We start from the raw sequence: 144,179 nt of genomic DNA on the forward strand, positions 1-144,179 counted from the left end.
TGCATTGTATTGATTAACATTTTGCAAGAAGCATATTTAAACTTGTCAGTTCACAAACAGACACATTTAGCAATAATCAAAGCCTTTAAGCAAACTTTTAAATGCTAGTGGGGTCTCTAATAACCTTTAGAAGGAGAGATATCTATGAAACAAACAAGGCAAGGCAAGAACTAGATCTAGAGATAATAATACCTTATATCACCCTCACAATTTACTGCCAGAACCCCCACCATCTGCCATGACTTCATCTCGAGCAGAACCAACTCTGACTGTATTTTTGCAGCCCTCAGGAGGTCAGAGGAAAGCTTTGAAACCAACCAAGCACAAATGTTTCTGACAGCGTTACATTTTATTATTATTAATATAGTATTATTCATTACTAATTCAACGAAAAAAGGGTTCTTAAGGTTTGTTTCAGCGCCATTTTTCAATGTTTTCCTTCTTTTCCTATTAAGTTTCTTTAAAGTAATTTGAAAGAAATTGAAAAATAGGTTTTAAAAGTGCATATGTGCATATATATTAGATTAAATAATATACAATAAAATAAGAATCTTAGCTTAGTTCTCAAACATAAGCGGATCATTTTACAGGATCTTTCAAATAATCTTACTAATTGAGGCAGTCTGGCCTAATCTATAATCAACTTTGTTTCTAATATGCATGACATGTTTCCAACTACTATAGTATACATGCATCATTTAATCATAACATTTTGTTTGTGACAAATTTAACCGTGAGATGTGTCACACACAAAAAAAAACATTTAAACATCTGCATATGCATTGCAATGTTGTGTTTTCACAGAAAGAGAAAGAAGAAGAGAAAGAACTATTTCTATTATTCTAATAAAACACATGACATTAATCTGAGCATGCACTGCAGGAGAGAATTTTTGTTTATTTGTATCTTTCTTTTCTTGTCAAGAGGCGTCAATATATAAAGATATGGATTGGATTTAAGACATTGGGATTCAATAATATTTTACAGATGGGGTCTCAAACTAAACTGGTCAGGAGGTCCCCAGAGATTCTTGATGAACTTGGGGCGTCTTACAGATTTTTTGTGTAATCTTTGTTATTCTGGGCCATTTTTGACAAATTTTACATTGTTTTAGTTCATTTATTTTGCCTAATCCCTTATTGAGTCTATCCCAGTTTCTTCAGGCGAGAGGCAGGGGACACCCTGGGCAGGACTGGACACACACACCTATGGAAAATTACCCCAAGTTCCCAACCTCTGTATGTTTTTGGACTGTGGGAGGAAACCAGAGTGCCCGCAGTAAACACACACAACACGAGGAGAACATACAAACTCCAAACGGAAAGGTCCCAACCTGGACCTGGAAGCGAACTGAAAACCTTCCTACTGGGAGGCGATCAGGCTGACCACTGCGCCACCGTGTGCCAGTTGTTTTTGTTCAATATGAAATTGACAATCACAACTATTTAAATAACATATACAATTTTAACTTAGGAGTTACTTGCTCTAGCATCAGAGGGCCGCACTACATCATCTTGTAGGCCCCAAATGGCTGAAGGGGCGCAAGTTCGAGACCCCTGGTGTACAGCGCGCCCTAACTATTGAACACGGTACAAAGAAGTCCTTTGCACAAGACCATTGCAAGATCTGGACACCTTATAGCGCGCTTCAAAATGGCATTTAGTAGGCTCTTAGTGGCCCCTGAGACGCTTGTAGAAGACCCCATAATCTGCATCAACACTGGTCTCTATTGACAAGTGACTCGGAGGTTGAATGTGGTCGAATGTGATTGCTGCGTGGATGTGACTGGAAGGAAACCAGGACCAATGCCAGTGGGATTACTCTCGTATCACTGGATTTTCTGTGGCGTGCAAGCGGATATCTCGTCTGGACCGCTGTCTCCCCAACAACAGACAGACGGTGAGAAGACACGAAACGCAATACTGCTGCTGATAGAGAATGCACAAAAAAACAAAGATCTGAAGCCTTGCGGCTCGCTGACTGATTGGGAGTAGCTGTTCAATAACAGGGTAGGAAGGAGGCAGGCGAGAGAGGAGAAATGAGAACCATTAGAGGAGCTAAAGAGGCCAAAAAAAAAAGAGAAATGGTGTGAACCATGCAGCCTGCTGGCACACACTGGGTGTGCATGAAACCCCAAAGTTCCTCAGATCTGTGTTATTGTGTCGTGCTTCACGCTAACTGTTATGCGAGGATGAGAGAGTCGCGATTGTTTACTGCATGAGACCACTTTGATCTACTTCAGGATGCCGTGTTTGCGGTCTGTGGTCCACAAATGTGTGTGTTCCGCCGAGCGCACATTGTTTATATGACTGAGTGTGCGAGTGTGTGTCATGCCCTTGGTTGATGTGTGTGTGTGTGCCATTCTCAGTGTTTTGTTTATGCGGTGTTGTGTGCACATTTGTGTCTCAGGGGTTAGCGTTTTGTGTGTAATGTGATTCTTCGGGGCTGGCGTCAGGACTGAACTGTGGTGACGGCGCGGCTCTCATGCGAGGCTGGCCAGTGGTCGGCGGACGGTATGGCGTTGGAATGTGGAGAGTGCACACTCACACACACACATGACGGGCCCGTCTCCTGCTCCTGATGAGAGTGACCACCAGAACTTCCACAAACAACTTTAATAGTCACTTTGTTGGGTTTCCCATCGCTCCGGGGGGTAGGAGGAGGGCAGAGCGTGTTTGTGTGTGTCTGCTGGCATGTGTGTGCGGTGTGAAACATGGAAACATGCACACCCCTTGAGAGATTGGCTTTGTACGTTTTCTCTTACACACGATGAATTAAAAACATCAGATTTTAACTTCGGGTGTGTGTGCAACAATTCCTTTAGAGAAACCAGTTGTGTCTTGCAGATGGTTGTGTGTTTCTAATTCTTTACATGTGCTTGTGTTTGTAAAGTGAGTCCAAAATAACTTAAATATTACGTACGTATTAAACATATATCATTTATATAACATAGATAATAGGGGAGGGAGAAAATGTAACGCAAGAATATTGATTCAAATAATCTACTGCATATGTTTCAAACTCATGATCCAGTGGATCTGGCTTGTTAAATCATTTGATGTGGCCGGCTGAATGGTGGTCTCAAAATCAATCTATCAATAAATAATCCTTATATTGAAATGGCGACCTATGAAGTCGTGATGGTTTAAGACAATATTAGGGACAAGGTTATGGAGGTCAACAATATGAGTAAAAACTGGAATGAGTTTGGTAAAAGAGAACAGAAACAGAGATACCAAAGATAACTAGACCATCAAGGAATGAAAAGACAATATCAAATTCAGACTCTACTGGGTAAATACAAATTTTATTTGGCCCAAAGTTTGGATCAGTAAAAATTTGTGGCCACTTGCGTGACATCCATGATCTAGTCCTGGATCGATTAAATCAAACTGTTTTCGCAGAGATAAAGGAAACAGCAGCTGCAAATAAACCACTTTGAGCTCTTCAATAAAACAATTTTCCAATTTGGTGTAATTTTACTGATAAAATGTTATGTCTAAAATAAAAACATTAATTTAAAAATAAAGTGATGAACTTTGCCTGGCAAAGCCCCTCAAGCAGGTCGTATCACACGTACACAATTGAGCCCAAAATTATACTGACAGAACTTTACTGAGACAATGTGATTTCTATGAGGACACGTTTAAAGTAGTCATGAGTTTATGAAGCTACATGAAGCAGTGTCATGTTGTTTAGAGGTCAGTAGGTGGCGCTCTCAGTTTAAAAAGGATGTGATGTTTCATTAAAACAGTTGTTCAAAACAAAGTTAAATAGTGCAGACTGCCATCTAGTGGACTCAATAAATAAATAATGACACTTCTTCATGAAGCTTCATCAACCCATCACTAGTTTAAAGCTATTTTCAAGCTAAAAAAAAAAAAAAGCAGTCTGTTTATATATATATATATATATACAAACTTTAAATTTAAGAAATAAAAAAAATAAAAAATGAATACAATAATTCATAAACAATAAAACAAAATACATTCAATGTAAATCAATTTTATTCATGATCCAGACGGACTTCAGAGGGGTAAAGGTATATTACATATTTTCTTTTTTATATATGACAAGGACTTGGCCAGAACTTCTGTGAAAAAAACACAATCTGTGAATCCAACAAGACTTTTCTAGAGATATAAAGGTCAAATAATTTTTTTTTTTTTTTAGATTACATTCGATCACCTTGATTGATCCCTCTGGAGATCTCCTTCGGGAAATTGGTTAAAAGTGGTTCTGGATTTCATTTACAAAACAAAATATACATTTTCTTTCGCATACTTTAACGCTAGATATACGTTATGGAGCGAGAGAATGATTGACGTTTATGGCAACTTCCATATAACGGTCCTATAAAACGAAAGTAAAAACAATCACCAGTAGGGGGCAGCAATGCGATGAAACATTGTCAGCCGGAAGAAAAAGAAGAAAAGAGAGAAGTGTTGAGGATTGTTTCTGGTTCTGTTCGTATGTCGTTAGAACCGTTAAACGTCCTGAAGAACTTTAAAAAAAACATGACTCCGAACATATTGTCCTCCTTCATCGTTCTTCTGTCGTGGGCGGTATCGGGGGCTCGATACTCCGCGGACTGGACGAGTCTGGACTCCAGACCTCTGCCCACTTGGTACGACCAGGCTAAAGTGGGGGTCTTCATCCACTGGGGGGTCTTTTCTGTGCCGGGCTTCGGCAGCGAGTGGTTCTGGTGGCACTGGCAGGGTCAGAGTCCGCCGGATCAGAAGTGCGTGGACTTCATGTCCGAAAACTATCCGCCCGGGTTCAGTTACCCGGAGTTCGCGCCTCACTTCCAGGCACAGTTCTTCGACCCCTCAGAGTGGGCGGACATCTTTAAAGCTTCCGGGGCACAGTAGGTCAAATCTGCTGCTCTTCCTTAAAACAATGTTGAATAAGTATCGACTGAAATGAATAGATTCACGTGAAAGATGTGTTTAAAGCAGGTGTGGATCAATATATAACAACAGCCAGTGCATTCATTAGTATATGTTTCTAGAAATAACGGTGTTTTCCATATAAAATGAATAGTAAAAAGTAAAAGAAAATTGTAAAAAAAGATTTAGATGAACAAATAAATTAAATAAACCACACGTCTATCCACTTGGAAATATATAGAGATATAGAATAAAACGGGATGTTAAAATATTTTGTAACATTTAAATCCTGCGAATTAGTCAATAAGTCATTTGTAAACTATTTGCATAAAGTCTGAGAATTTAAAAAACAATAAAACACTTGTGACTTGTCTTAATTGACATTATAAAGTGTGCAAAAATGCATAATAATGAAATTAGATCAAGACTAAACATGAAGAAAAGAGGCTAAAGTTTTGCGTTATTTAATAAAAGAAGTGAAGGGCTGATGAAGCTTCATGAAACAGTGTATTTTTTTAGAGCTCAGTAGGTGGCGCTCTTAAAGTAGTTTAACAATGTTGAATGGTGACATTAGAATAGATTTTCAAAGCAATTGATTGCAGAGAAAAGAGTGACATCTAGTGGTCTCTAAAAATAAGTATACTGCTTCATGAAGCTTCGTCACTAAATACAAGTGTAAGTTTAAGTCAGGGGTGCCCAAAACTTTTTCAAATAAGACCAGCCTTTGATGATTTGAAAGATAAACTTGGGTTGAATGTTATTAATGAAATCTCAATCAGAAGTTCAGAATTAAATAAACTATCCCTACATCCAGTTTAAGACCAAACTGAGACAGGTTCAGCTTCATTTCAACTTCATTTTGTCATGCTTTTTTATTTTAATCTTGGAAGCTTGTCATAAAAAAGTTTGTTTGGTTGTGAACTTAAATTGTTGTGTATTTTATTTTTACCTGGCTGAATACAGTTACACGTACACATAATGTAGTCTGCAGGCTGCATGAAAACTGATTGAGGGCCGCAAATGGCCCCTGGGCTTGACTTAAGACATACATGGTGTAAGCCAAAGAGGTTAGTTTAAATGTCTTGAGGGGTTTATGAACGTCAAGTTGAAATAGTTTAAACATTAATTCCAGCTCCCTGCAAACATTCAATTTCAACATTATGGAAGAAGCTTTAAACATGTTTACATTTCAGATACATCGTCCTGACAGCCAAACACCATGAAGGATTTACTAACTGGCCGTCTCCAAACTCCTGGAACTGGAACTCTGTAGATACTGGTCCTCACCAGGATCTTGTTGAAGCCCTGGGGGTGGCAGTTCGCAACAGGTGAGTCTTTACGTTTTTATTATTTCTACCCTGACTGTTTACCATGTTTTCTGTTGGAGGGAAACATAGATGGCTTCTTTTAGATCGAGACAATAAAAACAGTGCTAATCAAACACTTTCATTGCACATAATTCTGCTAAAACACTTCATAAATTGAACATAATTGTGTTTTATTAACATTGCAGTTATTATTATATTCATTATTCAAGTGTTTTTAATTTGTAAATCTGTAATCTGTCGATCTTTCCGACCTGATTCCTGACTTGAAAATCCTTTTCGCCATTCAATTTTTTCCCACCTCAGGTCTCTGCATTTTGGCCTCTACAACTCCTTGTACGAGTGGTTCCATCCTCTATACCTGAGTGACAAGAAAAATGGCTTCAAGACTCAGGACTTTGTGCAGCACAAACTGCTGCCAGAACTACACAACATGGTGCTGAAGTGGGTAGAAAAAGAGAATCAGCATATGTTACAGACTTGATGCATCATTTTACTTGTCTGATGGTGACCTGCAGGTACCGTCCCGAGCTGATCTGGTCCGATGGGGACTGGGAAGCACCGGATACTTATTGGAACTCCACTCAGTTCCTAGCGTGGCTCTACAACGACAGCCCTGTCAAAGTAAGAGTCTGATGGACCTGAATGCAGTTAACGCTGTGTTGCATTCACTTGATGACATTTGTTACATTAAAAACAAACCAAAATCTTGGCAATAAATAATAATAAACATTAATTATTTCAAAGCGCCCTTAACATCTTAAATATTTATGAATATTTTAGTAATTTGTTTTACTGTTTGTACATCCCAACACCCTTCTTAAGGAAAACAATTAATATGATGACAAGAGTTTGTCTTTAAATAAACTTGTTTTTGGATAATTTATTTGTTTGAATTCAGGAAAAATACCCTGAAATGAACATTAAATAATTTTAGCTCAGGGATGGACCTTTTTTCAAGTGTATATATTTAAAAGTTAGCATTTTCAAGAGTATTATATGTAAAAAAGATTTAAAAATAATGCTAAACTGTGAAAAGAGAAATCAACTTTCTATACCAGCAATATCCATTTTTTTAATCCGGAATAAACAAGATTTAAATATTATATTTATAACAATGTAAAGATGTAACCGATAACAACAACTACATAATTATTATGTAATTATAAAGTTAATACAATAAAATAATCTTGTTATTTCAAAGATTGAAAAGCATTTTAATGTAACTTATTTATGTTTTCTCTTTAGACTTTCAGAAATACAAGTTCATATATTCTAATCCTCTGCAAGATAAAATTTCATCAATATTCTTTACCCTGTCATTGTTGTGTTTGAAGGACACAGTGGTGACTAACGACAGGTGGGGGTCCGGCTGCGCGTGCAAACATGGCGGCTACTACAACTGCGAGGACAAGTACACGCCCGGTCAGCTTCCCGCACACAAGTGGGAGAAGTGCACGTCGGTGGACACCATGTCGTGGGGCTACAGACGGAACATGAGGATGACCGAGCTGATGCCACTTCCCATCATCATCGAGGTGACGATTCAAGACACTTTAACTGAAAATATTTAAGTATAAATGCAAAGAAGGTCGAAGACAATAAGTGTGATGTTGCTCAGAAGTGGATTTGTGGTTCTGATGTTTCTCAGGACCTGGTGCAAACTGTGGCGCTGGGAGGAAATTACCTTCTGAACGTGGGTCCGAGTCCAGATGGGATGATCCCGCCCGTCTTTGTGGAGCGACTCCTGGGAGTGGGAGCCTGGCTCAAGGTCAACGGGGAAGCCATCTACTCTTCTAAACCCTGGAGGGTGCAGATGGAGAACACCACGACAGCCGTGTGGTGAGTGGAAGACTCACTCGGACTTTTGTTTTTAGAAGCATGTGTTCACATTGTCCATGTTGATCCACCAGGTACACATGTAAGGGATCCACTGTGTACGTCACCATGACAACTCGACCCCCCATGTCAGTTCTGGAACTACTGGAACCCAAAACAACAATGAACACCAAGGTACTGATTTATGTTTTAAGTGTCCGCGTGGGACTCCCTCTGCTGGCTCTTTGGCGTAACTGCATTTGGTTAATGACTTTTCTCATTGGTGGTTTTGTTTATCGACGATTAATTGTGATTAATTGAGATAAGAGCAAGTGAGTCATTCGAACAAATTAGAAACAATCTGCGATGATATGAAAAGTAACTTTTAATGTGAGTCAAATGCTAATTTTAAAGTTGTCGATATATTACATATATATTAAATAAATAAATAAATCCTCTGTCCAGGTGACCCTGTTGGGGATGAACTCGCCTCTATCCTGGGCACCCGTTAAACCTAATACTGGGCTCAGCATTCTCCTGCCTGAGCTTCCCTACACCCCAGCTCAGGCCTGGACTCTTAAACTGGAAAACATCCTTTGATTCTGCAACTGAACATCAGGGAAAGAACCTGCCTGAGCATCTTTTTTAATCGTTTTTCGTCACGCACTCTTCCAATCAGCCACACGAGGGCGTAATGACCAAGCTCGTCTGTTAAGTGTCAATGAGTCACGTTTCAAAGTGACAACATTGCTTGTTTAATTAAAAGTCTTGTTGTATTTTGATTTAAATGTACTGTTTGAATTGAATGCTGTTTTCAATTGTTATTTAATAAAATAAAAAAAGTTTAAATCCATGTGCAATGATAATTCATTATTTTAGTGCCCAAATATATTCTTCAAATGTTGTTAGCCAGAGGTTACAACAACCTATGTAATGACAACCAAACTTGGTCCTAGTTAGGCTGGGCTTTGCTATGAATATCTTTTTCTCAACTATTAACAACAATCTGAAACTAAAAGCACCCCCCAGTGCGTTCTTAAAATCAGGACACTGCTTCTTTGAACTCTTATGTCAATAATATAGATTATTTAAATCACTTAATGCCTTTAACACCCAGTGAGAACTGGATTGTTTCTAATACATTATGAAAATATTCACACAATGACAATATGGAAATTTCCATACTGGCCAATGATAGTGGAAGTGTTGCCAAAAAGTCAATTTATAGTTTTATATTGTTAATTTTTTTTGAAGATTTTTTGGTATATATTTGAATATGTGTATGAATAGACAAAGGTACATGTTTAAAATGCCAATTCCTGACTAATTAAAAAAAAGTGTTTATGGGTCCTCCTAGTGTGAGAACAGTGTCATTGCAATACTGTTAATACTTTTTGCCTGGTCTCAGTACTTTATATGAAAACACCGTCTCTAACCTACTGCTGTAATGTTTGGTGGTCACATGACACTAAAAGACTGGGCGGGTCGTCCAGACAAATTCATGAACGGTAGAGAATAGTTAAAAAAGTGCCAGTAGTGATGGGTTGATGAGGCCTCACGATGCAGCATCAGTTGTTGGAGCTGAATTATGATACTGTGTCATGATTTTGAAAGACCACTAGATGGCACTCCCTGCATTACAATGTTTGGCTCTGATCTACAAACTCAATGAAACTTGGCATCATTTTTAGACTGAGAGTGACATCTAGTGGCCATTTGTCAAATATTATGTATTGTTGCTTGAATTAACAGTAATGTAAACTATCTTTCACATAACACTGAAAAACTACAATTCTTATTACCAATGAGAGACAAACAAAAACAAATGATAGAGTGAGATATTCTTTGTGTGTGTAAAGTATTTGTAAGATAAAGAAAGAGTTATAAAACTTCATGAATCAGTGTCTATCTTGATAGCTGACATAAAAAAAACAACTTTCATTAAACTATGAGCGCCATCTGGTGGGGGACAGTTTGTGAAGCTTCATGAATCAGTTTCTTTTTTGAGAGCCCAGTAGGTGGCGACCAGTTTAAAAATGATGTGGAGTTTCAATAGAATAACTATCAAAAACCATTGATTATATACCAGAAAACACTGTTTCATGAAACTTCACCAAATAATTATTGAATGGTTCAGAGTCTGAAAGAAACTTTCATGAACGTGAGAGAGGAGTCAGAGATTCAACACAAATAAATACAAAGGAGACACAGCAGCCTAATTTAACTCGCTAAAATAGCTTTATAATAATCATATTAATAGTATTAATATTACCTATTAGAAAACGTTTCCACAACAGTGTTACATTCTGTGTTGGGGTTTAACCAGGTCACAGTGTGCCATCATTCGGGCGTGAGCGGCATCGCGAGGTGCCGCGTCGACACATCTTCATCCAAGAAAACACAAGCCGGTAATGGTCATGAAACAACACACCACCTTCCCTCTCTCCCCCCGCTGGTGAACCTCATGCTTCAGGTGGTGATGACTGTCCTACAGCTGATATTGCTAAAAGCTCCCGTCCAACAAAAACGCACTGAAACAGGTATCAAAAAGAGTGGAGCGTAAGAATAAAGCTGTTTTTCCTCCCCGGGAGACGGAGCAGCTTCGCTGTATCAAACCCGTCTGATAAGAACCACATGTGCCGTGAGAGATATACGAAGAACATGACAAAGAGTATGTGCAGAGAACAACGGGGGCTAACTCGTTTTTTTTGCTACATAATAGAGTAGAAGAAAGAGTTCAGAGAGTGTCCATCGCCGGCACGTCCTCTTGTGTAAGTCCAGTTTAGCATCTTCCCGTCCTCCTGCTAGCAGCGTTCATCATATAATACACACCATCAGCTCGACACCAGTTAGAATAATGAGCGCGGCGGCGAATCTTCCATCCCTTTTAATGACATTAATTATACCAATAATAATATTTGAATGGCTATATATGTAGCATTGAGAAAAGCGATGTCCAGGTATTTACAGCTTAGTAAGTATGAGGGTGTTTTGTAGGTAATTACACAGTAATTGCTCACTTGTCTCTTTCATCCATATTGTTAAGTGTGTGTGTTTAGCGCGGGAGTACACACCAGTGCACGCACAAATGCATTTGAACCCGGTGCGAAAGGCACGAGGAGTTTTTAGTTACAGCAGTTTTCAGAGAGTTCAAGAAAGAGAAAATGGTTCACCAGATGAAAATGTCCCACAGAGGTGTTAATAAAGCTTAGATGTTACTGATGAACCACCGACGTCTTTACCAAGCATACGTGACCAGGATGTTATCCTTATTACGTTTCTCAACATTTCTGACAAATTGTGAGCACATGGAAGAAAAATCTTCATTAAAAAAGTCATTATTAATTCATAATTATTCATTTTAAATCTCTATCTTTACTGTTTCTGTTTGCCTGCTACTTCTTGTTAAACATGGTGGAAACTAAAGGCTTCAGGCAACACTCAAATACAGCAGAGGAAATTAATAAAACTGTATCCGTTCAAGTCCGAAGATAACAATAAACTGTTTTCTTATTCATCAAGCTTTTGATTTCAACCATTACAAACAGACAGGAAATGCATTTTCTTAATTAGCCGACAACTATATTTACTTTCTGGTGGTTTCATCAGACTCTTAGGATAGTGATAACAATCTTTACTTTTTATTTATTAAAACAAAAGGGTGTACTTTATGGAAACCCGAAGAAAATAAATTCAAAGTTTGATAAAAAAATAAAATAAAAATTGTGTTAAAGAGAAGAAGAGGCAGCAACGTCAAGACTACTTAGATGAAGATTAACGGTGAGACTTTTATCTTTTCTTACCCATTTTTTTATACCCAACTTTTCTTATTTTACCTAACTTTTGTAGTTATTTACATTTTATTAACCTAACTCAGATCCATAGTATTCCATAAATCACCATCTGTGGTTTTAAATAGAAAAAAAAGCCACAGTGAGTCACATAAAATCGTCTCAAGGTTGGGATACGAACACGTCTGATTTATATCAACTCTTCTAATCTGTTGTCTTTTAAGTTATTTTTGTGTTGACAACGATTCTTCAGTAATGTGTATGAAGTCATCATGTCAACGTCTACAATCAGAGATAACCATGTTTTTTTCCTGCATTTAGTCAGTGAACCAGAAGTGAAAGAAAGGTTTGGTCTTAAGCAGCGAAAGCAAAAATAAATGATCTTTAAGTTTTCAGTTGAAACTGCTGTAACTAAAACCCAAACTTACTGCTTGAACAACTTCATGGCATCATTCCACACACTCTTGCTTGCTCTTTATTCACATAAAATAGCTACAAGAGTTGATCCTCTTTAACACCCAGAAAAAACAAAATAGGAAACTTCCTTCGTGGTGTTTCTTTTTTTTTTTTCAAGAGTTCCTTCAGTTTCACCGTGGTAAAGATTCCCCTGAGACAGAGGTCTGTGTTCGTGGTAGGAGACACTGCTAGTAGAGACTGAGGTACTTGGAGTTGTCCGTCCGGTTGTCCATGAGCGATTTTTGCACTTCGAGAAAATGGTCATACAACAGAAGTCTGGTTTTGTTGGTGAGTGCTCGGACGAGAATAGCAGCTGGCGCCCCTGTACGTTTCATGTGTGGACACGGTAGATGGTCGGAAACACAACACAGATCATGGATATCACAATTGCTAAATAAAATGTGTTTGCAATGGACCAAGAATCAAGGCAAGGTGGCTTGCTAACACCTCAACTTGTGGTAAAAAAAAAGAAAGTCTATCTTATGCTACTTTGGATTAAAAAAAAGAAAACCCAGCAAGAGTTGATGTGGCGTCCCTCAGGGCCAACTCCAAACTTGGCCGTCGCTTGTTGTGTCCGTTTGAGGATTGTGAGTCCTTCACAGTGGAGTAACAGTATAAAAAGCAGGTCTTTGTGCTTTGTGTCATAAACCACTGAGATGTTTGTGGGTAACAGAGGAGAAGGATAAGGCTGCTCTGCAACCCACGCTGCGAATTAGCAAGACACGTAGTCCAAATATTCCAGTGTCTTCGTATTCCGAGGTCAATCCAATATCATCCAAAAGCAAAGTAGCAAGTTGCTGTAACAGTAGAGAACGGAAAAAAAAAGCTACAAAAAAAACGCTCTTGTTTGAAAACAAACAAACCAAAAGAAATCTCTACGAGAGCTTGTCGTTAAACATGCGGTGCCGACAAATTCAGTCCCAGTGAAAGTGAGAGTCACAGGTCGTCGTAATATTTCCTCGACAAATACAAACCATCCGTTGTTCAAAGAAAACATCCACGTTTAGGCACATGTTGCTGCTAAAGTGGTGGGAGTCCGACGGTGAGGTGGTCTAGGTTACTGCAATCACACGGATATACATAAATACCTATGAAAAGATCCTACCACAATTGCTAGTAATACCCTGTGAAACCCTGACCCACTTCTTGAAATTGGATATGACAAACAACTCTTAAATCACACACTTGGATAATCTATGATAAGAATACTGTAGTATTAGTATTTCACATTTGATATATGCTTTGCTGTACAATATCATATCATAACTTGTTTACTAATCTATAAATTTATAAAATATACATCTCCTTTGAAAAACAAAAAACACCGTCCGTCACATTCCATCCCAAATGTTTAGAAGACGAAATCAAAAGAACAGATCATGCTATAGGAATTTATCAATTTACTGTAAAATGGCTGATTCGGACACCGCTCGCCTTCACAAGTCCTTTTTCTACCTGTTCAGCCGTTCGTATTCACACACGCTCACACACACATACACAAAAAAACTCTTACAAAACCACCAGATTAGAAATATGATCCGATAAAAGTTTCTTAATTCATGCATCTCAAGGTGTCGGAACGGAAAACACACTTCGAACAAATATTCTAAAAACAAAACCAATTATCCCCAATTTTTTCAATATTATAATATTTTCTTTCCCTTCTTTATCTGGAACTCGTGCCTGCTTTCTTTTTTTTTCTCTTAATTACAATAATTGAAGCACAAAAAGTACTATTCCTACATGGCTGTGTCATTACAACTCCTGATGAAACCACTACATATACCTCAGGTGTTTCTGGGGGGGTCTGTTTTTCTGACCACTTGGGGGTACTGTAGTCTCACAGTGAAATAGGGGCCGGCTCGCTAGTTCAAAAGAGAGCGAAATACTTTATAATATCACTGAAAAATATCACCCCAACGCTCTCTATAGCCGCGTGAAGGGTCCTTTGTGGAACAGGTGAAAGGCTGAAAGGCAAAAGAGATTTAGAGCAGTTTCAGGTGTGGACAGATGTCAGTTAAATGTCAGTTGAGTCAGGATTTCCCGCTGTTCTACTCCAGTGAAGATAAGAAGAGGACATGGAATCACCTCAAAGTCTGGCAGACGGTTAAGTTTGCGGTGGCTTTCCACACAGGTTTGTGCCTTCGCAGCCCTTAGATTGTTGAGTGACGGGAAAATGTCAGGCGAAAAAAGGAAAGTGGTGATTACACTGGCTAACACCATTTCCTATTTTTCTTTTAATATATATGATTAAATGATCATCAAAAATAGCTATTTTTAATTTACATGTTGGGGACAAAAAAAACTCTAATCAGACCATTGCTGTGGAAACAAAGGTATAAGTAAGTCCCGTATTTTAAATATCTGGTTATCTTATGACACATATAAAGCTTTCAAGATTCAATCATGCTCTTGTGAGAAAATTTGAATTCGTCTAGAAGTCACCAGACCAAAGAAGGGCGATCCCAGAATTCCAAATGTTGAAAGTTTTGATCGCAGCAAGCCTAAAGTTGGTTCCCCCCCTTTTTTTTTATCTCCTTATTCCCTTCAGGCCTTTACAACATCTTTAAAATGAACAAACAGCCACATTTGTTGTCTGTCAACGACTGTATTGCTCAGTTTCTCTTTAGGCTTACCTATAATAATATAATGCCTATTCTAATAGGTACAATTTTGGTAGTTATCAGTTGCTGTTAGTTTTGAGCTGATGAAGCATCATGAAACAGTATCTTTTTTTTCTAAGAGTCCACTAGATGGCACTCTCTGCCCTACAAATCTATTGAAACTTCAGCTAATGTTCAAAGTGAGGGCGCCACTTGCTGAGCTCTAGACAATAAGACTTCATGAAGCGTCACTAGCCACTGTTAAAACAAAGTCTAATATTTTATGTCATTTCTTAGATACTGGCTCTACATGATACTATTACTTCAGCAGAGTATGTATCTCTCAGCAGAGACTACTATAAACACCATAAACTCATGAAGATTGTCCTATTTTTGTGGCAACCTCAGTTTAAGAATGTAGGGTTTCAATGGTATAGCTGTGAAGCTATTCATTATAAGACAGAGAGTGCCATCTAGTGGGCTCTGACAATAAGGTCACAGCTTCATCAGTCCATCACTAGTACAAACCCTCTATTTATCTCGTCAAGTATGCTTAGAAAAGCAGCACTTGAGAGCAGTAACGCTCCGTATTAAGTAAGGGAGGAGATAATTGGGACGCTCAGAAGAGTAAATGGCACCAAGGTCATTTGGGGAGGAGGTCATACTGAACTGATACATGTCCATGGATCTCTCTAACAAATCCTAATGGAGCTGCCGCCTTGCTCTGTTTGTGTGCCGATATCCTGCGAGGTGACAAAGTCTGCTGCGGTAATGAGCAGGAAAGGCTGTCATGTTCAAGGACGCCGGTTCATTTTAATGGGACGGGCTGAGAGAGGGAATTATGCTCTCCAATTCCCAATCCTCAGCAAAACTATAAATGTATATATGGTTACTTTTTAAATGTTAGTCTACGTCAATCGATGTATAATCAAGCTAGAGGGAAATGTTGAAATCTGGGGTGGAGGTGAAAAGTGACAGCCTTGTTTCAAAGTCGGGTCTGGGCTTCGGGAATGTAGATCTCAATGCTGTCGGCGCTCTCTGTGGCCGAGTTCTGCCTAAAGGATGCGGTGCGTTTGGTCTGCAGAAGCCTCCGTCTTGCTTCTGTCCTCTGGCGGTCCGCCAGGTCCAGGGACTTCTCCCTAATGGGTAGAGTATGTCCTCCCACCCGGGGCACCACCAGGCTCCCTGACACTCCGCCGCCCCCTACGTCGCCTATGCTATCGGCTCTGAGGGTTCCCGTCACGCCCCCTGCTGACTTCTTTGGTAAAGGAGGAGGTAGCTTTTTATCCTCCTGACCGGGGACAAGGTTGACATGGGAATGATGTAAACAGGAATGGGTTTGGAAAGTAGGAAGGAAGAAAAAAATGTGGACATGGAAGAACAGAGTAGTAACCAAAAAATAAGGATGCAACATAAAGAAATGAACCAACGATTTGGGAAAAGACAATGTGAGGGAGAAGAAAAGAGAAAAAAAGTTAGTATATTCCTTGATTAAGATATAGATTTAAAAATTGATGGCACTAGTGCCTTTAATAAAGATAAACTGGTGTTGTCGACATTATATAGGATTAAAATGTGCACATGAAGCTTCATGAAGCAGTGTCTTATATTTTAATGCTCACTAAGGGGGGCCTTCAGTTTTAAAACGATGTGAGGTTTCAATAGAATAGAAGTTCAAAGCGATTGATTATAGAGCAGAGAGTGACTTTTAGTGAACTCTGGGAATAAAGAAACTGTATCATGAAGCTTCATCAGAATCAGAACATTTTATTGCCAGTATTGTAAACATAACATAGGAATGTCATGTTGTGTCAATTCATCATGAAATAATTATATATATTTAGGATTTCATATGCAGGTCAATAGAATAAAGTAATTTATTGATGTAATATATCTATGTATTACATCTTTGTGTTTTAACCATTTAAGATAGTAAAAAAATATATCATTAATTTAGTTTAGTTTTGTCTTAAAGGCAGATGTAGTGAATTTGCACTTTCAACAAACCAGAGTTGAGATGTTTAAGATAAAGAAAATGAAGGAAACAACTTAAAACAAATAAAAGTTTTATTGTTGAATTCCTTAAAAGGTAGTAGGTTGGTTTGTGGCAGTGATCCAGTGAAATAACAAAAAATTGGAGGCCTTCTGTCTGTCCTCCACTTCGACATCTTTTGACAATTATTAGGTACACATAGCAAGATTGGACTAACAAAGCACCACAAAACGACTGTTCATCGTCATCCTCGAAGTACAAAAATAAATAATTTCCCACAAATTATATAAATAACAGTGTTCAAATTGGCAGTTTAGTAGAGGTTGGTGGTCACTTGTGCCACTTTCTTACACGTCGCCATCTTAGCTCTGTGAGACACCAGTGTGACTTTGACCTCTACGCTCCTCACCTTCTTATCAAGTGTGAGCTTCCACCCGGAGTCTTTGAGCCTCTGTAGATCTTGGAACTTGACCCTGACGTCCTCTATGTTGAGCTGCAGAAGGTCCCACAGGCTAGCCAGGTCCTGAGAGGTGGGCTGGGGGTATGCAGACGGGTCCTGAGTGATAACATATGAACATTAAGCTTCTCCAGAAAAATCCTGACTTGTGTGTTGGAATGTGCAAAATCATCCACTGTGGTTAATGTGAAAGTATGTTCTGAGCAACCGCTCACCACGCTTTGTTGGCACAGGCGGAAGAACTGCTGGACTTTTTGAGACATGAGCATCTGTGCACTGCCAACTGCATTACGTATCAGCTCCAAAGCTGAATGGGGGAGGACGGGGAATAAATGCAAAATAGAAATTTTGAATTTTCAATGTGTTTTTCATCCGAGCTCACCGTCCTCTGGGATATCGTTCTCCTCCGCTTCCCTCTCCATGTTCTGACACCAGCCCTCCATCCTCTCCACCTCCGTCTGCAGCAGGCGCAGGAAGAACTCTCCATCTCTCATGCAGGGCGAGGCTCGGCCCGAGTCGGGCAGACTTCGGGGCCCCTCCAGGGACGGCGTGCCGGCCCAGCCTCTGTCCGAGGTGATGGGCAGCGGAGAATGAGAGCGCGGGGGCAAGTGTGGGTGCTGGTGGGGCCTCGGGTCGTCCGGACAGGCCTCGGTGGTGTAGCCGCTCTGGATGAAGTCCTAAAAGAATCCATATTATTTGTGTTTGGCTGTGAATGAATCGGTGAGGACCCACCTCTCTGTAGGCCCACTGTCCCTGCGTGTGCACGGTGCGGTGGCACTCGGTGAACTGGCTCGCCGACTCGGGCTCCGACGAGTGCCTTTGGAAGGAGCAGCCAAACTGGAGACTCTTGTCCTGCGTTGGCACGGCGATGCTGAGCCCCGGGAAGCCCTCGGGGTCCAGGTCAGCCTGCACGCTTGCTGTCACGCTGTTGGACCGCTTGAAACGAGCTCGCCTGTAACGCAGGGAGACGCAACGGGCGCACTCCTTTGAGTCACACAGCAAAGTATATACCAGTCCTAGAGCTTCTAATATATGCAATTCCTGCTGTTTCTGAATCTCAGTTTTGCGACAAGCTGCTAAATCCTTTGACTTATGACACATCAGTATGAGCTGGTGTCATGCTAGCAGGCCGTGTGATGAATGTAACTCCATTAGTCTTGTACACCTTCCCTTCATCCGTCTCTCCCCTACGCCAGGATGTGTCTCTCATTATCGAGCTCACACCTTGGTTTTTCCGGCCGTGATGTCATAGCGTCCTTGATTATGAGCATTATGTTTTCATCTTTCTGCTGGATACGACCAACCTCGGCCCTCACTGTTAGCCCCATAAGAAAAGCGGCTGCGTCGAGAAAGGTTGACCATCGTCATGGTTACAGTCGCTAATGAAGGGGAAGATTCGAGGAACAAAGTGTTACCGCGGATTTCCAGCTGTGGTGTCTGATGAAATGTTAAATGAAATAAACAAACTCAACGGAGAAATCAAGCGGAGCTCGTCGCACTGTCGGAGGTGACGACTTCCTCAATCATACATTTAAATTCAAAGTGCAAGAAGCACCAAATTGCTTAATTATTCCTTGTTTTACTTTAAATATTTGGACTCAAAAACCTAATATCCCTCTTAATATGGACGGAGGTAATCAGAGAAAGGAGCTAAAGGTTAAAGATGGTAGAGCAAACTGATAAATAAGGTTACCTTTTGTCGTCTTCCACCTGGACGCCGATCGAGTGAACTTCAGTCAGCGCTTTGGTGTCGCCGTCTGAATCTGTCTCTGAGCTGTCCACCTGTGACACAGAGAGACAGTGTTGCAGTTTCAATGGAAAATGCTTAAAATGTAATTTGAAAAAGTGAGTCTAAATGTGATGAATTCTATAACATACATTTCGATATCATTGTAAATATAAATCGCTACACGTTTGATCATTTTTCCCATTGAGTTTGACAATTTCCCAAAGTTCACACATAAGTATCATTTACATTTTAACCTAAACACCTTTTGCTTTGTTAATAAAAAAAAAGGATGATGGCAGGTTATCGTTGTCAAGTTCAGGTCATCTTCGTCTATTTCCTCTGAAAGCTTTTACCGCCTTTTTCGATTGAGTTAGTTATTTACGCTGCCGTCCCCAAAATTCATCAATTAATTGATGCCAAGATTAACCCTAATCCCTAAAAACTACAGATAACATGCATGGTAGTTACATGTGGGGTTCAAAGTGAAAAAAGTACCAACTTTTTGACAAGAAATGAGATCCTGTATGAAGTGCGCCGTATATTGCAACCTGCCACACAAGTCAGGACATCGTAACCCCCTTACCTGCACAGCTATAGATGGCCTCCACTTTCTTCCGCCACGTCCATCCTCCTGTCCGACTGCCTTGCTCAACACAATACTGTTCTGTGGCAAAGAGGTCGACTTCCCCAGGCTGCCCCCGACCCTCTCCCTCACAGGCCTTGGCGGCCCCTCCAGTAGGCTGTCGGCCGAACTGCTGTGCTTGGCCCTCACGCCCACTCCCGGTCCGCCTCCGTACAGCACCAGCTCCCTGGAGGTCCTCACCCCGTCCAGGCTCTCCGCGGAGTTGCTATGCTGTCGGGATCGACCGGGTCCGGTCGTATTGTAGTAGCCGGCTCTAGACGAGCGCACCAAAGGCCCGTCGGTGCAGCCCAGGTCCACGGAGTTACTGTGCTGTTTGGGGCGCCCCGGTCCAGGGACTCCACCCAGCTGGCCACTGTTCTGGAAGTAGGCATCCTGGGTGGACTCGGTGCTGCTCTGAGCACGGACGGAGAGCGAAGACTTGGACATGCGAGGCGGGAGAGGGGGAGGAGCACCTTTGCGATAAGGAAAGACTGAAGTGTAAGAAGAGTAAGAGGAAGACAGATGCATAGCGAGCTGTTAAGCGTGACAAGGATCATTTTTCAACAGGGGAATGGGGAGGAGGATACTTACAAAGTGGACACACTAGGGACAAAACAGAAGGTGGAATGAGAGCAGTTAAATGCTGTATATATCTACAGTATACATAAGAAAAAAATGCCAATCGATTCTCCAGAAATTAGAGTAAAAAAGTGCGAGAAGCTGAAGTGAAACCATGCTTCTTAACAGCGTATTTCCTTGGAGAGATATCAAAATAGTTTTGCTTTCTTCCTATGAAAACACACATCCAAAAAATCATTAGCGGGAAAAACTATAGTTCATTTTTAAAGGCTTTCGCAAGAACAATGTTCCTAACCCTGATGGGAAATATGTTGTCGCGTCCATGTGTGTGTACGTGCGCACAGTAAGCTTTCCGACACGAAACACAGGCTTTAATAAATCACAGGAGGATTCCTCGTATGAGTATTAATAACAAAACGCACTGCTGCATGTCTCAGCTGTTTTAGGGCAGCAAGAAACAGAAGAACAAAACAAGAATTTCTGTTTATTCGTGACGGGTAAAGGGTTCTTTTTGAAGCGGCATCATAACCAGATAAATGGTGCACTCTGTTAAAATAATCATGTGGGCCTTCATTAAAAAGTTAAAGAATGGAATTATTGATCTGTAGAGGTCTAAGAATAGAAGCGGGGTATCTATTACTTTAAAAAGATGAACATTCATCCTGTTTGTCAAGGGATGAATGGGACAAACACAACATCGGAAGTGTATAAAGACGACACAGGGGGCGATGAGTACATAGAGAATGTGCAACAAACATGCACATGTATATTCAAAGATGTCGTACTAGCAACCCCAAACACTGTTGAATGTGGATTGACTTTGTTCTCTGGTAAAGGGATCTAAACTGTCATGAAATCCTCCCTCCTGCTGCCTAGTGCTAAGGTCGAAACCACACATTCATTTGTACCGAACCGGAGATCATCGCCACACACAGACTCACCGGCCCCGCTCTTGATGCTCCCCTGGGGGCCCGACATGGAGAACACGGAGAGGCAGTCGTCGTCCTGGGAACAGCCGGCCTGGATGGCGCGAACGTAGCTGTGGCTGCGAGTGCGAAACACTCCGGGCAGATCCAGGGCCTCCACCGCCTGTGACTCCACCTCGCCGAACATCGTCTCGCACACCGCCTCAAACTGGCGGTTCAGGGTGTCCCCGAGCTGAGGTGGACATGAGGGACAGGTCAAGTCAAACATTTGATGGTGACATCACACAATATTTAGAAAAAAAAAGGGTTTTACCTGTGAGCTGGTCAGTGAGCGGGTGTAGCTACGGGAACGGGTTTGGGTTTTGGGTGTTGTCCGGCTGTTGGTGTATGGGTCGGTACACTGTTTACACGAGTACCTATTTGGACACGCATTAGTTAGTTACAGCAAACCTTCGACAAACATTGTTTTTTATCTGAAAAACCTCTTTTCAAGTTCATTCGTTTTTTTCAATGATAACATTTTTAGTCAGGCACACTGGTAACACTATAGATCATTGAGATACATTTTTGTTGCACAGAATATTCAAATAAAACTAAAAACACAAAAAGCAGACATATAAAAGTACAAAATAAAAAACTTAAACACACAAAATATCCTCTTTTGGTAAAACCTGTATTGGGACATTATTTCCCAAAGACCATTGGGGTCATTTAAAGTTTAAAGGTTTGGAAAAAGTTTAATTGCTTCTTTTGTTTACTTATCCATATCACGTTTAAATATTTGTGTCATTTATTTTGACCTCACTGTCGGTGAGCTGTGTTTCAGAAATGAAAAATAATATTCAGTCACCGACAAAAGTCGCTTGGGTTCACAAGCATATAATAGCATAGATTTGTTAGAAAAAGGTTGGTAAGACTAAACTGTAGTGATGGTCTGATGAAGCTTCATGAAGCAGTGTCATCTTTTTCACAGTCCACTAGATGGCGGTCTCTGCACTGTTTTCCTTTATTTAGAATAAATAAAAAATAATAATAAATACAATAATAAAAATAAAAAAACGAAATTGGAACGTCCCCTTCACACATAAACCCCTCAAACATTTCTTAAAAAAAGAAAAGAAAAAGGGAACGCAAAACAAAGAAACCCTTAAAAATATCTGGCTGAGGCAACTTACACAACAAACTTGGTTAGGTTTCTGAATAATCGGGATACTTTTATAGATATTGAGGACACTTTTTATGTGAATTATTATTAATATTTTATTCTTGTTTTCTAGATGTTTTCTTTCTTGTTATGTTGCAACTTCTACATTCTGTTTGTGAAGCTAAAACAGGATTTAACCCGGTAAACATGGAAACATATAAACAGTGTTCTCAGAATAAAATTGTTTTTCTGTGAAAACAGTGTTTTTTGTATAAACAAGAAGATAAAAAACAAAGAAATAACTTAATTAAAAAGTTTTCCACCTATAAAGAGGCAAACATTATTGGAGAAGAGTTTGCTTGGTTGATGGAAGAAAAGCTACAAAAGAACAGTTGGGTGATTCCACCTTTGATCCATGCTGATCGACCGTCTGAACGCATCCCTCTGAGCGATCAGCGTGGACTTGGGCGAGGCTTTGGGGCTGGAGTCCGAATCGGCGCTGTCGTCGTCCCCCATGGCCTTGATGTAGCTGCCACTGCGCATGCGACGGCAGGGAATCTCCCCGCCGCTGTCCACCCCTCCGACAAATCCTCCCCCCCAGTCCTCGGAGGGAACCTGGCACAGAGTCACGTTGTTGTTTGAAGGAACGCACAACGTGTCGCACAGCTACTGACAAACAATAATCTACCGAGTGTCTGTGATGCAGTTTGATGGTGAGCCTTGCATTCACATTTTTAGAATGTACTGTCAGTAGAAGATAAGAAAAAAAAGGCCACACATGTATTTTTTTGGAAAGTGAAAGTCAATTACAACTAAGCAAGCTGGAAACAGGTTTTAAAAATATTAAATTAACATCATAAACATTTATTTGAATCAATATGGAATGTAATATAGTTCCTTTTTTTCCGAAATACTTAGTCATATTTATGTTTTAATACCAGGAGCAATTGTCTGTAATTACAAATTGTCAGTTATTATTTTCCGTCTATTTTAATGTACCATTATTGTTATTAATATTATTATTATTGTAATTTTTGTTATTATTATATTTGTATTGTAATCTCTTCGCTCTTCTCTTTTTAATATGCATTTGAACCACATGTTACAGTTAACATCAAAACTATTATAAATTAGATATTTAACATTGATTCATTTCTTTAAAAATCTACACGTGAATCAATGAATTTTGTTTACTCTAGAGGCGTTACCAAGTGAGATCTCTCAGAAGAAACCGAAACGAATATGCTATAAGTAATAATATCAAATAATACAATATATACATATAATAGTACAGTATTAACATGTCTATAATCTTAAATAAGATCAATATAAATCGACACATTAAACAAACGTATATTGTTAACCAAGAAATTTTGCGTTTGAGTCATCTAAAATACACTATATTTTTCAAGACATATTTAGTTGGGCATTTAAGATGTAAATAGGTCATTTGAACAAGGTTTTCAAGTTCACAAATATTCAACACGGTTATTAAAGAATCTGTTCCCCCACTTTATAAACAGATTTATACTTCTGTTCTATATGCAGATAACCACAACACACATCAAAAGAAAATCTAATTTAATAAATTATTTTTGAGATATGTTGAAGTTTGGGTGGGGGAATGTCTGTAATGTCTGTTTTTTAACAAGATGAAAATGTAGCTTTTTTAGTCAAATAGTCCTTTTTTTTCTTTTTTTTTTTTAATAAATTATCCGGACATAATAAATTGAATAGTAAGATCCATTAGCTACTATAATATTCCGACATTTCCTTACGAATATTCATGTAAATCAACTGTTAAAATGAATGCAAGACAAAGATACGTAAATGGACGTTCTTACTGTTCTTTGCATTTTATAATTATCAAAAGAAAATGTTTACTGGGCTTTTCAGTAATGACTGAAATGGTGATATGCCCTAGATCAGTGGTCCCCAACCTCTCTGTGAGGCATTTGTTACAGGGTCGTACGTAAAGAAATACATATTTCGGTTGAATGGTGTTTTATTTTAAAATGGATTTTCCCAAAAGTAACACTAGCCTTGACATGTCCAGTCAAGTTCACCAAAAAGCAATCCAGAAATCTAGTAAAAATGATGTTATTGGAGAGAAATAAATCCAGATTCAACATTATGTCATGTTGAGATGTATTTCCGTTGTTGTTTTTTTGGTTTCTCATGCTTAAAATGTTTTTATCTAAACATCGGGCCCTGATAATAATACCCACATCGAACCATTTTTTGCCACAGAAAAGGTTGGGGACCCCTGCCCTAGATGACAAACAACGTAAAGAATGTAGTCTGGATAATTTTGTTGCTTGTCAACTAACAACAAAATTGATCTGAATACTAAAGATGTGGTTCTACCCCCCCCGCCCCGCCACAGCCCATGCTCGGTGACTGCTTTCCAATATCTGCTGTCAAATACTTGTCACCATTTCCGTGATGAGTAACACTTTGGGTTGCCACGTGAAGAGCAGATGAGTCACCACACACAACACTAAAACCATGCACGGACCATCACACATGGCGGATGCGAGAGAAAGGAGGGAGAAAAAAGGGACAAAAGCAACTTACAGAGAGAGAGAAACTCTGACAGCTGGAGAGACACTGACACCGAGAAGGAGAAACAGTAAAAAAAAACGACGGTGAGACAGCAAAACAAAAAACAAAACAAAAGGCACGCAGTCAAGCAGCAAAGACAGATGGACTCACAGTGTCAACAGACAGTCTAAGTAAAGTAATGCAATGGAAATACAGCAAATAAACAAGATAAGATGTAGAAGAAACAAGGCTTCAGCGGGCAGAGGACAAGCAGAGGAGTGATGGTCTGCTCAAGAACAAGAACAAAATAGAGAAAGAAAAAAACAGAAACAAGCAAATAGACATTCATTTTGGACTCTAGCTGGACAACTAAATAGGTTGTGTTTGCTAGCATTGAGGGGGATAGCACTTGCAAAAGAAGTTTGGTAATGGAAATAATGAACGAGTGGTAAGCGAGTTAGAAATGATCATAAAATACACACAATAACAGAATGATAAAATGTAAAAACAAATTCTTAAAACCGTTGACGGAGGTCAATTCAAGAAGCTAAACTGTTTTATTTACTGTAATTTTACCGTGATCTGTGTGGATCAGCTAACAATAGTGTGTATAGGAAAAACGACTAGAGGCTAATGTTAGAAGCTAAAAGCTAATGCCAATAGCTCTACAAGTCTATACCATTTGGCAACACAATACACAACTGAACAATATATTAAGATTGTGCTTATTGTATTTTAGAATTCTATTGTTTATTGAACACTTATTGTATTTTAGAATTTAGAAACAATTTGATATATATGAGACTTCTAATTTTCTTTCTTTTAGAAATGAGTGCCACATTTATTTGGAATTAAATATTATTATTATTATTTGTAGTTATATCTATTTGTAGCTAATGGTTCAGTGAACTTGCATATCATGGCGCTAGTGATGGGTTGATGAGGCGTCATGATACAGCATCAGCTGTTGATACTGAATCATGATACAGTGTCTTAATTTTGAAAGGCCACTAGATGGCAACCACAGTTTAGAAATGATGCCAGGTTTCATTCAGTTTGGAGATTGGAGGCAAAGTTTATAATGCAAAGAGTGCCATCTAGTCCCTTTTAAAATGAAGACACTGCTACAGCATCAGTTGTGTCAAGCTGTATCATGAGACCTCATCAACCCATCACTACATGTCGCGATGTAATTTAAACCATTTAAATAACTTCAAATCACAGCTTATCAAGAACATGTTTCTGTATTTTGGCTACCAGGGGCCACAATTCCATCAAACCCACACAGTGTTGCAGGCGAAATGTCACCAGACACGGGTCTGTGGACATGTCGAGGAGCTGTGACTGCTTCAGACATAACTGTCATAACAACATGTCACCGCTGAACTCAGCTGAAGTTCAGAAGGCTGGAGCTAAACAGTTCACTTCACCAAAAAGTGGAATTGGAAAACTTGCCGTCATCACAGCCTTTGTGTTTCAAATGATCAAAAACATCTCTGTCCACTAGAGGGTTTGGACTTTCTTTGTAAATGACTTTTGAGCTAGCACTGGAGAATTGTGGGTACATTCGGCCAACAGCAAGCTATGTTTTTCCTCTGTGTTGCTTCAGCCTCGTTTTGATTGTGTTGCCATTTAACATGATACTATTCTATTCTATTTAAATGCATATGTATGATAAAATATAATCATGAAGGTGATTCACAAAACTTTCCATCGAGACTTGCCTGCCAAAGCTCCTCATGCACGCTGTCTCATGCAATTTAGCCCCAAAATTATACTGACAGAACATAACTCAGTCTGTTGTGATTGAGAGAATTAAACCCCAAAACGATACCATCATATACCTATAATTATTATGTTTTAAATACACAAATAAACAATTAACCCTCAAAATAAATTCCTGTTGCACAGTATATTAATAAGGAAACATGTTCAGTTATTTTATCATTTATAATTTTAGAAAATGTGTTGTTGATTTTTAGTGTTGTTGTTTCAAGCTTTACTCATTCACAGAATCATTATCATATACTTCATAAACAATAACCATTCCTAGTTTTAAGTGACAGTTATATATTTCAATTTTACTTATTACCTCAGCCACCAAGGGTAAGTTTTAAAGGGTGTAAACAATAATAGGGTATTTTTGCCAAATAGTATTTTGCTATTTATTCAAATGTCAAAATGTTTAGATAAATACAAGCTGAAAACACTGAACCTTGTAACAATGGGAACTCTAGATAACCATATCTAGTGTGTTTTTAAAACAATTTTATTATAGTTTTTCAAAAACATTCATAGTAATTGCTTTAAAATTTAATTATGTTAGAACCGGTGCCATTATGGTGCCAAATATCAGTGCCCATCCCTAGTCTACCATTATTTCTCCTTATCATGCAGTTTGGCATTCAGTATATCTCATGATGTCAAATCTTGGGACTCTAAACAACCTGCATTTAAGATCATAGGCTAAGGGTCGTGACCAGAAACCAAAAAAGAAAGATCTACAAGATCTCAATTTTCCTCGATGAATTAATGAAGTTAGAAGCGGAGACATATGGGATAAACTTGAAGTACAAGTGCCAGATGGGTAACAAGTCACGGTCCTTTGATATGTAACAGATGTTTTCTTCAGAATGCAATTTAGAAAATGTGTCTTTCTCCCTTGTTTAAAGAATTTGTACGTATTACATTTTAAAAACTATATGCAGAAAAGAAATAACCAGCTCAGTGTTTTCAACCCCTACAGTTCCTCCGAGTCAGAGTTGTTCTGTTGATATAATTGTATGCTTATGTTAACATAAAAAGTAATGAGTTGAAATATGTATTTTAAGGGACAAATCACAATTACATATGTAAGCATCTTAGAATAAATTTACCTCCATGTTGGCGGAGAAAGGGAATAAATAATCTAGCCCACTGAAACATCATATTCAGAACAGTGAACTCATGGACCCCCCCCGCATGTATTAAATGACCTTTTTGCTTTTCTTTTTTTTGTAGAATATGTGCCACTCACACAAAGAGATGCACACAGCAGATGCCCAAGGGTTCCAGCACCCAGCTGAGTATATATTTTTAAGGTCACCACTAAGAAGATGTTGTAGCCTAATCTCCAAATCCCCCTTTCCCAATCTCTTTTCCTTTCCATTTTGTCTGGCTGTGCCCCTCAGCGACCATTGGCTGGTTTATCTCTTCTCTGTACCTAAGTGTTATTATCGCCATTGACGAAGCCCCATCTGCACTACTGCTCCTTCACTCTTTTCCTCCCTTTTCTTTTTCGTAGAATCATTGTTTCTCTATCAGAATGGACTTTAGGAAAAGGTTAAACCATAAGGTTTCACAAATTTGGATTTCTGCAAACATCACTTGAAAATGATGTCGCCTTGCCAACAGTCATGTAGAGGTGAATTATTTCATCTTTTACGTCCTCTGTAAAGGCTTTTTTTCAAATGGTGTTTTGAAACCATTCACACTTTATGTATCCCTCTACCAATGTCTATTTTTGGAAAGCTTCAAGATAGAATAAAAGGTTGCCAGTAATGATGTTTATCCAGGAAATAGTATCACACTCGAGCGACTGTCACTTCAATCGGCAAACCTGGACTGTGTCTCGAGGATGAGAGCTCAAAAGACCACCGGGGATCTTTTGGACTTCCTGCCGTTTCCGTAGAAACACAGCTTGCTAAGCAGTTCTGCGACAGCACAGCTGGAAATTGGCGAGAACCTTAGTGTGTGGACGTGTGTGTTTGTGCTTATCTCCATGTGCATTGATATATGGGTGGAATGAATTCGCCTTCAAATGAGATACACCAAATTTACAAAGTCCCAAGGAGCAAATGGTCCCACTATGGTATAACAGAAAAGTACAATAACCAGCTTGCTCGTTTAAACATTGTTTATCAGTCACACTAAGAAATGATTTGAATGTCCCTGTATTCTTCCATCATACATCTCTTCTTCTGTCTATGATTTCATATCCAAATGTGTTCTTCCTTTTATCTATTTTGTTGGTCTCCTTGCTACCTTTCACCCTTTCTTTACATCTCTAGTCTCATCATTTTTTTATATTTTCTTTCTTTCCTATAAATTAAGTGGGAGTTCATAATTATTTTTAGATCTAATGAAAAGTGTTTGAACACAATGTGTCTTGTACTCACCTGTAAATAGTGGAAGGATCTCTCCTTCATCTTGTTCTCAACTGGAACAAGTGCCTTGTCGTAGCCACCACCTGAGGGCCTATTGGATGGATAGACTTCCCTGGCTTGACTCACTGTCATTGCTGACCAAGTGCTTCTTTTCAGCGAGTGACCATGTTGACCATGTTGACCATGTTGACCATGTTGACCATGATGTCCTCCTGCATCACTGCCTGCCAGTGCAATTGTGGTACATGCCATGCACTCCCCAGGGCTAGGGCCATGGCTAGGGCCATGGCCAGGACCATGGCCAGGGCCAGGGCCATGGCCAGGGCCAGGACCAGGGCCAGGGCCAGGGCCAGGACCAGAGCCAGGGCAAGGACCAGGGCCAGGACCAGGCCCAGGCCCAGGCCCAGGCCCGGACCCAGGCCCACCACCACGTTCTTTTGGTCTCTTCATGGTTAGCTCCTGGATGGCAGCGTCCAGACTTTCATGTCCCACTGGATAACCCCTTCTGGCGCCACTGACAAGAAAGCTACTATCACTGTCCAAGTTGTCGTCAGAGCTCCACCAGCCTGCTGTCCGGCTCCGGTGGCGCCTTCCTGACTCATGCCGCGAGTCACCACTTTTACTACGCTCTCGAGACTTGCTCCTCCGGGTGGAGCGAGATTGGTGGCCAGAGTAGTGGACTCCACCTTCCTCCCCTCCGCTTCTGTGGCCACCTCCTCTTTCGCCACGGTAATCACCTCCTCCTCTGGTACCATTGTACTCCCGTTTCGATGGAGCCTCCAAGGAATGGGACTTGGCAAATAGACGCTGAACAGAGTTGACCAGATGCCGGATACGTGAAGGGCTTTCGCTTCTTGGCTCAGCTCCACCACCAGGAGAGCGCTGGTACTGCAGTGTGTGGAAACCATCGGGATGGAAAGGCATTTGCTTCTCAAACTGATCCATCAGGTTCGGAGGAATACGTTGCATTTTCCCTTCATGACCCGACAGGCACTCTTCGCATGAGTCAAACGACTGGAGAGGTGGGTGCTGGCTGATGTGGGAACGAGGAAAGGTTCCACCACCTGAGTGGCTATGGGAATGTGAGTGGGAATGTGAATGGTGCCTCTCCAAGGCGAGTGCTTCAGCCGCCCCACCTGAAGGATAATAGTGACCATCACTGCGACCGTGGTAGAAGTCCCTGCCGTGGCCATCGCAGTCCTCCGGCATGCAGTGGCAGGAGCCTCCTCCGCCACCACCGGAGGAATGCTGGGACATGCTGCGGCTGACATGGTACCCTTTCATATGCGCCGGGGCGTGGTGGGCCGTCCGGGCTGAAAGGGGGCGCTGTGGACGAGACAGGGCTGCAACGTTCTCACCTGAAAAAACAAAGAATCAGCTGTTAGTGAAAAACCAAAACACACACATTTTGACTTAAGGAAAGTCACGATTAGGGATTCAATACCGCAGAAGTGTTTCCATTCTGTTAAATAAAATCATTAAAAGTTTTTTGACTCCACTTAAACACCTTTTATTTCTCAGAAAAAAAGGGCATTTGGAGATAAGTGTTTTTCATAAAACAGGTTCAATCTTAAAAGATCTACTTCATCTAGAACACAATGCAAATTCATATCTGAAAACTTCTCACCACACGGTTAACATCTGTTGTAATCTTTATTGGAGTGACATGATTTGCAGCATATATACGGTAATCACATCTTTTTTCTTCAATAACTACATAATGAATCTAACTGACACACACACACACACAGTTGTTTTATTCCAGCCTTTCCTTCAATTTCATGCCTTGATTAAAGTGAAATTACTCTCTGAGCATGTAAATGGAGCTACTTGCCGATATTGGGACTCACTCAGCTTTTGCGAGTGCAGTCATGCTTTCTCGCTTTCACACATGATGAGGAACTGACGACAGATGCCGGGATAATCGATAAATAGAGCTTGGCATATTTCCGTTTAAGTGGCAGAAAGGGAGTCACCGTGAACAGGAAGATGACAGCACTCAGCATCCAACCATCCACTGATTCTTGTAAACTGTATATAATCAGTCGACAGTATGGTCGAAATAACATGCTTGTTATACAACATATTATCCCTAAGTGAGAATATCCATGTGGCGCCAAGAATCTGCTTCATAATAGTGTGATCTGCTACTCATCTTCAATATATTTAACGTCAGGATTGACACGACAATGAACAGATGGTGTGTCAGTGTGTGTCTTTTTTCTCAAAACGAACCAGTGTATTATGAGGACTAAAGGTTTGGCTGCTGGCTACAGTAGCTGCCAATCATCTCAAAACACACACAAACAGTAGTATTGTTCAGCTCAACAAGTGATTAAAGGACAAGAGCAAACACACACACACAACAGGAAGCCATTTGGGAAAAGCAGAGCTGAAATCTCTTAGCTATATTTAATTTTTCTCCTCCTGACCTACATCCGTCCCACAGTCTTGTCTACCTCGACACACTTCTTGTCTTTGTTTTCTCATTTCTTTTTTTAACCTTTCAGACCACACATTTCTCTTCAATATCACTGGTGTGAAGTCGATTTTTGTTCTATAATCCTTTACTTGAGGCACAAATCACTTCGGTGGGTTAGGTTTACCAACCATGAACTCTATTTTGTCAAGTTTGCCCACAAATCTGATGCCATGATTTCGATCAAGAGGATATCAAGACCATGACACACATTAAATCATTCCAATGTATATATTTTGTTAGTATGCAGTGTGACTGTGATGAGCTGAGCCTAAATGGTAAATCAAAATCCAGGATATTAATTGTTTCATTACCCCATAATTACTTTTAAACATTTGGCAAAATTAAATCCTGTTATTTATAAGGTATATTGATGGGTTTTGTTTATGTATTATCTGATATTGATGTCACACCAGTCCTTTGAAATTGTTGATCATTCGAATATGAAGTGATTTTTCCAAAATTGTGATTTATTTTTAACACATTTTCATTGTAATACACTCAAGTCCAAATTGTTTTTCATTGTTTGTTTTTTTTACTAATGGCATGCATCAATTACAGTAACCACTATTGCGAAAAATAACAACAAAACTAACACAAGTAATGGAAACCTCTGTTGCTTTTTTTGATCTGATTACTACCGGTGCCATTATGGTACCAACTATTGCTGCTACATTTTTGGGGACACAATTAACAGCATACATGTAAGATCATGAGCTATAGGTAGTGACCAAAAATAAGAGCTATAAGCACCTTTTAAAATACTCTGATAGATTAAGAAGCTGAGCCATCGGGGATAGATTTGAAGTAGAGTAAGTAAGTAAGTAAATTAGTAAGTATTTATATAGCGCTTTTCCAGACCAGGGTCACAAAGTGCCTAAACAATCAAAACAACACTCAATAAAATATATACTTTAAAGCTCAAGTGACACTGAGAACAACACAGGAGTTCCAGAAAATCAAGGAAAAGCCTGTACGAATAAAAATGTCTTAAGATGTTTCTTGAAGGAGTCAGTAGATCCATCAAGCGCTTTTCCATATGAACGTAGCCAGTTGAGGTCTGCATATTCTCCACTGGACACTCCACTGGACACTAATGGGACATTAAACCAATGCATTGTTATATGAGGTGGGTGGAGGTGTTGGGACAGAGCCAAAACATAATGATTATTACATCACACACAATGCCATGGAAATGGTTTAACAATCCCAGAGGGGTTTTTCTGGAGATTTAGTGACACTACAGTTTATATTTAGGTTTTCTTAATAAGAATTTAATCAAATGTACAGAAAACTTTAAATTTAACTCACACAAGAGCATATATTTCCGCCTTAAACATACCATAATACTTTACAACAGCTAAGCACACTTAGTATTGCAGAAATATTTACCCAAGGCCCACAATCTCTATGTGAAGTGTCAAATCATACAGTATCTGGCTTTCAGCTGCTCCACAGATAAAGCCAATATCCACAGACAATGACCCTGGCAAGGCAGCTGCGGCTTTTTACAGGAGCAGTCTATTTCTGCGAGGCTTTGTTACGCAGCTGATATTGTGCAGCAGCTTCTGTGTGCTTATGGGCAGATACCAAGAATCATTTATGGGAAGGTGCGTTTGAATATTAGCAAAACAATGGGGATGTTTTCATGAGCCTCTGTGTGTGCAGCATGTGCCGGATGTCAAAAGCGTTGATAAGAGGCAGAAGCTCGGTGGAAAAACAGGGCAGCGACGGTCAAACTTGTTTGGGTGAGAAGTAATAATAGTTTGGCTCAGCTGTGTTTTGGCATGACCTCCATTTGCCAGCCAGTGACGAGCATCTTGGGAAATTGGCACGGAGACAGATCTTACATTTTTTAAGCAACCCCTAAAGAATATTAAAAAAATGACAGACACATTTGTAATTTGTTCTCTCCTTGCCTGTGTTGGTTACCAAACTCTGTGTATAAATAATAAACAGTGTGAAGGACAAAGCTTTGGGAGAAGTTTCAGATTAATCTGTGCCTTTTTGGAGTAACAGTAGCGAACAAAGCTCACTTTTCTTGGACCAAAATATCTCTGTGGTGCTAGTCTGTAACGTCCATCTTGTATTGAAGCTCCAACATGAGAAATTGTTCACGTTATGCCATTGTCCGTGCATATGCACAAGATTTCTTCTTAGCCATGCTACTAACAAGCTTAAAAAATAGACTTCATCATTTTTCAGGACAAATTATTATGCCGGGGCTTCAATATATATGTATGTATTCAGTATGGAAGTCTTTGGATGAGTAGAAAATGAGTGACATTTTGGGTTAAATGACCTTTTATGTTGGTTGTATTTGGATTCAACATCATCGCTTTATAACAAGTCATCAGCATAAATGTGCACCACACTTATTATGCCATTCCGAATTCAAGCATAGTGAATAAATTTGTTCTTCTTTGGAGGTCTCCCAGCATGCATTGCAGGACTGAAATGTAGCACTGGCCTTTGTTTTCTTCCTTCTGTATTCATGCTATCATTCTTTTTTAGGGAAATATGTGCAGTGTTTTGGTGACATTTTTAGTATCAGTGCGATATGATTCTTGCCCTAAGGTTGCCATTGTCTTTTAACTAGTGATGGTCTGATGAAGCTTCATGAAGCAGTGTCATGTTGTTTAGAGGTCAGTAGGTGGCGCCATCAGTTTAAAAATGACGTGATGTTTCATTAGAACAGTTGTTCAAAACAAAGGAAAATAGTGCAGAGGCCGCCATCTAGTGGGCTCTGAAAATAATGACACTGCTTCATGAAGCTTCATCAGACCATCACTACTTTTAACCAGCCCACCAAGTAAGAGTGGCTATCTAGATTGGGGAACATCAGTGAAAAATATATATCAAATGGTAAAAGTTCCTGTCGTAGCAATTGATCATATATTGAAAGAATCTATCAATATTTGCAAATATCAGCAGGAAAAGCGCCCCCTTGAGTTAAAGTAAGTAAGTAGGTAAGTGAAGGTTATTTGTAAAGTACCTTTCTAGACCAAGGTCACAAAGCACTTTAACAATCAAAAAACAATACACAGTTAAAATACATACTTTTAAAGGTCAAGACACATAAGAAAAACACGGAAAACCAGGGAAAAGCCTGCACAAATAAGAATGTCTTGAGATGTTTCTTGAAGGAGTCAGTAGATCCATCAAACATAGAGAGAGAGGAAGATTGTTCCAAAGCTTAGGAGCAACAGCCTGGAAGGATTTCTCTCCTCTGTTCCTGAGCCGTGTGCGAGGAACCATCAGTAGATTCTGATTCACAGACCTCAGAGCCCGAGCTGGGGTGTAAGGCTAGATCAGATCACTGATGTAAGGAGGAGCCTGGCCATGAATAGTTCTAAAAGTAAGGACCAGAATTTTAAAGTTGATCCTGAAAGAAACTGGCAGCCAGTGAAGAGTTTCAAGGATCGGAGAAATGGGAGTTCTTCTACTAGTGCAGGTAAGAAGTAGGTGCTTCTAAGAAATTATTATCACGTCATCCTACTCAATAGACACTTTCCTATTCAGCTGAGACTAAATGGCTGTCAGCAAATTAGTGGTGGCCCTCAGAAAGCCTTCTTAGGGCCACAAATGGCCTTGTGATACTTATCCCTGATTTTAAGACCTAAATCAGAATGATTCTACGATACAAGAATGACAAATGTGGGTAGCAGGGACAAATCTTGGTTTAGTGATAGAAAGTGTTTCTATAGAAAGACCGGAGAAACAGCAGCACGATTGACAGAAAGTGTGAGAGAAAGAGAGGGAGAGAGCTGATGGCTGCAGCACATGGGAAATGTTCCACCATCATGAGGGCAAAATTGAAAAGCGCCCCCGGGGCAATTCCACTATCTTTCCGGTCCAGTCTCCTCCTCTTGCCCTGTTTTTTCCTGATACCTCATTCTCCCTGATTCATTTCTCTTCCTCTCCCTGTGTTTTTTACGACCACGAGTCAAGTGCTCATTTATTTTTTCTAGAGGGACAATATTTGATTAAACAGCAAAGCTGAACTATAGCTGCAAACCAAACATACAAAAAGATCAATGGATGAGAGCCTCAAGTTGAAATTTAAAATATTAATTTTGATGTCAAGCAATAATGAGAGTAAGGATGAAAATGTGTATTTGATACTCAACGACAAAAGTTAATTTGTCATATAGAGGACTGTGCTGCACAATCACAGCTGTGTTTCCAGCAGCTTGAGTAGCTGGTATCAGTCCAGATCAGAGACAATAGAACGAGCAGCAGGTCACTTATTTACATTGTAGCGGGCTTATGGTGGGATTTATGCCTGGACACCTGTCCTGTCATCCCGTCTCTAACTGCATCTATTGTCTCATTAACATTCACTGTGACACATCTGCAACTCCAGCTGAAAGAAACAATGATTTGTCTCCACGGTTCTGTAGCGTTTTGACAGGCGATAAATGCAGAAACTGAAACAACTGTTATCTTGAAACAAAGAATGAACTGCATTGCAGTTACAATATTCTGAAAACTTTTGAAAATTACTGATAGGGCCGTTAATGATTCTCACCTATTCAAGGGTTCAACAGTTGGATTCAGCATTATTTTAATGTGCTTACATTCAAATGAACTTGAATCTAGACCTACAGCTCTTCAAAGCAATTGATGATGAAGCAGAGAGTGACATCTAGTGGGCTCTGAAAATAAGGACACTGCTTCATGATGTTTCTTCAGCCGATTAACGGTGGGCAATGCAAGTAAGAGGCCGACTTCTCAGATGAAGAGACTCAGTTTAAATGTCTTTAAACTTTTCTTTCAACTTCTTTCCTTTTTTTAAACTTTTTTTAAACTTGAAACCGTATCGTGTCAAATAATGAAATAAACTGAAAATAATCAGTCCACAGTAAACGGCAAAAGCCACAAAGTTAAGTTAATTTTGTACTTAAGCAAGTGAGGAAAATCTTGACCAATCAGATCTGACATCATTTATTCAGACCCGTTGTAGTTTTAATTATTTAAAAACATAAAGGCTTTTAATTGAATGAGGTCAAAAGGTATCTTTTTTAGTTTTAGACAATTTACTTTGTTACATATGTATTTGAAAATATATTTATATAAAGAAAATAACATCAACAGAAGTAAGATTTAGTCACGCACTTTACCTTTCCTCACAGCATTTTTCCCTGCTTTCAACCCTCTGGTGAAGGGCACTCAACCGTCTGGATATCCGCTCTTTCTGACGCACATATTCACTTATTACCTCAATTATGGGCCCTTGTGTTCGTACTCGGATGACAAATTATACCTCTACTCTTTGATCTATATATAAAGGAGTGGCAAACCATGAGCTCCACAGCCGAGCCTTCACCCCCAAAAATGAGAAAACTTACAGTTGCCATAGCACTGTCAACTTTCTGCTTTTGAAATGATTTTCCTGTTTAAAAAATAAACGTTTTCTTTTTACTCATATTCTGGAGTTGGTCTCATATTTTCTTATTATTTGTATTTTTTAGGTGAAAATCTGTCTTGAAAAAGGTTTTTTTTACTGCCAAGCAAACCAAAATGTAATAGTAATTTGCTGCCATTTAAATCTCCCCCTCTAACTACTCGTCAGACGTTGGTCTGACTTCAGGAAGGCTGTCACTGGTCAATTTTCCCTTTGCTTTTAAACCGAAATGAATTGCTTTAACCATAGATTCAGTTATTCCTTAATGAAGACAACTGGTCATTAAGTTATTTTCAGGACATCTTTGATTCATAAAAGTAGTTAGTAGATAAATTGAGTAAAAGTGGCATAGTCCAAGCTGCGGCCCTGAGGCAAGGATGTTGAATAAATATTCTTTACGGTATCAATCGGTGTGAGAATCTCAAGACACCTCTCTCCCTCTCTCTCTCTCTCTCTCTCTCTCTCTCTCTCTCTCTCTCTCTCTCTCTCTCTCTCTATATATATATATATAGTTAGGATTGCGATTTAGGGGCTATGATTCCATTCTACTACTATAAATATGTTTTAACTTTTTTATATTTCTTTAACTGTTTACTTTTATAACCTAAAACCAGTAATTGTGACAAATGAGAAACAAACTAATTAATTTCAATGAAACTAATGGATATGTGAAAATTGGAAAGAAAAAAAACATTGTGTTCTTGAAAATAAAATGTGTCTTTACTCACATATTTAAGAAGGGAAATTATGCTTCTATGTCCAATATGCATCTAGAACATTTTTCCAACCACCCTCAGTATTATGTTGATTTATTTTTTACATCAGCAGAATATCGACCAGTTTCCAATACAGTGATAAGTCCATTTTGTCAACTGCAATAACTGTCATAGTCTTTTTATCAATGAGCCATTAGCATGTGAGGAAAGCATGACTGGATGCAATTTAGAAGGTGATTCTGACGAATAAAATGAGACCTAGGTTGTACTACCCCTAATTAATTGGCATGGCCTTAAACATGACACGTCTCCATTTAATTTCCCCTAAAACAACACATTTACATTTTTTACAAGTTTGCAAATCAATAAAAACAAATTGACAGAAATAATAGTATTTTTTTTCTGGAATGGAAACATATTCTTAAGTCTACATGTTACCAATACAATAATGTTAAAATAACTTTTTGGAGGTTTTAAATTTGACATTATTATTTTTCTGCAAAAATATGTTGGGTTAAACCCCTTCCACCATAGCCTCCAAAAATGTGATATTAATAATAATAGTGGCCTTTAAAGACCAAGAACATTTCAAATCAAATATCTTACAAACAACAACTTTTTCAATCGGCTAAATACTGAGGAAACAATTTAGCAGTTATTACAGTGAAATACATATTTTTTTGCTCTGGAGTTGCTGGAGTTGGCAATTAAAAGTTTCTACCAACCCCCACATGGAGCTCTGGACCACCAAGATGAGTGACAGGCATTACACCATGATCCCAATATCTGTCAACATCCAGCTGAGATGAATTAGAGGAAGAAAAAAGGTGACTCACAGATTAACATACGGTTGTGCGGCTGAATCTTGTAATTGATTTCACAAGTAAGCAGCGTGTCCACAGATTGTCAGGTCAGTTGAAGACGCGGAAAAGTACCGGATGTGGAACCGGAATGGCACCTGCGTTCACACATGCAAATCAACGACCAGCAGCCGGATTGGCAATTATGATCAGCTGACTCCAGCGTTGCTAGGTTACTTGGTGAACTGGGTTACTACATGTGGAACGTATCTGCATAAATCACACATCGGTGTTGAAACAGAGACGAGCTCAACGTCCACTGGGATCGAATAGGATGATCGACCTGATCTTCTCGCCTGAATATGATTTAAAAAAAGAAAAAAAAAGCAGGATTAGCTTTTCTTTTTCGTGTGAAAGTGTAAAACTATCTTTATTCATCAATCAATGTGTTTATGCCGGAGATTTGTTGCGGAATCACATTCATATATCCCGGATTTAATGACTTGTTTGCACTTTTCGCATTTCGCCTCCCAGCTCATGGCAGCAGATTAATATCAATGCGAAGATCACAGAAACCTGGACAAGCCCAGTGTTGAAGAAATGGAGTAAAATAAATTGTTGTGTCTTATTGTACAAATCAGATAATGGATGTATTTTATACCTGAATATTTTACACACAAAAATATACTGTACATCTTGGTAAAATCTTCAGTGAAGTCAACACAGTTTTGGCAAAAAACATAAACCACACTGGTTGTCTTTCTCCATCTCTAAAATTCTTGAACATGAACAGGACAAGCCAATATTAAGGGACATTTTGTTCCTTTGTATTTTTATGTTTCCAGTGCAGCTAATTGTGTCTCAACAACAACAAAGAACGATCAACTCTAGCTCACAAAGTCATTCCATTGGTGTGTTTCACTATCGTATTTGAGCTTCTGTGAAAGGATTTCAAATGTGTGTCCCTGAAAAAGGCGGTGAGGATTTGAACCTTTTCAAAATCAACTCACACCCAGGAGCCGCAGATGTGAGCCATATCAACGTTTCATTCAATCCCCGGCTTTCATATTCATCACAGGCTGCGACGAACTTCTGTTGGCCTGTTATTATCCAAATCAAATTAACAGAGTCATTTCATTCATGCCACTGATACCATCTAATAGGACACGCAGGCAGACTTGATGGAGTTACAATAAGGTTGCTTCAAATAAGAGGGCCTGTCACTCAACACAGGTTTGACATCGTGTCAGGTTGAATCCGTAGATTTTATTAAAAAAAAAAAAAAAAAGATTTCAGGATAATTACTACAGACAAACTTCAATCAGTGTGAATCAGAACTTGCAAACATTAAATTAGTATTCATTTAATTGTCAATTCTGGTGGAAAACGAGGGAGAGATTGGGAGAAAGTGACATTCAGGAGTCATTCATTGAAGCCGCCAACAAAAGAATATCTATCTCTGAGGAGGGGAAGCTGAAAAATGACTGCTATTGTCCCCCCAACTCGTCATTAAGTAGAAAATAGGCACCATCTAAGCAGGCAAAAGAATGAGGCAAAAACCCGGAGCCGGTGGGAAAAGACGGGAGGAGAAACTGCAGATTTCATTGTCATTGTTGAAGTCATTGTGGAAGTCCATTAAACAGAATCTGTATGTCAAACATGGCAGATTTTAAATGAAGCGCCAATCAATCTCAGACATAAGCGTCAGGTGGAATTTAACGAGGGGGAACACGCCGATCCCACCGAACGAACATCACAACAACGTTGCTCTGGAGCAAATGGAACACGAGCAACTGTCTTGCTCAATAAAATATTAGACGATAAAGTCATAATTGGTGGGATCATCCAATAAATCTGTCAAAGAGCAAGAGGACTGGGATGATTCAGTTATGCCGCCGCAGAATGTTTAATAAACGGCCGGAAACAGCATGGATACTTGACACATTTAATACCAGTGTTGGGAATCTTTATATTGTTCTTGACACTTTGATGATGATGTATGAAAAATCAGATTTAACTAGGAATGGGTATCGTTTTATCTAAACTTTTGAAAAAGTGCTCAAAGAATGAACGCAATTTGTTGCGTGAGAAGCTTTGCCACGTGAGTTCTGATGCGGAGATGAAATTGAAATGTATCACATTTTTAAATACAGGTTGAATGTATGCCTTGTAGCCCAAAAAAAACCACCCTAAGAATATACCAAAACCAAAATATGGGAATGAAATGGGAAATGTATGTTGCATTTGGGTCAGAATCGGTGGCATTATGGTAATAACAGAGTACTTACTTTAGTTTTGTCAACTTAAAATCATAGTAAATAGTAAAAAAAAATCCCACATTAGTTTATTTTGTTATTTTCCTTTTATTAAGTAAATGTTTGTCAGGATTCTATTTGTCTCAAGCAATTGAATGCACCAAGGCTGTTTCTAGGTGATTGAACGCACCACACTCACCTGTGTAAATGAGATGTGCTGTAGTTTGTCGTCTCATTTTTGATCCACGTCACACATCAGTGTCATTTTGGAGTTGATTTTCAGCACATATATGTTGTAATACAAGGAATTGAACTCGATATGTGTATATGGGTCGATCATGGCTGTCATTACAGGAAAAAAATGGGGGACAAGATCAGCTCTTAGAGATTTGGGGAGAAAACAAATGGAAAAAACTTTGTTTTTTGTGATCCACCACAAAACCTTGTATAGACCAATAGGGTTTTGAGCTTTGCTTGAAAAAAGTGGCTCCACTGAATGTCTTATGGGTGCATGACTGTAGGTGAGATGAAGGAATGAACATAAGTTACCGGCTTCACTACAACATGAGCAGATACTGAGGTTGTATCTCAGGTAGACATGGAAGTTGGGGCGAATTATTCAAAAGAAGAAATGAATTCATTGCAAAGTCGCGTGAGTGGCTGCAGATGAACAGATAATCCGGGGCATGGAAATGGGGCAGTGGAGAGTGAAAACCCTAATGAGCGGTAATGAGGAGAGAAGTTGTGCGAACGACACCTGATTACCTCCATGACTTGCAGAAATGGAAAACAATGGATCATGATTACTGTGTTTCCAACATTAGGAGTTGTCATTACGCTCAGGAAATGGTGTGTTAAGTTTTGTGTCAACTGATCGTTTATCTCTATTGAGCCAGATATGAGTGCAGTGTGGTGACGGGCGAGAGTTTTCAAACGATAACGTCGAAATTGTGTTTATTTTGAATGGCGAGCGGCTGCGCCTGCGTTGGTTTAATACGAATATTTATTTTGTCATTTCATGTTCTGGATTCATGACGATTTTAATGTTTTTAAATTAAAAAATGATCGACTTTCCATTGACTGGTGTATATGCTCCATAAAATAAACACGGTAGTTAGAAAATAAGAAACACGATTCCCCGTCCAATTGTTCCGCGCCTTTAGTGTTTCTCGCCGAATGCGAGCCGATTGCTTCTGAACACCTCAGATAACCCAGACAGGCGCTTTGAACGTGACACAATTTCTAACTCTGCTTCAGGCTGCCTGAGATCCGCGACGCTCCGGGAGTCAGTCAACCATCATGAAGTTCCTCGGAGTCACACTGGCAAATATCTGCCTCATCATGGTATGTGCCGACGCTACATGGATGCGATGTTTCCGACGCCTGGTTGGTGTGCTCTTCACACAGAGCTGATCTCTCTAATCAGACTAAGCAGCTCCTCATCCACACTTCTCATCATTTAATTAATCGCAATCAGACGAGAGTCTCCCGCACATGCACTCGGCTCAGACTCCCCAAAGATTCGCTCTGTTGTTGGCACACACACAGATGTACACTTTAGTCCGACTACTTATTACATTCTCTTCCTCTCCGTTGAATCCGGACGATCCGTGACCTCACTTGGATTCAAGGGCGAATCGATTGGAGCTCATTACATCGAACACCGGGCCCGCCGTCGACCAGTCTCTCAGCAGAGACTTGAATGTAGAAGAAGAGAGCCGGTAAAATCAGGTGGCTACGAGAGGACTTAGGAAGAGGTCTTGTTCCCACTCGAGACAAACTGAGAATCGGAGAGAAGCGTTTCACCTTCCTGCTCTTTCTTTGACGAGGCCACATTTCAACAGGATTTTGTTCAAATGACTCACACACAACATCTACTTTTACTGACTCTCAACAACTGGGAGTTGAAGCCTGACTGAAGAGTGCTACTATGATAACACACCATCTATTAAACATGTGCCCACGCCCACATCATGACACCAATTTAGCGAAGGGGAGTCAGATCAAAGTTATTATATCCAGTTATGTTTCACTGAGCTGATACACCAACACAAGTGGTTTCTACCAAAAAAAAAGAAAAAGTCAATACGATCGACTGTAGTTCTTCACTGTTTGCTGTTTTTTAAAGCTGTAAAAGGCAGTTCAGAAATACAATACTTACGGTGTGCACATAAACTGTGAAGAGGAGGTGAATTTAATAGATCTTATTTTAACTTTTGTTCACTGACAAACATCTCAATGAATAGGACTATACGCAAAGGTTTTTTTTCAGCTATAATGTAAAGTGAAGGATTATTAACCGACAACAAGCAGCTATCTTTTCCACACCTTCATGGGCCAATGGCCTCCAGGAGGCGCTGTAGCGGATACTGCAATTTCGGGGCAGGCGACAAAATAAGAAAGTGATAGTTTTGTTTAATATTGAAAGTCAATTTGCGCAACATGAACACACCCTTATGATGGAAAACACACACAGCTCTTGAGTTCAAGGTGATCAAACTAGCTGATAAAGCTGCAGGTTGGCTGTTCATCAATGAAGTGTTGGTGAGACATTGGAGACGGCAGCGTAAAGGACTGACTCAATGCAAGGAGACAACAAAGCATTCACTGGGAATAAACGCGAATGACCAGAACTTGATAATGATTGTTCTGTTTTATTTCCCTTTAAATATATAGTTATGTTAGTCCCGTGTTGTTCAGAAGAAAATGAAAAAAAATATAACAATTAAATCTTTCTGTGTAAATATCACATGTTATATGTATATATATGCATGGATGAGTGCAGCTTATATAGCCATATATCATGATAAATATTATTATATTCTATTTTGAGGTAAATACCCCGTAACACTTTATATATCGATGTATGTTTTGTAGATTAGAATCTAAGTTTTGGTGAACTACAATTAAATACAAAAAACAATCATTTCTCTTATGTGCATCTCCACAAAAAAGGTATATTAATTATTTATTTACAATTGATGCTATTATAATTACTGGGATATGAAAGGAAAATTGCAATTCAAATGCATCTTAATGTCTTTTTAAAATGTTTTTTTCTTCTATTTGTATTGTACAATTAAAAAAAAATGCAATTTGAGAATTTAACAGATTTTCTTTTCCAAAATAACCCATTAAAATATTCGAAAATTGAATTGGATAGATATTGTTTATTGAAAGGAAATACTTGGCATCACCAGGTGTATGTTTTTTTTCAATAAAAAAAACAAAAAAACAGAGATATAATTTCCACATATATTTTTGAGACACTATATATATTTTTTAAATAATCTACAATTGTTTCTGGATGGACAAGACAATAAATAGATATTCAGAAGAAACCATAATAAAAATATTCCCCTAGGTTAGCTTTGGCTTTACACATCATTTTTATTCGTGCAGGCTTTTCCTTGATTCTCTGAGACTCCTGTGTTTGTCTCGGTGTTGTCTTGACCTTTTAATCATCTATTTTATTGGGTATTGTATTGATTGTTTTAGCGCTTTGTGGCCCTGGTCTAGAAAAGCGCTCTACAAATACTACTTACTTACTTACTTACTTCTTTGATAAAAGTCCACAAAAACACTAATCAGTCACTGTTCTTTGTTTATCTTCATTATATTACACAGCTAGAAAGTGTTCTCTCACGCTGACAAGTGGTAAAATATTCACACCAATCCCTGCGAGTATAATATCACCTATGATTGCATTTCCTCTTGACCTTATCAGTTGCAACAAGCAAATACCAAGTTAGGCTCACTGGGTGGTAATGATAACACAGACTTGAGATTTAGAACTCGTGCTGTGGAGCAGCTGCAGCTTATTTACCCATGATCCATTAGGATCTGGAGTACTTTTTTCTGATGATTCAGTAAAAGATAACTTTTATCGACTTTCTTTTTTTTGGTTTTCTTTGATACTTTCTTGTGGATTTTATTTCCAGACCCAGAGAGGGGTAGAGGTGGGTAATGTGAAGGTTTTATCCGATACTGATGACAAAAACTGTAATTTTGAAAATGTGTCCAAAAATGTGCTTAAAGCGCTACTAATGTAAACACTCTATTTTTGAAGTCTTCCTCTCCAAGATGCAGTAAGTCCCTCATCATGATGATGTTCTTAAGTTATTACTTTATAAAGTTCTTCCACATCTGCAATTTTGGCGAACAAGAGGTTACGAGAGTGGAGTCAATTATGACGTGTTAATAGTTTTCACTCCTCTTCCAGCGAGCTGTAACCCAACCCCACTTTGTTTATACAACAAGTCTTGGTGGAGACTTCCAGGATCAATAACGCGAGGTGACAAACCTGATGCTTGAAAGGGATTTCTAGTGTAAATATTTCAGTTAAAAGAGAGATTTCTACCAACATAGACATATAAATTAGCACAATAGAGGTCAAAGATCAATTTCAAGAGACACTTAAATCACACACAAACACATTAGTTGCCTTTAAAGAATAAACATTGTTGTTAATAATTTCAATAACTATATTGCTAGTAACAAGAATACACAATCAACATTTGCACTCTGGTGTGTTTTTACAATACCATTTACATCTGAACCGGTGTCAGTATGTCACAGAGTCCTGTTACCCGTTCCTACAGTGAGGATTACAATTACAGGAGCTGTGAATCTGTATAACGATGATAAAATAAGCAACTTTAAATCAAAAATGGTGGTTGTAGGTTTATGACGTCTATGCCCTTTAGTTATGTGATGAAACCTCCCGTGGATATGATTGATATCCGGGTCTGACTCATTTATCCTATTGTGAGAGTGACTGTGCAGTTCACTGACCCATAACAGTATTTATGAGTCAAAGAATCAAACACTTCTGGGTTTTTTTCAGTTCTGTACTGTTCCGATAACAATCTTGTGCTGCAGTTAAACAAATTGTTAGTTAATAACTTCACCCATGTTGTTTCTAAACACCTGACCTTTAGTGTAAGTGACAGCAACTGCAGAAGAAACCTGAACATTTATCTGAGCAGCACCTTGTCATCCAGTGGAAAGGTTGCCGGATGACTCACTCTCACGCACACACATGACCTCACCACAACCCACCGAACGCAAGTGGGACAGAAGTGGGGGAGTGTAAATGTCTAAAAAGGTCGAGAGTATGTGCATGAATTCTGACATGTCTGCCGGGACATGGGCGCAGATGGCAAATAATCTCCCATCTGAATAATGCAGCGTGGCTTTCTCCCTCCTCAGTCTCACTGGCCAGAATTACAGCCAGACCCATTTACTGTCCACTCCATTTAGTTCACGCTCGAAGCAGAGGGTGAGATGTTGCTTCGACCTGACAGACGTTGAATCAACATCTCAGAGATGTGATTTTTGTTTGCCACTCCGGTTTACCCGATTTTTAAAAAGAGCCGGAGGCAGCCAACATCAACGTTTAGACCAAGGGTCACCGAAGTGGTGCCCACAGGCACCAGGAAGTAGTGATGGTCTGATGAAGCTTCATGAAGCAGTGTCATTAGTTTCAGAGCCCACTAGATGGCGGTCTCTGCACTATTTTCCTTTGTTTTGAACAACTGTTCTAATGAAACATCACAACATTTTTAACTGATGGCGCCACCTACAGTCCTCTAAACAACATGACAACAATTTTATTGCCCAATTATTAATTACTGAATTATAGAGTATTAGAGGGATATCATTTATTGCTAAAATCGTATATATTTATGTATTGTACCAAACTGATTTTTGCCCTTTGAGGTAGTTCACAATAGGTTGGTGACCCCAGATTTAGACGAATAGCATTTTTGGCAGGGCTCCAGAACAGGAACAGTCGGCAAAAATCTAGTTGCACCACTTCAGTAAGTTGGGAGCACCAGCAAACCTCCAGTTATACTCCTATCAATTAATGTTAACAACCTGGAAAAGTATTTGAAGAGATCTAAAGAGAAAAAGCACACATTGAAAGGTGCAAAACAATTGGCAATGTGTGGTATATAATGGTCGCACAGTGGCTGGCAAACTTTACAACTCAAATAGCCATTTGGACCCGTTTCCTACATGAAAGAAAACACTGGGAGCAGAAAAAATCTTTTTGACTTTCTTTGTTTTCCTTCATTCTATATTTAAACAAACATTAAATAAAACGTTAGTTGCTGATAGTTCACCCAAAAGTCTAACTAAACTCATTTTCTACTCACCCTCATGTCGACTAAGGGCTGGTGTTATTTTCAGAGTAATCTATTCTTTTTAGAGTTACAGACAAAAATGTTTGTTCATTTTAATTAAGCAACTGGAGCTCAGTTGTCTTTGTCTTCATTTTTCCCCCAGAAAGACACTTAAAAACATGAAAATATTAGGAATTGTTCCCAAGAAAATTAAACGAGTCTATATTTTAGGCTTGTTTGGATGATACCAGGCCCACAGCCTAAATTTCATGTGGAGGGTTCCATACGAGAGGGATGTTACAGACGAGCAGTATGGAGGTATTTCGATGTTTTTAAGTGTCTTTTTGGACGAAGATGAAGACGAAGACAACTGAGCTCCAGTCGCTAGATTAAAATGAACAAACATTTTTGTCTCCAAAAAGAACAGATTACTCTCTACTCTAAATAATTCAACCCTTAGTTTACATGAGGGTGAGTAGAAAATGAGTGAAGTTTGAATTTTAGGTGAAAAGTTACTTTAAGCATTAATAATTACCATACAAATGTTTTGTATATTTACTGCAGTTTGTCCTGATAATCTGACTCATGTTTGTTTTTAACTCTTTTCTTATGTAAAGCACTATGTGACTCTGGACGATTATATAACTATTAACATATATCATAATAATTGCATCCCAATCAGCATTGTTATTATTATCATTTCAACAATGCAGAAAACTAAATAAGAGGACATTTAAAATTAAATGCTTTCTTATTAAACTTGATCTTCTTTGAAATAATGTCTCTTACTAACTGACTTGCTGAAAAATAAAAAAATATTATCTATCTAGGCTGAAAGAAATTATAGTTCACCAGCTCTTATTTTTAGTTCTGCACAAATTTGAACTAGAATTTTTGAACAAACAGGTAGAATAGTATAACAGTCATTGTGGTGCATGTTACTGTTCCTTTAAGACTGACACAGGTGAGAGGGGGAGCGAGGAGTCACAGTTCTGCGCTTATGATCGTGATGGACTGATGTTGTTCTTATGCTCTTCTATCGGCGAAGTTACGTCTTACACTAACAGTTTAAAAAATAAAAAGGTCAACTGAAGGAGAGTGCTGCTCGTTTTTCATGTATCATTTGAAAAACGCTACAAAAAATTTAAATGAAATACCCACATTTATACTTACAAAAACCGAGGGGAGCAGTATCAGGTGGGTTATTTGATTGCCTGTTTCTGCCGCGGGCGCACGCCATGGGCGGGGACTAGGTCCTAGCGGTGCATTGAGCTTTATTATTTTCATCTTACGGCTTAGTTCTGCAACCATTAACTAGGTGCAGGTCTTAATTACTGATTGGCGCACCATGCGACCGTAATTTCAAATATAGTCGCACTCTCAAAATTCTGGGTCGAGGTGCACCTGATTCGAGCGCACTCTGGAGCCCTGCTTGGGTCCCGACCGCTGTAATGTCTGTTGTATCTATAAGACAGTCTGAAACATGTTTTATTCTGAAAATTGTTTTTTTTTCAAATGTTGAAAAATCCAGAGCTCCTCCTGATTTGATATGAGTTTTTTTTTGCCAATCTTGCATTATCATTTTTGATGCCACTATATGACAAATCCTCTGAGAGTATTTACTGCCATAGTTGAGCATGTAAAGATGCACAATTATGACAAAGGGAAACAAGCACAGTATGAAGTGTCATTGTTTCTTTAAGTGTCATTCAGTGCAGATAAGTGACAAAGTGCTTGAAGATAGAAGAGTTTGGTTGTCAGTGGGGCGGTGTTTATGAAAGCCAAGGTAAGATAATGCTAACAGCACTGGGGAAGGAACTGTCTCTCAGTCTGGTTGTGCGGGTTAAGATCTTCCTTGAAACCCTGGTCTTTGCTGTCAAAAAAGGTTGAGGACATCTAAAGCTGTGGATGCATTTCCTTGTTTGTTAGCTGCATGTTTCGCTTGCATTAATATTTATGTGTCTTTGCATCTTCAGGTGCAGTAAAAAAAATATAAAATATGCCTAATTCACGTAAAGCATTTGGATGTAAGAAAATGTATAAGGGCGATACTGGAACTATAAGGTTTGAATAAACAGAGCAAACCCATCAATTAAAGTGGAGCACAAGGGTTTCTACAACAGTAGGGGAGGAAACCTGATGAGCACCACTGCCTTCCAATTACTGCCCTCCCTCTCCTCCGGCCCCTGCAGCTGTCCTTTGAGATGGAGCTGTGAAATTGAATTGCTGAGTACGTCTCGGCAAACAAAGCCACTCTCCACCTTGTCGCCAACAGTGCTGAGGACCGATACCGTGACCATCACTAGCACATCCGTGTCAGCGGCAGATAATCCCACTAACCAATGGAAAGAAAACAGACCTCTGGGCAGTGGTGTGACCAAAAAAGATGTTATTATAGAATGCGAAAAACATGACATGACATAGTTTCCAAAACTGAATTTAATAGTTTTATCAAAAGCAAAACTCTGATAGTGTATAAACACGACTGTTGTATTATACATTTTGTATGGATCTAACTTTGTGTCTGCTTTAGATAAGGTAGTTTATGCAGCAATCTTAAAACACCACTGGTCATTAATAGCAAGCCCCATAAAAAGAACCACTAGTGATGTACTGATGAAGTTTCATGAAACAGTATACTTAAGAGCCCACCAGATTGCACTCTCTTCTCAATAATCAATTGCTTTGAACAGCTATTATATAAAACCCTCAGATCATTTTCAAACAGAGGGCGACATCTTTGACTTCTAACACCAGCTATTTCTTGCGTCATCAGTCTCATTAAAGTGTGGCCGATATCCTCACATTTTCCAGTAATAGGATAAATAACCAGCTTGCTCTCTTTCCAGTGGACATTGAAGCAATCCTTAGATCATTTACAGGTCACTGTATGATCCACTGTTTGTGCCACTTCCTCTTCTAAGGGTTCGAATGGTCTTTATTAACAAATCACACTTTGAACGTTTTATTCATTATTACAAAAAATGGAAGGAGATTGCAATTTAAACATGTTAATCACCTGGGTGGAATCATTTCCCAAAATATTTTGATTAAAGGTTGTATTCACCACTTGAACCAGACTATAAAAGAAATGGTGTGGAAAAAAAAGTCTCATTTTTTTTACTTCAAAACATATTTTACAATGATTACTCTTATATTTTTCTTTATTCCTAAGTGAGAAACAAAAAAGGGTGTTCTTATTCTTAATTTTGATGATAATATAACAATGTGGTTTTGAAACTGGGCAGATTCTTGTTTCGTCCTCATATGAACTCGCTAACATGGCGTTACTGTAGTTCAGTTTTTTTTATCCATATCGTCAGAGCAATACCTTTAATTTAATTCGTAGCTACCAGAACCAAAGGTAATATTTGTCCTGGCTTATTGATGTACTAGATTGTGGTCTCCCCCATGACCCCGGTTACCAAATTACATCCAATAGAAAAGCTTACACAACCAGCAGAGAAAAGCAAGAAGCGAAAAATAGTCAAAACACCATTGATTTATCCGGTATTCCTAATAGGCAAATATTGAACTTTGAAAGACACTGCAACATCTCTGGGGTTATCGAAGGGAAATAACTTCTTATTTGAATGACAATTCAGAACAAAACATTTGTTTCAAGACATCATCCATATAATCTCCATTGTTTGTAGTTGATAAAGCTTTTAACTGTCCTAGCAAACTCTACTTAGCCAGATAATCACCATCATCATTGGAAAAAAAAATACTACAAACCATTCAGGACTACAAAAGGATTCCGCTTTGAGCGGACGAAAATAATCCCTCACTGGAATTGTGTCCAGTTGCACAGATTGTGTTGAGTCCAATTTTAGCACTGTTCTACTTCTCGCCAAAACCTGTGAAATATTAGGCCTGTCAACTGTGAAAGGCTCCACAAAGTTCAGAAACCCGTCACTGCTCTGTCTATCAGCTCCTATATGTGTTGCCACAGTTCATTGGAGGCTTTTTTTGCTCAAATGATCACACTTCAGATTGCAAATAAAATGTAATGGAACAATCTAGTGATATCCTGGCTGCTGGATTGGCCACTACATTATTGCTAGTATTAAAAAAACCCGAACTCTTATCGCCAAGGGGCTTACCAAGAGCTTCCACAGTTGGTGATCTAGTTTCACAAGCTGACACATATGGGATCGCTGCATTATTCATACTCTTGGGAAATAGAGTTTTGACAACCCTAGCCAGAGGGGTCTGGTCTAATGAAGGGGGTCCATCATTACTGAAAAAGGGGGATTCATTCACAAGCACTAACCAGATTTATAGGAGCACCTTGAGCTAGATAGTATCAATAATGTTGCATATTAAGAATATTTATTATTATTTAAATAAAACACTTCTAGTTCCTTGACAGTCACCAAAGTTCAAATTAAAACATTTTTTCATTCTTTAATCTTCCATAGTGTGAACCCAGGTCGTTTTTTGTTGCATTTGAGTTATTTTTATAAAAATCTTCATTAAATTTAGAATTGTGTTGGCATTGTATTTAGGAAATCATTAGTTCTTGGCTCATCTACTCAGAAGAGAACAAAACATTTTAAAGATTCAAAGAAATTGTGCCACATATACTTCTTCCAGATGGTTTAGTCTTCCTGGAGGTGCTTCTAATCTTGTATAATCCATTTTTCCATATACTGGTGATAAAGTCATTCGGTCTTGGAAACTTTCCGTCACCGAATATGCCCTTAATGGTGGTCTGGATTCAGGTCTTTGGATCAGGAGCAATTTTAACTAAAGAAATAGCCCAATGTTCTTCTTGAGAATTTATGGATTTCCGAGACTTGATTATTTTTTGCTGAACATTTGATATATGGTGACTTTGAGATTGTTCATTCTTTTCCCCCATGAAAATTAATTAACTTTTTAATATTTAGTTTTTTCTCAAACTGTAAAGTTTACTTTGTTCATTTTTGGAGGGTTACACAAAATATAAACTATCATTTTGCATTTGACATATTTAAGCCCTCATAATATGAAGTTCAAAACATACCCGTTTATAATGTTTGCATTACAAAATGCTGCAGGCAAATTACGTATAATTCTTGAATTTACATGAAGGACAAACTCTGTTGAAGAACTTTAACACACACAAAGGAACATAGACTAACTTACAAGCACTGATTACTGCTCTCTGCTTGTACATGATGGGACCTTCTGACCAGCGAGAAGAGACCAAATTGAATTAAAAACCATTACACTCTGCGCTAAAGGAGTTAGAGCTGAAAGCCGAGAGCTCTTGCAGGAGAGGCGATACCGAGGGAGTACAGATGAGGACGAGCGATAAGCCGAAGAGTGTGACTTAAAGACAAACACGAGAAACCAAACCCAGCACTGAGAGTTTTTACAAAGTAAAGGAATACTCTTGACAACGATCTGTGGCGAATTTGGCAGATTGTATCTTGAGTTAACTTCTCTTGCTCTTATCTTACCAAAACTGCTTTGAAAGTCCAGCCACAGTGATTTAGAATTGTTATATATTTTCATTTAACTGACAAAAGTACTCACTTGAACTTAATTTTAAGATAATTTACACTGCTATTGCAGGTACTGATAAGTTAATGAAGGTTCATGAAACATTATGCTTAATTTCATAACCCACTAGATGACACTATAAGCTCAATGACAGTTACTCTTTTGAAAGCTCAAATATTTTTTTAGCAAGTTCTAGATCAATACTTCTGGATGGCGTAGTTAAGGAGCCCTTCTTTTCTCAAGAGCCGTTCAAAAGACTTGTGAGGCTGAGCTGTTCACTTTCGAAATGATGATAATGTTAATTGTTTATTTGCTACAAATAAGTAAACATGCACTCAATTAACTTTTGTAAAAATTCTGAATCTGTAATAGTCGTTTATAAATCAGAGTACTTCTTATCTTCAGGGCTAAATGTTACCACGGGACCCGATGCGCATGTCAAGATGTTAAAAGGAGCCGCAAAGTCTTTTAATGAGGTAAGATTGGCTCAGCAGTGATATTGGAAGAGAGTTGAGGATTATCCTTGTATCCAATTGTCTACTGTTTTCAAACCAATTATTGTCGTCCTCAGCTCTATGAAAGGGAATTAATGAGGGAACCCGAGCTTTGGAGTGTCACGGCACAATAAGGGACACTGAGATAAACACAGAGAATGGGAAGAACAGAGGAACCTGGGAGGGAGGTGGGGGTTTTGGTGCAGCAATGAGAGATAAAGCGAACAAATTGAAGATCCGTGAAAAGAACTTTGGATCTTGACCTACATGTAGAGGCTTTCCAAGAAAACTTCCTGATTCAAAATATACATTTTATAAATCTATTTATATAGGAATGTTGACATGTCCTTATTGTTACGTAACATTTTCAATTCTTTGCACATATCAACAGTGCTCTTCTATTAAATAAAGGATGTCCTGCATCATTAGTATTTTATGTTGTTGCATGTAGTTTTGAAAGACACTTTGCTCTGTTTCTGCCTGATCCTATTGCCCAACGTTCTCCAGCACAGCTGATTTATAACTGTTATTATGTAAGCTCATTTGGATATTTATGATACGTTTTTTCATATTTCATATTAATTATGTCTTACAACGCTTCTTTAAAAATATGTATTCTTCTGTGTATTGTGTTTTTGTTGTAGCTGATGAAGCTTCATGAATCTTCATCAGACCATGTTGTTATTTTTAGGGGCCCGCGAGATGGCGGTCTTTGTTTTCCAAACAATTGCTTTGAAGCTATTCTATTAAACCATGCACCGTTCTTAAATTGATTATGCCACATACTGAGCTCAAAAAAGTAGTTCACTGTTTCATGAAGCTTCATCAGCCGTTCACTACTAAACGGTGGTTTGGTCAAGTTTTTGGTGTATGTATGGTAAGTGTCCAGTGAACCGAATGTGTCCGGGCCTATTGATGCGACTTCATGGAATAACGCTTAATCATTAAAGCTTTTTACAAGTTTATAAAACTAAATAACATACAAAAAATAAAACGATGAACTTGAGAAAATACTGCCAAACATGAAGATTTATATCAACAAAAGAACATTTTCAGTTCTCTCACTTACTGGTGTGTCACAAGTTTATACTGATTTATGTGTGATGACAAATAAAGGCTACCAGTGTTTCATTCTGGCTCTGTGGTTGGCATGAAGCTGGACTCACTGGTGACAGTTGCAGAGAGGAGATCACTGGACAAACTACTGTCCATCATGGATGATGACAGTCATCCTCTGAACACTGTCATCAGTGAACAGAGAAGGAAATGGAGTGCACAAATGCTCCTCCCATGATGCAACACTAATAGTCTCAGGGACTCATTCATTCCTCATGCTATTAGGCTGTACAACTCTAAGTTTGGGGGCAGGAGTGAAAAGATTATGATATTCTATTCTATTTTAATATTTGTATCCTTCTATGTGTGTATTTTCCTTGATCTATGTTCTTTATACTTAGATTTTTTCATCCCTTGTCTGCTGTGAACTGGAAACTCAATTTCCCGAAGGAGATCTCAGAGGGATTAATAAAGTTCATCCATCCATCTATCTATTCTACAATAGGTCGCTGTAAAAAAACAGTTTTGGGGTTGAGCTAGAAATTTGGTGTATTATATTGATGCCTGAATGCCTATCTTGTTCTGAGAGTTCATGCCATTGAGATAAAGTTTGGAAAAAGACGGGAAGTTGTCATGAGGTTATTTCAAGAGCCCAAGTTACTACAAAAGCAATAAAAAAGTCCCAAATGCCTTACAGAACACAAGAGATGCTTAGAATTAATGACATTATTATGACATATTTGAATATAACAATATAAATGTTTGTGTCATCAAATCCTTCATTTGAAGTATAATTTAACAGCTGGATTTTCACACATACACCGAAAGCTATAATCATCGAAAAGCTCTCATTCACATCCTGCTAGAGCACCTCACGGAGGCCATTGACCCATAAGAATCCATAGATTAGCCACGACAAGGTCCAAAGTAGAAGTAGTGGCTAATGGTCGGGAAATGACAGTACTTATTAAGTAGAAAACTTCATTACAATAATAGCACTGCTTAACATTCTACCGTTTAAATACAAGCCATTCAGTTTCCACTTCTGCTGCTAGAAGAATCACCATGGCAGCCACACCAGCAGCGAACCATCTCTAACTCTTGTTTCTTCCTCTTGTCCCTTTATCACCCCGCGTATTCTCACCCGCCTCTCATCAGTGACATCAGCTTTTTCAATTAGACAGTTTGCACTCTGATGAATTATTTACCGAGTCAGTGGGAAGCGCCTGATGCTCTGTGATCTGCCGGCCAAACTGTGAGCGACTGTGACAAACTGTTTGTTCTCTTTACTTTCAAGTTAGAGCAGATCCTGGAAAAACATATTTTCTGGTGTTTTCTGATGATGCTCTGCGTTCTGAAAGTCTGGTTTTAACGGCTGCATTTATTCACTTGACACTGTACAAAATAGTTGCAGACCCTAAATACAGAACCCTTATTTACAGCAACGCGTCAACAACATGCCAACTAATGCCCATGATGCATTGCAGCACCATGGTTCGTCGCAGTGATGGGTGCTACAGTGGGGAGTGGTGTACAAAAACACAGATTAATTTTTGACCTTTATTTTAAATATTTAGTTGTTTTGAAAAGTGTATGATTTTGAGACTTTAATCAAGTCAGGTGTGCAACCCTGTATGAAAAGAACAATCAGTCATCTTTTGTCCCGTAGTTTGAAGCGATCCAATCAGCTCTGGTGTTGGTCTCCGGTTGTTAATCACTTCAATTTTGACCGAGAGTCCAGTTTTGAGAATTTAGATACGTACAACACTCTTCCATTTGGATATTTTGTACTATAAATACATTGTAAATTACTCATACATAAAGATCAGTGGAGAAATATTGATAGTCACTTGATGTGATTACTATTCAGCTACACGTCCCTGAGCCACTGAAGTTAAATACTGTATTTATGCCATTTACATTGGATTTTTTAGCTTTGTTCCTTGCAGAACTAAACTTTGCACTTAAAAATTACCCCAATTTTATATAAAAGATTCCTCTCCCCCCCACTCACCCATTCCACTTCTAAACATTGTTGTGTTACTTCTTAAATATGCATGCTGGTATATTATTAATATTCCTCTGTTGAGACGAAGACACGGAAAACAACTTACTCTGTCAAGTTACATTCATTACAAACATATCTTCTGGTTTTATATTTTACACTTTGCAGCAGATGTCTTGTATCTTTACATTCATTCCTGCTACCAAAACATTTACAGAAAAAGTGCTTGGCAACAACTTGAAAACTCAAAAGGGTGAATGAGTTCATGAGAGTATTTTTACGGCAAGACAGGCTCAGTAGTTGGAAATATATGTGAACAGATCTAAAGATTTATTGACACAAAAGGTTGAAAGTATTTGACAATGTTGTGTTCACTCTACCTGTTGGGTAGATTGACAAGGATACAAATAGAAGCCACAGATAACACACCCTATAATCTCTTCACATGACCTTGTTAGGCTTTTAGGATTGTTGGAGGAAACCAGAGTATCCAGAGGAAACACACACAAGCACAATATGAAGATACAAATTCTAAATGGAAACGCAAACGTGAAAAGCTTGTGTGACATTTAAAATGTCTTAATCTGTTAGTTAACTAAGAAACACTAACCTAAACTAGTCTACTATTACTATTTTATTGGTAACCTTCGCTTGCAAGACTATCCCCTCCTACGTTTAAGCTAATAAATATTCATTATATGAATTTAATGGAAGAAAACAATTCAAGATTTTGAATAATTATGTGAAAGACTTGCTGCAGCAGCTTCCAAGAACTTGAATCAATTTAAGCTGATATTCTGGAACAAAAACAACAATAATTATTTGTATTGATTTATCTGGAACAATTTGTGACAAAGACTGGCTAGACTAACAAGTGTTATGACTAATAGGACATTCATCATCTTAAATGCTGTTAAGTTTTCCAAAAATCTTTTTCTTTTCTCCAAATTTGTGATTTCTTATTTCGTCTTTGGCTTGTTACAGTTCTTCGGATGTTGAGTCATGGAATGGTTGTCCAACAGAGTTACATTTAACTAAAATCGACTTGATAAAAACTACAAACGAACCTAAGATCTAAAGTTTCAAATGAACCTTAAAGTTAAAGTCTGTGTTGTCTTATGTCAATGTCAAAGTTGACAGGTTTCTGAAGCTATAAATCAATATTTATCCACAATCAATGATCGCCATAGATCTAGAGGACGTAGACTAAGATCCCACAAAATATCACAACAATTCAATGTAGAATTTTTGAGAAATTATTAATTAAATCATATTTTTTTAAACCATCTTCATGTCTGTGTGTGTGTGTGTGTGTGTGTGTGTGTGTGTGTGTGTGTGTGTGTGTGTGTGTGTGTGTGTGTGTGTGTGTGTGTGTGTATGTGAATGTGAATGTGTGTGAATGTGTGTGTGTGAATGCTGATGAGATATGAAATAACCAGTAGCCAATGAATAAGTTTCCCTTTTGGGTTTATACACTTGTAAATCTGACACTAAAGGAGTCAGTGCTTCAACCATGAACCTCACCGCACGTCACTGGGATTACACAAGGATAGATGTTCAATTCATAGAAATCTGTAGTCAAAGAATATCTCATTTTAGAAATCCTGCTGCCAGTACCGAAGGTTATTTTCTCCTGAATATCATTTGAAATTAAAATAGAAGAAAGGTTCTACAGTGCATGAAAAGCTTCCATAATAAGAATATACTCACGTAAGAGAATACATTTCCAAACTTTCAGTTTGAAAATCTCTCTGCATCTCTGGAATTCTCTAGCGAATAACAAGGAGAATCGCAGCCGAGGAACAGATGAGGTGATAACGACAATTGTCTCTGTGATTCTCATCTGCAGCACTTCTGTGATTGCATTTATTAGAGCGTGTGAGGAGGCAGGAAGACCAAAGCGTAATGAAGCAGAATTGACACAACGGGAAGTTCTCGCCTTTCCAGGAACATCTCAACACGTCCTTTTCACTTATTCACATGATGAACGTTGAAACATCCGCAGCTGATGCGTCATCGTCAACACCCATCAGCCCTACGCTCGCCTTCATTAGTGAATATTGTCTTAAAATCCTCCGAGACCTCATGGATCCACTTAACTCCCCCTCAAACATTGATGTAAACACTAATTCACCATTAAAAGGGGATCAGGAGGAGCGTAATGACAGCATTGTTGTTTGATAATGAACAAACAGAATGAAACCATACATCTTAGCAGGATTAGCGCTAATCTTTCCACGAAACACATCCTCTGCCGTGTCGCGCGATTAAAGGAATTATTGTTTCCCATCCAAGTGAAAAATAATACCTTCTCTTGGATACATTTCCAAAACAAGCTATTAAAGACAATTTTCTTATTTCAAAAAGTCAGACTTTGAACCGTGAGTGGAACCAGAGACAGAAGAGAGAGATGAAACAAAAATGAGTTCTCATTATGGAGGTTTGAGGTGGAATATCAATGGAGGAAGCCTGACACCATCAGATTAGCCACAAGGTCTGGGTGATGACACGGTTCGAAAATGGAGGAAATAATGATCTATAAAAAAGCTATGAAGAGATTAAAACAATAACATCTTTTTTCTTTTACAAATACAATTTATATTAAACTATGTCTATGGAACATATATAGAGTAAATAATTCAAATAATTTAATAGCATCATCAGTTGTATTTGTATCCATTTTTTCAGCATTTATTCTGCATTTAAATCTTATTTCGCTTTATGCTGCTGCTGCCCCTCACATCCAGTTTTTAACTCACTCATCAGTTGTATTTTTATTTTAACTAGATTTGTTGTTGATATTTCTTGATCATATTTTATGGTTGAGTTTTGAAAATAAGTTGCTTTTAAAAAACAAAAATATAGTGTCTTTTATAAATATTGGTCAGCAGGGAGTGAGTTTGAGAGTGAAGAGAGATTTGGACTGTTATAGTAAAGGATTTTTTTTTTACAAAGAGTCGACACAGAACGAGGCAAAAAACATAGAGATTTGGTAAATATATGAAGTGTATTTCTTGGGTTAACAGATTAATAGCATTACAATTGATTTGACGAGCAGTAACAGTAACAAGTCATTTTTATTTTTATTTCTAACAGAACCACGTAAAGAAGTAAGTCTGAGTACCATTTAATAAATGAAACCTCTCTTCAAAATGTGGCGATGGGCAAAACAATCACTAAATAAATCTGGAACACATTTAAAGGAGTAACACGGAAAACCTTTTTTTTGTACGAATGAACGTGTAAGATGAAAAAATGTGTAGTTGTGAAGTATATGATTTTAAATCCATTCAATATTTATTGTAAAGAATGTAAAGGTGAGATATAAATAAACGAAAAACTAAAGGAGACAAAAGGGAAAAGGAAAATATATGAGGGGAATAATTATATGATTATTTGAATTAGACTTACAGTAAAGAGGCATTATGCAAATGAAGAAAACAGAATTCTATAATCAATTTGTTATACTGAACATTAATCGAACACACAGTCTGATGAAGCTTTATGAATCAGTGACCTGTTGTTTTGGCTTGGAATAATAGTTATTCAATGCAATTGATTATAGAGCAGAGAGCGACATGTAGTGGGCTCTCAATTAAGAATGCCGTTTTATGAAGCTTCATCGCCATCGATAGTTTCTTTCTATATATTTTGATCAATAAAAACCATAAATGTACCAGCTATGAAATGTTACACTCTTTGACAAAATTTAAAAAAAAATATTAATTTTAACCATCAGCTTCCTCTGCTGTATATTTGTGTAACTTTATCACATCCGACCCCGAATGTGTTTCCTTATCAAATATGCATAATTAAGCAGAGGTGAGTTCAGCAGAAAACAAAAGTTTATTGAGTACTTTTTTTGCTGACTTTTTCCATTAACAATGGTATTTTTGCCTCCGCTTTCTCATTTTTTTCACATGACCTGTGACTGCAAACACTAATTTCCCATGTTTAATTGGCTATTAAGTCTACAATTTCAACCGTGCTGGAAACCTTCTGAACACCTGATTACCTCTCATCGATTTATATGGAGGATTAGATACTTATTATAGTACTTATAGGCTTTTTGGGATCTTGACTCAATAATGGGTTATAGTTTTAATGTTACCGTGCACTCGTGAAGTATGCGCGCAGGACTGAGATGTAACCGATGGGCTCTGGTCATGCGATTCCATGTTCCCGTCTAATTATCTGAATTTGATGGATGTCTTTGATTAAATCCGACTGAGTCACTCTTTTATTCTTCCCTCTCTCCATCACGGATGAGTTGGAACACACACACACCATTAATGTGTGTTCCAGCGGACAGTATGGCACTTGAGTAGGTGAGAACAGATGAGCCCTGCTCTCAACGTTGATAAAATATATCCATAAATCATCTTCAGTTAGCCTGAAAGGCAAGGCCGGAGAGTCGCACACATTTTCACACGGATGAAGAGAGAGTGGAGGTGCAGAAACAGACGGAAAATCACACTTAGATTACTATAGAAATGTAATTAGTATTAACTATTTACTATACTTGTTTTTAAATAATAAAAATATTAATATTTAAAAGTTTAAAATAGCCAAATGGATCAACCCACAAACAATAACTATTAAGATGGTTTCACCTTATGTGACATTTCACAGCAAATAAAACACAACCAAGCACGAAATAAAAAAGTGCCTCTATTGGGGGTTCACACCAAATGGAAAATTTAACGCGCAGAACTGCCCTTTATATTGTTTGGTGTTATTTGGAATGTATGCTCCCTTTCGGCCTTGAAGATAACTCAAACTACTTGGCGTTGGGGGGTTTCTCCTTTAAGTAAGACTTTACTTTTTTAAGTTCAAAAACTATTTTCCTTCATCCCATTACCAAACATCGCACTAGTTAGAATAAAAGAGAACGTTAAAGCTAATCCAGAGCTGCTCAAGTGTCACGCTTTTGAGTGCGAAAATCATGCAATTTGAACCTCACAGCACACGCCACACTTGCCATTTCTCACGCTTATATTTAAAGATACAACACTCTATATTTATCTGTTTTAATCACAATAAACTTTCCTCCTCTGTGCACCACACACTTTTAACCAACGAGAAGCAACAAACGGAGGGTCTTGTCGTCTCTATCTTTCATGACACAACAGTTGTGTTGTTGTAAATCAGCGCATCATCGCCTTCTAATTCTTCATAATCAGGCTCTTTTACTGTTTAAAATATTTATTTATCTATTGATTTTTAAAAAAAAAAAACAGATTTCAATTTTCACCTTTCTCAATAGGTTTCAGATCAGTTAAAATGGAAGCAATAAATCATTACTTTCCATCAGTTGAATAACTTAAGAATGTTAATTTCTTTGAGAAATTGAAAGTTAAAACATCGTATATTAGCTATGACACATATATGTATGATATGTTAATGGAGCTATAAATCGATAACTATCCAAAAGTTACAATCATTGACCTTCTTAGATGTCTTGTAGATCCCACAAATTATCATGACATTTTAATGTTGACTTTTGGAGGAAATTAAAAATGTAATCATTATATTTTAACCATATTAGCAAGATGGGGTTGTCAAAGATGACAGGTTTATGAAACGATATATCCGTTTCTGAAACTTGGCAGCCCTTTTCTCTTCTTTGGTATTTCACACCTCAACATTGGATTAAAAATCTACGATTCGCTCAATGAACCACGGATTAGTTTTATTGTTGTTTCTGATTTCAGCAGTCTTGGGCAGGTTTTTCTGCAACAAGATGGTCCTGCATAGAGTTTGTAGAGGGATTTATAAAGTTTTATTTATCTATCTATTGAACTCATTTTCACAACTTTACAAGCTTATTTTTTTATAGTAAATCTGACCTAAACAAGCGTCTTGATGTGTCAAAAGTCAAAGGCTAATGTTACTCCACAGAAAATCCAAACATGGTTCAGACAGTTATAAGCAATACGACAGAAATTATATATAATCTTGTATTTCTCTGCAGCAACTGTTTTTTCTGAAATCAGAAATGTATAGGTATCAGCCTCTCATAAACATGAACATATGACAGCTCAAACTTCTTGTTGACTAACATCTTTTTATAGATGGATGGAAACTTTATTTATGTGCTTTCTGCACATTTGCCATGCAATTTTTTCACTTGTTGTGAGCGTGTGACAGCGCCCCACACAGGCCTGGCATGTATACTACAATGTTTTTCCTGCTCCCTTTTTGGACATCAGGCCACACATTCTAAGAAAATACATGCAAAAAAAGATCTTTGAGGTGGTGATTCAGTCTTTGCCACATGTCTGTCCAGGTTAGAACTCTGAATTGAATAGATTTAGAAATAACACCAACGACATGGGTATAAAACTGTATTTGGATATGACCACCAATGTAAGAAATCTTGACGTGTGATGCGCAGAATAGCTTCTGTTGCTACTGTATCCCTTCAGGGTGTCCAATTATGTTAATTCGGTCTGAAGGGAGCATGGATTTAAGTCACAACAGTATTTAGCTCATTTTGTGGATTTTCTGAAAACAACAACTGGCTGTGAGATCAGGAGGGATGAGGCGAAAGAGGAAAACACGGGGGGGAAAGAAAAAGAGTGTGACCGAGCAAGAAACTGGACCGGAATAAATGTCACACTCACTGCTTCATTACCGCTTTACTAACAAAATCATGATTTCAAGAGACAATGAGTGTTGAACTCTGGGTATATTTGATACATAATGCTAGACTCAAAGACAAGAGAACTGATTATATATATAAAGATACAGCTTTCATTTCTTTCAGTTGTGATATGAAACCAAAATTAAATATACTGGTTGAGCTTAATGATGTAGCCACAAACTCCAATCTTTCTCAGAATGAAGGTTTAACTGGTGATGGACTGATGAAGTTTCATGATGCAGTGTCCTTATTAAATGGTCCACTAGATGGCACTGTCTGCCTTTACTAAAGAAAACCTACTTATCTGGCTTACCCGGCAACACATGTCATAAAATAAAATAAAAACTTCTGTATACATTTGCATTTGTAACATTTAATTAAAGTAAACACAACCTTCAAATTAGTTTCAATGTCTCCACCTATTAGCATGTATCGTTCATTACTCCTCTCTATGTCATGCATTCATATATCTAGACATCATGTCTTGAAGCTTATATATAACGCGCACACATACATCTGCCACGAGTGATTGAGAGTATTGCGATGTCCTCAGACAGTTTTGACAAGCATGAAGTATTGCTCTGGCAGCAGCAAGAAGAATTACTTTTGACATTTGACACACGTTATTTCTCTTGCACAGTACATGGGTTCTGATGAAGCCATGTGATCCCAGCAGGTTTGTTGATGATAGAGATTAATTAGTAAGTAAGTGAAGTACATTCGAGACGAGGGCTGGATCTGGAGCGCCTCTGATGTTAACATGAATATAAATATATATGTTTAGATAAATAAAAATAAAAGCAAGAAAAATCAGAGTTTAAATCAAACCAGGTTTATGGAAGAACGTAGAAAATTGAGTGGCCAGGATGTAACAAAGATATAATACAGGATCTATCGTGATCCATTTTGGTTTACATTTATTTTGTGTTTTTCTCTTTTCATGAACCTCACTTTTGTTTCTACATTAACAGGTAAATGACACCCGTCTGGACACATCTGATATCAGCACAAACGCAGCCTCTACTTAAGCCTTCTGGTTCCAACCCGTGGTGTCAGATCGTCCTTATTCTTATGCTGGTAAAGTCCTTAGTTGTTCTTGTGTTAACTCTCTGGTGCTTTTTCCATTATTTTCCATGAGTATCCTCTATTTTTCCTAACTGTCTGCTTGTGTTGGCAGCTACTTTATCTTTGAAATTGGTTTTATTTCGTATCCATTTCAGATTCTTCCAAGGTTTCGTTTTGTTTTTTATCTTCTGGTTTGTGGCGCTACCCAATCCTCCTTGTCATTGTTTGTTAGTTTTTGTATAATTAAACTGTAAACTATTCTGTTGTTTGTGTCGATTCTCTCTGTCTCCATTCATTACACGCATTTTTGTCTGGTTAGTTCAAGGGTTTTCTAACCTAGACCAGTAACCTACTGATGTATAAAATCCACCTGAATGGTGCAGAAAACTATGGATTTGTTACCAAAATAGACAAATCCATGTGTTTAATATGACATTTAGACATAGAAATTGCTCTTCAAGTAAATATTTTTCCACCTCTTTTCTAAATAGAAACGACTGTCCGACCAGCAGTATCGTGCACAAATATATATTGGTCTAAAAATTGACATTAAATAATCATAATAATTAGCTAGATCCCGATACAAAATGTTACTATTACAGGTACCATTTAAACAATAAAAATAAATAAAATAAAGCTTAATGAATACCACTTAATGTATTTGGTTATAGGAATAATTAAAAAAAAATAAACAAATTAGACAATGCTTCATGAAGCTTTATCAGCCCATCACTAATTTAAACTACCTGGTAATGTTAAGTTTAATTTTTGGTTTTGCAAACAAATTTGGATAATATAAAAAATGACCATGCCACGGCTTATATGATAGAATTATAACTTTTTTATAAATATAAGTCAATTTTTTCATGAGCTTTAGAGCAAACTTTGGCTTACATTGTTGTTGTAGAGCAGGTTTGACTCACATATGCGATCCAACAGCAGAATACTACAGAGAGCTGTGGCATCAATACCACTACACAGTCAAGATCAAAAAACAAGACTCCTGAGGCTGCTGTGAAAGTGAGTGACGGCTTTTGATCGTTCTCTCTGAGAGCTGTTTCGCCGACGCGGATTAATCCTTCAACAGTCCCGTCGGGAACTCGTAACACTCACCTCCATTTTCAAGGACGCAAAAGACAGAAGAGGGATTTACTGTACCCGTGCGCGCTGCGAGTGTCAAGTAGCTCTTAGAATCACATAAATAGTGTGCGTCCACATCGCACTTACCACAGTCTATGTAGAAAATGGTGCTCCATGTCTTCTAGCAGAAACGTCCGGCTGGATAACTCACTGGCAGAGACTGTAGAGGAGACAGACAAGAGACACCAGTGACCGGAATGTTCTGTGAATATCATTTCGAACACGCAATTCAAGTAAAGACATTTTTCTGAGGACTTTTTTTTAGAATTACTTTTCTTTCTAACATTATTTTTTTCACTCTCACCATTATAAATTCAAATCCAAATATACTTATGATAAACACAATTACGAGAAGAGGGTGAATTAATTAAAAAAACACAAAACTCCCTTTTAACTTTTTTTTAAAATTTAAACAAAAACATCATATCATATGTTTAAATCAACAGTTGATAACTTTTTAGTCTGAAGCCAACCTCGGGCTGAGAAAATCATAGTCGTCCAATGATTCAATTTCAAATATAAATGCATATTTATAGTAAATATATTGGACAAAAAAAGTGTAAATCTATAATTCACACATGAAACTACATTTACATGATATTTATTATCATTAAAAAAGATGTGAGTGAAGAAAATATAATCACAAAAAGGTCAATATAGGTTATTTTTTTTGTTTTGTTTCTTTTTCAAAATTGTAATTGAACTCATACATAATAGATTTAAAAAGTTGTACGATTAAAGTAGAGAGAAAGATAATATTATAGGTAGCATTTAAACAACATATGTATAAAAGAAAAACAAAGCCTAATACATACATTTTAAACGTTTTTGATCACAGGAATAACTCAAATTAAAATAAAAGGCTGACAAAATGATACTATAAAACCGACTTTTATATTTACGTACGCTTTAAACAAACATGATCTGTGACTTTATAGTCACAGCTGTGTTATGGCAACATCTCAATCAATCTCATTGTATGCTTATGCAAGTTAAAGCTTTAACATTGGTTATACATTCAAACGACAAAAAACGGTTTTGTGGTCATATTTAAAGAAATCACAGCAACATCCTGCAAAGGACATAAAATTCCCACATCTCCACATCCGGTCATTTCACCTTAAAGAGAAAGTAAGACCCCCAGTTGTACATTTCAATCAACAGTTAATTTTAACAATAAAATTGTTAAATTAAAGTTAAAGTTAAATGCAAGCTTCTCTGGAAGAACTTAGTCATGTTAAAAGTAACTTTTCTGTCCTAAAATACACTCCAGTTATTGAAACGTTTTAACACAACTACTATAATTCATCCACGAATGTTGCCACGTGTGGATAGAATAGCCAACAATTATCAAAACAACTCCCAACAGAAAGACCGTGAATGTAAAAAATAGTCTTACATTCATGGTAGAATGATAATCTTTGACGTTATTATATCATTAAAACTTAAAGCGCTTGGTAGCTCTTGACATGAAACAAGCTCCACATGAAATCCACATGAGTCATCAGTCATCGCCTCGTAATTATCATCCTTGTGTCAAACACTCTCTCACTTTCGGCTGACTCGGCCGAGGGAAGCAAAACACGAGCACAAAGGGTTTTTTAATATGCATTGGGTGCTGTGAAGAGCTGCATCCGTGCCAATCCTACTGCCTTCGTCGTCCGTCAGGTGGATCGCGGCAGATGCTCTCGTGGGCTTCCATTGATTGGAGGCGAAAGTGCGTCTGTATAGCGGCAGAGCAATGTGTTGCCAGCTAGCTGCAGAGATAATTAGAACACAACTCTTTCCCCGTCCCTACAGGCCACAGTTCCAGCTGCTTTCATCTAATATAGGTCAGCACTGATGAAGCCCTCAGCGTGGACACCGATCAGCTGCCTTCGTCCGCAACATTTGTCATCACCAGAAGAATTGTTTTCAGCATGCTAATACTCCAGTGTACAACCAATGTACCTCAAAGAGTTGGTTTACAAGAAGGAAATACTACAAGCTTTTATTGTCTTTGAACCAGCATCCTGGTACAACATGAGCAATAAAGCTTTTACTCTGTCCACGACAATGACGTATGACAGATTCGTTAAGAAGCTCTTAAGTGCTACGATCTTCTTTAAAATGCCCTAAACAACGCTATGTTAGGAGGATGTGTTTCCTACAACTGACCAACTCAGCATCGTACTTGAACTAAGAGCGGGTCCACCTGTAGGCCCTGCTGTCACTGAGCCTGTATCATCCTTGTGGTCTTCCTTCAGTGCTGTATCACTGGGTGATATTTCGGCTCTGCTGAGCAAGATGAAACCCTCCTCTTGCTTGTCCGACATCTGTGTTTGATGTACTTGGCCCCTGGGTTACCAAAATGGTGAACCTCTTCCTTTCTACAGGGGTTTTTCCCAATGCATTAAAACATGCCATTGTGGTGCCTTTGCTCAAAAAGCCAGACCTCAGTAATTTCAGGTCTATTCCCAAGCTTCCATTCTTGACCAACAATTTGGAGAAGGTGGTGTCTGAGCAGCTGTCTTTGTTCCTGGATCAGAGCCACATCCATGAGAAATTTCACTCTGGCTTCCGTAAACATCACTCTACGGAGACAGCCTTACTGTAAATGTCCAGTGACATCATGATGTCATCTGATTCGGGTAAATACACTGTTCTAGTTCTCTTGGATCTGTCCTCAGCCTTTCACACAGTTGATCACCAGATCCTGCTGATAAGACTGAGGGATGAAGTGGGACTGTCTGGGTCTGTGTTAGAATGGTTCTCATCTTACCTTTCTGGGCGCAATTTCAGTGTATCTGCCAATCAAATGAGGTCTGAATCAGCGGATCTGTTGTGTGGAGTCTGTCAAGGATCTGTTCTGGGTCCTTTATTTTTTTGCTGTACTTGATTCCCCTGGGTAAAATCATTCAGATATTTCCTGATGTTTCTTACCACATCTTTGCTGATGACATCCAGCTCTACTGCTCTTTTGATCCAACTGAGCCCCTGAGGCTGAACAGCTTAGTCAATTTTCTGCTAGAAATAAAACAATGGCTGAGTGAAAACACTTTGCAGCTAAATGTGGACAAAACTGTAACTTTGGTTATTGCTCCTGATGATAAGGTTCCAGGGTTGAGTCAGTACTTGGGTGACTTAGGTCAGTCTGTCAAACTGAGCCTTGAGAAACCTGGGTGTTGTATTTGACAAAGACATGTCTCTTGTTCAACACTGCAGAATACTGACCAGAAACTGTTTCCTTCAACTGCGAAAAACCTCTAAACTTAGGAAGATGTTGTCACAACATGATCTGGATCTTAGAATCCATGCGTTTCTGTCTTCTCGCCTGGAATATTGCAACAGTTTGTTTTTATGTCTTAACAAGAAGGAGTTGTCTTGCCAGCAGTTGATACAGAACTCTGCAGTGAGAATTCTGACCCGATCTAGTAGAAGAACTCACATTTCTCCGATACTTAAATCTCTTCACTGGCTGCCAGTTTCTTTCAGGATCAACATTAAAATTCTGGTTCTTACTTTCAAAGCTACTCATGGTCAGGCTCCTCCTTACATCAGTGATCTGATCCAGCCTTACACCCCAGCTCGGGCTCTGAGGTCTGTGGATCAGAATCTACTGATGGTTCTTGAACACGGTTCAGGACCAGAGGAGAGAAATCCTTCCAGACTGTTGCTCCTAAGCTTTTGAACGATCTTTCTCTCGTTTTGAGGGAGTCTACTGACTCCTTCAAGAAACATCTTAAGACACTTTTATTTGTGCAGGCTTTTTCCCTGATTTGAGACTTTTGTTGTTTTCAGTGTTGCCTTGACCTTTTAACTATATATTTTATTGGGTATTGTTTTGATTGTTAAAGCGCTTTAAGACCCTTGTCTGGAAAAGCTTTCTACAAATATAAATTACTTTCTTACTTACTTACCTTATAAAAGCGTTACCAAAGCCCACACAGAGCTTCTTATGAAGCATCTTTGACTTGAGCTTAAGGTTCTCCTAAGAAGGCAGTTGAAAGGCGTCTGGGAAAAATCCTTACGGTTGTCAAACCCCTTTTAAGAGCCTTTTTACGTCCTTAAGAACGATCGAATCTAGAAAACCCAGCCAACGCAAGATATGATATTTTATTAATTGCCATTTAAAAAGGTAAAAAAACTGTGTAATCTTGATGTGGTGAAAAGACCAGAAATGCTGCTCCAATACACACTTTCATTCCTTTTGAAGATGACATGTTGGGTCAGTTTTAACTTTCAAGGAAACTTTGAAAATTCCTTGACCTGTACTGGAAGTTACGCTCTGCGACCCACTGCCGTGCGGAGAAAGTCAAAGTCGCACAGTGAGAGGCACCTCTAAAAAATAATAACTAGACTTTCAAACTCTTCAAACTGAAGCCAGACTCACTATTTCGGGAATGACTCGAGGCTCTGAAAAGAATGATCTTCATTTAAGTGGAAGTGTTTTTTAACCTACAATAAGAGAACACAACATAGAATGTATTTAAAGCAAATTAAAATTGCACAAAATGTTAAAAAGAAAACATTTATTAACAGATGGACGACTAACGACTTATTGGGTTGTGAACTTGGGGGTCTGTTGTGCGTCTACCCTGCAGTGTTGTATTATTTAAGCAACTCCACTCTTCAGTCTCTGTGCATCTCCTCTAGAAAATGAGCTGCAAAGAATCCTCAGTGGCCTCCAAAGCATTTCCCCTGCTTCAAAAAACACAAGCTTACGTTCACTCTCTCCGTCTGTCCCTGTACTTATATCAACCGCGTCATTTCCACAAAGAGGTTCAAGGCCAAAGGATACAGTGTTGGAAAGTGAAATCATTGTTGACTTCACCTTCAGGCTTCCGATGATCTTTCAATTGCGGGATCCATCTAATTGCAGCAGGGAAAAGCCTCCTCACCCACCATCTACATAGTTAACAGTCCAAAGTGGCGCTAATCGGTGTGAATGGCCCAGAGAAATGGCACTCGTGCCTCCACTGAGAGGCTCGCGCTATGTCGCATTGCAGGGAGATCCATGCCTTCTCGTATCTGCTCCGCTCTGTCTCACTTTTACACTCGCATATACCTAGGGAGGGCAACGCTATAGGGTCATGAAAGGTCTTTGGAAGACCGGGGCTACTTATGCAAATACAATCAATATTTGATGGTCATTTTCTTAAGTGTCTCCCTCCCTCCGTCTCTGATTTTTTTTTGCTCGGTCCCGTTCTCTCTACAAGAGACTGCAGTAGGGGCATTAATTAGGAGCAGACATGAGCCAAGGATCCCCCACAGGGCTGAGCAGCAAGGCCAGTTCACACAAGGCCAAGAGAGGACCGCTGTGGCCAAAACACTGCGACGACCATGGAGAGAGCATTTAGCACACAGCACTCAAAAATAACCTTCGCCGTTTGAAGGCATAGATGGAATACATTAGTTTAAACAAAAGTGTGAACGGTAGAAATGAAAATGAATCAAAGTACGACAGGAATAAAGTGCCTCAAGATTGAGTTTTCCAAGTGTTAACCAAAGGATTGTTCCCACCTCGGTTAGCAACATGTGTTCTCAGATCAAATACTGTTTAAAAAAGAAATGTTGCTTTTAAGCCCAAAAAAAACATCCCACTAGTGAAAGAGTGATTCTTAATTTAAAGACTGACACGGTGTATAGTGTGTTACCAAGTAAATGAAGGTATCAATACAATTGAGTTTTTATCATAAGGGTAGGGATAAGTCTTGTTTATATTTTATCCGGTACCAGTGCCAAACCTGTACCTGATCAGCAGTGTCACTGCTTAAAGAATGAATGCAACATTTGGCTCGAACTTACATAAATATATATATTTTTTTCTTCTCATATTGAACATAATTCAATTAGTTTGAATGTTTTACCAAAGTTATACACTACTTAAACTGGATTATTATTTCTGTTGATATCCTGATCTATGAAGATATTAGTTATTTAGATAAGAGAGGGAACATAGATTTTGGACGTCAACAATTGACAGTTTGGTAAATAGTAAAATGTGTTTTCATTTTTTGGCCCCTTGTCTGATTGAGTTAGACACCCAGTCTGGGTACACTGAGTTACTATTCCGTCACTTTTATTTTTGGGTTTAATAATGTCAATTGTAAAAGATTTAATTACTTTACGCTATTATAGTGGGGCTAAATTGTGTCAATTTTAGTTAATTGATTTACTGTTCTGACAGTATCATTTTGGGGCTACATTGTGGGTGCTTTAGTGGAGCTTTTCCAGGTGAGTTTCGATTTAGATGGAAAGTGCTGTTTATCACTGTCAGTGAAATATGTTTTAATACGTGATGAAGGTTTTAATTCTCGACAAAATGGAGCGAGAAGAGTGATTTCTACTGCTACCACTCCTTTCATCTCCCGGTGGTGCCCGTGCGATGTGGCCCGTATGCCATTGAGCTTCCAGATACCCATTACACCAGCCTACAAACAAAAAAAAAAAAAAGCTGCACTTGGGGAGTACTTGACTTTACTGCATACAATACAAGATTTGTGCTGCTAATACAGCACAAAACAGATTTCATGAATTGCTTTTAATCTGCGGGTTCTGCTGCAAAAAAGAGGAAAAAAGTACTTTATGGACCAAATGCGAGCATTAAAAAATATACAAATAAATTCCCAAACAATTGTGTTGGCTCATCAATATTATAAGGTAGAATTGTTCCTCAAACTTACCATATAATGTTTCAGATGAACTATACTTTACTAGTGTGTACTTGTTGTTGACAGTTTTAATGATGTTAATTCATTTACCCATAGATCTCTCATCACGATCATCTTTCGTGCTGGTTAACTCCCATTTGCCGAATGACAAGTAATCACCTCAGAGAGATTAGTTCCACAAACGGTCAGTGTCTGATGAACTAATCCTCAGTTAAAACAATTTATCTGCTCATCCGGATTTGGGAGGAATTAGCTGGCGATGTAATCAAATGTCAATTAAGAGTAGAGAATCCAAACAAGAAGATCAGATTTCAGATCATATCTGTTGTGCAAGCTGGGAGTGACTCGTGAAGGTGATGATTTTAAAGTGCTTAGTTGATACAAATCTTTTTATTGGAGGATTGGTTTACTTTGGGGCTCGGTCATAGATGGAAGCCATGGCTTAAACCAGGAGTGTCAGTCTCTGCAATGGGGTCTGTAATTTTAAACTCTAACCAAGTCGCTGGCTGAACACAATATATACAAGAATAAGAGTTTATTCACAACACACAGTCTACAACTAATTTCTAAGGGTAATTTTCAGCTTCTTTGTAGAGTCTAAATGCAGAAATTATGCTGTCAAAGGCTCAAAGAGAAACATTATATACAACAATGTCACTCTTTAGACACCTACTTAAGACACATTTATTTCTTTAAAAAGCCTGTTGAGTAGTATGGTATCAAGGATCATGATGTCATCTACATGTTTAGATAGGATTGAATGAGTATTTAAAGGTTTTCTGGGCATGATTTTGTCTAAGGTTGATACATGACCTATACACTAAAGTAATCTCTTGATTGACTGAAAACCGAAATAATAAGATAATAAAAGATATTTCACATGATGAATACACCATTATGAAAGCCTTAAATAGAGTCACGATAAGTAAGATTGGAAATATATGTTTCCTGGTCTCTCTGGAATGGAAGCGTTACAGTGTAACTTCAAAGTTGTGGCTTCTCTGTTTTGATGCTACCACATCTGTATTCATTATCATAATGGGGAGTTTCGTAGTCACATGAAAACATGTGTATAAGAGAGAGAACGTTGAATAGTGAAGAGCACAGTTAAAATTATCATAAATTCACATATTGCTACTCTAAGATCACATTCTTCACGAATCAGAGGGTTTACTTCTATTTGCTTAGCAAAGTCCAATATTGAAGACACGGCAAGCGGATTCTTAATAACGTCTTAGGGATTTCCGCAGGATTATATACAGACAACCCAAGCAACTTCTGTAACTCCAGCCATTTCCAATTAGATCCTATTAGCAGAACACTGACTTCAGCTTTCCAAACACCCTATAGGGTATTTCCATCGGCTTATAAAGTGCAATGGGGAAATTTCAGAGCTGCATGTGTTGAGCTATGTTTAATTTCCAATTCCTACACCATGTTGAAGTGATTTGATAAGGCCTTGAAACGGCCAGATCCATGGTTAAGCTCACACCCACAAGTAGTGGGATGGGTTGTGCAACGATACCGCTTTATTTATTCTCTTTGACAAACACAGTTTTAATAAATCTATCGTCAGAATACAAACAAGTGAGGGTCTTCAACCGACAGGAGAGTAAAAATAATAGTGAGAAAGAGCGGACAAAGATGTCTTTGAAGAGTGACACATGAAAGCAGAGGTACACAAAAGCTGAGAGAAAGTCTGCAGGGACTGCATTTTTTTTTTTACTATCTTGTTCTCTGATGTCCACATAAAGACTGAGCATGTGACTAGATTCAGTTTCAGATACACATATGGCAGCCAGAGTGAAACAATCTGTTGTTAGTGGCTCTATGGTGAGGTCCCAGCTGTTTTATAGAAGACATCATGTAGAAAAACTAGACAAAATCCAAGGAATATAGTATTGGAATCCTAAAGGTAGAATCAAATGATACTGAACAAGGGTTGGATGGACAGAAAATCGATATTATATAAATAGTCATTTCACCATACTATTTCATGAGGCTCAGATACAAACACACTGTCCTTGAACCCCCCAAAATATCTTTGGAGGTAGAAGATTTATTGAGATAACTTAACAGTGTTTCCAGAAAACTGATCTTTAAATAAATACACACATAGTCATCTTTTCAGTAGTGATTGGCTAAGGCTTCATGAAGCAGTATACGACACTACTTCATGGAAGCATGTTTCTTAGCCCACTACATGGCACTATCTGCTCTCTAATCTCTTGATTTGAACATCTATTTTATTGAGAGGAGGGACATCAGCTTAATGAGATCTAAAAACAAGACACTGCTTCCTGAAGCTGCATCAGCCCATCACTCTCACTCAGTATTTCTTTAGTCCAGCATTTTACCAGCAAAACTGGTTGTTTTTTAACAAGGTACGGCTTTTCTCAAGGAATTTTACGACAAAACGTTCTTACACCTGCTAAGACACTGCTTGGCTACTTACTTTACTGCAAATACCCTGCACCCTATTACATCATCTTCCGTTGGTTAGAATCTTTTCTCACGGGCGGATAGGACTTGGTATCGAATGTCGTTTCTTTTTTACTGTTATATATATATATATATATATATATATATATGCCACTTATCAAAACATGCTTTGTCTTTCTGTAACAAATTGATCCTATAAAACTTCAATTAGAAAATGCATCGTTCAGGAACAGATATTAAAGTATCAGTATCAGTACTGGAAATGAATATTTATATCGATCAATACCCTTTCTTTGACAGGAAATTAGTCAGCAGGGAAGAAAGAATGAATCATTGCAGAATTACTTGACTCCGTGAAGCACAAACTTACGGAGTGAACAAAATAAATCAGTATTAATGTTTGTCACCAGGTCATTAATTAAATGCAATTTTGTATTAAATTATTATATTTTTTAATGGATTTTTGAAAGGATTTGACAGTTTTTTTTACAACCCTAAAATAACTTGTGAAACTGGTAATTGTGCTGCAATGTACAACGTGCTGTAGAGTTTAATTCAACAATGGTTGGATCTAAGAAAGAAATAAGGAGGCTGTTTTATACGTAGCAATAGAAAAAAATCCCCCGAAGCTGTTCAGTCGTCTTAGAACTACTGACATAAATGGAGGTGAACCAGGGTACACGATGACATGGATGAGACAGGCATGAGTGAAGGACAGGAGAGCAAAGGTGAGGATGGATCAGGAAGAGAAACTGGGACATGGAAATATAGGACAAAGGGTTCCACTTGGTTTCTAAGGTCATTTAAACACATGTGAAGCAATGCTCACAGCTTCAGGATTTCACAAAACACATATTTTCCTATAATCTGGGCGGAACATTCAGTCCAGCTCTCTCTCTCTCTCTCTCTCTCTCTCTCTCTCTCTCTCTCGCTAACCTGACGGCTTGCCATTTTTCACAGTTTTACACACCTTCCTGATACTCCCCCTGTGGTTCTCATTAGTTGGTTCTGCTGCTTTTACTGAGAGCTTTTTCCTCCCAACCCCCTCTCGGTTTTTCCTCACTCTGTCAATCTGTCATTCCTGTTCATGCCTATAGTTTTCAACTTCACAATTATAGCCACTTCGGTTTGTTCAGCGGGATTTTGTGAAAATGTCATCTTGAAAAAAACAAATGACTCGCCTTTAATCAACATGTCAGACCGACATAAAGAGAGGACTGATCCAATGTTTTTACGACTATGACTAATCATCAGAATATTTAACTTTTGCTTAATAGAAATGGCTAATCAAATTCTGACAGCTTCAAATAATCGGCCACTTTTATGCGAAGCTGTTATTTGGAAAAATGCCCCTAAATGGAAACTCCAATTGCAACCTCTTGAAAAAAGCGGTGAGCATATTAAGGCTTTTTATTTTTTCGTCTGCAACAATTACAAACACGGCCTATGAATTCCTGCAGGGAACATTTTTGACTTCCTCTCTAATAACCCAGTCGGGTGACAAGGAATAACAGCACTGTGAGCCAAAACAATAACAACCAGAAAACAAATTTGAAAAGTTTAATGTGACCCGATATTGCCTGGTGTTATTCGCTAATCTCGTGTAGTAAAATGACTAAACTTATGATTTATTCATTATTCCGCTGCCGTCGCTGAGCTGGGATTCTGCCGTGAAGCCCGGAGCACCCAAACAAACCCAAATCTCAGTCCGACCTGTGCAACCTTTTCAGACGGTGTTGGAGTTATGGGCTTATTTAAAAGCTATGTAAATGTACAACCCTCTTAATTGAATTTCATGTCTTAATTTTCACCCTATTCTATGCATTGTGGATCATTACACGGATCTAAAAATGAATTACGGCTCATTTTATCTGCTTGCTAGCGTGTGAGTTTGTGTTATCAAATCCAGGCAATTTGGCAATTATGGCACACTCATATTCCCACAGAGGAGTCATGCATGAGAGTCTCAAGGCAATAAAACCGATTGTCCATTAGTGGCACTCTATTTGTAACATGACACCAGGGTTAAAGCTCTGGTTCACCATGTCACATAAAACCATGTCATCATCAGTGTCCAACCAAGCTCCCTTTTAGTCTGCAGTCATTTACCGTAACAGCACACGTAAGTCACTGCGGAATTAGTAGAGAGCCAATAAACCATAACATTCCAAAAGCTTTATTTAAAATGTAATATTTTTGGTGTATATTTGATTAAAATTGAAGATATTTTAATTTGTGTAGGGTTTTCTGTCCCATTATAAACCCTTTTTGCTTGACATAAACGAGCTAGACTACACACTAAAACAGTCACTGGGTTCAGAATTCTACATTACAATTTTTAAGTGACTTGCCCAGCTATATGAACTTCAATTTAGACAGTATCTCACTAGGTATTGATTTAATATCAAGCTCAGGGTATTTATCTTAGCATATGTCTGGTTGCCATAGCAATTCACCAACCAAATGGTTTTTAATGAATTACCCCCGCTGAGCTGCTCTGACACATTTCAAGCCACACACGTCTGGCGGAGATATATTCAGACCTAAATATTTTATTGCTTCCCGATATCATAAAATGGACACGCATATGAAGCTGCAAACAATATATGGTAATATATCTTCAATTCAATTGTTATCAACACAGGAGGAATAATATGCTTTTTTTTTTTAAGACAAGCATTTCTCACTTGATTTAGATGAATCGTTGGTTTAAAGCAGTGAATATGCGTCTGTTGCTATATTAAAGTGAAAGTTCAACCAACATTATTTTCAGAGTAATCCGTTCTTTTTTAGAGTTATAGATAAAAATGTTGTTCATTTTAAAGAAGCAACTGGAGCTCAGTTCTTTTGGTCTTTATCTTCTTCCAAAAAGACACTTGAAAACATCCAAATACCTTCATTGAGTCTCTAACCTTTAAGCCTCAACATAAGGAGTTGTTTTAAAAACACAAAAATGAGTTAAGTACATTATTTTGTTTGTTAAGTTTAACATGCATTCCATTAAAACATTTTACCAGCTAGATAAAAATGTGCATTTAATTGAATTAAATTAAAGTAAATGAATTCCTTTAACTGTTGGAGGAACTGGGGAATTGCTGACAAGTATATTAAAGTTTAATGGTTTAGAGGGGAATGTTGGCTTTTACAGCCCTTAACACAATAAAATGTTGCAGGTGATATAAACTGTATTATTCATATTCGTATGCGTGTTATGTTCTCTTTTTAAGATTGTCAAAATAAACATTTTAAAGTAGTTTACAGTGAAGTTTAATTTTGGTATATAATATAGATAACTCAATAATTCGAAGATGGATGGATGGATTATTGGATGGATGGATGGATGTCCAGCAGCAATAATACATCCTCCAGCCTCCCCCCCTTACGTAACTGTATACAGTATATAGAATACAACCAGTTCAACCAAATAACGTGTGTGCCTACAGGAATGGTATTATATCAATATTAGTGAAGAAGGCAGATCAGGTCTATGCTTGAATACCACATGTTTACTCTCTAAACTGCTTAATTATAATACGAATGTACATTTAATTTTAAATGTATCTTCAAAACATTCAAAAAAGACTTAATGAGTACATTGATTAAACACATGTTGCCGAGTAACTAAAAACCAGGGAACCTGACACTTTTCTGAATTACATTTCTGTCCTATTTTACAGAACAAGCAGTTTGATTTGGAGCCATTACATGCCTTCATGATGAAATTCATTGTGTCTTGGCTCTCCGTCATTTCCTCTCAGTTTACCAAAATGAAGCCAAAGGCAGCATCTCCCTGTGAGGTCTTTGAACGCACCACAGTTTCAATTCATCGTCATCTCTCCTTGAGATAAATCCAGCTCAGTGTGTCACAGCAGCCAATCACATTTTCTTGTGAATGGAATGGATTGTGATGGGGGTTTAATGGTAAAGGAGGAAAGCCTAGGGGGTCACGCAGAGGTTTCTGCAGATGTGTTTGTGTGGGGAATTATTCTTTGTTACCTTTTTACTGAGAGCAGCTTAAACAAATGACTTAACCTGAGAAAGACTTTCTCTCTACACACACAAGTGCGCACAAAACCTAATTGTATTGATATTAAATTAAATGTATGGATATTTAGCAGAGACTTGTGTAAAATACCACCATGCACAAATTAAACTAGGAAAATGAGGGGCAGGAGATACTTCAACAAACTACATATTAAACAAACTAATAATCCAACATTAGAAACCAACATCAAAAGACTGACCCCCCCCTGGACAACACTAGAGACATTTTTTTTTCATAAACAGTGTCTGGCAAAAATATAGGATCACTCATTTTTGGGTGGTAAATTATTTTTACAGTGGCTGAATTAAATTCAAGACGGGATGTTTTTTTTCTTGTTATATTTCACACACTACATTTTCTTTCCGATTTAAAGATATAAAATTTTCAGTTCTTAAAATGTGTTTTCTGATATTTTCTGTTAAGAACCGGAAAAAGTGTTATTCAGTTATGTGTGGCTTTCTGCAATCGTTACGTTATAATTTCCTGTTACTAACTGACCTCTGACGTACTTGATCTAAATATGATTTATTTTATTGTTTGACGTTGACGTGGATTTTCTGTGGTTTCTCAGTGAATCAGGAAGATTTTTTTTACCAAATTTTTCGTATGTTTTTAATATAAATTTGTTAAATCCCAACTCCATAATCAAAGCTATATCACTTGTATCATTTGATGCGATGATCTTTACTCCTGAACCATCTGACATTGCACAAAGAGTTCCTTGCTCAGCCCCCGCTCATAAAAACAATATCATCTCAACCACACGCTTGAGACCTCTGCTCTACAACTAGTCCATCTAGGCAAAAACACAAAACCAATCACTATCTCTTCATTCTCACACACCTATTAATGTCACAAATACAGTATTTTACAGGGTTTTAAAAGCATTACAAGTGTTTTTATATTTAAAAAAACATTGAAATCATTGTTTTCTTAAAAAAATATCATATTCTGCAGTTAATTTTTCCATTGTGTGACATTTCAAGCTTGTAGAATGTATGTCTTTTATAAGGTTTTTTTTCCAAAGATTTACACCTGTCGTTGTGCCGACTTGTACAGCAGTCAAAGTGAGATCCTTTCATTTATTCATGCCTTCATTAACATTTCATTTCATTTTTATCTACCGCTGATTACCTCCTTGTTTATTTACTGCTTTAAATTATTTTTAAATCAACGAAGCAGTTCATCCTTGACACGAAACTAAGCAGGATTCACGTAAGAACCAGCACAGGAGATACAATGTCAATCTCTAGTGTGCACCATAAAGCACTTTTTTTTTTAACTCCTTTTTGCCCTTTACTCAAGTCTCTCCGAGAAGAAAACAGGTAACCACGTTTTAAGGCATGTTTCCAACACTTGAGTTTTTTTTAATATTGTACATAAGAATCAGGAAATCACACGCAATACGCGAGTCAGCCCTTTAAGTAAATCTTTACAAATAAACCATACTTACTTTAAAATGTGCACTCTGGAATGTGGACACACAGTTCACAGCAAAAATATTCCCAGTTCCTAAGCCATGAGGAAGCTGGTGTCTCTGTTTGCTGTTCCAATGGTGAATAATGCATATCAGTGTCGGATAAATTTGCATCCTTAGCTGAGACTATGACAAGACCAAGACTTTTCTGGATTAAGACCTTGATCGAGAAGAAGATAATCCGAGTCAAGACCAAGACTCTTTTTTTAATTGGGACTGTGAGTGAGACAAAAAGGAGTAGAGGCTGAAACATTTCCAGATTAGGACCAAGACATAGACAGTCCAAGTCAAAACTGAGACCTTTCTAGATCCAGACCAAGACCAGTCTCAAGGACACAAGTGTCGGATATTGTATTTTTTAATAGAAATAGACTGTACTTTCCTTTCCTAAAGACAATCTAACGTTTCCTCTACCTTTACAGCTATGGGGAATCAGAGTTAAAAGAGACACCTGAGTTCGAACAGGAATCCAGCGAGCTTTGACTCATCAGCATTCAAAAAGAGGATGTAAAGTGTAAAGGAAAGACGAAAAGTTAGCACTAATTAGCATCAGAGGGCGAGACTTGTGACAAAAAGAGAGAATGTTGCATTTTTCACAATTCTCCTTTGGTCCTCCCTTGTTCCCGATATGACCCTTTTTTGTTTTTTTTAATTAATTGGCTGTCACGGTGTTCTACGTCTCCTTGTACGTTGGCAGCCAGCAGGGCAATTGTCGACACCAGACCACAGTGAGGCGTGGTTGCCCCCGGCGATGAGCAGCCGCATCATTAGAGAGAGGTGATTATGTTGTTTCCTGTGACGAGCCCAACTACTTGGCTGACCCTGTCGCAAGCTTTCTTTTCAAATATATTTCCTTGGTCTTGTTTCGCCTGTTAAACTGTTTTTTTTTTTCCTTTCCCTTTTTTTAACTGATGAATTTAATGCGACCGATTTCACACGGACATAAGTAATGGAGAAAAAAAGGTTAAAATAATGAGCCGCACAGATGTGCATCGCTTTTAAATATATAAGTTCGACTGCTCTAGGCTTGTTAACAGTGAGAAACATGTATCCATTTCTTTAACTGAGCCTCGTGTAAAGCGAAAAAAAACAAACAATCTATGCGCCTATCATCTTGATGTTTAGCCCTTAAGCAGGATTAGCAGGAAGTGTTATCTGAGCATGCCACGGTACATAGTGAGCTGTGAAAATGACGATCGAAAGAGAAAAAAAAAGGCCTGTATAATGATGACATAAGATCAGTGCGGTTGCTATGTTGACATGCTACTTAGCAACTTGAGAAACCAAAATAAAATAGTGGCTTGTTTGAGTGTTCAGGATCAAATACACGTTCACATATTTCACCTTCTTATGTAAATGATCGTCATTCAAGAAACTTCTGGAACCGTACACGGATACATACACTGGATTGTGAAGTGAGAACAGTAGGAAATTATCTTTTTTTATTTTAAAACTGAGCACAAAAAACCTATAAGCTTGATGACTGGCATCAGAAATCTGTTTCTGTGATTCTTCTCTTTGATGCATAATAACTTCATGCAAATAATGGAAATAGTTTTATAACAAAGGCTGAAAAAGTTAATTTAATGACTATGCTTTCCAAGTTTGTTTTTCTGTCTCTCCATCCTCTTAAGTCATTTTTTTCTTGCAAGTTTTTCTGTAAAGTGAAGTTCAAGTTATCATTCTGTTGTTTTTTGATAAACTATTTTAGCTGATAGCTTTTGTTTCCTTTTTAATGACTGAGTACCTGAGAAGTATAGTTTTTTGCCATTCATTTCCCCCCGTAGTGAGTGACACTTTTGTTGTATATTTGTCTTTGTTTCGATGGTCTTTTGCCTTAGTCGGTTTTGTGTTTGTTTTCTCTGTTTATGAGCAGTTTAGGGATTATAATTCTTGGCATCATTTTTAAGTCACTTTGCTTAAAAGAATCAAGATAAGAAATATATTTCTTGAATTGCTTTAATTCTGTCTGACAATGAGTTTCAGAAAAAAAGGCAAAAGACACAACTTAACTGACTAATGCCGGGGAAATACAAAATATACTTAATGGCAGATTGTTCTTTGTGCAAAGTAGAAAATATTAAATATATAATAAATATATAGAATAAAGCCAGTTGGCGTCCACTGACTGGATGGCTGCAGAAAGACTCGTACACACCCAGCCAAAACAAAAATGACTTTCAGAGCATTAAAACATGTTTTGAGCACGTCCAATTTCACTGTCGGCACAAATGGCACTCTCAATTAGTTATATTCCGGTTTAATAATAGCAAGAGTGGTTTACTCGACAGCAGAGTTTCATCAACCAATTGTAATTGAGCTTGCCTAGACTCTGCCTCTTGACCAACGTCTGTCGAACCTAAAGACTTCCAAGATGGCTGAAACATTAGTATCATTTATCAAATTTATGCTCACGTTCTTCCCTATGTGAAAAGTTTAGCAGCAAAGAGCCTTCAGCTAATGTCAGTAGCAAAGCTTGGGCTTAAGATCCTGGGATACAAGTAAAAGGCCATAATCCCCTGTTATAAAACAGGCCAGTTTTTTATTGGGAGACATTCAAGGTGAAACCACCCAATGTGAAACGCTAAAATAGTGACTGGGAATCAAGCCAAATGCCTACGAGATGGGAAAATAACTTGGATTTGCAATGAACCAGTCTGGGTCTAATTCAACATAGACGCTGGCATCATCCACGTTTCAATGAAACCCAATGATACTTTCACCTGATATACAGGGACAGAGATGAGATTGCATCCTTACACTGATGAAAGACACGTTTCCATGACTGTTCTTTTTATTTTTTATTGAAATCAGTCATTTATTTCGGTCAGAGTGGTTTGTGTAAATGCAGCTGATTTGACAAACATCACATCACTGGCTTGAATCAATCCCCTTTATTCTTGTTAAATATATAGTTTTTGTTTGTTTAATTTTTGTCTCTTGTGTTAAAGTAAGTGTATCTACAACTTTATTGACACCTAAGGAAGTCAATTGAGTCAGTTAACCTAAAGATTTCCTTGGGACAGCCACCCATACGGTATACATTTTAGGACAAACCTCTGTCAAACTGAACGGCCTCAGACTTTCAAATAAAACACAATTAGATCGATACTTTTATTTATTGCCGTCGAGAAATTCACAATTTAAGCAGCACCATTTACATATAAACAAGTCAAAAAAAAATTAAAATCAAGACTACAAAGTTTTGCTAATTTTGAGAATGTACATCACAACAAAATTAGAGTCACCAGACAAAACAACATCGGATAGCATCTGGAAAAAATAAAGAAACCAGTTTATTTCAAATGAAACCGGAAATGCACGCACTTACGACATGATTTTAGAAAAACAGACATTGTATAGCATCTGGAAAAAAATAAACGAACCATTTTATTTAGAATAAAACCGTAAATACATATGACGTCACCGAACTCAACATCCATGGCGCGATTTGACAGTAATAAATATTATTTAATAGCGCCTTTCAAGAAACCAAAGCTTCATAATAAAAATTGCGTAATACAATAAAAACACACAATACAATCGACTTACCTTATTGTATCAAAAGCAAATATATATATTTTTAAATCAAATCTCGCCACGGTACTTTAAATCAGTGACGTCACGTGCATTTACAGATTACCGTTTAAATAGTTACGATTTTTTCAGATGCTATCTGATTTATTTTGGACTATTATCGTTATAACATGAACTTCTGGTTTCATTTTAAATGAAATGGTGTGTTTATTTATTTTTCTAGATTATATCTGATGTCGTTTTGTTTTATGTCACGTCGTTATCACACACATTTCCGGTTGCATTTGAAATAAAATGGTTAGTTTATTTCTTTTCCGAGATCCTATCTGATGCTATCTGTCGTTATGTCCGGTGACTTTTATTTTGAAGCCTGAGAAACTTCAATGTGAGTTTGGTCTGAGTCCGTTTAGTCTGACGGATGTTTTTCCTGAAGCCGTTTGGTCTGAGACCTGATGATGTCCTAAAATGTACGCCATACACCTGTCAATCTCAACAGCTGATGCATTGGTGCTGTTATTCGCTACAGATAGAAATAGAAATTAATATTATTTTAGCAATCCAAGCGCACTTTTCGTGCTAATAACTTCAACGGAATGACGCAAGACATTCATTAATGCAGCCTAACTACAGTAGCTGAGATCATCCTTTAATAAATGAAGAGTCCTTTTTGTTTGATTTCTTTTCCAAATGCCTTGTCCTTTACATTATTTTACAGTATATTGGTGATTTCTATAGAATTGTAAATGTCAAACCGTACACAATTTATGTTTTCAATAGGGTTGTATAAGTACATAATAGATATAATTGTAGCACTTACTACTACAGTGAAACAAGAGGTATTTCTGGGGAAATTAAAAAATGATTAGGGAGAAAAACAGTACTGAGCTGGAATCACCATTATTATTATGATTTGATGATAACATGAATAAATATAAGTCACATAAATAAATGTGATTTTTATTCAACCAGTCTTTTACACATGACATATAGAAATATATCAATTACATCAATTCCAAACACCTTAAGATGCTTTAGAAGCTATTTAGAATTGCAAGCATTTGCTCTCTGAAATTATAAACAAATGCAAAATGTACTCGTGGCTGGAGAACACTGTCAGTCCCGATCTATCTCCCAGCCCGCTCTCCAGATCTGCAAGTATTACTGCTGATTTAAAACGCCTGCATTTCTCATTTGCAGGCAAGACATCCTTTCTCCACTCCACTCGAAATGACAGGACATTTTTATTTACACATAAACTGTAAAAAAAAAAAAGGGGGGAGAAATGTGATGCAGCCTTGTGTAATACTAAAGCAGTTTGCCCCCCCCTTCTCATCCACGCATCCGTTCGTGTCCACTCAGAGCACTCAGTCACATCCATTTTGCATGAGAATGGAAAGCAGCTACACAAATGCACATCCTGAAAGACAAACATCCACACAGTATCTCTAAAAATACTGATGCATGCGAGGATAGAATGCACGACTCGAAAAAATACTGTGGAGTTCATGAATTCCGACGTTGTAACCGGCAGCGCAGATAACATCTTTTCTTATTCTTGTAGATGTATTAATTCATTCAGTCAGCGCAGTCCGAAGCTCCGTGTGTCATAACTCATTTTACTCGGCAAAAAGTGAGATCTATAATGGAGACTGGCCCTTTGTAAAACAACAGCAGATAGGATATTTTTCCGCCTGATGAGAAGTAGAGGCTGCAGGTTGCTTCAGATTTCAGTCGAGCGGTGACAGGCAAGACATTTAAAGTGGAACAGGGGACACAGTGAGAGAAAAATTGTAGACACAGCAACTCGCTTCACTAGTCCCGTACTGGTGATCTTATCCGTCATGGTATGATACAACAGGGGAGTGTGTCTTTGAGCATCCTTCAAGTAAATATATCATTTTATAACACCTGCCTCCATCTCACTCACCCACATATGAGGACATCCAGGTGGCAAATGTTCTCGACATTACCTGCACCTGTGCATTATTTAGCCTCAAAAAATGAAAATGCTGATTATTTTTTAGCTTTATTTATTTATTTATTTAATTACAGCACATATTCTAATGTTGGTGCAATAAGTGGTAAAATGTTATACACTTGGGTTGATGAAGCTTCATGAAGCCGTATCCTTATTTTCAAGCCCACTAGATGGCACTCTTGGCTCTATAATCAATTGCTCTAAACATCTATTCTATTAGAGGACTCAAATTATTTTTAAACTGAGGGCGCCACCTACTGATCACTAACAAAACAAGACACTGTTTAATGAAGCTTAATCAGCCCATCACTAATATTTACAACATAACATGACCATCTTAAATAAACTATATTCCTTCTATAAGCAGTTGAAGAGTCCAGCCCCATCTCTCTCAATTGTAAATCTTCTCTTCCATTCTGTGCTTCTTCTGGCACCTTTTCAATTCCCTCAAGCCTGGAGGTCTTCAGGCGGAGTGCCAGCAAACCTGTGCTTGTGTGTCTTGGTGTGTAAACCTGACCTTCCCTTGAGAACTCTCGAGCATCAAAGATACATATGAAAGTGCTTATGTAACTCTTCAATAAAGAGTAAAAAATATTGCAACATTTCTTAAAGTTTATTCAAATTGTAAAAAATTTAATTGTCCCTGCATAAATGAAAATTAAATGAAAGTATATAAAATATTTTTTAATATATAGTGTTGATGCAGTATATGAATGAAAGCTGCTTTTTAGAAAGTGGCATATTGACCAGGCTTTATTAAGACTGACGACCTAAATGGAAACAATATAGGAACAATATAATTGTATTACTGTGTCGTCTCATTGATTTATAGAGGTGCCAAACAGTTGGTGCAAAATTTAATAAAGCAAAAATACAAATGTTGCTACAACAATTACAATTAAACTGCACATAACACTGATAAAAATGACATTATTAAATTAATAGATAAGAAAAACAGTTAACACAATCCTAGTGCTTCAGTAAAACACATGCTTATCACCCTTTAATCTGTCCTATTATTATATTACACGGTCCTAGGGTATAATATTGTGGTAAGAGCTTTTTCTGGCAATAAGGTTGTTATTGCTGTCGGGTACAATTTTCAAGTCTGTTTATTCTGGATTTCATTTACGTATATTGTTTGCCTGATGGCCACAATTGAAACAAGCAGTGACCGGGATAGAATTCAACAACATCGGACCGGGTGTACAGATTCATGTAGAAAAGCGCTATACAAATAAGAATTACTTACTTACATTCAACTTGTACCTTGTTTTTGAACTTGAATGGATCTCTGTTACTTTGAGCCATTGAGGAGTAAGTTATTTTCCATGACTAACCTAAACGCAGCATTGCACGCTCAACAGGAAGACATCAGTAGCTGCAGGTCCCTTCAGCGAGCAAAGTGACCATGGCAAAACTTTTCAAAATGCCACTCAAAATACACCTGCTGCAGTATTTGTGTTGCAACAGTAAAAAAGGCCAGCAGCGAGAAAACATCCTCGCTGAGTAACCACCTGGTGAAGCGCATGATCTTTCTGAAGGCTGGGGATTGTACCGCAGATTGACCTCCAGCATTCACAATGTCTAACACTGTTCTTTGTCTTATATACTACAGCTTTATTCATCCATCCTCAGTTGCTTGGTTGGGGCAAATTAAAAAGTAGAAAAACAAAGTGTAATGTTAATGTTATGTTATTTACAAAGCCGCCATAACGCATATAATATTTAATTATCCACAATCTGATTCATTACCTCATCGGTATACATCCTTCATTCAGCCAATGGAAGTCTGGACACAGAAAAATGTGTCCAGCTGCTGCAAACCACGACATGGCAAATTTTGCGAAGTTTAGCGAGTGCTCATGGGAAATGTGGTTTCCCGTCGGGCTAATCACTTCCAATTTAATCCACTGGCGTTGCTCAACTTAAAATCGCATAGAGATGCTTTAAGAAATAAGTATGTTTAGAATAGTCCTTCAATTACTAAAAAGATTAACTTATTAAACTTTATAAAAAATATGTATTTTGACCAACTAATTACCATAACATCATAAACACATACAAAAGTACCAAAAACTGGTATTTTTTAGTACCAGTACCGATTCCCAGGGAACGGCAACTGGTCCCTTTGGGTCCTTATTTGAAAGGTACTCATCCCTACACAGAACTAGCACCACCATTTCAAGAAGTTTGCAGGGAATTAATGGGAAAAATCCACATCACTTTAAAGGCGTTTGTCAGGAGTACCCTTACAAAACGTTATAGAGTCAAACTATTAAAGACAAAAGATTCCTAAAATGAACTCACGTATAACTTCTAACATATAAGAGATCCTTATGTTAAGAAACAGCGTATATTTACCAAAAATCAATCAACTGTGTCATATACGAGAATCTTCATGAGAAGAGTTTCAAGGCTAACTTTGAGCACTCTCATGCCCTCGTCTCTCTGTTATCCTTTAGGTTAGCATCAGCAGTTTTTCAGTATTCCACAATCTTCAAACTGAATCATATTCCCCTGACAAAATAAGTTCCACCTTAAATCCAAAAGAGCAGCAGGGGTGATGTAATTACAAAGAAAAGCACAAGCCACAATCTCAGTGTCAGCCGGGGGAACGAGAGTCAAACGTTCTTAAGGTGTCCAGCTGTGGCCGTGCCAGGTATCTGAATGGATCTCTATTGTTGAGCCAGAATGTATTTACTATCAACTCTAATCCAATAAAGTTGATATTTTTCTGAAGAGGTCTCACTGCCACTTGAACATATTTCTTTATAAACCCAGACACAATCCTGCCACAACAGGTTCAATCATCTTTTCACTGAGAAAGAAACTCACCCTGGAGCTAGACGGGTGGGCCTTCTGTGTCCTTATTCTTCTGTACTTCGATTTCAAAAAAGCTAAAGCATTTTTACCGAAGCCTCGTCTTATTTCTTTCTGTCCTTTAGGCTTAGCCCCGATGAGATACATTTAATTTAGAAACAAGCTCATCCTAAACGTTTAACCCTCTAGTGAACTTTCCATAGTACTGTCGGTCTATATTATTACTGGGGCGCCTCATTGAAAAAACAGGAGAAAAATCCATCAATAATCGTCAAGTGAAACAATCATTGTTAAATCAATGGTTGACATTTGCATGTTAAGTGGAGAAGTGGCCCCTGAAGCTAGAGAGGCACGTTTGGGAAGTTGTAATGATGAGTCAAGCTAACACTCTTGTGGCTGAGATGCTTGGTTGGTCAAAGTGCCAAACACTCGCCCATATGCACACGCGTACATACTTGAGTCCAGTGACATACTCAAACGCTAATTAGCATTGATACTTCTTTATAAAGGGCAAAGCTGTCTGCCGGCGTTTGGGCATGACTAACCCCCTACAGTCCAACAGAGAAGTAGAGTGAGAGGAAGAATGTCTCACAGCAGTGAGGTCATCCAATATGGCACCAACTGAGACGATTCCGTCTAGAACTAAAGTTCAACAATACCACTGAAATTGACTTTTCGTAACAGGAAATATTATTCAGCGTCAAAAGTGAATTTAAGGCTAAAGTGAACGTCACATATTACAAAAGGTCTTTCATCTACTGTCTCCTTGTCCTCCTTTAGTGCATCCATGAACCTCAGATGTTGCCTTCCTCTCCTTTGACCTCCATTTACCACCCTGGCTTAACACATTTTAACATGTTTGGATGTCCCTCTAATCTCTTAACTTGTACCACCTAGTACTGAAACCCTTAACCCCCCTTTATTCTTTGAACTCTGCTTCATGTATTTTTGTATTTCAGCATCTGTCTCATCATTACACTGCTGTCCTATTAAACCTCCTTTTTGGTCAAGCTGCTACTTTTCTGTCACAGATTACACCTGCTATTGTTTTCCAGTGTTTACTGTTTTCTAGAATCACTTCCTGCCTTGTCTTCAAGGCATCTTTATCCATCATAATTACCTTCACCTTCACTTGTCCAATTATTCTCCCTTCTCTTCTGCACTTCCCTGTCTCAGATTGTCATCTTTCTAGTTGCGTACTAGCCTTGTCTCACAGCTTCCATTCATGCTGTTTGTTGTTTGTTATTTTTGCCATGACGGCTTTTTTGCCTTAGCCCCTTTTTACCCCTGTTCCTGTTTCCACCTGTCTATGTACGGAATCGTGCCTAACATTAGAAGATATTGCTGTACTTTTGCCTTGGTGTCTTCACTTTGGGACTAACTTTTTGTTTACCTCAGACCTATATTATGTCGTAATTTTATTTATGGACCAACCTTCAGATTAAAACAGTTAAAATAGATCGTATAGAGTTTGTGTTGCACTCATTTTCAACAACAAATTTTAAGAGCAAATACCATCTTTTTGTCAAAAAAAAACACATTTCATGAAGTTTTTATCAATCATTAAATTCTTATTCTTTCTGTTCGGCCCGGTAAAAAAAATCCCTCACAAGCCGGTACCGGTGCCAGTTACTCTATGAAGGGTATCATCTTCACTAAACCCTAAATAACAGTAGAGATTATATTACCAATCAAGGCATTACTATCATTTTTTAAACAGACATATGATATTTTTAATTCACAAAAGTCCCAAAAGGATGAGATGAATGAAAACTAGGTGACGATGTGATCTTCAAAGAAAGAGCAAAAAAAAATTGCTTGATTTTGAGCCAGAACCTATACCACAGCCTTCTGTGGTCAGCTATTTCCATAACTGTGATGAAAAGCACCACAACTTAAGTGCTGAAGGTCACAGCGCATTTGTATTGATACAGTGGACTCTCGTGTCTGAGAGTGCACTGTCAGGTTGTGCTTGGCAATCAATGAACCGTGGCTGTCCACTCTTTGGCTGTTTAACCAAAGGCAACACCGCACAGTAACACGCTCATCCATCAACTACCGTTCCCCTCGCTCGCATGTGTACAGGCTTGTGTTTGTTTTGGACAGAATGTTCTTCGGAGCTGGATCTTTTATTTTGAAGGGTAATAATTAAGATGTGTCAAAATGTTCTTGATAAATATCAATGAATTAAAAGCCTCAATGTGCCACGCTGAGCCCTTGTCTTCTTCTGTGTTTGCTTCTCATGGCGTCAAAGAGACGGCGCTTCATAACTCAATCCCTTAGGGGCAGGTCTCTCCGTGTCTCCTTCTCTTTGGTTAAATTTTAAAAAATGTTTCCATCCACTATTATCGCATTAGTTAGCAGGAAAGCTAACGCAGAAGATAGCACACCAAGATCACTTGCCTACAGGAAAAATCCTTCCTCATCCTGACCTGACAGAACAGACATATTGTGTCATACAGCATTGGAATACCGTCAACAATGAGTTTATCCTCCATGTCGAATATTCCCTCCACACAAACATCACTGTATAATCTGGGTTTCGGATTAGCTAACAGGTCACAAAGTCACGCTGAAGATCAGATTTTTCATGCTCCCATCCGGACTCAACAAACAGAATGGTGCAAAGCCCTTAAATCGTTGTCTCTCGCACCACTACGTTGACTTTAAAATTTGCCTTATCACTTGGAGTGAAACCCCATTAGAAGACAACCATTTCACAATAGGAAGCACAGTTATCATGGGCTAGCCTCCGCCTCATAACAAACCTTTGCCCTTCAGTTATTACTTTATTCTTGCTTTTATCTGGGACTACACTTAGACACAGTGACTAGATACAACAGCAACGACAAGACAAGTAGTGGCCTCTGAAAGCAAGAGCTGTAAGACATGCATCAAAATGATAGATGGGTTCGCAGTCTATGTTTTCAGCAAATATGTAAAGGATTGTCACGTTGGAAATAAGAGTTCGTGAGAAATGCCATTTGTCAGCTCTCCTCTGAACAAGCCTGCTCCTGATGGGGCTCAGTGGCGTGATTTCTGTCAAAACCGCCGAGTGGTTTCTCTCTTTTCTGCACCTCTCAAGTACGATAAGAGAGCGAGTGCAGATGTGAGCTTAGACTCATCATCCTTCCACTTTCCCTGCAGTGATTTCTCCGAGTATAGAGAACCTCAGGCAAGAACGCAGAAACCATCTGTTTTTCTTTCCATTCTGCTTTAGCTTAGATTTGCTCCAGATCTCCGTTTGCCCTCCACTACTTCTTTGTGAAGCTCTTATGCTCGGTTCAACATTGAAACTGTTTTAGTTGTTTCATGTTGGGGGTTTGATAGGACATTATCTCAATTTGATTTCCATCTGCAGTAGCTTTACCCTTAACTTTTGAAAAATAAAACAATCTCAGTAGACGGACTGATTCATATCATGTCCCTCTTTGACCTTCAACAATTTAAAAGGATTGACATTTTGGTAGTTAAATACAATAACCTAAATTATAGTATTCCCATCCTATTAAATATATATGTTATCAACAAAAACAAAATACTTTTAGAATTCAAAACTCTTGTATAAGAAAATATTTAAGCTTTCAAGTGCTCCGTTACCACCACCTGGGTCTGGTACCGGTACCAGTCCTTTAGGCATTTGATACTATGCAAAAAAATAAAATTTCTGTTCTCAAAACATACTTTACAATTTGTGAAAATGAACATAACTCATTTACTCATGACAAACTCTATATGGGACAATTTTGTTGCAGAGAATCCAGACCAGGGCTCATTGTCAGATGTACTGTATATTTCATACGCTAATAAACATTTATTTCACAGACCAAGCTTTCATCTGAAGGTCGGTTTATAAAAATAATGTCTACATTAAAACCAATCTGTGGTGCAAAAAAAGGATGGGGATCCCCACATTAAACTGTTGTTATAGGTGTGCTATAACTTTCAATTGTCTTTTTTTTATATTGGATTGAATTTACTCTGCAGAACAGATGCGGTTATAAAGCAAAGATGAACTGCTCTTCAGTAATTGTGGTTATAATGCCGCTTTCTGAAGTAAAGAAAAAAAAAACAGCACTGCGGCCATCTCACTGACCAGTCTATTCATTAGCTAATTAAAATAAATGGCTACTTAGCCGAATCAATTCCCACAGGCTGCTGCGCCACTTCCTTATTCATGGTTCAACTTCTACTGGACCAGGAGCGAGACAGCGAGAATAAAAGTGATAGAGAGTGTTCCTTCAGGGTTTATAACTCTTTGAAGTTGAGTGTTTTTTCTTAGCATGAATCAACCTCATGTCAAAAGGTTTATCCTCTGGTGGACAAACATGCATCCCACATTGAACAGATGTGCATTCATGAATTTTAACCATGAAATGGCAATGACACGGCTCGAAGAATGAATTATTCTGTTTCAACTGGTCAGTGGTTCAGTAGCAACTATGAGTAATCAAGCGTTCAGAAGTGTGTGTGGGGGGGGTTCGGAAATATTGAGATATAGAAGGCTATGGTGGGCTTTGGAGTTCAGCAGGATGATTGGAAAATGTATTCTATGATTAACCCTGAGCCAACAAAGCTCCAACAAAGAACTGCTTTCTATTGAAGCCCACAGTTTAAAAAAGGATGTGAGGTAACAATAGAATATAAGAGCAATATAGAGAGTGTCATGTAGGAGGGCTTTTAAAATGGAGAATAGTGAAGCTTCATCAACCCAGTATCTTCAGTTGGTCCACTACAACAACTCATGTTTCCATACAGTATTAAAAATCAGCATTTAAATGTATTTTTATTTTTCACATCTTGTCAGCCAAGTGACAGTGTTTGTCCGGTCACTCTCAAACTCTCTTGAAAAACCTACAGCTTAGCCTATTAAAATGATAAAGATAACAAATACTGTTGCATTATTTGCACACACCTTATTTAGAATATATAAATACCTACGATTTAGTGTTTCTCTTGTTGTTGTACTATTGATAATTTTTGAAGATTCAACAATGTAATAGTTGTAATAGAGGGATATAATTTATTATCCATGATAAAGTATATTTAGTTATTTCAGAGGTGTGTAACAAATCTATGGTAGTCCTTTGGGTCACATAGTAGTGCTCACAGTTGCAAACAGATTGGTGACCCTTTTCCTACAGCGTCATATCCATTTGTTTTTCTTTTTAAATAATAATAATTACAATAATACATTTTATTTGTAGAGCAAAAAATAATCCCATGGTGTTACAGGAGCAAGGGGTTTAAAAACAACAACAATGAAAGTAGAAAAATACAGTAATAAAAAAAATAGTAAATAATATAATATTCACTTGGAAACTGCACATAAATCCACAAAACATTGAACAACAAAATACAAATCAAAAGTTTATCAAATACATACAGCCCCGACAAGAAATTACCTCTGATGGCCCTCAGGCCAGTTGAATTTTGAACTTTTTCTTTCAAATGATGAATATAATTGGACTTAATGGAAAAGACACTGTGGAAAACCTCACTATTTTATTTCAGACTGCCAAAGTAAATATTCACTGGCGACGTTAATACATCAGTGACTACTAAGTAATAACCTCCAGTGTGACAGTCTTAATCATTTGTATAGTGGTAAATCTGCATGATGAGCAATGCACTTAAAAAGATCCTTACAAGAAATAAGCTTAAAAAAGGAATATAAGAAAAAATACTTTGTATAGTTATGTATAGTATAAGTCATTATATTTCCATGTGTCAGTTGTTGACCTGCTGTATAAAAATGTGAAGATCCAACTCTCACTGACTGACATATTTTTAAATGTTAAGTCACTCATCTTAATGATGCTCTCAAATTATTACTTTAAAAAGTTCTCAGCGAACGAGAGGTTACAAGAGTGAAGTCCATAACAACCAATTGTAAGGCTGGAGAAGTGAAGCCAATGGAGTACCATGGAGGTGGAGGCTTTTTCGGGATTGATGACATGCAGTGACAAACATATATACTCCACCACACACTGCAGAGTTGGTTAGATTATAATAAACAAGATTTCATCTCTTTGGACATGTGTACAAACAAGTCTCAGCGTTGAAACGACGCTCCAAAAACCTGAAAAGTGTCAACTGAAAGTGCCTCACTCGGATCCTTGAGTCGTGCAAATGAGATGCAAAGCAGCGAGCGGCAGGAGGGTCAAAGCGAGAAGGTGGATGGATTTCACTTTGATGAGTTTTGTTTACAGTGAAGCCGACATGCTGATGAGGAGCAATCTGTTTCCCCGACTGAGCAAATAAGCAGTGACTCACCCATACACACTTCCATGATTGCACACAGAAATGTATCAACACTGAGCAGAAACAAGAGGGACGAACGTTCGTGCATGTTAAGTTGTTCTACTTCACTGTCACTGAGCGGAGATCGTTCGAATCACTCTCCAACACTCGAGACTACAAGTGTTTTATAGGGCAGATAGGTGATAAAACTTTCTCTGAGTCAATGGACTCTCTGAAAGTGTGTGTATGAGTGTGTATTATTTGCTCGTCTCAGCGGTGTGGGAGGTCTGATTTGTTGCAGTAATATCGACAGGCGTAGCCTTGGAATGAGATCTTTCCTTCAGGGAGTCCTCCTACCCTCTCATGCTGGCTCAGAAATGCTCAGTCAGACAAAAAGACATAAACTTGGTTTATATCAGTATACTGAGCGCTGCTCACTCCCTAAACCCTCAGCAACGCCTGCTTCCATTCTTTTGGAGCTTTGACCTGTTTATTGCCACGACAGCCTTGATTTTTTTCGACCAAACGCTTTGTTGCGTACATGGTAGGGGTAGGTTGATGAGGCAGATGACGCTGTATCGGCTGGAATGGCCACTAGATGGCACTCACAATCTGGAAATTATGTCAGGTTTCATTGAATTAGAAGATAGGAGCCAAATATTATAAAGCAGAGAGTGACATCTAGTGGTCTTTCAAAATAAAGACACTTTATCATGATACAAAGACTGGTGATGGTCTCATGAAGCTTCATGAAGCAGTGTCATTATTTTCAGAGTCTATAGATGGTGGTCTCTGCACTGTTTTTCTTTGTTCAGAACAACTGATCTAATAAAACATCACATCATTTTTAAACTGATGGCGCCACCTACTGATCTCTAAACAACATCACACTGCTTCATGGAGGTTCAACAGCCCATCAAACCACTCTTTGTTAACTTCTGCCCTACGCCTACATTCCAGGTAGTGATGAACTAATGAATCTTTTCGAAGCAGTGTCCTTATTTTCAGTGTCCACGGTTGGCCCTTCTATGCTCTATAATAAATTGTTTTTCTACTGAAACTTCACATCATTTTAAAATAAAGGGCGCCTGAACTATAATAAAAGGAAAGTACTTCATGGAGCTTCATTACTAACTCCAGGTACTCCTGATCCATATTCATTCCACATCTCTTTACTTCCTTCTTATGTCTAATACTCTCGTAACTTTTTTTTAACCCTTTTGCAGTCTCCAGTCAATACTTTTACTGTTCCATCCAACATACTTTATGCCTCGACTTCAACCATTCAATATCAGTCTCAGCTGTCATCCTCTTTTTAGCCTGTAAATTTATCCTAAAGATGGCTAGACTAAGCTTTCTACTAATAGATAGATAGGTAGATGGATGGATGGATGGATGGATGGATGGATGGATGGATGGATGGATGGATGGATGGATGGATGGATGGAGGGATGGAGGGATGGAGGGATGGATGGATGGATGGATGGATGGATGGATGGATGGATGGATGGATGGATGGAAAGAGATGAAAATAGGTCTGGGTTGGTATGGTACAAAATATAATGTCATGGTTGTTTAATTTATTATATCAGGTTTTTTACTTTTTTTTTCTCATTCATGTGTTTTGTTGTTTGTTTGTTCTCTTTTTAATTAAAGGACTACTACAGTTAATTTTATTTAAATCCTACCCTTTCCTTCTTATTCAAAAGTGTTTTTGTGATCATTTTTTTCCACATTTAATTACTAAGAATTTGATCAACAAATTTCAATCGAACATATTAATCTATAAATTCAACTTTGAATAATAAGTCAAGCCGACTCCTTAGATTAGTCTTCCTGATAGGTATGTCTAGGTGGATGCTGCCTTCAATGTAAAAAAAAATCAACAAAGTCATTGAAATGTTTGTGGCACACACTGACAAAGTGTTGCGTGATCGTCTGGCACCAAATATTCCCACATCTAATCCTGTTGCACCGGCAGTGACACACCTTTCGCACGTTCGCAGTGTGACACTTGAGACACCAGAGAAAGTGACAATGAGACAGGAACACATCTTGGCAGTGACACTTCGTACATCAGAAAGAGCTTACGGGGAGATGCACTTACTTCACTGCTTTCCACACTTCTTCTCACACACTGTTCCCTCACAGATTTGTTGGCCAATTACAACTTCTAAACTCTCAAACCTCATTTTAGTTCTTTCCACAAGTAAGTATGTGAACATGTTTGCTGTGTATTGCCATTTCCGGCTATAGACGACTTCAACTTTAGCTTTTTTTTTTAGTTATTAAAGGCATAAAACGGAAGTTCTAAGATAAACTCTGCATGAGCTTTGTCCTCAAAACTCCTTTGTTTCTATATTTAAGCCGTTTGAAGTCTCCCTGTGAATGAAGCTCAGCCAGATGAGAGTCATTTAAGGTCACCTTAGGAAAGTTGTAATCTTCCTGAGGAATTTCCAGGCATAACAAGGTCTAAACAGGCTGTATATATTCAGTGTATATTACTTTTCAAATAAGAAAAACAACTTGAAAATGTCAATACTGTGTTAGTTATTCAAAGCAGGTTTCGTAACTGTCTGTGGTGATCTTTCTGTCTTCCTGTTATGAAAATAAATTCATAGAACATTGTTTATGAGGGGATAAGAAACAGATTACATTTAGGTTGAATGTTAAAGTAAGAACACAATCAAAGTATTAACAGAATACAATAAAAAATAAATAAATTAAACAACTTTCATGTGACTTTAATACAGGTTCAAATTGAGATTTTTGTCTCGTCTGTCTTCCATAAATACATATGCAGTGGTGGAGGTCATTCAAGGGATGCCACAAACACATTTGTTTTCGGACCACTGGGTCACCTTGACCCTGGAATAACACAAGGGATACCACAAACACATTTGTTTTCGGACCACTGGGTCACCTTGAGCCTGAGATAACACAAGGGATACCATAAACACATTTGTTTTTCGGGCTACTGAGTCACCTTGACCCTGGGATAGCACAAGGGATACCAAAAACACATTTGTTTTCGGGCTACTGGGTCACCTTGACCCTGGGATAACACAAGGGATACCACAAATATATTTGTTTTCGGGGAACTGGTACACCTTGATCCTGAGATAACACTAGGGATACCATAAACACAGTTGTTTTCTGGCTACCGGGTCACCTTGACCCTGGGATAACACAAGGGATACAACAAACATATTTATATTATCATTAGTTCTATTGACAATGACTCCAAAATGACCTACAATTAAAATGTTTGTAATCATGCGATAGAAAGGACATTTTAATTTTAATTTTAATTTCAGTGTTTGTTTTCATCAGAGGGTGGGACAAGAGAAAAATGCTACGTCAATATGTATATTTTCAATTGATAGTTCAGGGAAAGTATAATTGACTCTGTAAGTGCATGAAAAATGTAAAATTGATCTTCATATTAATTTTTACCTAAAAATCCAAGTTTTGTTTAAAAAATCAATCAATCAATCAAACACAGCCCCACCTAAATCCACCAATAAGACGTGTACTGATGCTTGCATAGCAAAGGCACATAGAGAGTTGCAAAAGATCCGGACAAAAGAGACAAAATGAGCAATATGGAGTTCATCTAAACACACACACAAACCATGAGACTTCACCTCCGTGCTCTATTTTAATAATTGAACAATTTCAAAAGATTTCGGGAGGTTTCTTCAATATTTTAACATTACATCACTGGTTTATTCAGACCATGAGGTCATGATGTTATCACCATGAAACATCCGTTTGCATCACTCTTGATGAATAATTAGTAGGACATGAGACCACAGACTGGTTCATGTAAGATAGTAAAACCCATCTCTAAGTCCAAAACTTGCATTATAATTGAAGCTTTTTTGATCTTTTTTTAGAGTCATATTCTATGGGCTGATAAGGCTTCATGAAGCACAACCCTTTTTTTCAGAATCCTCTACTGCTCTATAATGAGTTGCTTTGAACAGCTATTCATCATTTGTAACATGGGTCCCCAACCTTTTTTGCACCGCGGACCAGTTTATTGTGGGCATTATATTCACATATTGACCTTCATATTAAACATTTTGCCATTAGTTTACAGGTTTATTTTTTTTTAGCAAACTTGACTGGAACCAGCATCTTGACGTGTCAAGAGTCACAAGCTAATACTACACGCATTTTTCGTGTTTCTTTGTTGGCGCTTTTCACCAGTAATAAAAACATTTGCAACAGGTCATAGTTTTTATCAATGACTCAATCCAGAGGGGGTTCATATAATCCCTTAATAATCTGTTATACATCATCAATAGAGGTTAAAAACACTGTGACATTAACAAGATTTTCATAGATCAGGGTGACTTTCACTTTGCAGCTAAATGTTGGCAAAACTTAAACTTTGGTTATTGCTCCTGATGATAAGATTGCAGGGTTGAGTCAGTACTTGGGTGACTTAGGTCAGTCTGTCAAACTGAGCCTGAGAAACCTGGGTGTTGTATTTGACAAAGACATGCCTCTTGTTCAACACTGCAGAAAACTGACCAGAAACTGTTTCCTTCAACTGAGAAAAATCTCTAAACTTAGGAAAATGTTGTCACAACATGATCTGGAGCTTGTAATCCATGCGTTTGTGTCTTCTTGTTTGGACTATTGTAACAGTTTATTTTCATGTCTTGACAAGAAGGAGTTGTCTCGCCTGCAGTTGATACAAAAAAAAGCGAGAATTCTGACCTGCTCTAGTAGAAGAACTCACATTTCTCCGATCTTTAAATCCCTTCACTGGCTGCCAGTTTCTTTCAGGATTAATTTTTAAATTCTGGTTCTTACTTTCAGATCTATTCATGGTCAGGCTCCTCCTTACATCACTGATCTGATCCAGCCTTACACCCCAGCTCGGGCTCTGAGGTCTGTGGATCAGAATCTACTGATGGTTCCTCGCACACGGTTCAGGACCAGAGGAGAGAAATCCTTCCAGTCAAGAATTTTTTTTAAGTCGTGCAGGCTTTTTCTTGATTTTCTGGAACACCTGTGTTGTTCTCGGTGTTATCTTGACCCTTTAAGTATATATTTTATTTAGTATTGTTTTGATTGTTTAAGCGCTTTGTGACCCTGGTCTGGAAAAGAGCTTTATAAATATAAATTACTTACTTAGTAACTTACTTAAAATTTTCCGAAAAGCTGTCAAACTAAAGCAGCCAACAACACGCCGTCAGTGAATGACAAAAAAAAACCTAATTTTGATCAAATCAAGAATGTGTGTCAGTCTATGTAGGTCTCCGCAAACCTCCCACGACAACAACTTTCTCTTGATCAGTCTGGATGTTTCCGGCTGGCTCGGAGACATCTGTCACTGCAAATGCCAATGGCAAAGATGAAAGGGCAACCAATGTGTAAACAAGAGAGGTGTAATCAAGGAGGAGATCCTGCAGAATGATTCAAGATGAGAGCATCTATGAAAATATATTCACGGATGAGATTAACAAGTGACTGGTTTAATGTATGATTGTTATTGTGTGATCTACATATCTATTTGCATCTATGACGCTGTTGGTCTTATGAAACCACAGTTGTTTGATTCCCGCCATGCAACTCTTTCACACACTCTGTGGCCATCTGCTTGAATAGTGCCAGTTGACCCCTTTCAATTACCCAGCATGCCTTGCTCCTTTAGAAAAAATTAGCCTGTGCAAAGAAAGACAGATGGACAGACCCAAAAATATGTACTTTCTAAAGATAGAAATGTTATGACGTTTAGAGGATGCAGGGTTGAACCACTCCGATCATGTTTGCTAGATATTGTGCTGTTAATACGCAAATCCATCAATAATTAGAGTTAGATCTCTTTAACCCTTGTTGTCTCAGGGTCATGGTGACCCGAAGGCCCTGAGATAACACAAGTGGTAACCATATGAAAGTGCTTCTCCAGGTATATATACATCTATATACATCTATATATATATATATATATATATATATATATATATATATATATATATATATATATATATATATATATATATACACACTAGATTATCAGTTCAACAAAGCTCTTTAAACGTATGCACATGGCTAAGTAAGTATTGCAAATTACAAAATTGGAAATACGCTGTTCTGTCATATGGGGGAGCCAAAAATATATTTTCAAATGTACATATTGTCACTTTATAGGGTCACTGATAAATTGGTGAAAAAGAATAATATTGAGAATACATTTGTGTGTTACATTAATGCTGACACACATGTTGATCTTTTACGAAAGAAAAGAAGTTTATACGTCCGCAACCCTTTACCTTACTGCGTTACTTGCTTGATCTAGAGGCCGATAAATGAATGAACAAGCCAACAGTGTTTGTTGCATGACAATGGTCAGGATATTGTGTAGTGAAAAACCATATAGTTGTTTCCAGACAAAGACATTCTTTTTTTTTCTTATTCAATGAATTTGGGCCTTTTTTCTCATACCTAAAAAACACAATCTTTCTACAATTAATTATGAAAAATTGATTGAAAAAAACAGCCAAATTGGCAGGTCTTAACTGTGTTAACTTAAATGTCAATATATTACCCAGATTTCTAAATATTTTTCAAAATGTTCCTTTGTCTCCCACTTGAACAGTTAATACTTTGGAAAAAAAAAGAAACCCACCCAGAGTCAGACTATCCTTATTACACTCACCATATTATAAGGACGGTTACAGTTAGCAAACTAAGACATTTGATCAAATTGTAAATCGTTTCCTACCTTGTCAGTGTTCAAATTCAACCGAATTAACTCAGTACAGCCATATGTATGCCTTGTTCCAAGTAAATAAATATTACAATTAAACATGATTTGTCACAAGTTAAATACTTCAATTAAGATACGATCCATTGGTACAAATAATTAAACCGACAACCTTCATTTGACGAGTGTTAATTATAATTACAATGGTGTAACGGGTGATACAATCCTTGTTTTTAAGAGTTGGTCACAAGCTAGTCAAATTGCTTAGAGCAGCAGTTTAAAAAAAAAAAAGACTCCTAACATAGCTGGAAACCTAAACCTCCATAAATCCTTTTTTGAGTCGTTAAGATATTCCTTGGAGAAGACGGAGGTAAAGCTGCCTTGCTCCTTAGTTGTTCCGGGCACAGAGTTTGGGAACGTTGATTAACGCGCCGTGAGTTCCATTCTGCTGACTTCTTCAGGGACTGCTGCTTCTCCCCACCTCGTTTAACAGAGAGCAGGCCTGATAAAGGCCCGCACTCGCTCAAACTCTGCCTGGAAAGTGAAACATGTGCTAATGCAAACATGACGCAGAGCTCAAGGAGCGTCGACATCACCGGACTATTGCTATGAGAATAGGGACGTACCAATCTGATATGGTCCACGCCATCTTGTCTTAGGGTGGATATAAAAAGGTCCAATCGGCGGATCCTATTAGATCAATGACTTCATGTGCAAGCGCCTGTCAAAAATCATCTGCTAACAGGGAATTCATGGCACAATATTCAACACTAGCATCTTGATCAAGTATTTAAAGAAGGGTCACCAAAGATTATCAGAATCAGAATCAGAATCAGAAAACCTTTATTAGTCCCGCGAGGGGAAATTCGGTTTAACAGCAGCAAGAGAAATAAAAACACCCAGAAATAAAAACGAGAAAGAAAATCTAAATGGAATAAAAGATAAATCTGCGCTATATAATATTTACACAATCATATTTACATAAATAACAAGAGGTGCAGTTAAATAGTTATCTTGTACAAAGTTATGACTTGTAATATGTTATGACTTGTAAGTTATGACTTGTAAGTTATAACTTGTAATAGTTATGAGCCTATCGACAAAACAAGAAAGGCAAACATAACAAAACAACTTTGCGGACCAATCGTAGGATAAATAACAGAAAAAGTGCTCAAATATATTTAGCGTCCATCAAGTGGTTCAAAATTAGGGAAACCACAGTAATGTTAAAAAAAACAAATTAAAATGAATGAAATGAGTGTTTACTTTACTTTGTTCTGGCATTTTTCTTTTCCCTTAAAGAGCTTGAGACTTGCAGGATAATTTGAACTATGTTCCTCATGTATGTCTATAATATATTGTTACACAGACCACCTTCTTTTTTAGTAGGTTAAAGAAAAAAATCTAGTTCTAAATGTAATGTTTGTTTGTTTTTCTCCTACTTTTACCACCAAATATATGTCGTATTTTTTGTCTTTTTATTCAAAGTATTTAAAAAAAAAGGGTAAGAAAGTCAATATTTATACATTAACATTAACACTGGTATCAGTATCAGTTGATATAATCGGTTATTGGTTTCAGGACCATAAAAGTCAAACGGTGCATCCCTAGATGAAAAGAGAAATCAAGTGGTTTTGAAAAAAAACAAACCCATTGGCCATCACCACCTTATTTGTTTAAACAAGTCTGTATTTGTGTCCAATACTGGAGAGTCAGTTATTTCTGTGTTGTTCTAATTTCCTCATCTAAACTTTAGCCCTCCATTTAAATGTCAACTCGTTACAACTGGCTTCATGAAAAGGCAATTAGGGCTTTGGCTCTGCCGAGAGACTGTGAGTCTTGCAGCAGGGTTGTGCCGAATGAATCTTTGCGGGAAGAGAACAACGGACCACCTACAGCGACTCTGATGTAAATGGAAAAAGACCGAAAGATACGACATGATTTTCTCCTGTCAAAACTATCATGATTCCTACTCAACACCCTCCATCTCCTTCCTCCTCGCCGCTGCAGGAAAAGTAGGCCACATCAATTTTTCACACACTCTCTCCCCTCGGAGGCCAGAGCACCTGTCGATGTTCACGTGTGTCACCCGGGCTCCTTACCATCGCTCATTACTGATCGCTGAGAAACTTTTGTTGATGTCCATTTGTCTCGATGTGAAGTCAAACAAGAACGAGGGAATCAACAAATACGACCCCGAGGGTGTCATGAAGGGGCGGCAGGATAATGATGCGAAGGAACAAACAGCCACCTCGTGACGTTACCCCTTGTTACCATGGGTGACTTGTACATGTTACCGTTCCGTGTTGAGAGAACAACCTTTGCATGAAGTCAAGTCCGTGTAGAACATCTGAAGCTTGAGGTTTCACAGCTTAAAAAATCCTTTTGAAATATGAATATCGTTGATGTAAGAGTGATGTGTGTGTGTCAGGGTCACCTCAAAGACAGTGTTTCCATATGGCTAAAGTACTGAAGGACCTTTTGAAGTTAGCAGGAAGATAAAAAAAACAACTGAAGCTCATATTTTAACAAATGCACATGCAGTTTTTGGCAACTGAGGTTTCCCGACATTGCAGTTACACTCTTCTGACACTGGGAGTCAGAAATAATGTTTAAAAACGTTACGCATTTCCTGGGGGCCAAGTTATTTTATCTGGCCCACAGGATGTTTAGCGCAAATTAAAGTGGTTCATATTCATGTTCATTTCATGACCTAAAAAGATTGTAAATGTAGTAATTATAGCTTATATGCAAAGTTGTAATAACCACAAAAAAAGCAAATAATCAAATTAAAAGCCAAAGAGATGGTAGAAACTCACATGGGCTTATATTTAAACCTCACCTAAAAAGGCAATTGCACAAATAACAAAGAAAGACAAACAAAAAAAAGAAAACAATAATATATTTGAAGTATAATAGTATAATCCGAATAATACAATATAATAAAAAATAGAAAAACTATACATACATAGACCAATATTAATAGGAAAAAATTACCAAAAAACGAATCATATTACATGGTTTTATAAAAGGTCTGTATCATATGCAACATTGTTTCATGTCAGTGTGTAACATAAGATAAGGAACAGAGATTATTGATGTCAAAAATTGTATTAAAGGAAAGAAAGGCACAGATAATTCCGTGGATTCATCCATTGTCTTATTATTATTAATGGTTTAATTTTAGATGAACAAACTGCATAATACATATTTTTGCCAATGATGATTTTTCTTGTTGAACTAGCAAAGATCAGGTACATGACTGATCCCATCATTCAATTTATACCTGAGGAATAAACCAGCTCTAACACAGTATAGACGTGTTTTGAGGGAAAAAGAAGGTGCTGCCCCCAGCAAATGTATGATGATGATGATAGTATGATTGAAAAAGGAGGAAAGATATTGTGGCATGAGAGTGATTTTTAGCCATCAATAGTGTAAAAACAACTTTAATTTAGACTCTTTACTAGCAGCAGCCTGAGCCCTTCATGGCTCGCAGATATATCTATGCTAATAAATGCTCCAGTTGCAAAAAAAGGGTGACTGGAAAGAATTTTGAAAGACATAAAAGACAGGCTTTACATATCAATGTTTAGACCTAAGTCTAACAATCGAATACAGGTTTAATATTTCATGATTTATCAAGACCCAGTGGCCAACTCCTGCCCACTTAGTTGTTATAAGTGACGGATAATTGACTCAACGAAGATTAATGTTCATGTCGATATGGCTACCTATGCAGATGCCGGTGAGATAAAGGACAGATTATGGATCCCAACAATACAAGAAAAACTGGATCGTAAATAAAAAGTAAGGAAAGCCGGAAGTTGCATGAAGAAAACGACCATTTGTTTTATTTTGGATTATTTGTATCATTCATTTCACATGCTGTGCATGTAGCCGTTTGTGTCACATTAATATATTTACTTTAATTGACTGTTCTTTAAGGTTTAAATGGGGGAGATCAGGTTGCAAGTGATCAGTAAAAAAAAGCCTAAAATAAGACTTACACCAAACTCAATAATACATTCAAGTCAGTAACCTTATGACAAAAAAAACACATTTTCATTTTCAAAAAAAAGATACAAAAGAAGGCATTGATCAATCACACGCACATGCATGGTTGCTGCATGACCCTGAACTAAGGCAACAGGGTAGACGTGGTCAGGGTCGGATATTCAAAATTGTGTCACAATGAAGCCTTGGGATAAGAATAAAGAAAGAGTTTTTTTTTCCTTGTTGGGCTAAAGGGTATAATATACCATTTTAACAAAATTAATCCACTACAGTGCTCATCAGGCACCTTTTTCATTTTAATAAAAGAGAAAGAATAAAGGTAAAATTCTTCATGTAGGTCATTCTTGGTAAGAAATAAATGTGCACAGGATACTGCAACTTACAAAACAGTTTGATTATAATCTTATTTCAATATATCAATTAAACTAAGTCTAATTCAAACACACATACCTGAAAATATTGATGCCTTGTCTCGCTGACCAAAATCACCACAGAAGTCCTTTTTAAATATATATATAAAAAAGAAACCTTTCCTCTATTCCAGGCAGATTAGGGACTCATAAAAGATGGCCTTTAAGTCAAATGAATACAAATGTCAGGCTAAAAGGGGTCGGATTTAACAAAAATGAAAACTAGGATTTAAGAAATGTGGAACAAGAGGAGTGACAGGCCGTACTCTCACACCAAGAGAACGATAAATAATTCAGTACAAAAGAGCTGTTCGAAATATTTCCACCGTAGTGGTGAAGACAAGGCATGTGTTGAATAACGGCCTCTTGTTTAAGTCTACTTCAAAGGTAATATGTCTCTAATACAAGTAAGGGCCCACCTGGGATCTCCTTGACATCAATAGTTGGGGATGGGCAGCGAAACAAGACTGAGTGCGGAGGTCGCTGTGGCTCATGTCACTGCGGGGTAAGTGAAGCAAGAGGCACTAATCAAGAAAACTGCTGTCATTGCAATATATAATGAGATCATCTGCTGAAATGAAAAGCACACAAATTATTTGCTAAAAGTTTGAGTACAATGGTTTGCAAATCCAACCACTTGGTATGAAGGGAATATTACACTTTGAAGACTGTTGGATGTGGGTTTTCATCTTACAAGGGATGTGCATTTTAAATGAATGAAAAAATCCACATCATCACTATTCAAAAAAGTATAATGATACAGGAGTGTCAAGAAAAACAGTGATTGTTGGTACCACATTAAAATTGAACTTGCTTTTTTTTTTAGAGAGGTTTTAAAGAGTCTCTCGGTAGGGTTGTCACATTACTAACATTTTTAACTCAATACCTATAATTATGAAAATATTTGATTTTCATAAGCTCAAGGATAAAAATACCCCCCCAATTTAAAATAAATATTTGTATAAAAAAAAACCTCTGTTACAATGTGTACAATTAACAGAACGGCATATTTAATGTTTATAATGAAAAAAACAGTTGTACAAAAACTATAATCAGGTTGGAGTTAGGCCGCTAAAAAAAAGAACTACACTATTACTACTACTACTACACTATCTGAGTAAAACCTGAATCAAAATTAGGGAATCCACTCCAATGTTTTATTGTAAATGATATATTAAACAAGCCTCAAAACCTAAGTAACGATTTTATCTACTTTTATTCTCAGAGAAATAAATCAGACGGCATATGAAATGCCTGCCAATTATTACGAAAAGGTTATATACTACATTAGTGCAAGGAGCTAGACGGAAACACGATGAAGAAAATAAAATCTTTAGATATGACTCTCAGGACAAGACCCTGCACACAGTAACAGACGGGGAAGAGGAGGAAGGATAACACATGGCCACGGAGATGCAAACATGGAAAAAAAGGAAAAGAAGTTAAATACAAATGGCGAGAAAAAAGCTGAAAGGAGATAATCAGGAGTTTTGACAGATGGCGAGTGTAAACACAGAGCCTAAAAAAAAAAGAGAAAAGGGACCAAAAAATGTAGTTTCAAGCCATGAGGGCGACTTTAGAGAGGCATCAAGAAAGTGAGTCCTCGCTGGAACTTTGAGGCAATAAAACAGGCTGGCTTGACGAGAGAGCCAAAGGGAATGTGGGGGGCAACAGGGAACTAAATGAAAGATGAGCGAAGATAAAGATAGAGGATGGAGTCATTGGTGTGAGTGTGTGAAAGACGGGCGGGGGATAGGGATGCGACCTCATAGGAGAGAATAACACAGGGACATGTAGAGGAAATGACAATAAGAGAAAAGGCGAGATTGATAGGCTGAGGGAAGCTGACAAGAGGAGATATAGACATGAAAGGGCAGCAGAGCGGCAGAAATCAATTCCCTTTGGGGGCTGCAGGATCAGGGCAGTGAAGTGCAAATGCAACATTATGAACACTCAGTAGGGTAGGGTTCCAACACAAGCCATTTATTTGCCCCCAATACGCATTGAAAATCACCCTCGTCATTTTCTTTTCCAGTGTTCCCCACATTAATGAAGCTTGTCATTCAGACCCAAAGCGCATTACTGAACGAACAGGTGTGAGAGAAGCTTCTACAGAACCATATGAACTGTACATGTTTATTTAAATAAAAAAGCCCTTTCTTTTTTCTAGTTCTTCCTTGAAACCACAGAGATTGGCTTATCTTTTTTTTTTTCAAACCCACCCATCATATCACAAGGTCACCTGAAAAATAGACAGATACAATCTTGTAAACACCAGCCATGAATGTGTGAAAACCAGATGTTATCTCATTTAACAATGTCAAATGGCTTCAGCAGCAAATCCTTGTGTGTGTTTTGCAGAAACTTTTGACTCTGTTACTCTTCAGTGTTCCTGCTGCCGTATGCTTTGTTGCTGGACACAATACAATGAAAGACAATCATTCATTCATAATTGGCCTCAACTTGTTTTTTTTAATGCAATTTTTAAACCACCCGAAGGTATACTTAGTAAAAGTAAAATGTTGCCACCAAACAGGGACCAACATCCTCATGTCTCCAAGTATTTTAAGAGTAAATCATTTAACTGACCGAGGTTAATGAGATCCCCGGAGTCTGCATAATGGAGTTGAATTGTTGGCTATCATTTATTATTGACTGTCACGCGTCACTTACTACTATCCCTATTATATAAGAGCAAGCTGCACCAACACTTACTGCCGCAATTATTCCACAATAACCTCGTTAAATGTGGCAACAGCATGCAAGGACATTTTTGCGAATATGAGTCACAGATATGTTACACATGTGTTCATGTAATTGGTAATTCAATACCACTTAGACTGAGCTTTAACAGTGATTTAGTGTTTTTTTTTCTTAATATCCATCCATTTAGTTACATGTTATACTTGGTTTATAAATTACAAATAATTGCTATAGCAAAAAGGTTTTTATTGTCCAAATTGACTATGTCTTTGTAGAAAGAAAAATACGCCGACAAATTGCTCATAATCTCTTATTTTTATTCATTACAAAACATTATAAGCGCCCTGATCACATGACCGGATGTGCTCCCCATGTTGCCAGGCCAGGGTGAATGACGATGAGTGGGGTTTTCAAAATAAAGAACACATAGATTCTGCCAGTAACATATGCTTGTCATGCAATTAAAACATTTTCCATTTGGGTAAATTGCAATTGGCTCTTTTTCAGGTGCTTAAGTGAAGCATATTTTACTTCTCACTGACTGCAACTACTTGCATATTGTTTTTCTTGTACATTTTTTTACAATAATTTATTTATTTATTATTTTATTATTATTTTACCAAATGTAATGACAAACATAAATATCTATCCCACAATCTAGTTAAGTATGTTTCCCAAAAAATTATCTGGTGCGATAATTGAAATGAAAAGTCAATGGTGAGGACAATTGTTTTTCAGGTGTTTATGGACATTTTAGTAACTTGTCTTATTCATGAATAAAGCTTTTCTATTCTATTCTATTCTATTCTATTCTATTCAGTCTTGATGGATTTTTTGCAGCTGTTGCTTCTACTTTTCTAAAAATGTGTTTTCTACATATTTCTTTTTAGAAATAATTATAAGTCAGTGTATTTGTGAATAAAGACGCAACAAAAACTTCTCCAGTTAAGTTTGTTATCAAAGCGAAATATAAAACATAATGGTATTGTTATTAAATTAAAATAGTTTTTAAAATGAATAAAGAATAAAATAATATAAAAAGAATATACTTGTGTAGGTCCTAAATTATTCATGTCATGATACTAAGGGTATCTGAATGCATTATTTTCTTACACAAAAAGCAATAAACCAATACACTTTTTATCATTAGTGTGATATCACCTGTACAATAAGAATAAGGAATAATATTGAAATGGGAACTAGAGATAAATAGTTCTACTAGCACATTTCTGTTTTTGTTTCTTTTTCCCTATAAGGACCCATAAACACACTAAATAACTGATAGACGATATATAGCATTTGCAGCACATTCTATTGCCTTTTATTTACTTTACTAATGTCAGTCCTTAAATTTAATCCTGACAATTTGGTCCGTGGTGCAAAAAAGGTCAGGGGTTCCCATCCTGCTTTAAAATACAACATCATCAGTGTTCTTTTATGAAAAAACGTTTTGGCAGCATTAAAAATAGAAAGATATACCAGCAGTTCAAAGGTTTTTATTTCATTGATAGTATTACCTTTGCATATATACATATATCAAGATGATTATTCATGCATGTGACATCTCACGGACGGATTTCAGCTTCAAACATAATTGTTTCTATTGCTGTTCTATATGGCCATTATTTTTCATATACTCTGTCCTTAGAACGCCTGCTTCGAATCCACTCTAATTGCATTGAGGATTGGCCTGTAAAGGGTTGCTATGGTGACCAACAGAGCCTTTACCTCACCACATGCTTTGCTTTAACTAAAGCAGGATTGTTGCAGTTCCAATTTGCACGTATTTACTGTCTACTGTACTTCCTCAGCATTCCATTCACTCTTTAATAGTGACCTACTCGCCAATGCCCAAAGAAAAGGAGGGAGGAGGCTTAGGTTACAGTAAATCAATGGTGTGCAGATCTGCAGGGCCTTGCCAGTAAACACATCCAATGTACGGATGTAGACACATGTAGTCCCGAGCGTGTGTGCTTTGAAAAGCATCTGCTGCGTCGGCCAAGAAAGCAGCTGTAGTGCGATTGAGCGTCATCACTGGCGGCCAGCAGTAAATACATGCCGGCTGACAGCTTTCAGAAAGAGATGCACACGATGTCACTCAAACCAAAATATCTTGCCAGGAACTGCCTGGCACTTCCACTTAAATCAGAGAGCGGAGGATCATGAGCCTCTGCTATCACCATGTTTAACCTCTTGTGATATATACAACTATTATTTACCAGTAGGTATCACTTGCCAAAAAAAGAAAGATAATAACGTGTAGACACTGAAGGTTGATTCCAGTGCTTTTACACAGGAGGCATCTGCTATTCCTTCAAAATATTTCTTCCAATATCACCGTGTGTGGTGTGTCAGATGTATGATAACATTCTAAATATTTATCATGTTTCTATGATTTCTGAATTATCCAAAGTGGGACTTGTTTCTTGGATAATCAGCAGTATAACCTTGAAGGGTCAGAACAAATTTGAGAATTCTCTGCTTTTTTCTTCAAATGGTGGTTGAAGTGGGTTGACACATGAGATGGGCAGACTGATGAAGTAAGTAATTTTTATTTGTATAGCGCTTTTCCAGACCAGGGTCACAAAGCGCTTCAACAATCAAAACAACATTCAATAAAGTATATATTTTAAAGATCAAGATAAAAACTGATAACGCTTCATTGAAGCGGTATCCTCAGTTTTATAGTTTAGTATGTAGTGTAATTGGTTTAGAAATATCATGAGGTTTCATTAAACTAGTTGTCCAAAACAGAGTGCCCTCCAATGGACACTGTTTTGTGTCCAGTGTATGGATTTAAGTTTACGAAAACCTCTTCTTGAAGTAACCCAAAATATTTTTTGATGGGCTTTGTTGAGTAAAAGTACTACCTTTATATGTATTCCTTCTCTGTCCACAAACGATTCAAGTCAGTTGCTTCTCTATTTGGATTTTTAGTCAAACAACCCAATTTGAATAATTGAACTTAATCAAAAAGCAATAGACTTCTGTGTGCTTCAACTTTCGGGACATGTAAGCTAACTTGATGTTTGATGTTCTATAACATCTGTATTTTAACTTTCATTGAAATTCAGACCTTTTGTTTAACGGCAACACATGTCAAAACCAAACTTTCCTGACTTACTCACATGTTTCAAATGTTGGAAAAGTTGTTACTTCATAAAGTTCTCTAACGCATGAAATCTCAGCGAATGAGAGGTTACGAGAGTTGAATCCATTATGATTTAATGATGGTCTTCACTCTCCCCCAGCCAGCTGTAATTACACCCCACTTTGTTTTTACAACTAGTCCTTTGGAGGCGGGAGCTCAAGAAGAATTAACTGTTTTTAGTGGGCAGGGCTTAAGCTCATTTTCTAATGTAAATATTTTAATGAAAAGAGAGTTTTGCACAAACAGAAACATACTGATGAGAACAATAGAGCTCTAAGATCTTTTCAAGTCAATTCAATCAACACATTAGTTTCCCTTTAAAACACTTCAAATTGACTATAGTTGATCAATCATGATTAAAAATTCAAATTCATTATTTCTGGATGGATTTACAGCAGTTAAATAATAATACTAGCTTTAATAAATAAAAAAGGTTATACAGGGCTCTAGAGAAAAGGGGAAAACGTTGAAATTACTTACAAACAAATATATATATACTGTATATAAGTAAGAAAATAATTATACATGAATATACATATTTTCTCTACATATATATATAAATATAAATATATAAATAAAATAAGATATAAAATATTAAAGGCACTGGCTTACACCACCTGCAGATAAGCAACAGCTGTGGGCTGTTTTTTGTGGGCTCTGGGATGTTTTCGAGTCCAAAGCTGTTTCTTAATCCCAGTATGGAAGTGTTTGGTAAAATGTAAGTTTGCTGGTGTATGACATCCAAATGCTTTAGGATTAAGTGTCACCTATCTCCCCCGCATGCTTTTAAACCTGTAAAAAATCCCCCAAAAAGGTGTACTTGTGAGTGTTGTGGCTGACATTGATCCACCTCCACACTAAGCCGGTTGTGATAAAAGTCTATAGCTCTGAAGTCACACATCGCCTCTGTCCTTTTGCTGCACGTACACACACACACACACACACACACACACACACACACACACACACACACACACACACACACACACACACACACACACACACACACACACACACACACACACACAAAACTCAGAAGACCCCTACAAGTCTATTGAACAACGTATGAAACGTCTCTCTCGGGCATCTCCTTCAGTCGCCTCAGGCACGGACTATGATGTCTGCGTGTGACTTACATGTACTTCCAGAATGGTTGAGGCACAGGTAGAAGCTGCTGCCACTTCAATTTAATAACAGACAAGCCAGGTATACTTTGTTCCATCTCCTTTGACTTTCCTGCTCTTCTCTGTCGTACATACACCTTCCGTTCTATCATGCAAAACCTCACAAGCCATATTTTATTCTGTGAGCTTTCAATAATTTACATTATTGTTCATCAAGTTTACAGAAGAATTTCTTCATCTGGGAGAAAAACAGTGAGCGAGAGAGCGTTAAGACAGTAATAGCATTTATGTTTCTAAAAGGGAGAAATTAACAAGGGGCCCCGGGCTCATCAACAGTCAAGTAGGAAAAAAAATAGAAAACCCTTGTTTTCTTCAATATCTTGTTCATTTCAATGTAGTTCTGCTTGTAATAATATAATGATCTTGACATTTTCAAGAATGTCTTGAACCACTTAAATTGTCACCTCAATTGCTATTACATTGTTGTGACAAAAACACTTGTAAAACGTTTAATTTTATGCCTGAAAGTCACATGAGGACCGACTACTTCATTGCATAACAATGTTTAACAAAAAAAAGAAAAAAAAGAACGCGGTTTGTGTTCAGGACATCATTGTTGTCGCAGATAAACTATAAAGCAAGACTTTTCTTTGGGCCAGATTTGTGTCATTACAAATCCTGACTGACATGTAAAATACATGGTTGTTGCCCAGAAACTTTGGCAAAAAAAAAAAAAACACATTTACAACAAAACTAAGTTTGGTCCAAACTTTCTCAATATGAAATGCCAGTCATGTTAAAAAAAGGAACCACCGTGTTTTTGAGGTGAATGCTTAAAAATAGTGTTGAATTAAAAACAACTGGTATTGAACACAAGTACAAGACGAGACATATCTTCTCTGTCTTAAGACCTGTAATCATACAATCATAAAAGGAAACAATATTTAAAACTGAGTTTAAGTTAGGGGTAACTATAGTTTATAATCATTAAATTATAGTAGTAACATTTAGTAAGTAACCTCTCATTCTCTAATTTGGGATACCTGCTTACAACTTTATTTTGAATTGCCATTTCATTTCTACTCTCCTTCATGGATATTTGGGGTCAATTATTGACTTTGATAATCTCAGATGATCTATATCAATGTATTATGAGTCATTGACTCATTTTAATGAAAACAATAAAAGCAGCCATTCACGTGACCATGACCATCATTGACCATATAATGCATAATAATGACTAATACCGCAGACCAAATTTCTCTTTATCAACTTAGACCCAAAATGGGACAAAGCTTTTTATTAAAAAACACAAGATAAGTTAAACAGCAATAACACAGGCGAGTGTGGTCCATTCAGCAGTGCATTCAACACTGCTGAGTGGGGAAAATAAAATTGAAAAAAATGTACTAAATGAAACTCAACTAAAATCTAAATCAGCAGTCTTGTATTTAAGGGGAGACATCCTGGTTATCAGAAATACATATGCTGTGGTGGAGTTGGTTCACCTTGACCCTGAGATAACACAAGGCTTAAGTTTAAAAAGACTGCAGAAAACCTCAGTGTTTCCTTTTTTATTTTGTCTCGGCTTTGATCTTGATCTGTAAACTCTTGTCTCGGTCTTGAAAGTCTGGTCATGGGAGTGTTTTGGTCTCGACTACAAGTCTAGCTCACAAAAATCAAGTTTGATCAATTGTTGAGAACTAGGTCTGGTTCCTGGGGCGTCCTATGTGCCGCTACTTAAAGGGAATCTGAAATGCAAACTCTAAGAAGTGGCTACGACCTTATAAACTTAAAAAAGGCAAAAGGATTTCCACAAAAGAAATGACATCTTCCAAAAATATTTGGACATTTATTAGAATCAATCAGGAAACGTTTATTGCAAGTGTTGTGAAGACAAAACAGAACATTTTTTGTACTATTGGCAATTAGGAAAGAATACGATGCAGGTAAATATAAGACGTTAAATTAAAGTGCACATATACAATTTAATAATTAATTAATAAAATAAAATTAAATACATTTAATCAAATAATATTCATGATCCGGACAGCAGTATCACAGAATAGGTTTAGTCAACCCTGTACACACATTCATGTGTAAAAACATATTCCCTCTTTTTTTTCTTCATCTGTGCATGAAGATAATAATCATCTATTTGAGAAACTGTGAGAAAAACATACCTATTTATAGATTCAACCAACAGACTGCTGGTGAATGTGCAAGGACAAACGCTATAATCCTCAGAACCCTTCCCAATACTCTCTCACACACACAATTAATTTTGAACTTGAACTGAATTCGACTTCTCAACATCTACTTTAGGATATTTTTGGGATAAAGTGCTTTCGTCAAGTAGTGGAGAAAAACAAGGGATAACATGGCGGCGGTAGAAATCAAAGGCAGTCGGACAAGCATTGATATTCCTTCACTTTACAAGGAAGCGAATGTGTGTGTGTGTGTGTGCAAGTGTGTGTGAAGCTACCGATTGTTCTACATTGCCTAACTTCAAAAGCAGTGTCTTCACTTTAATCTTCTCCTTTACTGCAGACCCAAGTAAAGACAGAGGAGAGAAAAAGCTCTCTGCCACTCCCATCATCTGCCAGCTTCTCTGCTGTTCCCCCTCTCCGTATCTCAACTCCAAAATCATGCCATCTTTAACACACACACACACGTTTCTGTGTTGTTGCAAACATGCCTACACTATCTCACCAACACACTCAAGTGCCTTTGCTGTAATAGCCCCATCTTTCTTTCTGCTGCTTGCTCTCGCACAAACATCACACTGCATAGCAAAGCTTTGGTGCAGTGAGGCAAATGTATCAGGCATATTAAGTCATACTAAGAAGGCGCTGAGCGGCAGGGGTAGGTGTGTGTGTGTGTGTGGGGGGGGTCTTTATGAAGAAGGCTGGCTCTGGAACTTTGTGATTTCTAACCACTGCGGCGTCAAAAATTGAAAAGCCAATATCAATTGGACAACAGTAATTGGAAGTGACCTGACTGGCTGCAGAGAATATGCAATGAGCAGAGAAGAAAGAGAGGGCAGATGGTAAACAAGGTCGAAATTCAAATGTGCCGTTTCAAAGACAGCCTTCTTTCACAGCTGGAGGAATGTGTGTAATGATTCTCAACAATTGCGACAAGTAGCATTCTTATTTTTCAAGTCACAACTGGACATTTTTGAGTTTCCTTAAGCATCAAAGTTGCCTTGTATATGCCCCGATATCAACAGTTTGTGACATTATGATTTTTCTTTTCATATTTCCGATAGGATTGTTTACATTTTTTCAAGACTTGTATAGTAGGACTTATATTTTAATAGTATAAAATAGTATGTAACTTTGCCAAAAGAGTCTGAGCTCCACAGCAGTGGGTTCAAGACAGTTACTTATTGTGAAGTACTGAGAAACTTTTTTAAATTAACAGGAAAATAGAGCGAGAGAATAAGAGAGCCTTTATCTCCTTTAGTAAATCAATTAACACTCAAATAATCGCAAAAAAGCCCAGAGAATTACAACTAACTAAATATATTTTCTACTCACCCTTATGTCAACTAAGGGCTCGCATCCAGTGCTCACTTATCTTCATCCAAAATAAACTCTGAATGCCTCCATACTGCTTGTCCGCTTCCTCTTGCACTGAAGCCTAGACTTTAATAAGTCTATATTTTAATATTGTTTGTGGCAGAAGTTCCCTGGACGAAGAAAGGTGAGCAGTATGTATAATTAATGACTAATACTATTGACCGAATGCAGTGATGTGCGGTGAGGTTCATGGTCGGTGAGGTATTGACTCCTTTAGTGTCAGATTTACAAGTATATAAACCCAAAAGGGAAGGTTATAGAATTGGCTCAGCATTCTTCACACATTTATGAAGTTTAATATATGATTTAATTAATAATTTCTCAACGTCTTCATTGAATTGTTGTGATATTTTGTGGGATATTAGTCTACATCTTCTAGATCTATGGAAGTCGCTGTTAAATAAATATTGAATTATAGCATCATCAACCTGTGATCTTTGACGTTGACATAGGAGTCATAGCTGAAATGTTATGACCGTGATGATAAAGGAATACAAGGAAGACGAAATTGATTCAATGCTCTTAATTGAAAGCTGGCCGTTAATTTACTCCTATTAAATGCGTTTGGGGAATTTACAATAAAGTAAAGCGAGAACTTTCATGAATTAAGTTTGGCTCATGAGTGAAGAATCCCGAGCAACGGCCTTAGACAGCTTGTGATGGATTTCGCATTAAGAGGTGAGGCACTGCCTACCCTAACCTACGTCCCTGACCAAATGTCTTTTTTATAACTTTTACTCAAAGACTCAACAAAAATATAAATTAGTAGTCATAGATTCTGGTTTGTAGTATATAATGGGAGACTTCCTGGCTTCAAGAAATACAAGCAGTGGTGGAGGTCGTTCACTTTGACCCTGAGATAACAAGGTTTAATTTTAAAATGGCTGCGAAAACATCAGTATGTACTTTTTTATTTGGTCTCGGCTTAGATCTCGATCCGATAAAATTGAGCAGTCTGTCCTTTGTTGTCACGACAATTAATAAAATACACAGATATGATTCTATACATGGGAGAATACTCTGCTACATTCAATTAGAATTGAAATACTACATTGGACAGCGTTGCAACAAAAGCGTGCATCAAGTTAAGCAAGCAAATATGACTAAATGTATGGTATGGTAGGTATGGAGCTGTTTTTAAACTTTCAACCATTTGCATGAAATGAGGAAAAAAAAACGTTTATTTATTTTATTTCCTTAAGACTTTCCTGACACTGAAGGCAGAACCACGGTGGATTAAGTGGAATTAATTTTGATTTTGAGGGATCTGTGTGAAAGTGTTCTTTCTATCATTACTTCTCTCCATCATACCATCCTCCTCTCTATTCCCAATATTTTTTCTCTCACCTCATCCTCACCCTCAATATCTCCCCCTATCAGTCCTTGATTCATGCTGTTCAGAGCTCCATCACCCCCTTTTTCTCCACTAATGAACCCTTCCCTTCATCTCCCAAGCGCTCCATCATTGCTGACCCTTATTCCCTCCCTTTCCCGGTCTCTCGAGTGACTTTATCTTGACCTGCGACTTGCTCATGTATTCCTTAATGCTCTGAAGACTAAAAGAATGTCCGTGCTGACACGAGGTTGAAGATAAGAAAAAATGAGGGGACCAGAATTATTTAGGTGTAGCTCTAAGCTAATCATATAAACCGATACGACATCAGATTATCTTGAAGGACGTTGGATCACTCTCATATTTTCTGTGATAATGGTTTTATTATCAGCTAACAAAAAAAAGTAGACGTACACTCCTTGCAGACTGGGGCAATGTCACAGATGAATGTCGACCCCGTGGTGGCTGCAAATGGAACAGAGATGGATGAAACAGAGAGCAGAAAAAAAAGGGGTTGATGTGCAAGACTTCCCAGATATATGACAGGTGTGGTTATGGACAGCTCAGGGGTGAGGAGAAGAATCTTAGAGTCAATTTGTACTTGACCGAGAGCCAGAGGAGCTACTGACGGACAGAACTGTTTGGTTTTGCACACACACACACACACACACACACACACACACATGCGCGCGCACACACACACACACACGCACACACCCCCCCCCACACACACACGCACAAACCACACTCAACAATAACAAGTTATTATTTTTTTAATGTATTTATATTTTACTTTGCCTGTTCAAATGCATATTTTTCTATTACACTTTCATCATCCTCTAATTTTAATTATTTAGATAATAGTTTTTTCTTGTGTTGTTTTGTGTTCTTTTATTGTGTTGTTTTGCACCGTTTTGCGGTATTCTGAAATTAAATACACATTGACTTAAAGCTGAGACAAAAACCAAGAAGAGTTGAAAATATTTTATTCACCAGCCATTAAAGTAACATCAAAGTATTCATGATCAATGGAACATAATTTCAGTTCCTGGTTCCTTGACTAGATCCCATCATTTTAAAATTCTTAATTTTAAATTGATGGAACTTAGAGAGGATTTTGTAATGTCTACAAAGAAGCACATTTTTGAATGTGAAGAAATTATAGCATTACAGCTTTTAATTGCATTTATGTAACACTTTAATTCAAAACAATGTCCTAATTGTCAACAAAAGATAAAGAAAAATAATTGATAGTATGTTAAAGAGTGTTTTCACTAACAAGCAGGTGAAATATTTAACTCTAACCCTTTTCTTTTTTTTTACGGTGCTTTAAATCTCTGCCTCAATTTATTCTGGGTGAGCCAAAGAAGAACTTGTTACTATGGCAACAGCCACTGAACAGCATAGAAAGTTAAGTGAACTACAAAGAGAAGTTTAGAAACAAACTTTTTAAAATAAGAAATTAAGTATAAAAGAAAACACTTTAGGCATTAATGTGGACTTCCTGAAATATTAAAGCTGTTGACGGATTATCCGATGCTACTGCCTGATGTCCATGATAATTATTAAATAAGAATAATCCATAATAAGAGCGGTTCCCAGCAAAGGACACAGCTGGAATCAATATAGTGACATAAAAGTGACAATTCTATGTGGCTTGCAGCAGGTTCCTGGCTGTGCTTCCTCTCTAATGGCATCTACCCTGCAGCCTCTCGGGATCTAACCGATACAAGTGTTGCCCAGCAGGAGAGATAATGCATATGTGTTTTTGCCTCTCACTTGTCTAGCTCCCCTGTTGTGCTCGATGTCTCCTTGTTCATTTACTGATGTTTATACATTCCACATGCATATAAACACAGCGAGGGGTCAACGGCGGCGCCACAACCCGACCAACGGAGCATTTGTAGCTCGATAATGTTGATGGACACTGCTTCATGAAGCTTCACCGGCCTATCACAAGGTGAGAATCAATCAATCAATCTGTCAATAATCCAGTGTCAAATTTCTTCTAAAGCTCCGTAGACGGCGCACATTTAAAAATAATGACATTCAATATAATTTTTGTTCTAAGCAATGGGATTTAGAGCTCAGAGTCATATCAAGTAAGTAGTGATTCCTTTAGATGGTCTTTTATTTTGTTAATTTCCATTTTCTGTTCCGTCCCTTGCTTTGTTTCCACCTTTCGAGCAGGAGACAGGTGCACACGGCTGATACGATTAGTGGCGGTCTCTCCCCCCTTCTTCTGGAGCTCCAAAGCTTCTTCTTCTTGAAGAGGTTGCCAGTTCATTTTGTCTCCGGACTAGCAATGGTTCTTAAAGGTATCGTTCCCCCAAAATGTATGGGTGAATTGAAATTTATTCATGTCGACTAAGGGTAGGGATTATTTTCGGTGTGTTTTTGGATTCATAGGCAAAAATGTATGTTCGCATGATGGTCAGCTCTCATTTTCTTTGTCAAATAAGACAGTTAAAAAATATCAATCACCTCCATACTGCTTGTCTTTATTGTTTGTTTTTTCTCTCAACACCTTCTCTTGTCGAGGCTTAAATACAAAATGGACAAGTCTATATTTTAAGCTTTTTCTGAAGAAGTATCTTAAAGGCTAACAATGATGCGGTTTGACTAACCGTGAAAAGGGAGATTTGTACATACTGATGAATTAGAATAAAGGTCCAATATCCAGTTACGACACACCTAAATAAATTGGCCTTTAAACACGGTGGGTTTTTATTCTGTTTGTGTTCTTGAACATTTACACTTTTGGGTCCTTCACATGGTAAGCTCTGAAAATAAAGATTTATGAGTTTCATCAACATGAGCTTTAAAACTTGTTAAACCCTTTATAAATCAAGTGCAAGTATTCACCAGGCTTGGGGATAATGAACAAATAAATACATTTTTCAGAAGATATTTTTAGAAGAAAGAGATAGAGATAGAGAAAAGAGAAAGTCTTCCCCAAAACTGTAAAACATTTGGCCCATATTCAAAATTGCCAGGAGCAGATACAACTTTGTGTAGAAGACCAAATTGATGTGTTATAAGGGTGAATAATAACCCTCTATTTAGATAACAAAGACATTCTATTTTTTAACGAGAGTTCTGAATTCTGGCCTGTCACGAAATTCACTGCAAAAAAAATAATAAAACTGACTTAACCCAGCATTTGTTATCGTCGCATGTAGCTGTCATATCTAAATCAGAGGCCTGCATCCCTGCAGATTCATGTCAGGTCACCAGACCTCACACATCTTCGGTCAGGTCGGAGCTGTCAAAGCTTCTTTCTTTACTCCTCCTACGAGCAGCTGCCGCCACTGGCTCCTTTCCAGACGAGCCTCATTTAGCCCAAACTGGACGCTAAAGGAAATTACAGATTTGCTGTTAAAACGAGCATATGGCGGATTTGATGTTTTGATAGTGAAGTTGTTTGAGGGGGTTACGAAGTGCGGAAAAAGAGGCAGACATTCATCAACTGTGGTGAGAACGGAGAATCTGCAAGACAACTCTGACGGATGAACGTATACGACGGGACTTTGCTTCATTTGTCTCACAGATCACTGACTGGAAGGCAGACACCCATGGAGACGGAGAGACGAGAGAAAGAGAGGGATAGAGAGAGAGAGATAAACAAGTCAGAGTTTGAAAAGATATTCCCGAGATCTTCGGGGAACGACACCTTGAGGAGACTTTTGCGGCTTTACATCTCACATCTCCTTCTTAGTTTGTCTTCCGTCTTCCTTCTGTTCCTTTTCCACTGACGCAAACTCATCACGTCCCAGCATGACTCAGCAGGCCCCTGATCAAACATCTCGTCTCTTTCACTTTCTTTTTCACACTTGCCACACAGAAACGACTCCCTGAATTCCTGCCCTGCGGGAATATTGCTCCATCCAAAAATACTCAATATTGCAACGCAGCAGACGAGGCTTAAGTGAAAAGACCAGCAGAACACTTTCCAAACAGCCACATCTTTTTCTCCTAAAGGTTCTCAACTTGATATAGCTCTTGTTTGGAGAATTTCGGTAATTTAGTAGCAGGCTCAGCAGGTGAGCTGAGCTGAATGGTATGGTTCCTAGAGATACAGGCCACACCCAGTGCAGTAGTAGAAATCAATACCTTAGTCTATCTCATGGGTTAAACACATTATAGCAACCATTTCGTCCCAAATGAGGTCAGCAACAAGGAAGATACAAGGAAGCTAAGGAGGAACATCAGAACGCATCTTCAGAAAGGATTGTGTGAAATGATTCCGGGTGTGTTTTTTGCAGTTTTTTATATAAAAATGTTTTAACATTTCAAAAGCAACCATTTATTGTTCCTTGTTCATGACAATTTTTTTGCTGATTTCTGTGACACAATTCAATGTTTCGTACAGGTAACACATGATTAGAACCAAATAAAAGGTTGGACAAACCGGTCAGCTCTCCTTCTTTGTTAAAATTCCAATTTGGTTAATCTCTAAAATAATCCCCTCAATCTGGAGTGGCCCAAGACCAAGACCAAGTCGAGACGATACTATCATGATATGGTGTATAGTAACGATAATATCACGATACAGGGAATGATCAATATATTCTGTTCTGGCAGAAATTGAATCCACAAAATCCCATGAGATATTGTAGTAGCAACATCTCAGTACACCCAAAATGAGCATCCTATTGTTGTCAATTCATCTCGGTGGAGTGGACTGCAGGGAACTGTGCCTTGTGTATCATTAAACCAAAGTGACTATTATGCTTTGAGACAAATAAAATAGCTGAGGTGAATTCGAGACCAGGGCAAGGACCAAGACCATAGACCCTAGAGACCAAAACGAGGCAGACACCGTAAACACTTCCACTTTAAAGAAAGTGCACCTATTAGTTAGTTACACCTTCACTCATAGTATAACCTCATTATAGTTTCTTACAATACAATGTTCTCATTGGTACAAAGACGCCAATGCTCCACCGAGTACAGGCTCTTCCGCTTGACCTCAAAAGGGAACTATTACTGCTGCCGGGTCCTTCGCTCTCTCTGTGTATCAATATTGCAAGTGTGTGAGCTGCTTTATGCATGTTGCCATCAGTAACGCATGGCAACTATGCCTTCAGGAGCTTGTGCATTATTCAGACAGCATGGCAAGCACCCGGGCTCTGCCATCATCTATTTAAGCCGGAGCACAGGCATGAGCCAGCGAGAGAGAGAGCGGCGCCGTCACCTGCCTCGCTGACAAGAGTCGAGGAGGAAGCACATGGCTCGGTGCAGAAGAGGCAGAAACTGGATGCAACAACACAGAAAGATGGCAGGATAAGATACACACATGAAAAATAAACGTCATCTTTCAGGGATGGTTGGTGAAGCTGGACGAAGCTCTTATCATGAGATGATGGTAACAGTTGTTATCCAACATGGTGAGTGTAAAAACTGTGATCATAATCATTGGATACATAAAGTACATATATGTGAAAAGCAGAGAAAACAAAGGCACTTGTCATCATATTTGTAAAAAAAAATGTTGTTGTGTAATACACATAGATATAATGTACATATACAAAAAAGTTGGGTTTAACTTAATTTATTATGGTATTTTTTTGCATGCAAAAGTATAAGGTTTGTTGAGTTTTTAAAAAATACACTGACATTTTTACCTTTTTTAATCGGATCACAATTATCCAACTTAATATAATTATCTTCAAAAACGTACCTTAATAAATTCAATTAAACCCTACTTTAGCAGAGTTTGTCCAGTGGGACTAAAGTCATTTCAATCAAGATTCTCTAAGTCAGACATGTGCCCATATGGATTCAAACATTGATGTTATTCGCCATGAAAACCATGTCATGTAGAAAGTATTCTAATATTTACAAGAGATGCTAGTTTTGTACATTCATTTCTGTGTTGGTGTGTCAATGATTCCTGGGTTTTTGAATACTAGTGGTACCTAACTGGTATTTTTCAATGGTAAAACTACAATATTTCCCATGCATTAACCAACAACTCTTGATATGTCAAGACGCTTGTTTTGTTAAATCTAAAAGCAACTGAAAACTAGTGAAACACAAAAAACAGGGAATGCGGATTCACTGTTATGACAAAATGCATGTTTCATTTACTTAACATTCTTTGTTTTCCCATCATACAATATTATTTTTCTCATCTGTTTTCATATGATGTCAGTGAAGATATTCTTTCATAAAACTGGTGTATGCTGCAAAAAGGGTTGTGGGTCCTGAAATAAAAGGAATACATGGCAAAATAATTGGACCACTTTTGGAAACTCTAAATCATGGTCCATGTTGGAACACCATAAATGGATAGCCATTAAAAATGAATAGCCAGGTTAAAGCCCTCAGTGTAAACTAGCGATGGGCTGATAAAGCTTCATGGAGCAGTTTCATGTTGTTTAGAGGTCAGTAGATCGCGCCGTCAGTTTAAAAATGAAGCTACATCCAATTTGATAACAACTGACAAACCTCTTATCTTGTATACGCAATTCCAACAATAAAGTAAATTACAAACTCTTGAATTTTTTGTTACAGTTTTCCAAGTTTTCCCTTAAATTAAATAGAGAAAAAAGCTGGTTGGTTGGCCCCTCTATGAACTCTATTTAATTTAAAGTGATAGTTCACTTAAAATTAATCATTTTCCCCTCATCCTTATCTTCCTCATCCTTAAAGCTTTGGATCATTTTCAGAGGGATCTGTTCCTTTTTAGAGTTATAGGCAAAAATGTTAGTCCATTTTATGGTAGCGACTGACTCTGAACTCTGAACTCTCATTGGTTGCCGTCCTTATTTTCGACCAAAACAAAACACTTAAAAACATCCAAATACATTCATCTGTAATGTCCATCCTGTTATATAGCCCCGACATGAGGAATTGTTCCGAAAAAACAATTAAACAATATATTTTAAGCTTGTTTTTAACTGCCACTTGCAATGAGGGTGAGTACAAAATGAGTGAAAGTTGAATTTGGGGTGAACTATAACTTTGAATTGTTCAAAAGCTAGACGAGCAAAAGGGCTTTTTTTATGTTGAACAATCTTAAAAGATTGATAATACATTTGTAGGTTTGTAAATTATTTTTTATTAAATTCCGATGGGAAAATGGTTTAAATGTATCAGTATGACATATACTTAAAATGATAAATGTTAGTAATAACTTGGGAGAACAAGAGAGGATTAGGAAAGTGAAAAGGTGTGAATGAAAGAGATAAAACCCCCTAGACTAACGAGTCTTGAAAATAAAAGATGGCAAGACACAAAACAAGACTTCTATCTTTCATTCATTATTGCTTTCACTCCGATATGTGACCAATCCATCAAAGTACAGCCCCCCCCCCCCTTTTATCCACAGTCATCGAGGTGATTGTTCACCCACTTCATCAACTTCATCAGACCACCTATTATTTCCATTGCATCTTCTGGCTATCATCTTCTCTTTTCCTTCGCACCAAGTGTAGAGTTCACTCGATGCATAATCCCCTTCACAGATCATCAATTATCGCGGACAAGGCCATCAAGAGTTATTTCTTTAAAAATGCAACACACAAAGCATAAGGAGTCTATTTTTGGATTTGTGCCACAATGAGCGATATCTTTTTAAAAGGCTTCAAACGATGGATGAGTTTTCTTTTTTTTAAGTTTTTTCTACAAACATTTATACTCATTTTTGTGGATGTAATGCAAAAGGAAAACTTCAAAAGTTCAAGAGTAGAAGAAATACACTGTGAACTAAACCAAACTCCTCATGTTCACTGCTCATGTGTGGCTTTCAACTACAGCAGTTATTTGCATTCTGCTGGGTGTCGGTGCTGTGTTCCAAACATAATAATATATTTGACTGCAGCCAAATTCACTAGTCTAGTTCATTTCCATGCCTCTCTGCATCTACTGCAGGATCACAAACGGACACTGTTGAGAGCAGTCGACTCACTTTAAAGGCCTGCATGAACCTTTTAAAGAATTTGCGTAACAGCAGCAGGATCATTAATAAACCATGACTGCTCATGACTTTATTGCTCGTTCCCAGAGACCACACCTGCACAAGGATACCAACCCACAGAGTAAAGTGGATGTAGATGTTTACTATATTTATGTTTAGGTCTGAAAAATCACTTTGAATCCTCTGATACGATGGTAACTAGGGTTGTCAATGGTTAAAACATTTTCTACACGTGCAGTCGACGCTTGTAACCTATGTGTAACCGGTTACATGCAGTTGCGCTTTAAAGCAACTAAAAGGTTCTGTCTCCATTTAAACACCTCCTAATCCGATTTCGGTAAAGACATTTATTCTTGTAGACCTACTTCAAATAGGCATCATATATATATATATATATATATATAGCCAACATAACAAATCATCACAGAACTATTTTTTTTACTATAATGCGCCTTATAAGCCTTATGTATTAATTCCAGATTTCATTGGTACACAGTCCAAAATCCAAAGTCTAAATGTTGGCAAACTAGGAAGCCACACCACGAGTCATCATAGTATTTCTCCGTGAGACTCCATAGTAATACGCCTCACGGAGAAATACTATCAAGCTAGGCCTGTGGTGTATACCAGTTTGTACAGAAACCCGATCTTTACTTTCGTTACGATATTTATTTTTCATATATCGCTATACCTGTGAGTTGGGCAAACAACATCCGGAACCTGCGCCGCGGGAGAGTGTTTCAGCGGGGGACCCATTTCACTGCTGCACACCAACAAAACAGCATGTGCACAGGAAAGTTTTGAGCCGAGAATGGCTGCGGGCGAGAGCCCTCAAAGCGAAGCACATGTTGTTTCCCCAGAGAACTAATACTAAACATGATACATTCCTTATGATAGTAAAATGGGCTATTTACTACCACTTAACTGTAGTAATTATTAACTTATTAGAAGAAAATGTGTGTAAGATCACTATTGCATGAAAAAAAAAATACCGTCAAATGGGTGAAACCGATATGATATTTTTTTTAACCGTGATATGAACATTTTGTCATACCGCCCAGCCCTATATGATGCCGCACTTATTATTTGCAGTTGTTCCATCACTTATCGCGACTGTAAAAGCAGCACAAAATTTTGGGTTCTTGTTTCCACTTTGTTGTCATTTTCCCTCGATATTTTTTGTGCTGAAAATACAAACATTCAACATGTATTAAAAAATACTTACTCCCACTACACCGCAACCCGTTGTGTAACCCCTCAAACACACCGCCTCACACAAACACAATACAGCCCCAAATTCTACGACATAAAATAATCCAAGACGATTTGTATTACTATGAAAACACGTTTTATTTTTACGGGTTTTGCCTTCAAGCACCATTTAGGGCAACGTACACACACTGCAACATCATTTAGATTGATCAAACAACTTTCATCAAACCATGACAACGGTTAATATATTCATACGATACACGCACATGCACATGCACGCATTTGTAGGAAATGGATAGCTGTAGTGGATCGTCAGGTTTGGGCAAGAAAGTCATTCGTCACTCTTGCTTGTGTGATCACTTGAATGGAAAAAGAGGAGGTCTTGTAAGGAAAGCTGACTTTGACTTACGGTTTTTCAGATCTATTCGGGCAAAAGGATAGCGAGGCGCTTGTTAATGACCAAATATTGGGACAAATGCTTCTCTCATTTTACATTTAAACAACAATTACTCTGTTAAAAGTGTGAATTGATCACCCTGATTTGTGTTTTATTATTCCATTTTTATTACATCACTGATTTCCATCCCCAAGAATCATCATGGGAACACTTCTCAGCAGCTCTTCTCTTGACTGATGCTTCCAGCATTTACAGCTAAAGACAATGCAAACACAAACCTCAGAGGAATTCCAAGCACATATCACAGCAGGGAAATGTACAGTACATCCTGGTCCTCTTCCGTCACTCACTAACCCTGTGAATTATTCAAGTAGACAATATGACAAAAGCTATCAAAGACCCAACAGGATGTTTAACAATTCTTTATGTCTCTGTTTGTTGCTTTTATATCTTATCATTACTTTAATAATTATAAAAGGTGAGGATAGGAGATAGAAGGGAACGGTTCACCCTCTCTCCTCGTGTCCAGGCCAGCAGCAAAACATACACACATCAATAAACATTTAGGCACTCGTACGGGCGCAAATACGGACACACATGAAAACACGTGAAACGGCCACAGCGCCTGGCCAGGGATGAGCAATCGACATGGGCTCGGGGCCGACTCGGGTGAAAAGGGGAACAATTTCATGCCCAAGTGCGTTGGAGAATACACTGGAAACGCAGGCAAACATTTTTCCACCCAGATAGGTTACAGCAATTACTCTCGCCTTCCTGAACTGTGCTGCAGTGCCTCTGAGCATGTTTCAGGTCCATCTACAAACCCATTCATACCAGCGGCTGACGGCTTGTGCGAAGTATAGTATATCATGAATCTCAGATTTACTATTTATCATACATCAATCTGAGGAACAGGCGGTTGGAATGAAGGCAAATTCAGAAAAATGAAGACAATGTTGCGATACACAACATGCGGTAATATAACATTTCTGGAGACACCATAGAGTCTGGGAACACAAATTGTATGAATACGGGGGCGTCGTTGACTCGTGGTCCGAGAAGTTGTGGGTTCAATCCCAGTTCCGGACGAGATTGTGGCGTTGTGTCCCTGAGCAAGACAGGCTACCTGATGGTTCAGCCGACGCGCTGCATCACAGCCTACTGCCATCATTGTGTGACTGTGTGTATGAATGGGTGAATGCGTAACTTAGTGTAAAGCACTTTGGGTGCTGAATAAGCATAGAAAAGCACTATATAAGTAAGCCATTTACCATTTCAATATACTTCACAATTAAGAAAAACACTAACGAGAACATATAAATTGTCCCTATAGAAAATTACGAGGGAAAAAAGACTTGAGGATTTACTCGTTAATGTGAAATATGAATGAAAATGTTTAAAAATTAACAACGTTCATGCAGTTAATGTGGGACTTCTTCTCTATTATCTGTGAAATTATTTATTGGACCTCCTTGATCCAGGTTTGTTCTTGCATGCCACTGATTTATTTTGGCTATTAAAAGGTCTAAAACATGGAGAAGTTTAGGAGTTGGTATCTCAAAGAAGTTTAGCACAATACATCTTTAAAACCAAACTGCGAAACTACGACATTTTAGCCTAGTCTAGTAAGATATACTAGTGATTAGCTTGTGAAGATTCACGATACAGTTTCCTGTTAGCTCACTACGATACTGCTTCATGTATAGCTCAATGACTTTTTAAGTCGGAAAAATACGAGATGAAAATGGAGCGGTTTAGTCACTTGGTGAGGTGGATTTGTTGTTGGTTAAACCGCCTTCACGCTGCGAATCGTTAAACGTCATTCTTAAAATCCAATCAAGTATTCGTGATAAATCAATTGTTCAAACAGGACTAGCCTAGAGCGCACAGTGGCGTGGTGGTCGACGACTGCCTGCGTCCTTTTCAACGCTGAAATTATCCCCCCTGAGCTGTGCAGGTTTACTCATATTTCTCTATATTACCTACTGAATCCATACATTATTTAAGTGAGCTTTAAAAAAACATTAAACAAATAACACAGTGCTTCATGAAGCTTTATCCAATATTAATTACTGGTAGCAAATAAATGAATAAATATGAGACGGAACAGTTTATTTAAAAAATTGAAACCATTCCTTTATTATTGTGTGAAAAAAATAATACTATAATAATGTGAGTGTTTCAATAGCCTGCTTCTTATTCTTTATAATAACTAAAACAAAAAATAAGATAAACTTCATTTCCATGACAACAACATTAAAAACCTAAGAGGCGTGATTTTGACCTAACTGATGAAAAAACAAAAACCTTCCATTGATCAATCAGAAGATAAAGGCTGTTGTCCAATTTTGAGGTAATCAAATATAACTATAGGTTTGTTTGTTATAACACTATAAAATACATATCAAAACGTATGGCTTAAATTGGCCCACTGAAGCACTTGCAGGCTCCAGCTCATCTCAGCAGATCAGCACCTTTATCAACCCTCTGACAGGCAACATTTTAATGTTGAATCTGCTGATAAAAACTCAGAGGTATCATTTTAATTACTACCAGGATAATAGTAGGGAAGTCAAATTAAACCATGAATCAGTCAGGGCATCGCCAAAGAGCTTGTGCAGAACATTACACATCTCCCGAGACAAATAAATATTAATTGCATCCTGATTATTAATATAATAACTGACCATTGCAGTGCAGTGCAGGGAACATGGTTGTACCTGTTACGATAAACCTTCTAAAATACTTGATGTTTTAATCACACAAGCAACATTATGGAGTTGGTAGAACACAAAGAGAGAAGACTGCGGTGCAATTAAATTGTATATAAGCTGCCAGCAGGAGCTGGTTGTGTTTATAGGCGCCCAATAAAACCTTCAGGTCTGGAGTCGAATTATTGATATGCAGAACTGCCAGGCTAAGGCTTTTCCGCCCATGCAGCTTACAAGACCCGGACTGTCTAAATGACTGATTTATGTTCATTTGAAAGTATGGTTTCCATCAAGGTTGTTTGTGTGTAGTACTTGGATGGTGCATGAAAATAAAAACCCACATCCTTAAAAAATGAAATATCAACACGCAAAATCTTTTTCTTCTCACAGTGAAGGATCAGAACACATACTGGAATCACAATAATATTGAAGTGCAATTTATTACGAGGAACAAGTGTATAATTAAAATCAGATTTTAGTGTCTCATTATAACTTTGATTTATAACTTTTGTAATTGAATCTTAAAAACCACCAGCATCTGGTGTCTGAATAGACCTCCTTATTTGTAGAACGGCTAATGATTTCTGTAGACATCTGTCTTTTAAAATAGTCGCTCCTGAAAGTGTTGCCAAGACTTCTTACATCATTCTTTTTTAAATATTGACACACAATGTGTGCCTGAAAACACAGTTGCTTTAATATCAACTGGCCAAAATGGACTGGAATTAATAATACTTGTCGTACTGCTACCAATACTTATAATAATGAAACTACTGCTACTTACACCAATAATCATAACAATAATGTATTTAAATAGAAGCAAATCACAACGTGCTTTAGCATGAAATAAAAACGTGGAAACAAACCCAATAAAGACCTTTAGTACTTTTAGTACTAAACACACTTTGGTACACATACGAATGCATCTGTAATTTACATAGCAGGAAAATGTAATACAGTATATAATATGATCCTCACCCCTCACAAAAGCTGGTTCATTATATTGTATTTTTAAAAGGGATTACAGACATTACACTTATGTTGTGTATTTTTAAGGCACCTTGATATCCAAGTCTTGTTAACCCTTTGAGTTGTGCATCAATTTTGTAGAAACAACCTTTTGATTTAAAGCCCAAATTTTAGTTGAGTTGTTGAACCTAAGTAAGTACAGTACAGTGAAAATACTTCCTTCCGTAGTGATGCATGAAGCTTCATGAAGAATTGTCCTTATTTTCAGAGCCCACTAGACGGCAATCTCTGCCCCAATAATACGTTGCTTTGATTGGCTATTCTATTAAAACCACATCACTTTTAAACAGAGGGCGCCACCTACTGATCTAATGGTAATAGCTTTATAAAGCCTAATAAGTCCAACAAAATCTTGACCACCCAAAAATCGACAACAATATTCATCACATAAAGGAATACCAAGAGTAGACACGGGTTTCTCCCTTCCTTTCCTGCCATCAACTCTGATGCTTAAAGTTTAAAGTACAAGCTCATGGGTACTACCGAACGAGCACCTCATATAGGCAAGAACACCTCCATCTTTGAAGCTATGGTGATGCTGCTGTATCAGAACCATCTTTAAAAATGTCCAAATCGAAGAGAATTCAGAAGTATAGGTGGGTCAACTACATGTGCATGGCACTGGCACTGAGTCAGTAAGTCAGGCCAACGAAAGCCAGCTCCACTCTGACGGATCATCAAAGACCATTAAGCATTAAATATGCAAACACTCTTGAAGATGTAAATACAAATCACCATAAATAGTCTACATTATTCAGTGATTTATCTAAAGACAGCATTTCATTTTCACTTGGTTACAAGGCAATGACATTTAGCTAAAAGGTCATTTCATGAATTTAAGATCTGCTATGAATTATTTCTTAAAAGGACTTGTTTGTTTGAGGTCGTCAGTGGAGCTAACGTATGAAGAAGGTGTTGTGTTGAGTGACTACACACTCATAAATGCACCATCTGGTGTTATGACCTTCTTAAGAACCATATCTAATCTGGCCCTGAAGTGATGGTCGATGGTTACGAAATTCAACGCAATATGGAATTGATATGATGATGCTTTGGATCAACCGGCTAAGAAGATCACAACAACAACCTCAGCCCTCCCACATTATTCATTCATGCTTTCAGCACCTCAGTCAGTGTATACAAGTGTATCTGTCAGTTGTTTGTGGTAATTAGATAAAGAGATGTAGTGTACACTTGCACTGTTTTTAAGACACAAAAGGTTGAGCTAGATAAGATTTAATTAGAGGTAATATTTTGACATTTCTTACTCTGATGTTGTTGTTGTCCCTTGACGTCTGTTTAACACAATAATTAATACATTTTTACTTAAATAGCCCTTCAAGTCTACTGTCTACACTGGAAGCAGTAATGCAAAAATGCATTACATATGAGCAGCATGGAGACATCTAGATGATTTGTGTATTTGTTGATAGGTATGAGAGTGTGGTTGTCTGTCTTTGTGTGCCCTGCGACAGACTGACGTCCTGTCCAGGGTGTCCCTTGCCTCTCACCCTATGATACTGGGATAGGCTCCAGTCTCCCCGCGACACCGACCCCGAGATAAAGCGGTAGACAATGAATGAATGATTTGTTGCAGTAAAACAGAATCTACATTTTCCCTTTTAACTCCAAAAAACAACGCATTACTCTGAAATGAGGGCGAGTAGAAATTGACAAGTAAAATAAAAATATTCACAGTGTTTGTCCTATTGGTTCGGGAATTCGTCTAGAAACATCCAGCAAGATTCTGGCTATGGCTGAGGACGAGAGGATACGCTCGACTCCAGCAGCTTTTAAAGCTGATGCTTGGACACATTTTGGTTTCCAAATGAAATAAAGCAGTTACTACTTTGTTAAGAGTCTGTAAAATTCTGCAACACCAGAGTCAAGTACTTGAGTAATACTACAAATATATTCTTGATCCTACAGTACTACAACATATCGCGATGTATGGTATCCTATCGCAAGATTCTTGCCAACACACACTCCTACTGTAGATTAGTCTTAAAACATAGAAAAGCGTGAAGGATATTTAGAATTTTAAAGCAAATACATAGTTCTCATCGCAGGAATCATCCTCCCCGCGTCAACACATCTTGATGTTTGACTCTATACACTCCTGTCACAGCCTCACCCCTTTAGAAAGAACAGTAAAGCTCCAGCAGCACAGCTGGAACAGACGGTGGAAAGGTGGAAAAAATCCAAGTGAAACCAGATGTTAAGTGAAGAAGAGCCACCATCCTTCACAGGGACACAGTGACTCCTCTCTTTATTTTAATTAAACAGTCATGCACAGGTAGAAATGCATGCTTCATTCCTGAGGAGGTTCTCAGGAACGGGTGGTCTTGAAGAAACGGTCACTGCAGCCGGCTCCACAGGACCCCTTCTGCGAAGAACCAAAACCGCTGTGCACATCTGCTTTATCAGAGTCTCAACAACACGGCACTTCCGGCCCCGTTCCTTCTCGGGACACGCACGCACGCACACGCGCACGAACACACACACACACGTACGTGCGTTTACGGTCAGCGAACATTTACGCACCACTGATAACCAACACGCCTCTTGCTTGCCTCTTACGTCTCTTCTAAAGTTCTCGCCGTCAACTTGACGGACACACATCACACCTGCCCGTGAACGCACCGCAGGATTAACGCCGGGGTGGTGCGTTCAGAGACAAGAGGCTTACCTTGGAGAAGGTTGGATGTATGCGGTCGCCGGGGGGTCGCGCTCGGAGAATCGAACCCCTTGCTCGGATATAATCCGCAGATCCCTGCTGGAAGGTTGGAGAGCAGCGGTTCTGCTCGCTCTTCTCCTTCTCTCTTGTCTCCCCAAAGAAATATGAGGAGCGCGCGATTGGTCCACGGGATCTCTTTCTCCCTCCGTGGATCTAGGAGGGGCCAAACGCCGCAGCTCGACTCCATCTGCAAGCGCATTGATATTTATTTCATCACAAGAAGTGCTGGGTTTTTTTTTTTTTTGCGCTAGAGCTTTTCCGGGCACTCCATTTAACAATTAAAAAAACGTTTCTGTGTATTAATATTGAAATAAATCCTACTGGGTATTTTGGTCAAACAAAATTAATTCAAAAGATGCGTCTTTTCTTTAACTGTGCCAGATATTTAGTTTTATGTATAAGCTGCAAGAAATAGAGTGGTTGATGTTGGAATTTTCTTTTTTCTTTTGTTGTTATTAACAGACATGTTAAATATACATTAAAGCCCGGGGGCCACATAAATACAGCCAAAGGGCCACATGTCTTGATGTAAATTGTAAAATGAATCAGACAGTTGATGTAAGTCATTATTCACTTTTTTTTATTATAGACAATACTAGTGATGATCAATTGCTTTAAAAATCTTTTCAATTTAAATCATGCAACATTCTTAAAGGGGCGCCACCTACTGAGCTCTAAAATAGTACACCATTAAAAGAAGTTTCCTTAACACTTAACTGTAGAAGTTAAATAAAAATCGTAATTTCAGCTTTTAGATTTACTTTATTATATTTATTTTTCCAACTCACAAAACTGCTTTATCTGAATTTTCATGAGGAAATATGTTTAGTATACTTAGCTTCTTTTTTCCACTGATGCGGTGCAAATATTTGGATGCTTATTGGAAAGGAAAAGAATTAATAGTTAAAATAATTTTCGTGAGAATTCTGTGGATAACTAAACACCTGAACAGTGGTGGTGCTAGGTCCTACTATTCCTTGACCTATGTTCTTTGTCTTTGTCTTTAGACTTAGATTGTGTCATCTTGTTCTTCCTCTTTATGTTCTTCTTATTTTATTTTTTATGTATTATTTTTTATTGTTTATGAAAAATTGCTGGCTATTGTAAAAAAACAATTTCCCAAAGGAGACCTCCTGAGGGATCAATAAAGTTTTACCTTACCTTACCTTACCTTACTATAATAGCAATTGCTCCTGCCCAACATCCCAAGAAAGTATTTTCTCATCATGTTTAAGCAGCATTTTGTGTTTCATAGTTATGCGTATATATGCTTATAGTCAGAGGTAGCAGGTGATGGGCTGATGAAGCTTAATGAAGCAGTTTTATTTTTCCAGTAGGGGGCACACTCAATATAAATCTGAAAAAACAACAACATTTCAATAGAATAGATGATTATAATATAATTGATTATAGAGCAGAGAGTGCCGTCCAGTGGACACTGAAAATAAGGATTTTAAAGCTTAAAAGTGTGTCAATTGTCTCATCTTGTTCTGATCTGAGTCATCTGCCTCCAGCGTCACTGAGGTGTCTTGAGGGAAGTTTTGTGAATAAGGCATCAGGACCTGCACTTAACTCAGACGCTGGGCTAAATGGGTCAGACACATAGCAGGAGCGAGCACAAGAGAAAACTGTATAAATAGACTGGTAGATGACAAGTCATGCTCGGGATTACATTAGTATTTTATTGCCAACTCTTCTCTTTTAGCTCCATGAAAGACGACACGTCAGTCGACTTCTCAAGAGCTTCTGAATCATTCATGGTGAGGTTACATATCTTCAGATCGAAAAAAGATTGCCACACCAACAGTAATTATCTCAAAGTATACACTGTTTCAGGTCTGGATTCAAGCTTGTATACAGTAATATCTCAGCAGTGATTAAATGTTAATGTTATGCAGAGGGACAGAACATAGAGAATCTATGTGGAGGTAATATAGAAATAAAAATAATACATCTTGTGGATGCCTTCACACAAAGTATGCAATATCTTGTATGCAAAGTTTATTTAAATCTTATCGCAGCAAAATAGCTATTAGCTAGGATGGGCTTAACCCCCGAATGACTCCAGAGCTGTGTCGGAAATAAGAATTTAATTTAAGAAACACATTTTATTTGATGGAGAAAAACCTAGACTGGGCAATCAAGAAAACATAATTTTGTTAACAATTTAATTTATACTAAATTATAATCCACAAAAACAAAAAACAGTTAATTAGTGAGGACAAAAAAACAATGAGAAAAACTGTTTAAAAGGAGTGCTATGATTAAACATATGCTAAGCCATCATTGACAATATTAAAACAATACATGAAAATCTGCTAAATGGAATGCAAGTTTTACCTTTTTTTAGAAAAATAATTGTCTGGACTTCTCTAATCTTGGTTTCTCTTGCAGATCTGTCGAACAGCTGTCACTTTAATCAAAACAAATATGCTGCCAAATTCCAAAGCTTTCGTTTGATTTGACTTGAGATTTTTAAATACCGAGAAGAGCTGGATCTACTCACAGAAGTGTGTTAATGTTGGAATACCAGGATGTTGATGCTGCTGTCAGATTCCATTTGAAAACAGCTTCAGGGTTTCAGGTTTGATTCAAACTTGATATTTTTCCCATGACAGGAGAATTTGGTAAACGGAATTTACACAGTAAAACTACTATATCCACAAAATCCCCATGTCCTTCAATAATGTATTGGCTACTGCCTTTTACTTTGAAATCTTGCTTCTCTTATTGACTTGCACTTCTTCCCCTGGTCTGATATTGATTTTTTCCAACTGTTTATTTTCACCTTGATGATTCATTCTGCCTCCCTTCGACTGCACTTCTGTACAACTTTTGTTTGCTACTTGTTTGATAATGTTAATACTTTCTCTTAAACCCTTTGACTGGTAAGAGTTTTGTTAAATATTATTGGATTAACCAATTGATTCCTTATACTTACAGATTAAATACGATAGGAAGAATGTCAGCCTCCCTTTTTTCTGCTAATGGTGGTCAGTACTTTAACTTTAAGTAAGTTTGTGGATTTGTTTTTTTATTTTTTTGTACTCATCAACTCTAATATAGTAATAAGTAGGACATGCATTTTAAACTTAAGTATTGTATTTATAGAAAGAAAGTAAAAAAGAGAGTCAAAATCGTGTCCCATTGGTGCACTAGTTTATTTCAAGTTTACGTCAGCAAGCAAAAAGCAGACTAAAATAACAACAAAAACTAAATCTCCGAAACCTCAGTTGAAACCGAGACACTGCAAAGACCAAAGATACAGAACCTATCAAATATTATTTGAAATTTGTATTTGGGTGTTTTTCTTTGATAGCTGATACAATTCTAATTTCTATTGGTGAATATGACCATTGATGTTAAAACAAAAGCTTTTTCAAATTGAGTCTAATTTGGTGAATGTTTGTTTTTGTGTGAATATTATTCACCCACTCAATGCATCATGCATTTTCTCTGCAGGTATTGAACTCACAACACTTAATGCTATGAGCTGAAAGTAGCATTCATGGGGTCTTGTTTTTGTTCAACGTAAATAAACACCACTTAGGCACGGTTTTGTGAACCACATTTATTCAAGCTTTATTAGAAATCACTTTTGCATTATATGGTCAATTATAGTCATCGTCACATGACCATCATTTGTTTTGCACCCTGTATTTTTTGGTCTCATGATAAAGGCTCATAAAAGACAATATTATTATTAATATAATAATGACATATAAACATGAGACCAAGACCAAGAATATGTTTTCTGGAGTCGACTCTTTCATGGTGATATTATATTACATTATATTATATTATAGTGATATTTTATGAATAGCACACAAGGGTACACTACTGATAGCTTTTGACAGCTAGCATGCTAAGGCGTACAAATGTCATAGAGTGTATTAATATTAATAATAAAAGTAATTTATATCTTCAAAATAAATTGTTGGGGAACAACAATAAGGTCACATGGCTCACTGAAGTAAGTAGCTTGGAGCCGCAACACTACAAAGTTGCAAAGAATAAAGTGGAAACATGAGCAAGAATACAAACATACTGTAAGTAATCCAAGAAAGATTTTACAGGTTTTTGTAGTATAAGTTTGTCTTGAAGACTAAATCACATTAATGTGGTAATGCGTGCCAGTGACTTTTTTGGCTGGTAATTATGTATGATGACACAAATAACAATGAAATAAAGGTCCCATGATTGACATACTGTACTACTACCAGTTAGCCACGCACCAGTGGCCCCACATTGATCAATTTATAACATAGTACATAATAGATGCAGACACAGATCCTGTAACCTACAGGAGGCACTTATATTTGTCTTTACCATTGAAGTAGCACAAACACAGAAAAGCTGTATCCATTAGTGACTTCCCAGCCTTGTGTTTTCCTGCCAGTGCTCTAACCCCTATTTTTCTCTCTTAGTGTAAAGCCAATGAATATTTATGGGGATCAAAGGTCAAGGTGCAATATCCACAGTTTCCAATGGAGCCAGCAGACGCCCTCAACATGAACGTATGTGGCGGGTCATTCATCACTGGAGGAGAATCGTTTACAGCCTGGCCTTGTGCCACCTGCTCCACGTTCTGCCACGATCTTCATTAGTACTTCCAAGCTGTGCTCAAGCCAAACATCACCTTGGATTATACGAGTTAAAGTCAATGATATATTATCAACGTGAAATGTACACCATTGGCATGAATATGTGCTGTTCCAGTTTCTCTTGCTTTCTCTTGCCTTGTGTTTTGATCATTACTGCAAAAACTTGCAAACATTTTTGGTTGTGTATTCCACCTTGTCTTTAAATACGTTTGAATAAAGTGCTTAACATTTTTACAAATGTATTTCTTTTGTCGCGGAATGTATCATCTTTTTCTTTGGCTGCGTCTTTGCTGCTTCCCCCCTCTGAGTCGAAGGATGGTTCTTTTAAGTCATTGTGACATCTTCTGCTAGACCAGGGCTCACCAACCTTTTGCACTCAAAGAGCCATTTGGACCCGTTTCCTACAGTAAAAGAAACCCTGGTATCCGCAAAGTACGAGAGAATATTTTAGAGTTATAGACAAAAGTATTTGGATGTTTTTTAGTGTCTTTTTGGTCGAAGATAAAGACAAAGACAATGAGCTACAGTCACTATATTAAAATGAACAAACATATTTGTCTATAACTCTAAAAAGAACCGATTACATTGAAAATAATCCCAACCCTTGGTCGACATAAGGGCGAGTAGAAAATGAATGAAGTTTGAATACTGAATATCACTTTAAGCATTAACAATGTTTAATACTGTATTTTTAGTGCAGTGTGTCCCATGGAACTGACTCATTTGTTTTTATAACTCTGTTCTTATGCAAGTATTCCGTGACTCAGAGAGGATGTAATATCCATTTTAACCAGGTCTTTTTTAACAGCTTTGCTTTACACAGATTCTTATTTTGAGAGAAAGTGGTAAGACAATTTATGTAGTTAACGCTAACTAGTCAGAATGGACGGTGGAAAATGAATTCTTCTTTAGTGAGAGCTGATCACTTTAGTTAGGTGATGAAAATACTCAGGATATCTTGCCTCTGAAAACTAATGTATTTTCTATATCATACGGCGGGCCGTGCATCTCACACATAGGCCTTCAGTGGTGCACGTTTGAATGAACCACCTCTCAATAAATACTTTAAGGTTCTTTATACACGTCAGGGATCTCAGTATGTACTGTTATAGGTCAATAAAAAATTTAGACCATCATCAAATGAACATCAGTGCATTATATCAAAATATCACTCCGACTACAGTCAGTGTGGTTTCCATGGCCACGACACACAAGCTCTGCATCTGCATCGCTCCCCCCCACCCCCCAGATTTATTTTCCGATTATGTTTAGGCGAGCAGATAGTTACCATAATCATTTTAATCTCTGATCAAGCTAAATATAATTTATAGTAAAGTAAGTAATATGTTAAGGTATGTAACTGACTGACTTGCTAAAAAATATAACAATATTTTCTATGTAGGCTGAAAGAAATTATCTTTTTAAAAGTCTTTTTTTGTTTGTTTTGTTCTGCAAACTAAAATTATATTTTTGAACAAACTACAAGTAAAATCGCTGTCTTTGTTGTCCGTGTTACTGTTCCTTTAAGACTGAGACAGGTAAGGGATGGGGATCACATGTAAGCGCCAGCACCTTGAGGTGGTTGCCTGCCTGTCACTGGAAACACCTAAAAGGATCAAAACATGGAGTCACTTCCATCGGTCAAACACGACGTCACTTCCGTCCCGGGTCTTATACTTCGCTTCGTGGAGAAAGATGAACAATCCAGAGTGTGTAACGGGTCGTTTATTCTCCTCTTCAAGTCAAAAAAAAAAAATTCAAATCGACCGGAACCAATTCTTCTGGCGACTTCACAGATTGACAGCCCCGGACAGAATGGTGTTGAGCTGTTGAAATCTCGCTCTATTTAAGTCAAATTTCCCGTCCGGGAGGTCGTCTTATTCCGGCCAAATTGTTCTTTCAAGTTCCCTGTGTCACCGATCCCCCACTGAGAGACATCCTAATTTGTCTTCCTGTAATCTAATTATTCAAATGTTCTCGGGCGGGGGTCACCTTCTATTCCGTCTTTTATTTTCCCTCTAAAGAAGGGTCTATCTTGCTGCGTTCTTTGATATATAAGTTAAGGTGTGATCCGCAGATAAACAAATGTTTGAAACTACCGGTGTCGTAACTCTAATTCTAAGTCTCGAACCAGTGTGAATCAGTCTGAGTGGAATGTTTATTGTGAATGTGTGTATACAAACGTTCCTGCTCTTAGATCAAACGAGTAGATTAAACTTTATATTTTGTTATGTTTTTATTATCTTTTAGCATTAATTTAAGTATGGCGGATACGTATATAACAATTTTAATCTAACGCACCAAAACAAATGACCATTCATACACAATTTATAGTTTATGTTAATGTTGCATTAATTTATTCTTGCAAGATGTTTCAAAGACATTATCTGTTAAACCCAGTTATTAAGCTGATGCTATTGTAAATATAAATTTCCAGACAGAAAACAAAAAAGGCTGTTAGTCATTCTACATTGTTATAAAACACAAAAGGATAGAAAGTAAGTATGTAAAATAAACTTTATAATTGCAGGCTTTCGGAAATAACAACAACTAGTCTGTCTCTATATTCAGTGCTGAGCAACTATTTAAATGAAAGTCCAGCATCATTATTTGATTTATGGTAAAAGTTGTTTGTCTCCATCCGCATATCACAGCTTGAATTAGTCACCAACACGTCAAGAGGGAAGGAACCTGGTTATTTGAGTGGCAATGACATTTTCACAGGTGGCCCTGATCCCAGAGTAAAACCTGATTCATGTTATTGTCAACCATTTGTTCAACGTGATGAGTAGAGAATGACATTTGGTAACAATGCAGACTTTCTCGGAGAGCTGAAGCTCAAGAAGATAGTAAGTGACAATAATGAACACCCTTGAATACAATTACATCGTACACACGGTAACCAGGAAGTCGGGAGCTTTGTTTCAGTTCATTTGATTAATAACACACAACAATAGTTTAATTTAGATCGGAATAACACTGAATAAAGATTCTCAAAGAACTGCATAGGCATGAAGAAGTGTCTTATTTTTCTCAAGAGGTGGCGCCTTCAGTTTAAACATGATACGAAGTTACAGTTAAATAGCAAATGGCGGAATTTCCACCCTGCATTAAAGAAAAAGAAAATTGTGTCATGAATCACTAAACAATGAGACACAGGAGTGTAAGACAATAATGATGCAGAGTGGAGAAACTTAAGAAAACTTTGACATTTGAATTGAACAAACACCAAAAAAAAAAGTGTAACAAAACGTCCTTAAGATGGCATCAAAGTCCGGTGAGTCATTTCTTAAGCCACAAGTTCATCAGAAGTCCCAGACTCAGGAGGGGGGTATCAAAGCGGATGTGGATGGCATCGCACAAAAAAAGAGAGAAAATTAAGGCCAAAAGCTAAAGAAGACCAAAAACACAGAAGAAACAGTTACACAAAGTGCCAGGAAGATCTAAATGTCTACAAAGAACAGGTGATCCAACAAACGGATAGTACAAGGTGAAGTCAGGAATAACCAGATGGAACTAAGTACGAGCTGAAGCCGGTCTGAAGGTAAGCTAGCGTTTAAATTTGTCTGGGTTAATTGTTTTGATAGCCAACAGCCGTGCTTTTCCACCAAGCACCATTAAGAACTGCCCGGTCAACTGTTAACAGAACAGGTAAAAAATACCTAGAAAAAATAAAATCACTTAATAGTTTGTGACAAATGGTCATCTTTAGAAAAATCAAGGGTTAAAACTCCACTCAATTTCATCTAGAATTATTTAATAGTGTATACAATGTAATTCAATGTGAATTATAAGGAAAAAAAGAAAAATTGAAGAATAAATCAAACATAAACCTGGAGTGATTTTTGACCATGACCAGATTCAAAGCCTTCTCAACAAGCGTATCGATCACACTGAAGAGCCAATATTCTGTTTGTTCTCTGACACACATGATGAGCTCTGGCCATTGTTCCTCCTCTCTGAGCCTCTTGATTCTGCAATCCTGCTGATCTGCGTGTCCTTTTCTAATGACGCCGCGGTCACCTGCCGATGTGCATGTCAATGACAGGACGACGTCAATATTGCCGCTTCGGTGCCTCCATCTGACATCTACAAGCACACAACACACATTCAGAGCGACATGCAACACAGAGCAGTTCCATTTGTACTGCACGGTTCCATATGTAATGTAAAAATAAACTTTATTTGTTTATGTGTGTATAGCTTTCATTGTCAATCCGAGAAGTACCAACTCTTGTATTACGCAAATTAAGAGAGTGGTGTTCTTAGTTTCAATAAATTAAGGTGACCTATTTGTGAAGTTTCAAGTGATGCGTCGATGAAGCTTCATGAAGCAGTATTCATATATATTTAGAGCCCACTAGAGGGCTCTCTATTCTCTTTAATTAGCTGCTTTGACCAGCTATTATATTGCAAGTAACATGATTTGTTAGCGTTTGTTTTGCTCTCTGGTTTGTGGATCTTCCGTTTTGCAGAAACCCCATTATAGACTGTTTCGCCATCTTGAAAAATGTGTCACTATTTTTGTGAATTTCTCCACTTGGCACCTATCGTCTTCTGCTCCTGGGTCTGCTTTTTTTAAATTTATTGATACCAGGGTTGACAGTCCTCCACTAGTCGTTCCTACGCAACATTAAATAGGATGAATATTACTGATGAATTGATGAAGCTTCATCAACCAATATTTTATTTTCTAAAGTCCTCTAGATGGCATCTCCTTATAAAATCCATTGTGTTGAACAGCTACTTTACTAAAATTTCACTTCATTTTTAAACTGAGGGCGCCACCTATTGACCTCTAAACATCATAATACTGCTTCATGAATCTACATCAGCCCCTCACTACAGTTTCAGAGGAAAAAAAAGATGTCAATCTATGGAAGCAGCAGGATACGTTCAATTCTATGTTATACATTTTTTTAGGTCACGAGAAAACACTCTTTATTATAAAATATATATTGGACTGTTTCTTACAGTGCATGTCAAGAGACGCTGCGCCCTGTGGTGGAAGGGAATTGAGTTTACTGAAACAGACATTATCTTAATTGAGAACACAGGAAGAGAAAACACGCGTAAAGAACCAAGCTGCTCCATTAGCCAGCAACATCTTACTTCCCTGTTGGACTATTATCTCAGACGCTAAGAGAAAAAGGAGCAATCCAGCTGTTTACTGTGTATCTGTATTTGGATGTATACTGTGATGGAAAATATTATAAGACCACCCTTGTTATCTACAAACAATGGTTATGCTATCATGTTCTAACGCCTGAGTGTATCATAGACTTATGGACAAAAAAAATGCAATATTATTACGTAAGGAAAGTACCTTTTTTTTATTGACAAGACTTTCATAAAATGTTGGCAAACACATATATACAACTTGAACCAGCATGTATATCAAGAAGTTACTCGAGCTGTTTTAACAGACTTGTAGTATAAGTAATTTACACAGGCTACTGTCTCCCTCTGCTGGTCGCAAAGTAGTAATAATCAGAGTGAGAAACGCTGTGGAAAAGCTGGGGAACAACATTTCAGAAATAACTAGTTTGTAGGTGGAACGGGGGCCAGAGTAAAACCAGTTAATGACATTTTCATTGTGTACATTCAATGCAGTATATATTTCAATTTCAATATATTGAATGCATTTATTTTCTCTTTATTCTTAAGACATGTGTGTTTCTGTTCTCTATGTGTTTAGTATAGGTTTCTGTGTGTGGGTGTGTGTGTGTGTGTTTGCATGTACGCGCTCTCTGAATGGCATTTAAGTGATTTTACATATCATATTTAAAAAAGTTTTTCTTTCGAAAATTTAAATTTGATGAAGTTTCAATAAAAATTGCTAAAATTTGATGTCATAATAACTGCATTTAATCATTAATTGTATTTAATATTTATTATTCCTAGCTATACAGAACTATATGATGTTTAAAGTCGCCCCATCCATCTAAAATGTGTCCTTTAGGAAATTGAATTGTCCACCCCTGTCCTTAAACAATTGACGGATACCCTCTAGCGGCCACTGTTGAGAATTACAATCTAAACACGCATCGCCCTCACAACAACAACACATTTTCACAACCACTTAATAAAAACATTTGATTGTTAAAATATGTTTTCTACGCGTTATATTCTCCATCATCGCATTTTACGCTTTCGGATAAATACACACAAAAAAGCGGACATAAAATAAGTGACAAGAATTAGAATTTAAAGTTGATCTTGACATATAATATATCATTTTAATAAAATGAAAGTTTAAATTGATAATATTAATGGACTTGTACACGTATTTAATGCCGTAATTTAGTGGACACGTATTAAATGAGTAATTTAAGTATTTCCATCCTACTTCCTGGACTGAGTTCCTGAGGGAGGTCCAACATCGCAGGCATGGGAAAGTTTGCTCGACTTTTTCCAGATTTCAACCTTTTTTTTTCTCCCCCCCCCCTTCACTTATGAGACAAGACTGAGGAAGTGGAGAGTCAGAAGAGCAGTGACGCGGGGGAGCGAGCAGCTGAGCCCGGGAACACCCGAGGGAGACAAGTACCCCGACAGAGAAGGAGGTACCAGTACAGATTTATTATATTGATCTACGATTGTTGATAGATTTTCTGCT

The 144,179-nt window shown here is 37.8% G+C and overlaps 2 protein-coding genes across 2 annotated transcripts; one reads left to right on the forward strand and one right to left on the reverse strand.

Moving 5' to 3' along the window:
- Nucleotides 1-4,064: 4,064 nt before the first annotated feature.
- LOC148084482 (tissue alpha-L-fucosidase-like) lies at nucleotides 4,065-8,857 on the forward strand. Its single transcript, XM_087787550.1, has 8 exons — nucleotides 4,065-4,867; nucleotides 6,083-6,217; nucleotides 6,521-6,658; nucleotides 6,733-6,838; nucleotides 7,552-7,752; nucleotides 7,866-8,056; nucleotides 8,128-8,227; nucleotides 8,498-8,857. The coding sequence occupies exons 1-8, from the start codon at nucleotides 4,401-4,403 to the stop codon at nucleotides 8,630-8,632; spliced, it is 1,473 nt and encodes a 490-aa protein (XP_087643676.1). The 5' UTR covers nucleotides 4,065-4,400; the 3' UTR covers nucleotides 8,633-8,857.
- Nucleotides 8,858-10,247: 1,390 nt separating this feature from the next.
- dlgap3 (discs, large (Drosophila) homolog-associated protein 3) lies at nucleotides 10,248-87,712 on the reverse strand. Its single transcript, XM_087787557.1, has 14 exons — nucleotides 87,676-87,712; nucleotides 64,793-64,865; nucleotides 29,437-30,379; nucleotides 29,034-29,298; nucleotides 22,739-22,947; nucleotides 21,502-21,604; nucleotides 21,204-21,420; nucleotides 19,645-20,174; nucleotides 19,026-19,114; nucleotides 18,065-18,284; nucleotides 17,715-18,009; nucleotides 17,548-17,639; nucleotides 17,285-17,431; nucleotides 10,248-16,173 (listed from the first exon to the last, which is right to left on the reverse strand). Exons 3-14 carry the CDS (start codon nucleotides 30,303-30,305, stop codon nucleotides 15,868-15,870), a joined length of 3,342 nt encoding a protein of 1,113 aa, XP_087643683.1. The 5' UTR covers nucleotides 30,306-30,379; nucleotides 64,793-64,865; nucleotides 87,676-87,712; the 3' UTR covers nucleotides 10,248-15,867.
- Nucleotides 87,713-144,179: the final 56,467 nt, after the last annotated feature.

Source organism: Callionymus lyra, chromosome 3, assembly GCF_982586985.1.
Source record: "Callionymus lyra chromosome 3, fCalLyr1.hap1.1, whole genome shotgun sequence".
In the NCBI taxonomy this organism is placed as follows: domain Eukaryota; kingdom Metazoa; phylum Chordata; class Actinopteri; order Syngnathiformes; family Callionymidae; genus Callionymus; species Callionymus lyra.

Excerpts from the sequence above, each read along its gene's own strand:
- dlgap3 (XM_087787557.1), bottom strand. The coding sequence starts at position 30,305 with ATGAAAGGGTACCATGTCAGCCGCAGCATGTCCCAGCATTCCTCCGGT. Across the intron at positions 21,605-22,738 it reads TCGATCAGCATGGATCAAAG|GTACTCGTGTAAACAGTGTA; the intron begins GTGGAATCACCC and ends GTGTCCAAATAG. Across the intron at positions 20,175-21,203 it reads GAGCATCAAGAGCGGGGCCG|TCTTTCCTTATCGCAAAGGT; the intron begins GTGAGTCTGTGT and ends CTTACACTTCAG.
- LOC148084482 (XM_087787550.1), top strand. The coding sequence starts at position 4,401 with ATGAAACATTGTCAGCCGGAAGAAAAAGAAGAAAAGAGAGAAGTGTTG. Across the intron at positions 6,218-6,520 it reads GGGGTGGCAGTTCGCAACAG|GTCTCTGCATTTTGGCCTCT; the intron begins GTGAGTCTTTAC and ends TTCCCACCTCAG. Across the intron at positions 7,753-7,865 it reads CACTTCCCATCATCATCGAG|GACCTGGTGCAAACTGTGGC; the intron begins GTGACGATTCAA and ends GATGTTTCTCAG.